General features: G+C 35.6%; 3 protein-coding genes and 1 long non-coding RNA gene across 6 annotated transcripts; 2 read left to right on the top strand and 2 right to left on the bottom strand.

Moving 5' to 3' along the window:
* Nucleotides 1–15,044: 15,044 nt before the first annotated feature.
* Nucleotides 15,045–20,213, bottom strand: LOC149788647 (uncharacterized). Its single transcript, XR_016424188.1, has 2 exons — nt 18,997–20,213; nt 15,045–15,382 (listed from the first exon to the last, which is right to left on the bottom strand). It is a non-coding gene; the product is annotated as an uncharacterized LOC149788647 (long non-coding RNA).
* LOC149788646 (uncharacterized) lies at nt 18,632–27,009 on the top strand. Of its 3 annotated transcripts, none has more exons than XR_016424187.1 (4): nt 18,632–18,914; nt 20,260–20,561; nt 23,162–26,575; nt 26,671–27,009. XR_016424187.1 is itself a non-coding variant. In XM_089974734.1 (3 exons), the coding sequence occupies exons 1-3, from the start codon at nt 18,878–18,880 to the stop codon at nt 23,249–23,251; spliced, it is 429 nt and encodes a 142-aa protein (XP_089830860.1). In that variant the 5' UTR covers nt 18,632–18,877; the 3' UTR covers nt 23,252–27,009. The 3 variants fall into 3 exon arrangements, 1 of the variants encoding a protein (XP_089830860.1); XR_016424186.1 differs by having other exon boundaries at nt 26,633–27,009; XM_089974734.1 differs by having other exon boundaries at nt 23,162–27,009.
* A 4,225-nt stretch (nt 27,010–31,234) lies between these two features.
* LOC149788645 (uncharacterized) lies at nt 31,235–36,875 on the top strand. The gene is made up of 3 exons (XM_089975741.1): nt 31,235–31,469; nt 33,971–34,347; nt 34,948–36,875. The coding sequence occupies exons 1-3, from the start codon at nt 31,439–31,441 to the stop codon at nt 35,023–35,025; spliced, it is 486 nt and encodes a 161-aa protein (XP_089831867.1). The 5' UTR covers nt 31,235–31,438; the 3' UTR covers nt 35,026–36,875.
* A 16,321-nt stretch (nt 36,876–53,196) lies between these two features.
* LOC149788644 (solute carrier organic anion transporter family member 2B1-like) lies at nt 53,197–133,410 on the bottom strand. Its single transcript, XM_089973533.1, has 14 exons — nt 133,046–133,410; nt 131,300–131,679; nt 125,705–125,791; nt 117,814–117,888; nt 113,257–113,337; nt 109,312–109,430; nt 108,461–108,615; nt 105,437–105,501; nt 76,533–76,697; nt 75,699–75,888; nt 74,989–75,115; nt 73,968–74,122; nt 54,557–54,621; nt 53,197–54,134 (listed from the first exon to the last, which is right to left on the bottom strand). Exons 1-14 carry the CDS (start codon nt 133,408–133,410, stop codon nt 53,872–53,874), a joined length of 2,292 nt encoding a protein of 763 aa, XP_089829659.1. The 3' UTR covers nt 53,197–53,871.
* Between the last annotated feature and the right edge of the window lie 10,769 nt (nt 133,411–144,179).

The raw sequence follows: 144,179 nt of genomic DNA, 5'->3' as shown, positions 1-144,179 counted from the left end.
AATCCATTAATTTCGTAGTTCCTTATTGTTCAAAAAATCGAATATATTCAAAGCGTAAGTCATTATCGATTCTATCATTTCCATTACACAACGGAAAACACTTATATCCGCCACGATTTTGCTTCTGGATGGTTCTTCGGTAAATTACAGTGATGCGATTGCTGTTGCATACGCTTTGCATAGCCTCGTTATCGACTTAAAGACCTGAAGTCATTCAAATACATCAATAAATTCTAAAACTGGTCTTATTTGAAGATGCCGTATTGCAAATAGCAGATTTTCTTTACATTTTGTTCATCAACACATTTAAACGAATCTGACTATTATGGGTAATACGCCGTGTAAATAAACGATCCTAAGTATGTTCGCAGTCATATGGACTCTAAGTATTGCCATACGCAACAGGCGGTGCGAAATCGCCAGGGAAATACTTTACTTCGATATGAAGTTGGAATTTTCTTATCCTATACTGAAGCCTTACCAAGCATGTTTTCCTCATATTCTTGAAAAGTGATGTTCAGCATTAAAAGATGCGTATTGTGATTACTGCTCTAACCTTCAAAGAGAAAGAAAAAAAAAATGAAATTTCCTTTCTTTTAAATAGTGCATACATGCTTAAGTTTAGACTGAATTATTCGGCGTGAACTGTAAATGACGATTAGACACATTTTGGCTTTGAACGAACAGCTGTTGAGATTGAGATGGCAAGGTCAATACTCATCGTTTAAACTATGTATTGTAGATAGTTTAGGCAGTTGTGCAAATGTGAAAAGGAAACAAAAATTAATTCCACTTTCATTCATAAGATTAATAAAAAAACCTAAGGAAATAGAGACATCGATTTAACCTTTATATTATAATAATGATAATATTATTATTATTATTATTATTATTATTATTGGTAGTAGTAGTAGTAGTATTAGTATTATTAGCAGTAGTAGTATTAGCATTAGTAGTAATAGTAGTATAATTGTTATTGCTGTTTTTGTTCTTGTTTTTTATGATGATGATGATGATGATGATGCCAATGCTTCTGTTATTAGAGCATTTTATTCGCTATTGATTTCGATACGGAAGCCCATTAGTGTCAAATATTGTCTGAAACAAAACACTATATTGCCAATAAACGCAATACTAATTGCGAATATCTGCAATAGACTGCGAATAAACGCAATACTAGTGCCAAAACATGCAATACTTATTGTGAATATTCGCATTACTATTGCGAATAAATTCAATACTACTGCGAATATTCGCAATAAAATATTGTATGGCAAGGCAGAAAATTGCTTTTCTTTGGAGATATGACTACATGCAACTGTGCATTTTACTGCTATTATAAAGTTGTATTTGTTCTCTTGGATTAAGTTATTCAGAGATTATTTGGCAATCAATCATATGATTGTTATATGTACGAGGACATTGAAACGAAGGCTGACGGAATTGAGATTATGTAGGAGAAAGTATCCATCAAACATTTTGAATGTAGCTTTATAAGTAGCGGAGAAGATAAGTAACTTCAAGATCTGACGTTGCAGCTTTGCTTTCCCTAATAGACCCTCAGGGGTGTGAACTTAGAAGAAGAAAAAGACTACGACGAAGGAATTATTATACCAAGGGTCTAACTTTATCTGGCATGCGGATTTTTACGACCAATTTAACATTACAGTTTATGCATCAATGGCTGCATAGATGGATTTTCACAGAAAATCATTTGGTGCAAGGTAACTTATTCAAGCAGTAATCCACGCAATATCGCAGGACATTACCTTGATGCAGTTGAGCAACTCGTTGCATGCCCAAAAATGGTAAGAGGCGACAGTGGAACCGATAATACTCATGTTGCTGAAATGCATAATTTTCTGACTAATACACAGTCTTTCATACTTGGGCCAAGTACCGCTAGCGCTAACCGACGGTTAGAATCGTGTTGGCGGTTATTGCGTATGAAATGTTGTCAATTTTGGATAGAGTTCTTTGGACGTCTGAATTAAAGAGATTCGATATACAAGAACATTATACAGTCCGTCTTCGCGTGTATTTTGCAGGTAATTAAACATAGTTTGCATCTCTACAAGTCATGACATCCTTACTTAAGGAACAATACTTAATCCATTCATATTATTTTACTGATGACTTATCTTTGACATGATAACATTACGAATGTTTCTCATATATATATATATATATATATATATATATATATATATATATATATATATATATATATATATATATATATATTGATATGTATTATTGATTTGATGTAATTGTTTGTTTGTAAGTTTTAATTGTTTTTATTCCATTACTTGATATTGTAATGTAACTTTATTTATTGTCATTTTTCATTTTATCACTACGTTTGAGTAATTGTTCACATGTTCGTACCAGCGGTGTGATATTTGTATTCCGTTGATTTTATGTTGTAATGAAAGCGGTTCCATTTCATGATGTGTAGTTTTTCATGGATATTTCCCTTGATTGGTCCATTTCTTTTCGCTTTGAGTATTCCCGTTGATCGATTATTTCGTCTAGGTAATTGTGCTTCTGAAGACATTGCTGTAACTCTGCCAGTCTTTATTTCTCGTGTATGTTTGTCTTCAAATATTAGCATCACTATTGAGGCAAGGTTAAAAGGAATATTCCCTTGTATTTGCTTTGCATAATTTTAAATTGAGATAATTACGTGTTTCAGTTGGTTTACTATAAATGTTAGCAGTATGGTATGTTTCAGATAGTTTGTCGAGAATGTCTAGAAAAGGGTTGCTTATTTCACTCTCATTCTTTGTGCAGTTTATAGCTGCATGCAGGTTATTAAGTTCTTGGAAGAGTTCTTCTATTGGTATATGTTCATTAAAAATAAAGAAGCAGTCGTCTGAAAGTTGTTATATACTTGTTGTAGATCTTGTATGACTATATGGAGCCTATTTGACAATAATGTAAGTTCTTTTCAAACTTTCACATTTTATTCAAGGGAAATAGACTGTTTGTTAAATTTTGCAAAGCCTGTTGGTTTCCACTCTTTTATGTTAATTAGTTTAATACTAACGTGTTGTAACTATATAGCTATATATAACCAAGTGAAGGGTGCCAAAATGCTACCCCTTCTTGGACTTGGATAATAGTGACAAATAGACAATAGTTTTAGCGCCATTATGGAAGAGACAGGCATCTTATCAGTGTTCTCCTCATACCATTAAAATAAAGTTGGGCACTTACAGTTCCACTATTCTTCTTACACACTTTTACTGCATCCGGTGTGCCTAGTGGTTAGAACGTCCGCCTCGGATGCCGGAGCTCTCGGGTTCGATCCTCAGCCGAGTCATACCTAAGATTTACAAAAATGGTACTAATAGCTGCTTTGCTTGGAGCTCAGCATTTAAAGGTTAGTGTTAGGAATAGTCGGCCTGGATTCAGGATAAGGTGACTGGGTGGGACATCATGCTACATGCCTGCGGCATGATACCCCTGCGCTAGACATCACTATAAACTGTCACACTGCAGACAGCGTATCGATATGACTGAAATATTGTTAAAGCTACGTTAAAAATCCAAATCACACACACACACATACAGTCACTCTAACACATTTTTCAGATTACTACACCTTAATTGATGAACACAATTATACCATTTTTCCAAGGCTCTGTCGTTTAGCAATTCCAAACAGTAACGTGGGAATTAAGCTATCGGTCAGTCTGTTGAGCTTTACTATATTTGATATAAAATTTGACACATTTGATGGAGTTGCACAAACACATTTCCATATTTCTGAAAGCATTTGAAAGGGTTTAGCAAAGTTGAATATTTGTCAACTACAAACCAAACTACAGTTTTGTACACAACACTATCAAAATATTTTGGGTATAAATTTTTACTCCAGGCTTCATAACAGAGGTAGAACTGAAATTCATTGTAGGTATTATGGATCCAAGACAGTAAAGGAAAAGTAAATGCATACAATGCAGCAACAGGTACTTAATTTTGGCTACAGTGGTGGACTGTTTCTCTCGATGTATGCATATTTTCAAGTACGATGACACTACGGGCAAGGATAAGACATATGGGGTTACATTAGTGATAATATTTCATCACAGGCACCTCTTTTTCTTTGCTTGTTTAGGAAATAAACAAGAGCTTAGAATATATGGACCAAAACAAAAAAAAACACTTAACACTTTTCAAAGATAACTGTGACATTGATGCTATCTCAATAAAAAAATGAACTCAAGAAGTTTTATTTTATATCCTTATATTAAATTCCATTAACACAAAAGAAAAATCACAACTCACAAGACACAAGCATCACTCAAGATGAACTCTCTCTTTTCATATAAATATTTCAATATTTTTAAATTGAATTTTCTTCCCTTAAGATTAGATTTGCCTCATCATCAAAAATGCAAGCAGAAGATAAAAGTAACAATGAAAATGCACAAAAAACTTCTTTAACATCACCATATTTATCATATTTCTTACCTATAGGCAAAGATGGGTTACAAAAGTGTAAAACAAATATGAACCTGCACCTTTTGGATCACTATGAAACAAACTGAAAGAAATGTAAATTCACATTGAACTGAAATGTGTATCATCATCAAAAATTCCAATAAAAAGTAAAAGTAACGAGGAAACTGAAAACAAATCTCATAAAACACGAACAAAACTGTATCCAACTTATTACCTATAGACAAAAAGGGTTATAAATGTGTTTAGAAAATGAACCTGCACCTTCTGGGTCACTATGAAATAAACTGAAAGAAATGTACGTTTACATACTATTGACATCATTATGAAAGCGAAGTTAACATCATACTAAAACAAAGTAGCAAAAACAGGTGCATATCTATCAGTTCAGAAACAGCACAGACCGAGATATGCTGGTACTTAGTGCAACACATCAGAGTCTAGACTGCCCATATTGGATGCACATCAATGGCTATTACTTTCAATTTTGTAATGCTGTGGATTTTAATTTTGCCTAATTCAATGCAGAAGGTAGTATATACAAATATGACACATTATATAAAGTCATTCTTGGAGTAAAGAAACAAGAACCAGCAAAAAACTTAAACATATCACATGGGTCTTCACTTGACTAATCCGATATATGATGGAGTTAGATAAATCACCATTTGTTCATGTATTATAGACATTAATGCTACTATTATCAGGATATGTACTGATAATGTCAATATTTGTATAATCATTTATAATGTATTGCCACTATCATATTGTGATGAATACAACATTGCAAAATATGATTTTGTGCTAATTTTATAAAATATGACACTCTCAAGTGAATAGAGTTATTTGACTTGTACACCAACTGATTTTATTTCTTAAATGATGTAAAGCAGCTGAAATGTCTTGCCTTTACAAATCTCCATGAATTGCACAGTATACTTAAGACAACTACCAACACCCATGCTCCTCACTCAACAGTACCCAGGGGTCATATGTATTATCTGTCACACATATGAGGGTCTTCCTACTGTGAGTACATATATGAAGTTTAATTAGAAAATATATGAAAATGTATCATTGTAATTTCTCATATTTTAACTCTGATCTTCTCTCCCACCTCCCGCCAAAACAAACTGGACCTTGGACCTTTGGAACACGCATCAAGAATGACATCCCTCATATTAGAGACAAAGGGCCCCACAATATCCAGAACATCTTATTAAGATAAATGGGAATAGTAAAGCATCAATTATTTATTCAAACAATTACTGATGTTGGCATTAAATTAGACTATACATTTATTTCAATGGATAATGAGACCAAGTAATGATACTTATAAATTGGATTGACAAACTCATGTTCATCATAAGCTGCTTTGTGTTGGTCATGACATGTACAGTACCATATAAGGACATCTGCATCTGTGTGTGTGTGTGTGTATGTGTGTGTGTGTGTGTTTTAACATTAGCGGTGATATATATGTTAAGTCATTAAACACGATGTCTTCCACTGGATTCATCAGTTGAAGTAAGCAAATGTTTTGAAAGGTTCCCTTAACCAAACCAGTGTATAATGGAAATGTGATATTGAATAAAACAAACATTCTATATATTCTTCTACCTGTAACAAGGTCCAGTCATTTTCCAGGACAAAGCATTATTTATGTTTTATACAAATGAACTTCCAATTACAACATGAGTGCAAGAAGCACATTCTTTTCCCATATGCTAGACCACTTCACCTTGTATGATTAACTTATTTATAATGATTCCATACCAGCTGAGGACCCCATCTTGCATGAATAGCATAACACATATGGCATGAGAAAAAGCACAAAAAAGAAATAACTAATGAAGATACATATGACAAACATTAACTATGTATCCTGATGTGCTGGGATGAACATTTTGTTCATGAAAAAGAAATCATCAAATATTATATAAAGTAACCAAAACAACTAAGATATCAAACAGTTCAAAGTTGGTAATTGTTTTAGAATCTTAAAGTCCTACCTTACATTTATTGTGTCTTAAACATAAAATGAAAATAAATTAAAGAACATAAAACACAACTTGTACCAAAATGTGGAGCACATGATAAATACAATGGACTCCTGACAAATTATAGGGAATCAAGTGTCAGCTAATTAGATCTGTAAACTCTCTTTATATCTCTAAATACTAATATTCATATACAGTCTGTGTCCTCCTCCCCAATTACTTAAGCCACTTAGTCCATATTTTACTGTTAACGAAAACCGTTATTTTGACTTCTGACATGACGAGACAATCCTTGTTTCTTGGGGTTTACAGATTAAATTCTAACCAGTCAAGAAAAAAAACTCTTTCATCCATTTTCATCTAAATATTGTCCATTCTTAACATACTGCTGTCTAAAATATTATCAAAGTGCTCACGAAGAAGAAGAAAGATGTCATAGCTAATGGATAGCTCTAGTACACAGCCACATGTATGGGCTATCGGTCTCAGGGTAAATGCAGACATTGATGGTGTAAATCTAACTTGAATTCGTTTGCCAACGATCAGATCACTTCCAATACAAAATTGCAAAAATGATGTTAGTTTGTCCTTACTACAGCTTTTGATGTATTGCCTCAAAGCATCGGGTGTGAGCTTTTCTGCTTTTGAAATATCATCTGGTAACTGAAGCAAGTTCAAAACCTTTTTGTTTGTCACATGCAAATCTCTGTATTGGGTCTTTCCATTCATCACGACAGTTTGAAGTCCCCCGTTTGGATCCAGTTTAGCAGCCCAGCAGAACTGATACCTTCCAAAGTCATCGACAAGATTTGACACGTGCAACAATCCAAACACAAGTTTCACATCATCGATGGAAAAGCGACACTTTTTATGTCCCACGTGTCTCTTCCTCAAGGGACCGGACGCAAAAATGTGTTATTGGTGGACGACGTTCGCAGCAGCAAAACGAGCCTCGTTCAAATTAACACCATTCAAGACCAGACGTGTTTAGCCCTTGCTATCGTGGTGAGACGAACGTATGCCGACAAGAACGATACAGTAGAATGGAAAAGAGCCTGGACAATTATTCAACAACTTGACCGAGCCAAACAGCGAAGTGAAGCAGAACTCCTGTTACAACAAGCCGCCCTGCCAAATACACACCCTGTGGCATTCCTGAAATGCAAAAATTGCAAGATGTCCTAGCTCCACGCTACACCCTGAAAGTGCACCCTCAAGAAGTGGGCGGGCCTCTGTGGTTTCGAGGCAATAATTTCCAAGACGGAAAATACATTCACGTCTATTATTACGATGAACATTTCGATACCATTACCAGTATCACTGGATTCCTTGGATACGGTTATTATTGTGAAAATTGTGACTATGGCTATAACAATTAAGAGCAACACAAGCATTGTGGAACGAAATGCTCAGAACATTTGGCCTCCCAACCCTGTCTTGACAAAGAATGACCACGAGTGCATTGTCCAGCTTGTCAGCGCACTTTTGTCAGCCTAACCTGTTAAAAAACAACATCTGAAGGCACAAGGTTCACAGCAGGAAAGTGCTTGTCAACTCTTGAGATTGTGTCCCACTTGTGGACAAGGCATACGTACCAATAATGCTAAGGATCACGTATGTTCAGGAAAGAAACGATGTCACGTTTGTCACCAAATCGTGGACTTGGAACACCAGTGCTACATTCAAAAATACCAATCACTACAAGAGGAAGGTGACCAGAAGAAAGTGAATTTCATCTTTTTCGATTTCGAATGCATGCAAGAGACCGGCATTCACATTCCTAATTTCTGCGTGGCTCATCGAACGTGCGAGAAATGCATCCAAGAACCCATCATTAGCCATTGTCCTCACTACAGAAACATTCCTGGAGGACGTGAAAAATCTTTCGGGGACCGAACACACTGGACAATTTTGCTCGATGGATCTTAGACCCCATCGACGAGACACGGATCCAGGAGGACATCGAACGAAGCCCTACGCTGGTTACATTACTTGTGCGACAATTAAGACAAATCGATCCAACATGACCGCAAAGAAGGAGGCGTAAAGACCATCGGAACGTTATAGGTGGATGGCTGGGACTTAGAAAACCCCAAGATCGTGTACGAATTTAACAGATGCTTATTTCACGTATGCCCCCTCTGCTACCCTGAACGTAACAATAAAAATCAGGTTTTACAACGTACCATGGAAGACTTGTACCAGGCCTCTTGTCAGCGGCGAGTGAAGTTAGAACAGCAAGGATACCAAGTGGTGGAAATGTGGGAACACGAGTATGATCGCCGTTTAAAAATCGATCCCGAATTTAAACGCATCGTAGAAAGTTGCAAGTTGATGGACCCACTGAATCCGTGAGACAGTTTGTACGGAGGAAAGACAAATGTCACCTGTTTCTTGTACCAAGCCGACGAGGAGAACGAAGAAGAAATCAAATACTTGGAAGTGTGTTCACTGTATCCTTAAGTGTGAAAATATTGTCACGTTCCTCCAGGGCACCCGCAATCGTTGACGTAACACATTGACCTGGGCAACATTCGACAATACGAAGGGTTAATAAAGTGTAAAGTCTTGCCTCTCACGGACTTGTACCATCCCGTGTTACCTCACCATTGCGAAGGAAAACTGATGTTTCACTTGTGCCAAAACGTGTATCCAAGACCGAACTTCTCAGCACACCGGGAATAATGCGCATTGACGGGAACGTGAGTCAGCGTGGAATTGTTTAAAGCTCTGAACATGGGATGCCAGCTGTTGGAAGTGTACGAAATTTACCACTTTCCCAAGGCAGAGCAGTACCACAAGGGTGACCAAACTCAGAAAGGCATTTTTGCAGACTACGTGAATGCCTTTGTGAAATGATTCATGACAAAACCAAATACGTTAAACACTTGGATGTCGTTCGTGAGGATTTGATCTTAGTCAATTACTAGGAAGATCTGGACTTTGTACAAGGTGATGAATTTGGAAATGTCATCACTGCGGCTTACGTGAGAGCCCATGCTCGCTTAAAATTGTACGAAACTTTAGAACTGTTAGGTGATCGTGTCCTGTACTTTGACACGGACAGGTGCATCTACATCGATCGCCCAGGTCAGCAACACCCTGACATCGAAGGAGACCGTTTAGAAGCCTGGACAGACGAACAACCCGACAACAAGATTCTAACTTTCGCTAGTGGCGGTCCTACAAATTACGGCTACGAATACCGGGACCCACAAGGAGAAGTACATACCGAGTAAAGGATTGACTCTCAATTATCGTATCAGTCAAGTGGTGAACTTTGGCATATTGAAAGAAGCCTTGCAGTCTGGAGAGGATGGAAACTTTAAAGTGACCACCAACGAACCGAACAAGATTGTACGTTTACCCACTCACCAAATCGTCAGTCGACCCTTGGAAAAGCTGTATCAAATCGTGTACCAGAAGTGAGGGAGGCTTCCCAACCACTTCACTTTGCCGTACGGTCACGTCGATATTGGTCAGCATATAAAAAGGGACAATGTGCAAGACCGATAGTTCATTGTCACTACCAACGTCAATCGAGAATAAATAATCCTTTCAAACAACAAGTATCGAGCGTAAGACTCAAGTCGAACGAGAAACTCGGGTGTGATTCTATGCCTCACGATCACATCGCCAATGCAGTAACACATCTTAGTTGTTTATGTACTAACGCCACGACAAACTACGTGCAACCAGTGCAACTTTCAGACCACAAGACTTTACCTCATGGACATGTTGATATCACCCAGTATACAAATGGGACGACTTCTAAGAACGATACTTCATTGCGAGGACAAGCGACGAGAAAGATGAATCACTCTACGCAGATGAAAATAGAGAAGGAACAAATATCATTAACCTCTTTAACCACCATACCGTCACAGCAAAATGCGTCCAAGAAGGGAAAGGATTCAGTAGACCTAAAGGAGTATTTTAGCATCCAAATGACTCAGACAGCGACCTCGAGAAAATTTAGGACATCTTACACATACACGGTGTGATTTAAAGACTTCGCGTCTGACGTTCCAGCCGAGGAAGTAGCAGGTTTCATTACGGACCTACTTGACTCACTGTTAGAGGAACTCAAGTGTCATTGCCAAGTCAAGATCGAGGTCGTTTAAGCCTATCTATGTATCACGACAATTTGAACTCGCCTGCATGTCTTGGGTTAACACTCCTGCAGAACTAACTTCTTCCAAACTTTAGAGGACTATAGAAGACATGCAGACGATAACCGATGGAAAAGTGACCATTCATATGGCATACGTTGTGCCTCCATGGAAAGAAGACGATGCGTGCACTTGATCTGCTTACCGATAAGTGTACCTAGCATGATAGACACAACAGCATATTTACCAGTGAAAGGGAGTATTTGATGGGAAACATCTACTCTGGGACACAAATGGTAGCTGACCAGATTTTTAACAACGTGTGAGACGGATATAGAGAGACACATGAGCTTTGTCCTATTTGATTGGTTGTTCCTTGTTTTGTTTTAGCTTTTTCTTATAAATGAACATTTGATGTAAATACATTGCATATGAAGTGATTTTATAAAGGAGTGAACTTGAATTTTAAACGGTAGTTTACTAGAGCCAAGAACTAAACTAGTAAGTAGGTTTGTTTCATGTCCAAATGTTTATGTATTAAATGGATAGTGCTTAGACCAAAGCACGGGCCAGAGAGCCCATGTACATACTTGAATAAATGTTCTGAACCCATCAAACAGACTTTTCTTTTTCGAGTCTCTATGATATCTGTGAGTCTTTCTTTATAACATTTCTGTCCTCTTTTATGTGTGTTTGGATGTGTATTTGTTTGTTTCTGTATGTCTATGTTTGCTCATATCAACCCTTTGTCCCTACAAATACATTTCACCCTGTACAAAGTTTTGACCCTATAAACCCCATGACGTCGCCAATGATCATTCCCACTGACCCCCAGGTGACATTCCCATGTTACATTCCCATTGACGCCAAAGTGCAAACCCCCATTTTAACGTGAAAGTCCCATTGACGCTAAAATGTCCAACTTAATTTCTTACAGCATATCTGAAAACACCCCCAGCATCCTCACCTCTTTCAGATACATATTCTAACGGTAATTGATTTAATCTAGGATGAAACTTGGCATCCAGAAAATAATTCATCATGTCATCAAACACATGACCTCTCTTAACTATTACTTTCTTAACACTTTCATTCAAATGAATGTCATCTAGTCCTGGTCTAGTATTAAAATGGTCATCCCCTGGCTGAAACAATATTTCATTGTCAGAACGGCACTGGTCTAACATAGAATCTAATACAACAGAAGGCATGATGATATTGTATGTAAACTTTGCATAAATGTTGGCATAACTTGCATGTTGAAGTCAAGCACTGGTGGTGCTAAGGCTTTCATCAGATTCAAATACTAATTCAGCAACTGGCTGTGATTGAATAGGTGCGACTCTCATCACTAAATAAAATGAAAACCATTAAATTTTCTTCATCTACAAATAATTTCAGTGCTATTATATATATATATATATATATATATATATATATATATATATATATATATATATATATAGCCATTCTATCACCAAGCTTTGGAAAATATTTCACCAAGTCATCCACATTCATATAGTTGATAACTGTAAGATCCAGCTGGAACAAGAAATAAAAGGGAATGGCAATAAGAAGAAAATTAGTAAGAACAGGAGATTGTATGGTACAGAAAATAAGGATCAAACAGTCAAAGGAAGGAAACTAGATATGTAGACATACTCGGACACATAACAATTTCCCCTCTTCTACAATTTTTTTCTATTCAATTGTGTAAGTATAAATCTCTGGCAGAATGCAAGCATGTATAAACATATCTAACCTATCATTAAATAAACTCTATATATGTTTCCTCTAATATGATGATGATTACTCTTGCATCTTTGATTTTAAAAATCTTCTAAAATTAACAAAGATCAACATTAAAGTAGAGCGTGAGTTTGATAAGAAGAGAAGTTGTGTGTATTGTGTAGCAGATTCATCTGCCTCATTTTCTACAATCAGCAATAAGCTACCGTGAACACGGCAATATTCCCCTCCCCCCTCAATCCTGCTGCCAAATGGCTGAATGTGAACTTGGTGTCAAATCCCAAAGTTTAAGTTAACAAATGTCAATCATTGTGAATGATTATATAAAACCTAGTCAACATTATTCTTACGAACACAACCAACAGCAACCAAGCGATAGGCCTATTGGGTTATATGAATAATGTCGCAATGTCTCCTGTTGCAGTTTGCACTGAAATACCTTTACCTGCTCCATTTTTTCAAATGTATCATAGCATCATACGCCCCATAAAAATTCACTTACCTCTGGCTCCATCTTCGATAGCTTGATGAAATTAATCAGTTGTTGTTGTTGTTGTTGTAGGGTTTAACGCCAGTTTTCAGCACACGATATACTGTGCATGGCGGCCAGTATTAATGGTGGATGAAGAACCCGGAAAAACCATGGGAAGAACCACCGACCCACGAGAAGCTAATGGCAGGCTGTCTCACATACCCACACTGGCTGAATCCTAGACTCGAACCCTCGCAGACAGAGAAATTAATTAGAACCGGAAGCCTAGTTAAGCTAGAGTATATGTGCACGAATCAGATTTGGTAGCAATACCGGATATGTGTATGTAAATAGTACACTGTATCAAGAGAACACTAAATATTAATGTGGGCCGAGGAGCTGTATGCAGTTATGTCCAGCGATCATTTTAGTTTTTTCATTGTTGATTGACCTATGTCCACCTACCCACCCTCCCTCAGTTGCGAAGTTTGCTTGACCTGGGCAGTTGCCCTGCCACTGATTCACTCATTTTCAACAAAAAATATTTAGGCGAAAGTTAAATTCATTTGAATACATTAAAAAACAGAGCAATAATCTTGGCATTTCATTAACGACTGTAAAATAAAAAGTCCATACTCACCTACAGACCCAGAGAATTTGACAGCGATAGAAAAAAACCTCTTCGGGTTGAATGGAAGGAAAGGATTGTCTAGATCACAAAAGTATTGCGTTTATTCGTATTTCAATGAGTACATAATGTGATATGATCGTAAGGGGTGTTTATGCCTCTCATCAGTTTCAAGAACAACACAAACCTGAAACACCTGATTGAGAAACATATTTATATTTTTAATTAGTAAACAATAACAGTTAAAAACGTCATACCATAGCCTTTAGTTAAGAAATTTGCCATGGGATACTTTTTTTAAGCTGTCCCCTGGACCTTAACGCAACGAAGAAACGAAATGATTTCAAGGGAAATAAGTCAACAGGAATTGAATCGATCAAAGCAGGGAGACAATCAGTGAAGAAAATATAAACTTTCATAATTTTATATTCGTGTTCAAATTACACACAAACACCAAGTACGGGTCCTACAACTTTATGTCAAATAACGCTAAAATCATCACAAAAACCAAAACTAGTATTGCTTACCTTAAAAAGCCCATCTATATAAAAATGTTGATTATCACTTGTTTGTTCTCGGTTCATGCAAAATTGAGATTATCGCAAAATATGCAATTGTTATAATTTTTAATTTATTCTTTTAGGATATGAAATTAAGTTGATGTGGAGTCCCAGAATTGTGATATTTTCTATATTGTATTTACCATTGATATGTCCAAAAAGATTTTTGATATATTGGCAAGATTACCAAATTATTTTCTTTATCATGAATAAGCTTCAAGATTCACTACCCAATCTGGATCGATCGATCTCGATCTCAATATTTTACACGTAAATACAAAATGATTACAGTCTCGCAAGGTTATGACCTAGCTGAGTGAGCTCTCCGAGGTTTATTTGCACTTTCGTTTCTGTCCATTATAGGAGTTTTTATGGCGTATCGAAGAACGCCGAAGCTTACTGGATGATATAGGCAAGCCCTGTTTATTTAACCTCAAATCAAGGTGTGCGTTATTTTCGCAATCCTTATCTTATATGAGAATATACTTTGGCTCACTTCGTTGTCGCCACAAACACAGCTTAACACTTTTCCCTCCACCCTATTTTTGAAACTGTGTGTTTATTTACAAATGAAATTATCTGCCTTCCTGGTGGAATTTTACACCAGCGCGCGAGGCAAAAAAAAAGCTCATATAGGGAGACCTAAAGGTAAGGTAAATGATATGTAAATATTAGACAGGTAGGTCTTATCAGAAACGAGCCCAAACACAACTGTAACAACTTATGCCTACCCGACACTTGAATTAATTATCCAATTGTAAGACCCATTATTTCCTTTGATACTGTGTCGGTTGAAGGCCGATACAAACATTGACTTATCAATTTGAGATCTATAATTGCGGTATTCGACTGAGCTGATTAGTATCACCCATCTGGGTATAATATGGGGAAATACGATGCAAGGACTCTCTCTCTCTCTCTCTCTTTCTCTCTCTCTCTCTCTCTCTCTCTCTGTCTCTCTCTGTCTCTCTCTCTCTCTCTCTGCATTTTCTTCTCTATACCTGATGCAATTTTTCCATTGCTAAAATGAGCAATAATATCAACATGACACAGGGCACAATTATAAAGAGATTTATACAAGTATATCAGCTATTGCAGAAAGCATGCCACAAGTTAATGGTAACAATAACGTTACAAAAAACTCACAAATTCACTAACTGTCAGGTTCTCATTCAGAAAAATGTAACCTCATCCTCCAAAGTTTATGTCAAACGTCTTACAGCTATCTCAAAACCTGTGATATTTGTTCCCGCTTACTGTTGTAGACACGATAAGATAGTGTCATATATCATATACATGGATGGGTGTGAATCGTAGCAAGATAAGAAAACTGCCGGCTATTAAGCAGATCCGTGCAAGAGAACAAATCGCATACTTCGTTGAGCTACCACAATCTGAAACAAAATAAACAGATTTGGGAATTATCAGTATAATACAAAAACATATGTGGAGGAATGTGGACGAAAGTGAAAAAAGAAGTGCGCTAACTTCACATATATACATTACAATTATTGGTTATTTTGCGTATATGTGCTAATAACTGCCATCTTTACTGCCCCGCATAACATTCAGAGAGAGAGAGAGAGAGAGAGAGAGAGAGAGAGAGTTAAACGATTAAGTAAACACAACACCCACACACTAAAATACAACAGAATAATTTATAAGTTTCAACACCAGTTACATATTTTCACTGGATCCACAAATACTAATTTTTGTAATGAGTTGTCATAGCACCTTCCCAGTTCCGGTTTGTTTGTGAGATACTGATAAACTTGGGACCCTATCCGATCATCTTTTGGAATTTTATTTTTAACATAAATTCGACTTTTGTGGATCGCTTATATATGTAATGGATTCCTCAAATACATGAGCGAGAGAGAAACCAATTATTTTGTCTCCCTACTGAACCCACTTTACTGAAATTATAAATGCTGTTGATTGATAAGTGATAGCGTGTGTAACAGGAGATCTTACAATGTCGGGTACTTGAGTGATATGCGTGGAGCTGTAAATATTGTGACGAGGCCCTTTTACCATATGCATCCGTTTGTTTGACTGGTTCCCATCCAAAAGTGAATGTGTTTGTTGTTCTTGTTGTTGTTGGGTTAAACGCCATTTTTTAGCACACGATAGGCTATACATGGTGGCCAGTATTAATGGTAGAGGAAGAACGCGGGAAAACTCCTAAAGAACCACCGACCCACGAGAAGTTACTGGCAAGCTTTCTCACATAGACTCGAACCGGCGTACACAGAGGTGAGATAGCAGTGATCCGTAACGGAGAGCGCTTTAGACCACTCGGCCAATCGGGGCCCCGTGATTGTTTTTTCGCTTGGAACACGTCTAACTTGAATCATCTCGTCTCTCGTTTTCGTCAGGCTCGTTCGTGGTCATGTCTTATAAATAATGCTTCGGATTTACAATTGATTTAACAGAATAAAGATTGTGAAATCAGAGTGAGAGAAATGAGAAGCTATACTTAGTAGAGATTATGTGCTCAACAAGATGGCAGAAGAACATCAGCGTATGTCTTTATATTATAATCACTTATGTCAGTAAACAAGACACTTATATGGTTGAACAATACCTGGTCGTAATAGCCACAATTGGTCGTCGGAGGGGAGGGGGTCAAAATAGTCCCCTTTTTCTTTCGTGATTAAACAATGATTTGATCCTGGTCAGGGCATTCCACTCTTATGTAAGACGTTGCAGGAGCATTGTTGGTAGCGAAATTAACATCCATGGTATTTATCTTCGGCACTGTGACCACCGGAAGTCCGGCATGTTTTTATTTTAATTGTTTTTCGACACGGGCACCAGTCTATCTTGAATTAGAGGTAACCCAAATATGGTGATTTAAGATTTTCGTATGACCAAGTTAAGCGATACTGACGTTTATACGTTTTCAATGTCATCTTATTATAGAAAAATTTTCGCTACCTGAAACAGGGTATATTTCCTGAGAATGATCTTGTGAACAAGGGTTTCTTTTCCGCTGAATATTTATTTCCAAGACTAATTGTGACAATCCTCCTGCAACCCTTGACAAAACAGCGGAACTTCACGAAATCTTGAGAGTGGGTATGGTAACACTATATATTTCAACTGATCGTCATCGATTCATGAGTCACTATTATCGAACATCTTCGACATCAACTCAGTTAGAATTCATACGTACCGATATAATTACGCAGTCATTTTCTGTTGCAGAGGTTAAATCTGTCTTTGAGCATTAACATCTATGTTCTTTTGTCTCTAGATCCGTGTTCATATTATGATATAAAATAAATGTGTGCAGATTTTTATGCTTAGCAAATATTTCCCACCATAGAGTAAAATATCATAGTTGCCCCAAAATGGTTTAAATTGTTTAAAATGCAACTTTTCTATTATATCTAGTGTGATGAAGAGTTGCAACAGCCCTGTTTATTATGGTAGGAATTTTCAACATATCGGTCCGCTCGAGCACGAAAACATACAGATCAGATTCATGCCGTAGTAAATGAAGATCTGCAAATATCCCAAAATGAGCTTAAGATTGTTGATTAGTTTCTTTTCTTTTCTTTTTTTTTTTTTTTTTTTGTTTTTGTTGAGGTTTTTTTAAACATTACTTTTATTATGAGGTTATTTGTCTTCAGTAACGTTATTTTTCGTTTTATTGGATCATTCCCGTACAGAAACGAGTTAGAGAATGGATGGAAAGAAAAGAACATTTTACTCAGAATGTTTTTTATGTAACTCATTACTCATTTTCAATAACAGTATATGGTTGGTTTTCATTCAATACAGAAGAAAAACGCACGGATCAACACACACACACACACACACACACACACATATATATATATATATATATATATATATATATATATATATATATATATATATATATATATATATATATATATATATATATATATGTATGTATATATATATATATATATATATATATATATATATATATAGAACATTTAACTCTCTTTCTGTGACCCGGCTGCCAAACAAGAGGTCATGAGTTCGAAACTCGCGGCGGCATCCCCAATATACTTTGTACTTTTACATTTTTTTTATTGTAATGTTCAAAGTTACATTTAAATTCTCTCATCCCATTTTTTATTTTTTAGTTTCTTTTATTCCCGTCCTTTGGACGGGCAATTAACCTAATATATATAAATGGCTTTTTATTGGCTTCATTATATTGTATTATTGGGTTGTGATATTTGTCTTCACATCACGTGAGCAATATCTATATTTGACGGTTTAAGAAAAGAATGTATTGATCGAAACAAAAGCCCGTAATTGTTTATGGCATTCATGTACTGACCGAACAATGCCTCAGCATGGTCATATATTGTTACTCTTATCGTCATCTCCGTCGCCATTACCGTTGTGTTTGCGTGTGTATGTGTGTTTGTCTGAATCCCTTTCAGTTGTTGTTTATGTTGGAGTTTGGGAATCCTCGTTTAACACTATGACAATGCTGTAAACACAAAAAACGGACTTTAATAGTTCATAGTCCCTTTTCAATGTTATTTCTCTCTCTTTTAGTAGCATACCACATCTATTTTAGTAGCATACCACAGGAGTCGTACAAGCGTATTAATACTGTACCTTCAAGGCAAGCAGGGCGAACCTTAATTACAATAGAATATGTTAGATTTAAACAAGGTAGCCATTCTATTTGAGAACAGTAAACGTGTACTACAGACTAAATCAACAAAGCTTGGACTAAATTTCAGTGTAAGATAAGAATTAGATATACAGGAGAAATTTAATGATTAACACGTTTGTAATTTGTTAAAACTGTGTATTTGAACCGACGTTTAGTTCCATTGTTTATAAGGATGTACGAAGATAATTCAGACAAGATGCGAGTGTAACCACCTGAAATGTCAGGCAACAACAAGCGTACCACAGTTGTCACAGGTGCTCTCTCTCTCTCTCTCTCTCTCTCTCTCTCACACACACACACACACACACACACACACGTAGACAAATGAAAATATACCTGAAAAAGACAAAACAGATGTATCCATCTGATGGCGACCCCGTTCTAAGTCATGATCTGGTAGTCTGTGTTCAGATGTTTCGCCCATACATGAGGCTGTGAGACGAAAGAATTCGAGAAAGTATGTATAGTTGTTTGCCTCTATCCATCTCCCCTTCTCTTTCATATAAAGGGGAACATTCAGTTTAATTCCGTTATATCATTCCGTCATTTCGTCTGTCCGACATTTCTTCCGTCCGCCCATCCCATGGTCGTTTCCGTACAACAGCTTCTTCATTAATATTAAATCCGAGATAAATAGGGCATGGCACATGATTTCGACGAAATCTTAGATGGGGTCATTGGTCAATATCCCATCTCACCATGTTACGGATTTATAGCGTCTGACCATCGGACCGATCCTTTTTTGTTATGGACAATAACTATATTATTTAATTCGAGCACAATTTGTCGTGCAGTTAAAATCGACGGCCAAATTTGAACATCAAAATGCTGCATCGTTTAGGAGAGAATGTTTGTCATACCGGCCCATCCTTGTTTGTGCACATTCTCTCACTTAGTTGTTTGTATTTCAGCTAAATATTGTTTAGGTAAAGTGGCATAGACAATGCGAACAGAAGGACGGTAGAAATAAATTCATGGGATGTATTTGCAAATTGTTGTCTTTTATTCTGTGGTAAATGCTTCTTTTTTGTGCTAGTTATTCTTTTTCCTTCGCATATTTCACTTATATTTGCTGGACACCCCCTTCCCCGCCAAGTAGTTATGACCTTACCTTTGGACAAGTCTTACTACTTTGTGCATTGTATACTAGTAAAATTGAAAACACTAATACTTTGGTATAATTTTAGCTTGTGTATCTCTACATTCATGTACATATTCAAATTAAGTAATACTCGAAAGATATGCGTTATATTTTAGAGTTTTCTCTCTGCTTTCAATGTTGTGCTCTGTCTTCTCTATAGAGATCATCGGTTCAACTTATCGAACCTTCTTGATATAAAAATGATATCAAACTCTACATGCCATAATATAACCTAATAAGGATTCTATATGTCATTCAAATTCAGCGCATTTTGTGGGGATAGCAAATATAAATTCATGCTGACATTTTCTAAACTCTATCAGTAACTGCAGTTTTAAAAGGATGTCATTTTAAAATCTGAGCTTGAGTTTAATTGTTTCGCTCATGCGGTTGTGTAACGAAGGGGTCAAGCATTTTGTAAGTTCCTGTGAATGGTTACCTTTCTTTGTACTTTTCAGGGGGCATGGGCTTGACCGGCAACCGTTCTCTCCTTGACTCACGAAATGGTCTCTATAAGTACAAACCATACAAGCCGACGAATATCGACTTCAAGCATAAGGAATATAAGCCTACCCAATTTAAGCCGACATACACGGACCCTTTGAAGAGAAAGGTCGAACCATATGAGTACAAACCTTACACTTCGAAAACCGGATATAATAAACTCTTCGAATACAAACTTCCAGATACGGATCCCATAGCGTATAAAGTAAATGAGCAAAGGAAACCAGCACCGAAACTGAAGAAGATAATTAACCAGGTAAACACAAGTATGTTAATCATCACGAATATCAATAAGGTTAATGTCATGTTCAGCCGTGTATTAGCATTGTCTTTATCGATAGTTAAATGAAAATAAACTATAAAATGTTTGGTTCCATGAACGGATTCAGTGCATAAATGTCCATTATTTAGTGTATGAATGAAGATTTTAGTGAACCAGACTAATCGTATGGTTTACGTGTGATTTCAGATTTCAATAACACTGTATTTCCAACTTATATATTACACACTAATTATTGCTATGCTCCAAATGTTGACTTGCATTTTCTGATGTTGTCTAGATTGCGTCAACATCATGCGTGCAGCATTTTATCTTCCAAATTTGGTTTGTTGTTGCAAATACACCTCTTAGTCACCATATATACGTGTAATATGCACACAACTTTGCAATAATATTTGTTTTGGGATGATTTTCTGTTGTGGCAATTCGTTAGAAAAGTGGTCCAATATATATTGTACATCAAAACAATCGGTGGCATAACTGACTGTACTAGTAAAATGACATTGGACAAATGACACCCAAACTGAGGCATGCAAGCAACGATGTATAATATAAGAACTAAAAGAATAAGACGCTCGAGTTAAATACTGATATACTACGGACGGTTTGCTTTCTACAAGTTTATTTAAAAGCTGACTTGCAAGTGATATTTCGCATTCTTTGTGTTTATTTAAAGACTGACATTTTACATTTAGTTAATCTAAACTACGCTGACATACCAATGATATTTTTTAATCTCAACTCTGACATACCAATGATATTTTTAATCTCAACTCTGACATAACCAATGACAATGTGAATCTCAACTCCTTTGACATACCAATGACATTTAAATCTCAACTCTGACATATCCAATTATATTTTTAATCTCAATCTGACATATCAATGGCATTTTTAATCTTAACTCTGACATACCAATGAGTTTTAATCTCAACTCTGACATACCAGTCAGTTTTAATCTCAACTCTGACATACCAATCAGTTTTAATCTCAACTCTGACATACCAATGACATTTTTAATCCCAACTCTGACATACCAATCAGTTTTAATCTCAACTCTGACATGTCAATCAGTTTTAATCTCAACTCTGACATACCAATCAGTTTTAATCTCAACACTGACATACCAATGACATTTATAATATCAACTCTGACATACCAATGACATTTTTAATCTCAACTCTGACATACCAATGAGTTTTGATCTCAACTCTGACATACCAATCAGTTTTAATCTCAACTCTGACATACCAATGACATTTTTAATCCCAACTCTGACATACCAAATAGTTTTAATCTCAACTCTGACATATCAATCAGTTTTAATCTCAACTCTGACATACCAATCAGTTTTAATCTCAACACTGACATACCAATGACATTTATAATATCAACTCTGACATACCAATGACATTTTTAATCTCAACTCTGACATACCAATGAGTTTTAATCTCAACTCTGACATACCAGTCAGTTTTAATCTCAACTCTGACATACCAATCAGTTTTAATCTCAACTCTGACATACCAATGACATTTTTAATCCCAACTCTGACATACCAATCAGTTTTAATCTCAACTCTGACATACCAGTCAGTTTTAATCTCAACACTGACATACCAATGACATTTATAATATCAACTCTGACATACCAATGACATTTATAATATCAACTCTGACATACCAATGACATTTTTAATCTCAATTCTGACATATCCAATGATATTTTTAATCTCAATTCTGACATATCAATGACATTTTTAATCTCAACTTTGACATACCAATCAGTTTTAATCTCAACTCTGACATACCAGTGACATTTTCAATATCAACTCTGACATATCAATGACATTTTTAGTCTCAACTCAGACATACCAATGACATTTTAATATCAGCTCTGATATATCCAATGATATTTGTATTCTCATCTCCTCTGACATATCAATGACATTTTTAATCTCAATTTTATCATACCAATCACAGTTCCAATCTCACCTCTGACAAACCAATGACATTTTGCTGTTTTTATCTGATTCAAAGACAGACACAACACTGGCATTTTGTTTAGCTTATGCTTGTTTATAGATTGGAGTGACACCATATTCGCCTTTATTTAAAGCCTGACTTTACGCTGCCGTTTTGCTTTGTTTGCGTTTGTTTAAGACTAACGTAACACCAATATTTTGCCTTGCTTAAATTTACATAAAAACATGGGTAAAACGGATATTTGCCTTGCGTGCGTTTATCTATAAACACTGAAATTTGCTTAGAAAACCTCGGCTATTATATAGTCAAAGTGAATAATCTTTTGAGAGATGTATTGATTATTAGGAGCAGTAACTTCCTGCTTTATATTATTAGTGGAATTGCTAACTGCATTGATTATTTGCAATTGCCATTTGTGCAGTGTTCATCACTGTGTGTTATCATTCAAATCGCATAAATTGATGCACGCTGTTAGAAGGTATACGACTCAGAAAGATAATGAAATACGTGTAGGTACCACCAACCTCTTAGAAAGGGCATGCACATCATTGACAAATTGAAACTGACATTCCTGTGTTCTTTCTTTTTCAGAAAATTGTTTATCCAAACCAATATGGGAATCCGCTCAAATCCATTTCCAGAATGATTGCACTTGTACCACACAAAAATTCTGACTGGTGATTTGCTGAATTATTGGTCGTTTCAAGGTGTTGGGAATTACCGTGACTCATTCCATTTGAAGAGATCTTGTGAAGACAAAGTGTGGTGGTTCTTATACGATAGAGTTAAACTGATTATTATTTAACTATATCACAAGAGAATAATTGTGTATTTTACACCTGTCAATATATATCTTTGTTGTTCTTTTTATTTCTTACTGAAACACACATCGTAGGCTAAAAACATTAAGGTGTTGAAAAACAAACCCACGAATTTATGCTCATGACATCAGTATTTTCTTTCCTGGACTTCCTGTACCCAAACCATATTGTATATTAGGTACTTTGTAACCAAGGATTTCCCGTACCCTAACCATACTGTATATTAATTACATTCAAACAAAGACGATATCCCCCTCCAAACAATTCGTACGAAATACAATTTACGCAACAAAAAAATCCTATCCACGACAATTATAACCAAAGACATTTTGTATCCAATATATTTTGTACCTGGGACATTTTGTACCAGTGACGTCTTTTACTTCTGACCTTTTGTACCTGAGACAGCTTTTACCAGTTACATTTTGTACCAGAGACATTATGCGACCAAGATGCTTCCTACCCATGACATTTCGAACCCAAGACATTTCGTACAAAAGTACCACTTAGTCAAGACATTTCTTACATTACTGTAAACATCAGATGACATGGGAGGCTGTAGTTATTGACGTGGAGCAGCACTGTATTTCAAATTTGCTTTGATCAGGGTAACTGTGTATATGCTTACTGATGTACAGGTAGCTATAACAGCGATCGTTAAACTTTCTCTTTCAATAATCATTTAAGTATTTCAATTAACGATGATTCTCATTGCCGTTGTTACCGATTTCTCAATACATGGTAAAAAGGAAGTCTGTGTCAGATGTCAAACTATTGGAGCTCTACTACCTTCAACCCTTACCAACCTTTTTCTCACGGTAGCTTTGTGTTCAGACACTGGCTCCTATAATACAGCCTTTCAGTCCTTAATCGGTCTCTTATACTATAGTCATTTGTTTGGAATCTCTCTCTCTATCTGAGTAGTTTTCTTACTTTTTCCTTCGTCATACGTTGTAACATCGATGTTGCATAGATGATATCCTTCGTTTGGTTATCTCTATAGCGTTTACATCGTATATTATGTATCTTTACTGACCTTTATTGGATAGTATTTTTACTGCACGATGAAATGGTAAAGTTCGAACTATTTCTTCACATTGGCCAACGGTAGTGTCGGTTTCTTTTACCTGTTGTTCAAGCAACACATTCGTATTAATGGCTTGAATCTCAATGAGCTTAGAGACTTGTACAGTTGCTTGTCTAATCTCAGTGAGCTTAGATACTTGTACAGTTGCTTTTCTTTGTAAAACATTTCCGTTCTAATGGCTAATTTTGTTGTATATATGGAACAAGAGACATCAAGAGTAATTTTGCTTTGTTTTACCGAGTCTGGCATTTTCGGATATTAATTTAAAGTGTGGCCTTCTGTAGTGCTTGGTTTTAACACAGTAATGATGAATCCTTTCATGGAAATCGGATCGACATTACCAACATGTTGTACGCAATACAGTGTTCTGCTTGAGATTACTATTTCGTTTTTCATTGTTTTTATGTGATGTCCAATCGTTTATATTTGTTCCTTGAGCTAGTCAGTAAAATGACGTGAAGCTTTCTTTGTTATATATTTCAATATATATTGGAATATCTCAGTAGGAGAAAAATGATATCACAACAGTTTTGATATTACTTTTGGAATACTTGTTTCCCATTTAAGAAATACATTTGCTCCTTTGTATTGTTTCAGATATGTATTTCTATAATTATGCAAACTGCATTTGTCATCTTTCTGTCTCTGTCTTGAAACTAGGATGACCAGATCTTAAAACGTATCAAGACTGTAGACCCTCTTATATATATATATTTATTTAATCAAAATGGAGGCACCATACAATATGCTCAAAAGTGAATTTCAAATAACAAAATGTATTCTTCAATTATTGAGTTATTTTAGTTTTTTCAACATGAATCCTGCCAAATGTTAGTAATAGTCATGCAGTGTGTTATACCTTTAACACTCGTGACACAGTGCAACATTTTTAGGAAAAATTTTTGGTTAAATATAGTGACAAGGAAATGGTGTAAGTAACCATTCTGACTCTTAGCAAAAAATTAAAGATGGCTGAAAACGATCGGAGAATCGGGCATTTATTAGTGTTGATTTGCACCCGAAATTGGGAAATATGGGGGCCGCGTTTGCTATCAAACTAGACTCAAAGCTTGCCAAGTCCAAAATGTCACTCTTGAATGCAGATATGAACAAAATAAAAATAAAAAAACTTCACGCAAGCATAATCCCAACGATTCGTATATTTTGTGTAAAAGTGTTATTCTCTGAAATAAGGCGGATGTGAACAATATGTGATGTTTGTTGTGCACCTTCATGCCACGAATGTTTACCGTATAGAAAAGCGCAAGCAATGTGTCCACGAAAATGAACCGTTTTCGCCTTAAAAATGCATAATAAATATAATTTGCTGCAGATGTTTAGAATATTGCGGTTTTTTTTTGTGGAAACGATTTGTATTGTTTCTCTTTACGATACATCCTTTCCTACTGCACTGGTGAAATATTAGCCTATATCTACTCAAGAAACGAAGACATCCTCCACTTTTTGGAAACAGTTTCAGAAGAGAATAACACGTGGTACGATTTGACTGAATTGAATTGCCATGTTAACAATATCATCAACAAGAACATGCTCTGTATATGCTATACCATGAACTTAAACACTTACCACCACCTGTTATAATTTGTTTTGTTTATTTTATAGTAAATGTGTTTACATTCTTGATGATGCTTTTATATTTATATATACTCAATATCCGTATTCAATGACCAAAGATAGCAACCTTGTAGAATTCAACTTTCATGTTTTCTTTTACATGCAACTTGTTCTATTTCTGCTTAAATGATTTTCATGTATCAAGCTTTTGGCCAGTGAACACAGTCTCACTGCTATTCAAGATTAGACAAATGTTTAAATGACTTTCATGAATCTAGCTTTTGACCAGTGAACACAGTCTCACTGCTTGTCAAGATAAGACAAATGTTTAAATGACTCATATATCTAGCTTTTGACCAATGAACACAGTCTCACTGCTAGTCAAGATAAGACCAAGTAAATGTTAAAAAAGACATGAATGATAAAGTAGTCATGAAATGATAAGTACGATATCAAATGATAAACAAGGCATGAAATGATGAAGGCAAGAAATGATTAAAAAGGCATGAAATGATAAACAAGGCAAGAAATGATTAAAAAGTCAAGAAATGATTAAAAAGGCATGAAATGATAAACAAGGCAAGAAATGATTAAAAAGGCATGAAATGATAAACAAGGCAAGAAATGATTAAAAAGGCATGAAATGATAAACATGGGAGAAAAAAAAACTGATATGATTATTGCTTTTTCATCGTGATTATAAAAGCATATGTTTTGCAAATTATGAAATTTGTTATTTTTATTGTTAAGATATCTTTATCTGTGTACGTATTCTTATGTTCATTGTAGTTATCTATGTTGTCATGGCTCCATTACCTCGAGTATTCTTTATGACCAGAATTGCATTCATTTCATTGCTGGTTGGACTGATGTGTACATTTCACTTTCTATCATTTTTTATACATATATATTTGTATCAAAGGTTTTTATTTATTTAATAAAAGTTTCAAATTATACTTTCGTTCTTGTAAATTATATTGCACGAAGGTTTAGATACTAATATCTTTATAAACGAATTAAAGGTGGAAAATTAAGAATGCAGCGAAGTTTGCAAAGAACTTGAAAATCTACCTCACCAAAACGAAAGATTCAGGTAGAGATGATTTCTACTTTTAGATGAAATATAATATTGCAACTGAGAGTACAGCTGACACACGTTGAATGGGCTGTGAAAGAAATGACTTCCATTGTAAACTACCCACCCTACTATATAGAACAGAGTCTGCTGCTGTGTGATATGATATTTTTCAAACTAGCTTAAAATAATAATTTCAATCAAACTAGCTTAAAATAATAATTCCAATAAGTAAATTAGAAAACTTAAACCTTCATGATTCTGTTACAATTCAGACATGGAAATTAACAATGTCAAAGATGGAATAACTACAACGAAGTAAGAATAAATTTCAAGGGATGGGGTTATGTCAGATTTTTTTTTAAATCTCAGAAAAGCCATGACACAATCTCGAATAGAATATGAGCAATGCGCTATAGCTATGCTTGTCGAGTGCCTGAATTGTAATCAAAGGGTCTTGGTTTTACACCAGACCATGGCCACCCTAGGTTGGCTGCCTCTGTACATCCTTGTGAAAGTCACTTAGCTCCCACTTCCTCGGCATTAGTCAATAATAAGTTAAAGATGCCTACAAAGCCACAAAAAATGAAAAGAATATAAAACAAAACGATTAATTAATGACTGTTTTAACATCAACTACTTAATAAAATAATTTAATTAAACATTAAGGTGATTAGTAATAGTTCAATGAAGAATAGAAATTGTTCACCAAGCTAAACAATGAAAACGTGTAGGTGAGCACAGCCGAGATAAATATGAATGCATCTTGATAAAATATATGGAAAAAAATCTACGTGTATTCCACTAGAGATTTGCGTTAGACGATTAAAACAACATATTACATTGCGCGAGTACGCTGCATTCATCGGTTGAATAACCAAAACTAATACAAACACCTACTGTATCGTGCTATTGTCGTTGTACAATATAGTATTGACAAATTTGACAAGAGATAAAACGAATGATGGAGATGCTTAATGATTTGGAACAAAGGCTTGCAACATACATATATTAATTTAATTTAATTTAAAACTGAAACAGATAAGAGATGTTTGCATTTGGTGGTAAAATACAATAGACAATACATGCATGAATAAACTGATCTGAACATTGACATAGCAAAAAAAATGGTTTTCCATCATGTACTATAAAGGACGAGTCAAAATAGAAACTTGATTGCAATATAAGTGATTGTTAACAAGCACAAGTTTAAAATGTCTTAATGACTTGTATAGTCTGCAAATTTTGGGGTATCCAGATTGTATTAATTATGGGTGAATATATCATTTGCAATAATTGTAGTAATATCAGAGGTTCTTGATATTTTAATATTTAAATCTTTACCCAGGTAATTAATTGATTATCACTTAAGGATTGAATTATGTTTCTGAAGTACGCAGGTAATTAATTAACACTTAGGGATTTAATTACGTTACTGATGTATCCAGGTAATTAATTGACACTTAGGCATTTAATTCTGTTTCTGAAGTTATGCTGAATACAATTTGCCTACTTCTTAGGCCATCGTTCTGACGAGCTAAATGGTTAGAGCGTCCGCCTTGGATGCGGGAGGTCGCGGGTTCCAACCCCTGTCGAGCCATACCAAAGACTTATGAAAATGGCGCTCAGCAATTAGAGGTCAGTGTTTGGAGTGGTTGGCCTGAAAACAGGATATTATGACTGGATGGGACTGTCACAGAATTGTAACCGAGTGGGATTTTGGACGAAATGAACAAGCCAAACACAATGCAAGACAGATGGAAATTTATGAATGAGTTGATAATGATAAATATATGTAAAAATACAATTGAAAATAAACAAAACAAATATCGAATAAAATGAAGTGTAGATCCAAGAACCCTCATGGACTGCACTTACCCCTTAAACAGTATGTTGTTCAACAAGAACAAAATTATAAAGATTCAAAATAGTCTTTGAAACAACTTAAGATTCAAAATGGTCTTATCATGACTAAGATTCACGATAATGCTATCACAACAGACAGCGTTGTTCTGGAAGCTCCAGATGACTCCATTAAACTTTAGACGGCTTCGTACAGCTTCGGACCGCTCTAGTTATATTCACTATAACATTTCATATACATTCACGGCTACAGACACGGTCAGCTCCCATAATAGTCAGCTACTATAACAGTCAGCTACGGACACAGTCAGAATCATCTTCCAATACAGAAACAGCTTCCAACACAGACACAGCTACTGCCAACACAGACACAGCTGCCAACACAGACACAGCTGCCAACACAGACACACAGACGCAGCTACAGATTCACATACGCAGACGCACAGACGCAGCTATAATAAAACCAAATGGGACATAATAGTTTATGCATAATTTCTATATATATGATATTACTTTTAAAAATCTGCGTTGTAATAAACATTATTACGCGATAACACAGTACAAACCGAATAAGCTTCGCCTATCAAATAAATAGAATGCAAATTTAACACTTACCCCTACGGCTGGAGAATAAAGGAGATTGTATACTCCTTGACGTGATCCAAAAAATGACCAGTGTGGTTTTTCGTGATTCGTTTTACTTAAATCCATAGGAGAGTGAGTACAAGTCGGGGTAGAATACCCGTGCACCTCATGTTAGTCATGATACCTGACACAAGTAATCTGTGGCTAGGTACATGTAATACAGTCGCTTACCTGGAAAAACACATTCACCCTATATAACGTTGTACGCATGTACAACGAGAAATAGTCTAATTGTTTCAGACAAAACCAAGTTATTTCTTTGCCTAATTCTGTGACAGGAACATGATGCTACATGTCTGTTGCAGGATGCCACAGTGTTAAACATCACTATAAACTGCCACATTGTAGCCATATGACTGAAAAAGTGTTACAGCTTTGTTACAAATCCAAATCACACACACACACACACACACACACACACACACACACACACTTATGTATTAGGCATACTTCTTAATTACCTCAACATTTAGCAAGCCCGACTCGAGTATTGATCAATAATTTCCCATATATAATGCCTAAAAGAGAACAGTATTTCAATACCTGGACTGAAAACAAAGGAGATATTCTGCTAGAATGTACAACAAAAGCTAGAAGAATATTCACTTGTTTTCGTCCTCATAGACACAACTAAACATCCGCTGCAGCAATGATGAGTGGAGAAGCAAAAGAAAACTGTCTGGCGTGATGAGATCAAGATGGATCTGAAGAAATAACGAACGAACATAACAAATCTCTGGACAAACTGAAGAGTTATACCAAAGGACCAGATTACTTGAGGGAAAGAGAGACAGCAAGGTTTGGTAACCCAGGACTACATCAACCAGGAGAATGTTTTTACTCACTGTGTATCTTCGAGCTGCTACCATATACAAACCTAGACGACACAGTGAATTTACAATCCAGGTCAAGAACAGGTAAAGTATATATATATATATATATATATATATATATATATATATATATATATATATATATATATATATATATATATATATATATATATATATACTTCTCATGAAAATGTTATATATATATATATATATATATATATATATATATATATATATATATATATATATATATATATAATTTCTGATCAACAGGTAACAACATGTAAAATATATATACTTTTATCGAACAGGTAAAATACGCAGACATAAATTCTAATTTTTTCCATTGTAGGAAATCTTTCTATATCTGCACGTTAAATATACAAAGTGAATTTAAAATATTGCTTAATAATGTTGTCCATTATAACCAAAGACGTTCATGCTGAGGTATCCGCTAAGCGGGTTATATTGTAACCGTGGGCGCCAGCATATAATGACAGAAGCCATGCTTTCACCTCTCAAGATGTTTTGGCCTATATCTGTAAAAATTAATAGCTGACCACTACATGTTGGACCCCTTAGCCACTCACCTCCTGAAAAACATTAAGCGTGCTCCCTTTATTGTAATTGAATATCCCATATTACTCATATAGTTATCACATTCATTGGTTAAATATGGAATCCCCTAATAATGTTTTGTTGATTAATGTAATTCAGTAACAGAAACACGACTCTCTATAATCAGTAGTGCGAAGACTGGTTCAAGTGTCACGTTCTCTTTCTATGTACAAGAATAATCGAATTGCACTTATGTTTACTTAACTAGCAACGAGGAAAACACACTTTCAGTGTGTTTGTTTTAGAGAACCGTTACACGATATTTATAATGGAACTCATTTAGAATGTTTGTGAATAATACGTTTTGTGCTAGTATTCTTCAACTTTTGAGGAGGTGTGGTAAAAAGAAATATGCCGACAGGGAGTAAAACAGCTGTAGCAGGTAAACGAAATCTCTCTCTCTCTCTCACACACACACACACACACACTCTTGCATAGCCAGAGGTACACGTGTGTATCATAAAGTGTTGCCTACTTGTTTTCAGATCATTTTATGTTTTTCTTTTTTATTAAATGGGTATTTACTTCTCCAGACTTTCTGTATGTTTTCACAAACATGAGCGAAGAAATAAGTAGAATTATCTGTGAATGAAGCTTCTTTAAATTCAAATATAATTCTTAAGAGGTTATTACATTTCACTAAAGAAGTATAAAAGAGTACAAACACGGATTAAATGAAACATTTGAATATTAAACCTTTATTATCTGGCACATATATATATATATATATATATATATATATATATATATATATATAACGTCACCTTCTTCATCCAGCATGTGTGATAAAATTGAACAAAAAATGGATTTCTGTGACTCTATGTTTTATTAGAAGAATGTTGCGTGCATTTCTAAGTGATTTTCGCAACAGTCGGTTCAAAATACATTCGCTTCATTTTACAATATATATATATATATATATATATATATATATATATATATATATATATATATATATATATATATGTGTGTGTGTGTGTGTGTGTGTGTGTGTGTGTGTGATTTTATTTAAAATACATTTTACTCATGAATAATATAGAATAAATTTTTTAAAAAAACTTTAATGCATATGGCTGTAAATAAATTTAAGAACGAAATGTATGAGCTAGCATCTGGTCCCAGGCAATTCGGTCAAAATCTTTTACTGTAAAAAGGCAGACTGCGATAAAAACTAAAAGAAAAATTTATTAACTCTAGAATAGAAAGTCGTGTTGCTTGTTCTATTTGTTGATATGTTTCACTTAAACAAAATTTGATTCACAGAGTCTATTATTATCGTTATATCTTGAACTAAATGTTGAAATCCAAAATGGCCGCCATTGCTGTTATTCTGCCAACCGTTTCCAAATTCCCTCTACTGTCCACCTACCCATCTAAGTGGAGATAATTTAATACTTAGATTATTGCAAAGACGTATTTTGCTTTGCTTGTTGTGTCAACGAATTAAACGCACTAATCTTTTACTATCTAAACTATTGATGCAATTTCTATCCTTTGACCATATTCATAGCATAGGAAATGTGCTGCCTTTTGTAAGCCATAGCTTAGGAGATGTGTTGTCTTGTGTAAGTGAATCTAAAAGAGCATTGATACTTTTGACTCTTAGCGGTAGGATGGTCTTACCAACTTCGTAAATGTTAATAAACACATCGTGAGTAATTGTTTTCCTTAGACCTGACGCGTGTTAATAAGTACTGTTCATGGGACGTTTCCGATTACTGACGTTGATATAATCGCCATCATGATGTTATACTGCCTCAAATTTAAAATGTGATGAGACTGTTTTTAAATTCTTGAACTAATATAAGCAACCAATTGACGAGAACGCTTTTCCTCAAAACTTAAAACGTTTTGCATCCAGATAAAAAAGCGAAGCGCTTGTACCCATGTATTAATGAAGTAGGAGAGACTTAATTGTAATGTGTTAAACTGAAGAACAAAACCCAAGGTTCTACAGATATCACTGAAATGTGTATGGAGATATGAATCAACATTCAGACTGGTATATTTACAAGTTTCCTAAGAAGTCACAGACAGTAAATCTATATCGTATTTATCGTTAGGATAATCGTTCATTATAGGGAGTGCTCAGTATTTAGTGCAGAGCGCTAGGGTAGTGGGAGAGGGCGGGGTAGCGAGGAGAGCAAGTGTAATGGGTGGGGTGGGGTAGGAGACGGCGAAATTATGGTGACGGTCTACAGTTTCGTATTTTGTATAGGGTTAGAATTTTAAAGAAAATAATTTCCCCGGGTTTCCTCAATGGTTATAACGGCTTAGGTATTATTCAGATAACCTTTAATTCCCTTCTATTTTTACATGTTATATATTTGGTAATTCATTCATTGCACTTTCATGAGCTGGTCCTGACCAGTCTTATAAAATTGATTTTCCCTATTTTAATAGAGCTAAGGAAAGTGTACTTTACACTAATTCATTCTGATTTTGTTAGCACAAGGGAGCAGTCATTTTAGTCAGCAGTGTGCTTAGATTTTGTACAATTTCCAAAGAAATGTTAGCCACATTACCTCAAAGTAACATAGAGGTATGCCAACATTCTCTCCACTGTGCGTGTTTTAAATGCAAACAACTTGACCTGACATACGTCGCTCTCTCAAAAGTACATACTAACTGGTGAACGCCCCCTTTGGTATTATTTTCTGTGTGAATATAGAAAGATTGTAGTCATTACAAATATGTCATATGCGGTAAATGTATACACTCGTTGCTACTGCGTGATAGTTTGAATAATATCTTTTGAGAGAAAATCCGTTTCATCGCCAACTGATATGCAACAAGTCCTTCCGTCATATCACCAAATACTGCTATCACATCAGCAAATATTGACTTGTCCCTAATTATTCTCTCTTTACTTCACTCTTACAGGCCGTGGTAGGACGCGTGACAGTGCATCTATACTAGACCCTCGAAATGGAATGTACACGTGCAAACCATACCATCCTCAACTATATGACTTCAAATACAGAGAGTATAAATATAAACCCTACAACCCAGTGTACGAGGACCCACTAAGGAAGAAGATAGAAGTTATCCAACCATATAGATCATATGTACCACAAGTGAGCTACAAGAGATCCTCGGATTATCAGCTACCCAAACAGGATGATCCTTCATTTAGAAAAGAAGAACCGACTATTCGGGAAAGCTACAAGGAGACATCCCCTAAACAGTCACAACCACTACGCAAACCACCTGTGGTAGTTACAAAAAATAACATCTATTATAAAGCGACGGAGTCAAAGGTGCGTTTTCTTCGTCGTCGTCATATCTTAATAATAATAATAATAATAATAATAATAATAAGGAGAAGGATATGAGAAAGAAGATGAACAAAAATGGTTTTAATAGTGATGCTGCTACTGCTGATATTAGTTATCGTGATTACAATCGTTGCCATGGCAATGGATGTACATCGTTCTAAACCAAAATATATTACCTGTGTGCTGTTGAACACATAACCTAATACAGATCTGTCCTGGAGATATGAATGCGTATGCAAACTTAACAAAAACTAAATGATGCTATATTTTTAATTATATCTAATCTGACCTTATATCTTCCTCCAAGACATACGAAGGGAGGAAAGCAAATGTGCCTTCCGTATTGCACAAGTCTAAACATGGAAAAGTAAGCAATCAAATTTAGCAATATGAAAAATAAAGTAATGTAAATTAGGACGGACAAACATACAGGCTTACAAAAAAAAGTATCACAAAATATGTTACCTTTCATAATTCTTATTCTACTTACCATACTAATTTACTGGGGAATTGACACAGTAGAGAACACCAGATTTCTTGTCATAATGTGCATTTCAACTAAAATTATGACTTATATTTCAGGGATTCCGATACCAGCCCTTCTCTTCCAAAACGTCTGTGTTCCAGTATTATCGTTTCATACCGCCAGTTGACTGGTGAGGTAATCTTAAGAAAAGATACACACGAATGTGTTTATATTGGGAGATGAATAGTGAGACTGGGTTTCATATTACACTATTGGACGTGTCGAAGGTTAGGCCCTAGCTCTCCCAAAACTTGCGGGTGCCAGTCGATGTTTCAAATGGCGGGTGACCATTGACACTGCTTCCCTTCACGGAGTCTTTTGATTTGTGTCGTAGAAATTATACTGTAAGATCCTTCATTTTATAAATTGATATGTGAATATTCTGGGTTAGATTTTAAGTCTAATTATAAATCAGTGTAGTGCAATAATTAAACTAAAGAAGATGTACATATTTACAATGTCCTAGATTAAGTTTACTGTACAATAAAACAGACTTAGCAACGTTGATTGACAAAAAATTTCGAATGTTGGTTAAGTGAATATTATGGTAAAGACAAGGAAACAAATCGGTCTTTGATTGTTCCCTAATTGGAAAAATTCGCTTTTCAAACGTGCGATCACTTATACCAGTGAATATTCAATTGTAAGTTAGTATTCCAGTTTTAAAATGCTAAATTGATCACATGAATTAGAGAGAAATTCATTGATCATTTGACAGCATTGTATTGGTTCATCACTTCGCATAATCTTAGATGAAATAAATCTTCGCAGGGGAACAACTTGGAATATTCCCCGTATTAAGACTAGTCTGTATTCGCCGGACTGGGTTTTATTGGGGGTGGTGGGTGGTGGTGGTGTTCACTTATTGTCTTGCATTTAACACGCTTTTGCAGGCAGCGCATGATATGCTTGCTATACACGCGTAAATTTCCCCAATATGTCTTTTATTGTATATTATTTTTAAAATTAAATTTAGATTAGATTTTGTTCTAGGGTTTTTACACTGCCATAACTAGTGTAACGGCTGTTTTACCCTGGCTGGTCTCTAAGAGTTATTTGCGTAAGTGATCCGTGCCAGGTATCAGTATTGTCCAGTGATTGTTATTGTTTTGTGCTATATTATTTTTTATGATACCCCTCGTGTTTTTGTTTGGACTGGTTGGTAAAGATCAAATTTATTTTGAGATATTATTTAATTATATTATATTTAAGTTTGTGGAAGCAGTTTAGTGTTTTGTATAGGAAAGGTATTAAGTAGATGTAAATGTTCTGTATAAAGAGAAACAAGAAACTACTTCAAAGAGTTCATATTATGGTCCACTGGAATTGCGCCCTGATTGAGCTAGTCAAACTGTTCATGCTATCCCACGTGTTGCAGTTTTTTTGTCAATGGTAATAGTTAAGTACATGTAAGTCTTAGTTCAATAGATTCAAGGTACATTAATTGATAATAAATACGGTAAAATCAAAACAACATTTTTTAGGAGTAATTTCGAGATAGTATAATTCGTGCAATTTTTAAAGCAATATTTTAGTATGAAATAAGTAAGTAAAAAAATAATGTTTCGAGTATTGTGTATTTGTTTATATTTGCATGTTTTTGATTAGTATAGAAGTAATACAAAATTCTGGCAAGTTGCCTGTTTGCGTTATCCATACGTTTCGTATTCCGTAATCATTTGTAGTCCATAAACCATCCATTTCGTTATCAAACGAATTTGTAGTCCATTTTGAAGTAATTCAATGTTTGTAGTCCGTTTTGAGTTTATCCATAAATTCCAGTCTAAGTGTAGTCTTAAATATGGAGTCCGTATTCGCTCCGTGTTCTTTTCTTTTGAAAATTTTGGTGATCCACTTTTTAAGTCCGTAGAACTATTGTACAATATACATAAATTACCATCGGGTATGATTGTACACAAACAAACGAAACTCGTGTACATGTATTTAATAAATAAATGGATTTATACAATTCCGTGACAGTTATTGCCTGACTTGTATTCCCTTTCTGACAAAACTTGCATATACATTTGCTCTCTCTCTCTCTCTCTCTCTCTCTCTGTACATACATAAATTTACATACAGACATGGAACCACATGTTTATAATTATCGGGTTGAGTCCTATCGACCATAAGCTACATTACTACAGGACTGTTAACTTACAATGCCGGTAACAATGACAGGTGTGACGTTCCGAATGGCCGAGTGGTTTAAAGAGCTCACCATTACGGATCACTGCCATCTCACCTGTCAGGGTGGGTTCGAGTCACGGGTTTAGCCAGTGTGTACGTGAGAAAGCTTGCCAGTTGCTTGTTGGGTCGGTGTTTCTTTTTTTGTTTTTTTTTTCTGGCTTTTTTCCTGGGTTCTTCCTCCACCATTGATACCATGAATTCTATCAACCATAAGCTTCATTATTAATACAATGACAGGTGTGGCGCCCCGAGTGGACGAGTTGTCTATCCTGTGCTGAAAATGGCGACTAACCCTACAACAACCACAACAATAACAACAATGAAAGGTTAAAGGTCAATATCACATAAATTGGGGACCCTATATAGATTAAACTGACATAATATTCAAAATAAGTAACCACAAAGTCCATTATATACTTTAGCCCACATTTTTGTATTAATTTGTCTCAAGTCCAGAGTAAGTCATTATAGAAGATTATAACAAAACAATTTCACTGCTGGTTTGGCTATATGTATGGTGTTAAAACTAATATAACACTAGAGCAGTTATATTGTACATTTGCATAAGGTGTCAACACAGCAGCTGACTCGACCTAGTTTGGTTCGAAATGGAAACCACGTCCACCAGGAGCTCCAACATCCCGTTATTTTCAAAGCCATACACATTAAACATAATGTCAATGAATGCCTGACTATTATCCTTTGAGATTTCAAAACGGTTAAGATGTTGTATTATATCATAGTAAAATATACATATAAATTGGTTTATTATTTATTTATTTATTTATTTATTTATTTATTTGACAACTTTATTTTGGGACCTTCCATATAACAAATATGCTTACATAAATTTAACCTGATACATTTATTCTTGCTGGAGTCACAAATACTAATAATAATAATAATAATAATAATAATTTTAATTTAATTTGTCAGATACTTTGGGGGAAATACAAATACCATCAGGCTTGCCAATTTACATTTTCTGATGAGAAGTTCATTTAATATGACAGGAATTAATAGCTATTAGTATTGATAGTAATAGTAGTAGTTATTATTATTGTTGTTATTATTTTATTATTATTATTATTATTATTTATATTATTATTATTATTATTATTATTATTTTAAAATCATTACAATTCTAATAAATTCTATTAGGTCAGTTTTAGAATCAGGTTCGGTGATTTACGATTTAGAGAAAATGTCGTGTCAAATTTGTCTAAAGCATATTTAAATTTACCTTTACTAAGTCAGAGTTCAAAATAGACTGGTCTAGTGTTTCAACTCTCAAATACGATTTTCTGTGGAAGAACATTAATAATGAAATACAGAATCGATAAAATGGGGCAATCAAGATAATAGCGGTGACTAACGCTGATGTCGCTCATATTTCCTTATTTGAATGCATTCGGAAGGCCTATCAGCAATTCGCATTGTTACAAATTTACCAGTTAACTCAGCGAACAAGTTACATGACGCTCGTTTGAATTATATGGGCTAGAGTGACAATCAGTTTTGCCTATGTAAACGAAACATTATCTTTAACAGCAATTTGTATAATTAGTTACAACACTGTTTACCTTAGCTTACTAGATACGTCAGTCGTACCACACGGTTAGGTCACGATTTACCAAAAGAAAATACTCCACATGCACTATGTGCACAGATATATTACTTACGTCTCTCTTTCCAGACGCAAGAAATAAGATTACGTAATTTGTGGATCTATTTTTAGACGTAAAAGGCCACGAGTACCAAATTAACACAATGATCAAAATAGTAAGCTATATTTTGTTTGAAGTTTCTCATATAATCGAAACAAGCTTAGAATTATTCAAATAATAAATAATGTCGTCAACGCCGTCGTTATTGGTATCAGTATCGATATCGTTGTTTCATCAACTTTTATGCTATTGTATTTTCTGCCCTTTCTTGGAAAGCTATTTGTTTAAGATTTGAAAAGCAATGGTCCTTTTTTAAATTTTGGTATTTATGGACTGCATTTTTCTAATAATGTCTTTAATTTTCTGAATGTGGAACTCTTTATAATCATAATCGAAAAACGCATTGAAAATAAAACAAAATGCAAACTTGTAGCAAAACACATCAATACGATGCATTGGTATGTCTCTTGCTGACATGGTCCGTAATGTTTTGTATGGGGGGTGGGGACCAGTAGAGAACAGAGGTGGCCCAGCCAAAAAGTAGATATAAAAGTGAAAAAGGTATGACCAGAAATTATAACATATACAGTACGGCTTTCTTGACAACGTTTCTAAAGATCAAATGAAGACAATTCATCTAAATCTTTCAGATCGTGAACAATGTCGTCAGAATTACTCTGTGACCGCTAACGTCAGAGTTAATCTGTGACCACTATCGCCAGAGTTATTATGTGACCAGTATTTCCAGAGTTACTCTGTGACCGCTGTCGCCAGAATTGCTCTTTGACCGATATGGAAAGAGTTACTCTGTGACAACTATTGCCAGAGTTGCTATATGACCCTTATCGTCAGAGTTACGTTTTGACCGCTATCGACAGAGTTGCTCTGCGACCGCTATTGTCAGAGTTATTATATGTTGCTTGCAGTGTCACGAAAAGCTGCCAGCTTGTTGCTATAGTTTGGGACGTACAAAGTTCCATGAGTCCTTTGCTCAGATTTATCAAATATGTGTCTTCGTTTTCATTTCTCATGCTATATGTTCATAAATGTTTTACTGGATATTAAATAAAATATATATATTTTTTTTAAATTACAATTAATGACATCCGAAAAGGTCGTCCTTCTACATATAACCTATACAATTCAGATGAAGACGATCCACTATTCTGAGCTTGTAAATGGCGAATATATATAGATTTTACTATTCTATATGAACAAATGCATATGTACACACTCACACACACACACACACACACACACACACTTATGGCTCTCGTCATTATCATTTCACATGGTTCTTATAACAAATCCCTTACATCACATTACGTGTCATTTGACACGTTTCCTCTCTTCAGCACATTGCACGTAATGAAATACCTTTTCGGTGATATAAATGGATAATGAGTCAGAGTTCAATATGTGGATGAATGTTGTTAATTCTTTAAACGCTGTGAGTTAATACATACACATTTAGCATATTATTCTATACCATCTATCAGGCTGCCTTGTTTACTATCAATTGCATATACCTGTCTTTACACGTGTTTTCTTTCCTTTGTTTTTTTCTCTTTCTCTCTCAAGTACACATGACATACACACACATGTACACACATTTACACACATACACAAATACACAAACAAATGGCAGCCGCGGTGACTTAATGGTTAACGTGACGGAATCGCGTCAAAAGAGTGCGGTTTCGAATCCCACCGTCGGATTAGCTGGCATCGGCTACTGGGGTGTATTTACAAGGCACTTTACCTCAACTTCATGGGCACGCAGAAACATCCATGTGTTGCTGAAAACACTAAACCAAGCAAGCTCAACACTTGATAACAGCACTAAAGAATAACAACATAAATGTTAGGCCCACCCCACCCCACTCTCTCCCCCCCCCCCCCCCCCCCCCAGTGTCTAGCGATCTCGCGCGGTTATGTTAAAACATCTTAAAAGGCACTTAAAATAAAGATAGCTTGGCAACGTGTTGTGTATATGTAGAAATAGTCTAAACGTCATCTGCAGGTGGAATTCAGGGTTGATCGATTCCTTTGCTTACGTTTCGTATCTCACCGTATTGTATATGTTATTTAAGTAAATCAAGTGTACTTTCAAAAAGCGTAATGGCACTGTTGTCTTTATTGTGACGTCAGAGCCCAAAGTAATGTATTTAGAAGAGCGGACCAGTGATCCAAAGGTAGAGGACTCGATATTTGCTAATGCCATCCCGGTTCAGTTACATCGATGTGTCTTGGGAAAAGCTCTCAGGTCCCATATCACAGGCGTCATATAGCATATAACGTGGTAAAACAACCCTTAAAACCTTTATAAGTCGACGGGAAGAAACTTTGTGCAAATGTATAAATGTAATTGACAAATGGTTTGATACTCCTTTAATAGTACATGATATGACACATGAATTAATTAATCGAATCACACATAGATTTAGAACAATGATGCATATAAACAAAACGATATGTGACCCTGTTCCATCTTGGAGTCGTATTACTTCTACATATTCAATATCGCAGTTCGAATAATAACCCAAAGTTATCTGATGCCTTACGGCGTAGATTTATTATGTATTGAAACAATTGTAACCTACCAAAGAATTAGGATTTATAATTATTCTGTGCACAGGGAAATAGTTGCAAAAGCAGTTAACGATGTGATTTTTGTATAGAAAAGAACATAATTTTGGAGTAGAATTAGCCGATGATCTGATAACAATGACAGAATCGAAGATAAACATCAACTTTGGAAACTCTCTCTCTCTCTCTCTCTCTCACCCACACCCATACCCATACCCACACCCACACCCACATCTATGTAACTGTATCTCTACCTATCAAAGGGATCGTATAAAAGCATCCAATGAGTTAAATATGTCTCAGATAAAATAGTTCCATTTTTAATCTAGACGGTTTAAGTACAAGACAACGACCATTCAATGAAAGGCATGCGTAATAAGATCCAAGGTGCCCTCTGCGCTGATTCATGTGGAATTCAACCAATTCTTAATTGTTGGCCCTATACTCTAGAACACACACCCAAAAGAATTTTCACTGCAGAGGGGAAATGTTGGACTTCCGTGAATGCTAGAAATAATGCAAAAAAGGTTTGCAATTTATTCTATTTTTGAAATTGAATTTGTTCTTTAAACGTGTTTTTCTGGTAAGGACCAAACAAGTTTGCCTTTCATCACTGCCTTTTCATTTTTATTACATGTTCACAATGGAGCTTTACTACAGAACCTAGATTATCCTACGTAAGGCCATACCATCATTTCATTCCATAGATGTGTGCAGTCTATCGATTTGTTTTGCCCTGCTAATGCGTTTGGACTGTCTAGTTATCTTTTATCCACATGTGTGAGTGTGATTTGGATTTTTAACGTACCTTTTAAAAGAAATTCAGTCATATCGCTACGATGTATGCAGTGTGGCAGTTAATAGTGATGTTTAGCACTGGGGCATCATGCCGCAGACACGTGACATGATGTCCCACCCAGTCACATTATCCTGACACCGGGCCGACCAGTCCTAACACTAACCTCTTAATGCTGAGCGCCTAGCGAAGCAGCTGTTAGTACCATATTTGTAAGACTTTGGTATGACTCGGCCGGGGATCGAAAACATGACCTCCCGCATCCGAGGCGGACGCTCTAACCACTAGGCCACCGGGACTGTCTACTTATATTTTATCCACATGCTGTAGCATCAGAAAAGATTATATTACGCATGTCTGTTAATCCGTTTGCCTGTCCGTTGCATTGTATCGCTTCCCTCCAAATCACCTTGTATGAAATTGTATTTAACCTATATGCTAATTCTCCGAATAGCAGTGGGGACGGTGTATTTTTTGTTTCTTCACCTGGGCTCTCTGCTATAGGTGAAATATTGAATTACAAATACATTAATTTGTTTTGGAATATTTCTTCCACAAAGCTTTAAATTTTACTGTTCCGCATCAGGCAATATCTCATATTAATCGAAAGAGCATTTACGATGAGCTTTAGAAGTTTCTCAATTTTTGTGACAGCGGTACCTAGAAATAGCAATTAGCAGAAATCAAATGCTGCACCACTCCATGAGAGGTACGCAACTTTCTAGCAAAAGCCCCACGATCCTTCATACTGAATTATACCTATGAACCTGTACACCCCCACCAATCCATTTCATCCCACACACCCTCACCCACCCATTCAACTTGACACACTTTATCAAGTAGATAAAACTTGACGGCCAGCATAATATTCTTTTACCGTTCTCAAAGAAGCAGCAACTTCTGGACAGCATTGGTTTTCCCTCCAAAACTTCACCACCAAAATTATCAGCAGGAACACGCATCCATGTATGTAGCATATAACCCTATAGACTGTATATATTGGTAGCAATATATATATATATATATATATATATATATATATATATATATATATATATATATATATATATATATATATATATATATATATATATATATATATAATTTAAATGGACGTCATCATAGCTTACTATTACAATACGAAGGTTTATCATGAAACCAGGTGAAATAATGTCCATTATATCTCCATTAATTGCCCAAACATTCATTATCAGACTGAAATTTGATTTTGCAGCAAACTTAAGATCGCTAACTCACTTTCATAAAAGACTGGAATTTCTATTGCGACATATTGTTACAAGCATCTTCAATTATTCGGCGTGTACAGGTATATAACAGTTGTAAACGGAGTGCCTTTTAAAAGGATGCTACTGTACATACAATTTTCCCAACACGTATAGCAATAGTTATTTTTGTTGTGGATGAAACACCATGTCTCAGCACATGAAAGGCTATACATGGCGGCCAATATAACTGGAAGAGGAAAACCACAATGAGAACCACCTCCCCAAAGGGAAACTACTGGCAGCTTCCCACATGGCCACATTGACCGAGTCCCACACTTGAACCCGCACGGACAGAGGTGAGACGGAAGTGGTCAGTAAAGGCGAGCGCTTTAAACCACTCGATCATCAGATGCCCCTATAACTTTAGTAACTATGAGGGTTCGCCATCGCAAAACCACTTTACATTTGTACAAACTACCTATCGTACTTCTTTATAAACCAGTAAATTAAAACCTTCGAGGAATTAATGTGGATGATACATATTAATGTTACTGACTACAGTATGGAAACGTAAAATAAAAAAATACGGAATTTCTAATTGGCGGCTTTTGATGATTCACTGTGGAATAATGCAGATGGTACCACACTATCTGTCACTCTGCAACTATGCTTTTGAATGAAATGCTTACCATATGTATCTGCTCTCAGCTATTTATCTTTGTATAGCAAGATCGTTTTACTTTATTTATTTATTTATTTATTTATTTATTTATTTATTTATTTATTTATTTATCTTTTCTGTGTTTAGTTAATTTTGTTCCAAAATAAAAAAAAAATATTTGACTTGCGTAATATACTTCTCCTGTCTTGGGATAAGCAACGCAGGAAATAGAAATGTTTACGCCATTTAGCTTTACCGTCTATATCTGTATGATTCTTTTAAAGAATCATGACAAAGCATGAGGACAAAGGGAAGTAACTACTTTTACAATATTTTGCTAGCAATGTAGTTGGTGCTACGGTATAAAAAAAAAATAATTTTTCGTTTTTCTTTTATAGTTCATCTTTGGCATAAATTATGATATTTCTGAAAAATAAAATTCATCAAATGTAGCCAATTACTACTTGATTTGCTATGTCAACACAAAAAGTGGAATCACTCACATTTTATTTCAAATTATAGGTAGTACGGTTTCCGAGCGATCCAAGCCAACCCAGTACAAGCCTAAGGAATGCAAGGGCACTTTTGTACAATACAGACCTAAACATTACGAGGGCAGATTCATAGAATTCAAACCCAGAGGTTACAAGCCATCTAAGGTGCTCGAACGAAAACCGACAAAAGACCTTTTTGGCTGTAAAGAAATAAATGATTCCAAGGTGTGTGTGTGTGTGTGTGTGTGTGTGTGTATGCGTGTGTGTGTGTGTGTGTGTGTGTGTGTGTGTGTGATTTGGATTTTTCACGCAGTTTTAACAATGCTTCAGTCATATCGCTACGATGTCTGCAGTGTGGCAGTTAATAGTGATGTCTAGCACTTGGACATCATGTCGCATACATGTAGCATAGTGTCCCACCCAGTCACATTATCCTGACACCAGGTTGATCAGTCCTAACACTAACATCTTAATACTGAGCGCCAAGCTAGGCAGCTGTTAGCAACATTTTCATAAGTCTTTGGCATGAATCGGCCAGGGATAGAACCCACGACCTCCCGCACCCGAGGCGGATGCTCCAACCACTAGGCCACCGGTGCGGTGATTTCATGGTCAAAATACGACAAAGAAATGCATAAAACGAACTCTAGCCAGGTCAACTTAAAGTATTAACTCTTTTATAATTCGTTCTCAACATGAAACATGGAAACTGTTAGTGAATGAACTTGCTTTATAACTCATCCATACAATATTGTACTGAGGTAATATTCTGACACAAACGGTGTACATTGTTTAAGAAAAGAAGCTCGTGACAACTTTTTAAGTAAAATTACCAGGAGGCATCACAATTGTGTTGGAAGAGTAATGTATAACTCGAGCCTTGATTGTTGTTGACTGCAAACCGAAATTTACTGAACATCGAAAATTTAGAAAAGTCTGCTACTGAACTAGATTGTAAACTTGTCAAGGCCACACAATGAATTATGTCCCTTTTGAATGTAGCAATAATCAAAATGGAAAACCAAAATCCTTATAAGTATACATACAATCAGTAAAATCTGTTGATTAAAGATGATACTCTCTGAAGTCTGTCAGATACAACAATTTATTACTATTTTTGCACTACCCTATCCAAACAATATGAATCCGCGAATGAAATAGGTTATCAATAATAATCAAAATCTCTCATTTGCGCATGCGTATGGTCACAAATTTGACAAAAATGCACAATTTAACATATGTGTTCAAGGGAAATTTGAAAACCGGCGCTGTCGTTAAATTAGTGAAAAATTATGAAGCTTCTTTTTGTTAATTTAGCACTGCAGTAGTTAATGGAGATTATTAACGACTGCAATATTATATATATATATATATATATATATATATATATATATATATATATATATATATATATATATATATATATATATATATATATATATTAATAATAATAATAATAAACAAGCCTATACGTTTAGATAAAAGGAAATATCTTGATCGTGAAATGGAAACGCCTTTTATGTTTTGATAGGCTGTGAATTACTGTAGATTCCCAGTCTAATAAATGTGGTAAGTCATGGGACTGAAAGACAATAAATATTTTCTTTTGTATTAAGGACCAAGAAATATGAGCTTGTATTAGACGTTTATATAATAATGATAATAATAATAATAATAATGAGGACTTTGTATAGCGTCTAATCTTTAGAAGCTCTAAGCGCTTTGCAACATTACACAAAACCAATAAGATAATAAAACATATAATAATATTATTACAAAAACGAACACCATGAAATTAGAAAAAAATAAAAAAATAAAAAAACATGCTGAGGATATTTCAGGTAGGAAACATTATTAGGTATTTAAGTTTGTTCTTGCAGTCGAAATAAGTGAGTTTTGAGAGCCCTCTTGAATGTGATCACTGTGTCTTTGAGTCTAAGTTCAGTGGACAATTCATTCCACGTTGCTGGGCCTTAGTATGCAAAAGAACGCTGTCCATGTGACTTTGTTTTCATAGTGTGAATAATGAGTATACGATTGTCAGAAGAGGAGAGTAAGTATCTTGCTTGTGTGTACATATGGGTGAGATCGGATAGGTATGTTGGACTGGAGTCCGTTAGTGACACGTAGCACAGAGAACACATTTTGTGTTTGATTCTTGATCGAATGGATAGCCAGTGTAGGGTACAGAACAGCGGGGAGGTGTGCTCTGATCGTGGTACTCTAAGTATGATCCGATCAGCTGTGTTTTGAACTTTTTGAAGTTTCTTGAATAGATATTGAGATGAACCAGACAGAATTGAGTTACAATAGTCTAGTCTTGAAAGTACTAATGAACACACAAGTGTTTTAGTGGCATCAACTGAAAGATATTTGCGAATGGAGCTGATGCGTCTCAGCTCAAGATATGAAGCCTTGCATATGTTTATGACATGTTGGTGTAATGTGAGAGTACTGTCCAGAGTAACACATAGGTTTCGTACTGACTGTGTGACTTTAATGTTGGCTTTGCTGATATTTGATGTTTGAAGTAAAGGATGTGAATGAGAAAGTCTTTGTGTTGTGATCAGAATGGCTTCAGTTGTATCATCATTCATCTGCAGCTTGTTCCATGTCATCCATGATTTCACATCAGAAATGTACCTCTCTTCACCTTGGATGGTAGTAACAACTTCAGTTGGGTGGCTAGATTTGTATATTTGGGTGTCATCAGCGTACAATTAGTGAGACACTGGATAATGATCTATGACACTTGAGAGCGGCTGAGTGTACAGACTGAAGAGAACAGACCCAAGAACAGACCCCTGTGGAACACCACAACATAGATCAACTGGGCTGGAGAGTATTCCATTTGCAGATACAATTTGTGTCCTGTTGACCAAGTAGGACTTGAACCACATTAAGGCTTTATCATGAATGCCAAATACATGCTGGAGAGGGTGAAGTAATATATCATGGTCTATTGTGTCAAATGCTGCAGACAAATCAAGAAGGGTGAGGACTGTAATCTTTCCGCTATCCAACGCAGACAGAATGTCATTAACTACTTTTAGAAGAGTAGTTTTAGTACTGTGGCAAGGACGATATGCAGATTGTACATTGCTAAAAAGACTGTTTGAATTTAGATGAGATACAAGCTGGAATAGAACAACCTTTTCTAAGATTTTTTATATGAATGGAGATTAGAAACTGGGCGGTAGTTCTTTAAATCGTTAGGGTCTAGTATTGGTTTCTTCAGCAGAGGCTTTACAATGGCAGCTTTGAAACATGATGGGAATTCCCCGGATGAGAGAGAGGTATTAATAACATCAGTTAGTGAATGCAATACTGGATCTAAGCACTCAAGCAGCAGTGATGTTGGAATTGGATCAAGTTCACATGACTTTGGTGCACTCTTCATCACGATTGTGCGTACAAAATCCACAGAGACAGGTTCAAATGGTGCTAATGGTTGCCGCTCAAATTCTGTATCCCAACTGTATGGTGACGACTCAATTGAAATTGTGGTGTCAATTTTATGATGTAGTGCTCAAATCCAGTAATGTCCATATACAGCGTTCTTCAAGTTTTGCTTTTCCTTGAATTAGGAAGGAGAGTTATGTTACTACTTGTATTTTCTGTAAGGGTGAATATATGCAAAACACAGCAGAATATAACCGGTAAAACGCCCACTTTATCGCGATGTATACATTAAGAAATCTCCTATGATATCTGTTATGGATATTTCTAGCCAATAAATTGGGGCATAAAATAAAAACGAAAATATACGTACTTCGAGTGAGTATATTTCAACTTGTGGGTGAAAACCGCTTTACTAGTGGCTTCACGATCATTGAAAATAATGAATTTTTCATTCACTCAACGAAATGCATCAGTTATTGCGTCGAGTTTCTCTATGTATTAAATCCACTTAACTCATTAAATGTTTCTGTATATCTACTCAAAATCATAGATATCCTCTTTACATCGGATGACGTCAAAATGTAGTCGATGTATTAGATATGTAAGGCACATGTGTGGTGTGTAAGAGTTAGTAATAGTTATCGTCTTCTGTCGAAATTTCATGTCAGACGTGATAATAGTAATATGGGAAAGTTTTATATGAACACGGCTACCGTAACACATTCTCTGACGTTCCAAATATGTGGTTGTAATAAGAAAATGTGACAGCAATTTGTCATGAAATCATTATTCATTTTTAAGCATAGATTATTTAGCAAAAATAGTGTTCTGAATCAAATGTGCTGACACCTATGATTCTGTAAAATAAAATTAAAAAACAACATGGAGGTGGAAGGCAGCATTGATATGAATATTAAGAAAAGCCTGTGTCATCACGTGTCGTATCGTCGATCTCACATTTGATCATTTTTTCAGACTCAAAACTAATATAATAGAGGATCTCAAATGGGTAATGCTTTAACATTGAATTTATGAAACGGGTTGAATAATGTCAAGCTTTTGCGAGCCTAGGCTGGACATTATTCAACGAGTTTCATAAATGTAATATTAAATCGTTACCCATTTGAGATTCTGTTTATCATATAGTTTTTTTTTTCTTTCAAAGGAAATTATCTAGATAGACAGAAGAATTAATAATTTCGTTTATTTGGACAGACGGTACACCTACCATTTGTTGTGCAAAACATATTGTCCCAAACAAAGCTGACTTACTAAACGCCATTGTATTTTTTATAAACTATAAATCAAAGTCAAAGCTTAAATCCGAATAAACAGACAATTTTATAACGACAAAAATCATTTTCACAACAGAATGATCAATGCGATGTGATGCCACATTGTTTGATACGGTACACAGTAGGCCTAGAGTACATGTTTACCCGAAAATGTTACTTTCAGAACTATACATTACATTGTTGCGATTTTCATGTCAAAAAAGGATATCTGGATGCAGAAATGCCCGTATATGCTGTAATGTATTTGTGACCGGATATTTGTAGTATCTGATCTGGAACAATAGTCTTTACAGAAGATCCTACACATATAGCGTACATATACTGTAGTTGGATAAAGTTCTATCAGTTGGGAGACCCATTTATATCCAAATTCTTCTGAAGAACAGAGATGAGTTTATTTAATTTACTTATATAAGTTAACATTTAAACCAAGCTTGTATATAGGGTGAATTCTACATCTATGTTGCAGATAAAAAGCCTCCGAATCCCACCCCACCACGTGCTATCAAATGAAAAATACCCTTAGCTTTACTTCTTGTTGCTGTTCTTGTGTTGTAGCTTTACGCCATTTTTGTTATGATGATATTGTTATACATGACATAACACACCCCTGTCTGGGTAACATATCCATATTCAAAGAGCCGAGATATTTTGTTCTCAATTTCTTTTCGCGAGTCGAGTTGCAACATGGCCGCTAAAATGTTCATTCAAAACAAGCCATTAAAGCAGGCAGGGTTTAAAGGGTTTTCTCACGATCGCAACCAACCAGTAAAGATAATACTGCACAAAATGTAATGGACTTATTTGGTCCAATCCGAATCCCATAAAGTGATATGTTCACATGTTATTATGTCAAAAATATTAAACTTCACACAATATAGGTAAAGTGTACCGACTATGTGATAAGTCTGGATAGACCATAAGAAAATGTCGTCATTTGGTGTCTTAAATAACAATAAACAATTACCGCAATTTTATATGATATCACAAGTTGTTCGAACTATCACATCAAAGCAGTAGAAATAACTTAATGGCAAAATCTACACAAGAAATAATCCAATGTAGTGAGACGGCATAAAGATAGAACAATGTGAAGCACGCAATTACTATTATAAGTACACGCTATTTACAGTTTGTACTATTCAGGATATACCTTTGACCGTATGTAGTTCTAATTTCTGGGCAGCCTACAACGTGTCCATGCCAAAGTAAAAAGAAAAAACATCTTTTCTTGATCCTATTCTGACTCACTAATCACAGATTGGAATGCAATGATCAGCAAAGAAAAAAGAGCAGGCTTCATCCACCATGTAATAAATCATCCAAAAGTTAAGAATTACTCCTTCCTCAACCGTATTACACAAAATCGGCAGACTATTATCTTGACGAAATGTTTCATCCAAGAATACGCCACTATTTTGTGGATTGCCACATACCAGCTGCTTTGGCACAATCCGCGTTAACGTTTTTGATACAATGTTTCGGATTTAGCAAGCTTTAGACACCAGGCAGGGATTTAGGCTAGCTATAGAGTAGACACAAGAAAGGGTCCTTACAAATAGCATCCAAGTGATAAGGCAGAAACTGTCTTCTTTAGCTGATAATACGAATGACAAAAGATATACTTACAGTTTTACATTCTGACTTTTCTCAAAATGTACTTTCTTAGTTCTGTAAATCCGAATTGCATGAGCTATGTCACGGGATCTCAAGCTTGATTACACATTTCGAACTTGCACCGTAATTTCGACTATATTCCCGGTGCAATTACATCCTCCTTACTGGACCACAAATTAAATAAACATTATATTCCATAGCATCATTTTGATCATTGCAATTGGATGTCTTCATATTTTGCCCACATTATGATTTCAAACATTCAATTGGCAGAACAGAAATACACTTGCAGATGTCAACAGTACGCTGCTCCGTCGCTCCTGAAATCCGATGTACTTCATGTAGAATAGGCACATAAATGCAGCCCATAATCACGAAATTTCGTAGAAACGACAAAACAATGCTAAAATCTATTCATTCCAGATCAAATGGAAAAGTTGTTGCAGTGCGCATTCATTCACAACATAACTCCAAATTTCAATTTTAAGTAGACAAAAAAACGCCATTTTCTTTTGAAAGGTATGTTTAGCGTGCGACCAATTTCAAATTTATCTGGGCGGTGTTATGTGCGCATTAACACTGTTGTTGTTGTGTAATGATGAACCGGCGCTTGTGTACGGAATACGGCATGCCCTCAGTTACTTTGTTTCGTGTAGTGTATTTTTATTTATATAATAAGCCTTAGGTAGAATAAAATAAATGAGAATTTGATAAAAAGGTTACTGCATGTGTATGGGAAAATATGATCTCGTTTTGTAGGATGAATATACTTCACTCCCAAGGTTGTGCAGTATTTCCATCCGAAAAACTCGTTCATATTTTCCAATACAAATGAATAATTTATAAGTATTTCTTGTGTGCTTTTCCTTTCATTGCGGAAAGTCTTATGCTCCTTCTGATTGCACGTACGAGTTATGTTGTTTATAATAAAAAAGAAGATGTATTTCGAACGAAATGTGTTCACACCTATAATTCTGAATGTACTTTCAAGAATTTATCTACTCTTCTGTACTATATTCCAACAATGTACAATCTACTCAATCAAAATTAACATTTGTCATCATTTCAAATAAAAGTTATTAAACTTGTATCTTTACTTCAGTCTCTTGCTTGCAATAGTCAACAGTAGATATAAAGTCTAGCTGACTACTCATGTAATAACCGCAATGCCTTCGACTGGATATTTTGCAGCAAAAAATCTATGTATGAACACATATAGCGTATTACTCCACTTCTGTCTAGCATACGGCGCTAGAATTATCACACGGGTACAAAATTTTGAAGAAACAACATCATAGTTAACGTTTTGTACTTATCATGGTTTTTAAAAAATTTTATTTATTCCCCGCCTTTTTTCTCTACTTTCATAATGGGAATTTGAGCTGCAAACCAATCTTTGTATCCAAAATCATACACTGAACGTATATATGTGTTATGATTGGCTGTTAATGGTAATAAATGTATGTCTATTTGCATTACGATTGGCTGTCTATGGTAATAACTGTATGTCTGTTTGCGTTATGTTTAGCTGTCTATGGTAATAAACGTATGCCTATTTGTGTTATGTTTGGCTGTCTATTTTAATAACTTTATGTCTATTTGCGATATGTTTGGCTGTCTATGGTAATAACCGTCTGTCTATTTGCGCTATGTTTGGCTGTCAATGGTAAGTTTATGTTTATCTGCGTTGTGATTTGCTGTCTATGGCAATAGCGGTATGTCTATTTGTGTTATGAATGGCTGTTAATGGTAATAACTGTAGGTCTGTTTGCGTTATGACTGGCTGCTTATGCTAATAACTGTGCGTCTATTTTCGCTATGATGTTTGGTGTTCTATGGCAATAACTGTATGTCTAATTACGTTATGACTGACCGTCTATGGAAATATTGTTTTTTTGCGTTATGATTACCGTATATGGTTACAACGTTGACAAGGCAGATTTTAACAGCACATGTACAATATCCGTTAATGTTCCAATCATGCATACAGTACACAAGATAGTTAGGAAATGTCTTTTTATTACCTCAACAAAAACATATGCAAATACACGTTTTTATTTAGTGTCCTGACTAAACATGTATTGAAAATTGATCTCGATGTATACAAATAATACATGTTCAATAAAATAAAGAGCAATACTACTTCGATCTCAAGGGACGAAATTATGTCCTCGCTATAATAACTTGATGGAAATGCTAGTAGCAGTACACGTGGTGTCTGTGTATATGTCTGACTGCTAGAGTTCCTACTGGATTCTTGCACAATATAGGACTAATTATACAACGGAGGAAACGTATTTCATACAGACAAACCTTTAATAATTACAGAATCAATATGGTGTTATATATCGATAAATCATTTTGGAAATCAGAAATGTGAGTGGTTGCATTGCTAATCTGCAACCAATGGTTTCCAAGTTGGTGGCAATTATATTCTGCGTGCAAAAGCAAACAATCAACAATTATGTATTATTAGAAGAAAAAAACTGGCCAAAGCAAGCATATCTGATGCTGACCGATTTACTAACAAGAAGCAGCAGTTTGCATTAATTGTCCAAATAATTTGCTATTTCATGAATATTTAATCATGATTATTTAGAAAGTGAATTCTAAGCGCAATGAGCCAGATATAAAGACAGATACAACCGCTGGGTCAAGTTAGCAAAGTTTTTCCAAGTTAGTGAACAATGGTCGTTATGATCATTTACATAGCTGTGACGGATCCAGAAGTATCGTGTAGTGGGGTTTGGGGTGGAGGATTTACAAGTAGGCGAGGTGTCTATGTGGCAAAACCCCTGCTGTGGCCACAAAGGTCAAACCCCTGCATGGACACAAAGGTCAAGACCCTGAAAGCTGGTACAGGTAAATCGCTTTCAGCACATTAATTTTATCATGTTACTGAAACGAAATGTTTCGGAAACGTACAAATCGTATGGGGTTCATTTTAGGGATGCTATCTGCTGGGAGGAGAGATGAGGCGCATGCGTTGCACCCACCCACGCCTCATCCTTGGATCTGCCTCTGTGTATTGCTTCTTGAACTTTTAGGCAATTTCCTCATCTTTTGATTTTGGAACATCCATCTCCTTCATATCTTCCGTTCGACCTTTCCTGGCTGATAAAAGCAATGCAATAGCCGTTAGCATTAATCCTATAAGTTTCAATCCGAATTCCATAGAAATCAGCCTCGTTCGCATGGCAAGACTGTCGTAAAGAGAGCACGCACCCTGTCTGCCACACGTTGTTTGCCAGATCAGACATACGCTGTCAAATATTTTTCCGTATACCAAAGGTGCTGGTAGAAAAACTGCAAAAGAAGATAATAAATTCGTATTCACTGGATGCAGTCCAACGGCTAAAGCAGGGACAAATGGAAAAAATCAGAAGTGGAAGGTAAATTTATGTCAATGATAACTTATTTCTTTCCTTACATTGTCCACAACATATTTTATTCGTTGCCTCTCTTTTAGCGCCCGAAATACATATATCCGTAAGTGTTCAATAATATCATGTGTTCTTTTCAATCTGTACATATGTACACATCAATGAACCATAAATGTTACTCTCTCTCTCTGTCTCTCTCTCTGTCTGTCTGTCTGTCTGTCTGTCTCTCTCTCTCTCTCTCTCTCTCTCTCTCTCTCTCTCTCTATATATATATATATATATATATATATATATATACATACATACATACATACATACATACATAAATATGTATATACTTGTTACCTAGGATTGCTAACATGAAAGAGGACAATCCGACGGCAAGCGAACGGTCTTCATCTTTTACAGACCTAGCATGATAAAAAACAAATAAATAGTAAATTAATACACAATTTCGGCATTTTTTAAATAATTTTTTATATAATTATTTCTGAGTCTAAAGCGCTTGCATGATTTTACTCATTACCTTAAAATTTCATAAAGCGTAAATGATATGCATAGCATTCATATAATTATGCTTTTCTGGTGTTCTTCGTAAGAACTTAGTTTTTAACAATATTCCTTTTGTGTTTTAGTATCTTTTTTAGCAATGTCTGCTACACTAAAATCTGTTCATCTTGCATTTCCTGCCGTAAAACAGGTTTTGAAATATACTATGACTTTTGAAACTTAAAATGAACACATTGGTAATGTCACGGTTAAGGCAGAGAAATGTCTTTCATTGGACGAACGAAATTTAAATGCATTCCAGATAAATATGCATCATTTAGATTCACATCAGTCTTTGAATCTATAAATATAAGCACTCCTATAGTGGTTTAGACATGTTAAAGGTACATATAAGTGTTCCCGCTGAGTGGTCTCCAATACTGGCCTTACTATTTACAGATCATTGATTATATATTTACATGTTAATGGCTGTATATGGTTTTTTGTTAGCCATATTCAGGTTCAGTTCGACCACTTCACTAGTAGGGTTTTTATTTATTTGTTTCTTTGTTTATTTGTTTCTTGTCTGTTTTGTTCTTTTTTTTTGCAGACACGTTCGCATATAATGCGGGTAGACTACAGCTGAAATCTGAAAGCGAAGATACTGTTAAAATATTTGTCCAATGTCTTATTTCTTTTATTTTTCACCAGTTGTTTAGCAATGCTGTTTCTTAACGTGTTATTAGATATTTATTTGTTAGCGATAACCTCGTCCCGGGCCACAAGAGCCAACTTCTCACAGAGCAAAACTAGTTCCTGGACACTATAGACAGCTTCTCATAGTGAAAAATCTGTTCCGGGGCACTACATCCAACTTCCCACAGCGATAGACTCGTTCCGGGCTTCTACAGCAAAAAACATTCCCAAAAGAACCCATCTAATGAGATGTTACAATTACGGCCCTGTACAGACAGCAGGTATGCATAGTTTGAGATTTGTTGACAGTTGCGTCACTCATCCGATGGATGGAACAACTATCATCTGACACCTGATATGTACACGAACAGGAAGTTATCAGATTGAACAAATCAATGATAAATGTCAGCGCAGAATAAAATCTATAATCGAAAGAAAAGCGAAAATAGCTATAACAGTTCACGAACCAATATTATCGGCTGCGATTGAAATAAATTCGACAGATTACGTTGTAGATATTTATCAGTCGTCAATCAGATATGTTTTAGGATGGACTGAAATACCACCAGACTATCAAGGACCGCCAGATCCAAAGTTAAATGAATTCCTTAGAGACAAAAAATATGTATAACAACTCCAGAATATCGAGAAACTAATTCGTGGCATTACGTGGGAAGAGGAAGAAGGTCCTAATCCTTAAGACTCTTTTACTACAACTGATGGGAGAAAAGTTCAAAACTTTGGTAGAATGATACCTGATATAAAACAAGAAACCAGGGGTCATTTTATTGATGCTGGTTATTTTCTTAATGAATATCCTAGGTTAATCAAACTTGAACACGTGTATTTAATAATCTAGACAATTTATTTGCCAGAATTATACAATAAGCAGCAGAGGAGGCGAATCCCACAAAATATTTCGCTTAACAGAGCCTTCTATCGAGGACATTTTAGATAGAGATATTATTTTCACAAAATAAACCCTCCATTCAGAAAACATGACAAAATGGGCTTTCTCTGCTGACTTGGAAGAGTTATATCGTGAAAATATCCTACCTATACAATTGTTTCTCGTACAAGGGTCTATCTTGCGAAAACACTCGGGGAGTTTAGCTTCCTCTGCTGCTCTGTAAAAGTCCTGGCAGAGTTTGCTTGTCTAGTTAAAATTTTTATCTAACCCAACTCGATACCGTGTTCGAGGATCATGTAAATTTATTGTTACAAATCCGTGTGGTTTTGCCTGAGCACGACTAAAGAAATTTCTGAATTTATGTATGTCCATGTCGCCGCTGCACCAAGTCTGATGTATATTTCTCAGTGTATGAGTATCAACGCCGCTAAATAGCACAAGAATGTTACAGTTGTCCCTGATCACTTTTGGGATTTGTGTATATCGCTGGGTTACATAAATCACATCAGTGTTTTTATGTCTGCCGCTTGAAAATATCCTTGCGGGGTTTGATTGCTTGTCCAACATCACATCATCGTACACGACTAAATTGTTAATTCTCCCATCAATATCATCAATACTTGGTGCTTCAGTGATATCAGTGATAAATTCAATAACATCATCGCCGTCGTTTAGCGACTTTACGCTTTCATTACAATCTTTTAACACGCTGTAGCATCGCTGATCATCCACAGATGGAGCTATCAAATACAACTTATCCCACGTCATCCACTTCGTTATTAAATTAAGTAACAACTGCGTCTTACCCGACCCAGATGGGCCTATAATAATCATTCGAATTGAGTTTGGTAGCGCTGAGTTATGTTTGATTGGCTCTCGTCGTTTTGTAGCAGAAAAGTCAGTAATCTTCATTAGATATATTATAAAATAATATTGATTTATATTGTGTGAAATGTAGAGCACGTACCCCAACTGCAGACATAACAACCACTACAAAAAAAAATAATCGATCTGCGCTTACAGGCAAGTGTGAACGATGTGGCAGAAGCAAGTTTAAATTTATTCCGAAAAAAAAAGCGAGGCGGTGATATCGCAGCCAAGTTAGGAAAATTACCAGTAACTCCGTGGGCTAAATACCCAGGAGAAAAACATCTTCCTGGATATAATTACCGGGTATTCCACAAACCGCAGTGTCCATACTCGACACAACTTAATTGTATGTCCGGAAGAAACTCACTTCGGGTTGGTCTCCACAAATTTCTTTCTCTGGCAGCGTGGGCGACAACACTCGGAACTGTAAAACAATTAACCAATAACTGCTCGGTGTTTTTAAAATCTTCGATTTTCATATATTTCTCTGCGGGTTTTTTTCATTTGTTGTTGCAATGACTCCGTCCGGTATAATTCACCGTTGGGTTTTACAAATTGATCATACTCGGAATCTTCGGAACTTTTAAACAACCACATCGACACAGGGTCGGTTTTGCTTATTTGTTTGATAGCATCAAATATGTTTCCACGATAATATTTCACAACACGATCCCGCGAAAATATCGTAACTGCGTTAGTCCAAGCATGAGCGTTATGATCAATGATTTTTATTGGAGCCCCGTATCGATTATATTTCGATTTGTTTAACACTTCCTTTGTTATCGTTGTTACGGTTATGGGAAATCTTAATGCTTTTTCTAGCTCTGCAACATCGTTTATTGATGCTCCTGTGTGTTTGACTCGCTCAGCCCACGCTGTTATTTTGGACTGTCTTAACGCAGTCAGACCATTTCCCCGCATCGCATTTTTAAAATGTTCCATTACTCGCTCGGCTACACAATTCAGCGTCATCGACGAAGTCGTGAACGACGAAGTCGTCCTCATCGGGGTGAGTTTATCAATTTTGGGTTTTTTATCGGATAGATTCCATAAATGACTGCGGTCAGAGGATAAGCTCTCGCGTAATATGGTTTATCAATCCCGGTCAGCATTCCTGGTTTAGAGTCTTTACTTAACAGAATGGTCTTTCCGCCAGCAAGGACAGGGTCGAGTTTGTCACGGATGATCCAGGTGTTAGAATCCGCCCGCACAATAAATTTTATTCTGAAAAAATATTTCCGACCGCCTTGATGAAGGTAATCAATAATTGTTCTCGCTCGTGCATCATTCATTGTAGCATCGATGATTTCGGCGTCGCGGATAATTTTAAATGACGACCACACGTGAGATGCGCCATCGTGGCATAATTCTTTTTTGGCATTCCTGATAATATCAAACAGATCAGTCAGGACTCGTCTCCGTGAATCAGGGGTTAGTCTGTCAAGATCGAATCTCCCGGTGCCAAACGCAGACAACCTCGAAAATTCCTCCATATTATATTTAAGACAAATATTTAAATAAGAAATATTATATATATGAATCATTGTAAGTGGCTTGGTACAAAATCATCAACTCGCTGTAATAAATCCTGCAGAGGTGAATTCTGTGGACAACATTCCCAAAGCGTTAGGCGGGGGAGTTTAGGACCAATACCGTGCCTGCGATGTGGCATCGGAGTCAGGGGTAAAACACAGTTATGTGCGGGTTGCGGAGGAAAACGATACCGTGAACTCAAGCGATATTACAATAAAAAATCCAGCGACATATCCTAGCGCGATTATTTAAATAAGTTTTCAGACAAATTATAAATTAGACAAATATAGTATTATATACACGAGCCAAGAATTTGTCCGACATCCAACCATCGAGAATTATGAAGCATCCCGCGAGGGAATAGTCAGACACTGTAGGCGGATAAAACCAGTTGGTGTTGTTGATAATGCTGGTTATCTTAGATTTGCTGTTGGGAAAAAGAGGTATCTTAATCATAGGTTCATACACGAGTGTTTCTTTGGAGAGATCAAAGACGGTCTTGTAATTGATCACATTGATGGACAAAAACTTAATAACTCTCTTCAAAATTTACAAGCCATCACGCAGAGCGAAAATTCTGCACGAGGTGGCATTGGTAAATTTAAGAGCGTTGCAAGGAGAGCTGTCAGATCTTTCAACCTAAGTACGAATGAAGAAAAAATATTTCACTCAATGAACTCAGCTGCCAAGTATTTCGGTATTAACCCCCATTCGGTTCAACGTGTTGCGGAAAATATAACCAAATCTACTCTCTCAAAAACATGTAATCAGAAGATTATTTTTCATTATTGTTAGGTACTTTACTATAATCCTGAAGTTTTGTAATGTAAAACGGAAATAACTCCGTTAGGCATATCTCATGCAATTAGTTCCCTCCCTTTGTGCAATGTCATTATAGGTAAATCGTTTACAGGTAACAGCAGACGGTTTTCTGTGTACAAGGAAGTAAATAACTTCCCCTTATTTCTTAACAGCGCCAAAAATGATTTTATCCCTGACAAAGTCAGGGACAAAGGCGTAATGGTCTATTATCTTTTTTTTCACAGATGAAATCTTTATTTTATCACACCTGTTCGGTTTTATGGTTCACCTGTATTTTCCGCACAATCATATTTAAAGGAGACTAGAAATCAAAATTTTCCTTTTACATATGTAATTATCTACAGATTTTAATTCGACTGCAATGTTTATAAATTAAATATCGTAAGCGGGTAGTGATTATATTGCGTGGAAGATAACACGATTCCGTAAATTGCCGAGTTTTTCCGAGTTTTGATGAGACGACAGATCACGTGGTACCGTGACGCTATACTAGCCAGTCCTCGAATACAAACATAAACATTGGCGAGCAAGGCAGAGAGGAGACCACATTTGGGTTGCACATTCAAAAGTTGAATCTGCAGTCTGATATAATAGTTTATGTACTGTACTGGTAAGTGCTAAAAGAAATTTGTTAGGCACAGGTCCCGGGCTGGTGACTTAAATAAACTAAAAGTCCTGAATGAAATCCCACAAGCCGGGACAGTTCATACCTGTCAACTCTCAAGCCGGGAGAAAAACCTCCCGATTTTGAGGGTATTTCCTCATCTACCTCCCGATCTCGTAATATCTCTCAATTTTGCGCAGCGAAGTCCCGATTATTACATTATGTCTGTCAATTTTCATTTGTCAGAAGAAAAAACCCCAACCCCAAACCATTTATAAATATAACGTATGCAATCCACAGTCTAAACTGCCAGACTGCAGACATATTAGCGATATGACTGAAAAATTGTTAAAGCGACGTTAAAAATTCAAATCACACGCACACACGTCTAAATCCGGCACTGGACGAAATAATTAATATACAACAGTTTTTTTCTTCTTTTTTTCTTCTTCAGATAATAGAACGTGAAGATTAAACATTATTCAAGTAAATTTCAGATATTTTTAAACAACTACAACAGTACTAACGTAAAAAAAAATATAAATGAATAAAATTGTCACCAATTAGCTTAAATGAATGATCACTTTGAAATTTTCTCTGCAAAGAAAATCGCATCTCCATTTCCGCCAAAGAAACTCGGCCAGTTAACACCTGACATTCCTCTACCGTATATGAACAGTTTAATTACCATGATTAAATTACAAGGAATAAAACAAAATATACCATGCAGTATATGTGGCTCTAAAGAACTAATTCTGAATAAATATTTTATTCAGCAAACAGTGTTACATGCATTAAGACTTAAACCTAAGGAAATAAGGTGGGGCATAAAACTTGAGAAAAACAGTTGCTACATGTATGGTAACTTGTGACTGCAGATTTGAACTGTTAAAATGAAGTCCATGACATCGTAAGTAACAACAAAATAGGCATCGTTTATTTGGTAATCAATTGCTGGTGCTTACACATACACACACTGTCGAACATGGTTTCTTTGAATTATGTCCGAAGGGCAGTCCTTTTCACAAGATCAATGCAAGGATAAGGATTATGTTCATTAGTCACACCGGCTTTATTGTTTGCGTCCTTAAATCAAAACTTTAGCTATTTTGCAATTTAGCCAGAACTGACCAGAATATGCAAAAGGGGCTTGTCGTGGGAGAATAATAAGGCGTATCACGGGGAGAAAAGGCACGTCAAATGGGCGGTCGCACATTGGGGCAAGGGGGGGGGGTCAATAGCCCCCCCCCCCCGTTCTATTGTCAGACAGTTAATGTGAAACTTTGACCTCTTTATATAGTCTTATATCAGTTCCAATTATTACAGATTACCGTTTATGCATACTACATGTATACAATGCATTTTTTTAATTAAATTTTTAATTTTTATAAGATTACTGAAAATTGTGTTTTCTCGAAACACGACAGGTTTAGAATCTTATTTTTAGCAAAGCTTCCATTTGATTAAAATCAAATCTAAATTTCACCTAGGACAGTGGTGATTTGATTTAGATTGTGCCGTGTTAAGGCATGTATGTCAACATCTTGAAAATACATTTACTCATTTCACCAGCGCGATCAAAAGTTTTCTCAGGCAAACAATTTTTGTTTCGACAAGCCTGACGGGCACCTCACTTTGAATACAGGATGGGCCGGAACTAAAACCAGAAGGGGCCCAGGGTGTCGGGCTATCAGATTTGTTTTTAGCACTGCTGGTGTAGATAAAAGATATGTGGATTGATTGTTGCATTTTGTGGTCACTTACTCGTCCTTCTGCCTATTTTCGTAACTCACACGTTTAACACTTTTCCCAGGATTTAAAATGTCCAAAGGTATTTCTGGAACAGCGCCAACTTTTAGTCTAGGCCTAGCATTTGCGTATCTTTGAGCTGCCATTTTTTCATGATCCCTCTCGTAACATTCCTTTGAGAAATGTAACGAGCACATAGTGCTGTATGGTGTTGCTTTGAAATTAACTCGTTTGTAATAATGTACCCATTCTTTCATTATGCCTTTATCTTTCGGAAAAGAAATTTTTTTTATGTCCACAGGCTTTTCTTAATGTTCTATTACACCCGTAAGTAACGCAAAACGGTATTGTCTTTTACTCTGGCAACACCCACTTGGGCTGCTGGAGTCGCTACTATGACGTCACATCCCGAAAGTAACCGAATAGGCGCGGAAATTTTGCATACGAGGTCACGGAAATTCAGCTCCTAGAAGATAGGCCAATATTTAAATATTGGCATTACGATCGCAGATGATACTTCAGAATAAGGTTTTCTGCTATAGTACTTTTATTATTATTCTATATTTCCATTGGTTTCTGGTCTCCTTTAAGAAAAAACATTTTAAACAAATCATGCCTGAGCTATTTTTGAACTTCCAAGTATCAGTCGGTTTATATACGATACGATCCTATTAGAAGACGGAGTCTTCGAAGTTCAACAGCAGTCAATACCATCTCGTCATATCCGCTCATGGCGGATGCTTTTTGCGTCCATCCAGGGGTTGATTTTGAGGGGATGGTATTGTCCCGCTGTTGAGTGTAGAAAATGACTCCGTTAGGATAAGTACTGTAAATACTATATGCTGTGCTGTCCTACTGCAAATACTATATGTTGTACTGTCCTACTGTAAGCTTGCTAAAATGCGGTGGCAATTTAGAAGCTTTACAGATGTAAATACTATATGTTGTGCTGTCCTACTGTAAGCTTGCTAAAATGCGGTGGCAATTTAGAAGCTTTACAGATGTAAATACTATATGTTGTGTGTTATCCCTGTATGAACCCGCTAGCATATCATCAGGTAGGGGTTCACATGGGGAATGTCTCGTCGCTCGCAAACACTCCCTCTGGGCCTTCTAGACTGTTATTTGACAGGTTAGGGGCTCACATGGGGGTCTTGTTTCCGCTCCTGAGTTTGGTAGCCTATCATATGATAAGATAGAGACTCAAGGAGATGTGGTGTCTATTTTTTTCTTTTAAATATATAAAAATATATATAAATATGAATTACGAAAATATTAATAATGTGATTGCTCCTATTAAATAATTAGAAAAACAAGGATTTAACTTATCACTAAATTCTGAAACAATCATGTCTGATTTTGAATCTTTACATGAAGCTAAATGCGCAGGGCGTTATATTCTTCCTGCTCAGTATCGGTTTATGAAAAGAATTCAAAATAATTTGTATAAATCGCTGGCTACCGTAGAAGAAGCACAAATAAATGAATTTTTTTCATTGTCTCGTGCAATTGAAAAGATCAGGCTGGCACTGGCGGCCAAGTATGAAATGAAAAAGATAATAAATACCCGGGTAAGGAAGTTAAAGGATTGTATGTCCGCTGACGAAGTCAAGGACAGCGTCAACGATGAAATCAAGGACGAAGTCAATGACGAAATCAAGGAAGTAAATACCTCACCTTGATGAAATGAAGCATCAAGGAAGTAAATACCTCACGCTGATTTACTTAGAAGTCAAGTACTTGGAAGGGAAATTAAAAGTAAAAAAAACGGTATATTTTTTTTTACTTGCATCAGCCTTGATTTCATCAAGGAGATAGTATTTCCCTTAATCGGTTGGGTTCAATGCAGGAGTGTGCATAATTGAGAATTTGATCTCTGTCGCATACAATTGAAATAATATGCTCGCGTCTGAGATTATCCAACTGTTGCTGTGTTAGTAAGAAATCTTCGTCTCCGTATTCATCAATAAGCAATTTAACGTTAATTTCTTCTTGTGTAAATGCAGCCTTGACTGCTTGCTCGAGCGCTTGTTTGTCATACACAAAAACATCTACGTGGTGGTACATATAAATCTAATCTAAGATCTAAATACGCGTATATATTCGAGGATTTGATGTATACCGCAATGCGCAATCACAATATGATCTTTTTCTAATGCTTGTAGTTGCGTGTCAGTCAGTATAAAATCGTCATTCCCGTATATATCAATGATTATTTTTTCCGGGGTAACATTTCCGGTTCTGACAGCGCTATCAAGAAGTTCTTTATTATGTATGAAACATTTCACGCGGTGATACATTATATAATACCCGATGAATAATTGTGGAAATCTCCTGCGATTTATTTGTGACAAGTCATGTTATAATTTATTGAAATATTTTTTATGTTGACGGTGACATTACTGCTATCATCATCAGTGCTATCATCATCGTCAGTTACATCAGTGACATCATCATCAGTGACATCATCATCAGTGACATCAGTGCTATCATCATCACATTTTTTCTTCAGTGACATTATTATAATATAATATTATTAATTGAAAAGGCTTGGAAATCCCTAGGATTTCACACTGATTGAAAGTCCTTAGGACTTGGAAATCCTCAGGATTTCACCAGGAGACTAATATGCAGTGTTTCATTTCGCAAATCAAGGGGATTCCCAGACTGGTCTGTCAGTGTGAAATTTATTCTGGTCAGCCAGGGATTATGACATCGCAGATAGACCTGATTGATTTGCTCTTGCACAATCAGAAATCCAGGTGGTTCTTTTGGAGTAAATGAATAAAGAATAAATCCTTGCTGGGCTTGATTTGATACTGTTGTGTCCGTGCTGTAACTGCCATCGATGACATCACACACAAGATTGACCGCGACCACTGAAGTTATATTTACGATGCCCGGGGATACATGACGGCCCTGCCATTCGGTGTTATTGTTATGTCTGAGGACAGTTGGCTCCGGTAGTGTTTTTCTGTGTTGTGCAAGTATGTCATCGAAGGATTCATTGATGAGATCAGTGACGGATTTCTTCAGCTCGGGCACGTTATACCCGGGAAATTTAAAATTCGGCAGCGTGGCTTCTGATAGTGAATAACGGGTTAGAAAATCTTGTTTAGGGCCGGTTTTATCGTTAATTATTATCTGAATTGCTCGCTGGTTAATATATTCCATGTCGGCGGCAAGCTGATTTAATATTTCAATCCGCGTAATGATTTCGCTGCGTGAACCAGTTATATCAAAAAGATGTTCTTGGAAGAGCTTCTGTAGCCGCGTTAGTTGTGTTTTATGTTCTTGATTAATGACTGTAAAGAACTTTGGGATATCCCTTTGAGAAAACCATAAAGATACAGTTGTACTTCCCTCTGATACTATGATTTCCTGTTTTAAGGGAAACTCAAAAACAAAAGACCCACCAACGAATTCAAATTTACTACCCAACATTTCGTTTTTTATTCTGAGTAAGAGATCTTTGTATGATGGTACAAACTTCGTGGTATGACTGCGTGTCTGTGACATAGTCAGACTTCTTCGGGGCTGGCTGCGTTGGCGGCGTTGATGGAGCGACTTCAGGCCATCCTAGCACTGTTCTGATCGAATTATTATATATATCCACAGCGTAGTCTGGGGTGTTTATTTCGATGGCCGACGACAGCGTTGGCTCATGAACAGTTATTTCTATTTTGGATTCCTTCCCGGTGATTCTTTTTATTCGACGTTGCAGTTCCTCGTTGATTTCTTCGATTTGATAAGACCCGGTTGGTAACCCAATGACGTTCCAGTCTGGGGTGGCATCGGGTTTATTTTTCTATGCGAACACAAACGAATTATTTGCTGGCAATCCGCCAAACGATCTTGATCTGATATTGGGCCAACTGTGATATACTCGTAATTGTGCTAACGCGATCTCGCTCACTGGAATCGCAGTTGGAAAATTAATACTGAATTCTGGCTTAGTTGATGTTACTGTTAACAAAGATGATCGCGCCGGGCTTGTATTTGCGACTATCTACTGAAGTAATTCCGTTATTATTTATCTGCTGTCGGTTCAAACTGAGGTTCTTTTCGTAATCGTTGTACACCCCTGCCATTTGCGCGAATTCGGAATCTGATATTGTTGTATCGTCAAGACTGGATGATATCAATGCCGATAATTTCGAGTAGGTGCTCGTGGCCGCGCCGTTTAACTTTTCATACTCGTGCAATTTTGTTAGCGCACACGAGGATATTTTTTTCGCAATTATATTAGCAACTCCTGCAATTGTCGTTGATGTTGAAACTGTAATTGTAATCGCGATTGCAGTTGTCACTGGTGTCAGCGCTGATAATAACACACCCTTGGATGCAACTATCGCTGACACCGAATATACTATTGTGTCTAACACGGTTACACGCCGTTTGTATTTTTTTTACCTTTGTTGTATATTCGTTGATGGTATTTTTTAACTCTGACTTCCATTCGAGTACCTGATCATATCTGTATTGCTGCGCCATTTTATTATTTTACGCAGTAACCAATTGAGGCGTTTCAGCTACAAATTCCAAACACCACCAGTAAGATGTTGCTGTTAATTTCTTGTCGGCGGATTCCGCTATTTAATATGATAGTCACAACCCCGGAAAACTTGTCGGTGGAATGTCTCCAGGGATATGTTGTGAAGATTTCAAATTTAGCGGCACTGAACACAGACAGTCTGTACACGCCAGTGACTGTTGCGGTATATTTGATAGTATTATTTTGTCGAGACCATGTTGCAAATCCAGATGATGTCGTGTATACTATATTGGTGATATGCCCGGGAGTAACTCCAGTGGGTACTTTAATCAAACTGGTTTTGTTAACGATCTCAGGAATCCCCGATACGATATCCTGCTGTGTTTGTTTGATCGTGTCAATGTTGGTTTTGATATCAGAAAGCTTCATATCAACGGTGTGCGGAGTACCAAAGAACTCATCCGTGGTCTCATCGGTTTTTCTAAAGTTTCTACGGAGATTTGTAAACGCGTTCGCATGAACATCATACTCAGCTCGCAACGTTGTTAGTTTACCGTCAATGGCGCTAGCGCCTGTATCAACATATTGTTTGTTTGCGGCATCTTTCGGCTATGTCGGATCCGCTAAAACGGTTATTTTATTGTTGCCGAGATTGAGTTCACCTGTCATTGTATCACCGGTATCTTTTAGCCGAGTAACGAGTATGCCTCCGACGGTTGTAAATAGCGCGTCAACATATTGTTTATTTGCGGCATCTTCCGGCGATGTTGGATCTCTTAAAACGGTTATTTTGTTGCCGTTCATACTGAGTTCACCTGTCATTGTATCACCGGTCTTTTTTATTGCAACTTTGTGCATATCATCTCGCAGCGCCGCGATTGATATCAGCGAATCTCTGATTTTTCCGCTGTCAGTGAACACAGGGATGTTACCCGGAGTAGCTCCAATAACCCTACGAATTATTTCATGCCATTTGATATCACTGGTTTTTAGTTTTCCGTGTCGGTCCTGAAAAATAACAACCTCATCTGGGTCTATCCCGGTCAGACTTAAAAGATTATCGATTTCATCTTTGGTCGCATATTTTGATAAATCCACATCGGCGCGTTTTCTTTGTCTTTGTTTCGAGAAGAGATCTTCCGTAGAGATCAACCATTATTTGATAGGAAACCGTTTAAATTGACCCGTGGTATACTCGTGCACAACCTTGTGAGGTGGTTTGGTTGACGCTGATATCCCATCAAGAACATTCAATACCTGTCGGCCACATATCGGAGGATCGGTCAGTGTTTGTGTTGGCAACGTTGAGTACCACACTTTTGACCCTGACCCTGACTTTGTCCCTGTCCTTGACAGGGGGATATTTTTTGTATACTGGAGAAATTCAACTGGCGGTGCTAACCCATACGAATCAAAATAGATAATTCCACGTGGATCGATCGCGTAAGCAACCCAGTGAGTTCCTGGACCATCGCTGTTATCAAGATTAATAATTCCGGTTCTGGATTATTCGGTTGTCGTGGTAGCTGATCTCGCATAAAGATGCCTCTGAAATTTTTTATATTTAATTGTTTAACAGCATCGAGCAAATCAAAATTTGACATCGGTGTGAAAACACTTTGTGTTTTTAAAACCTTTTTGGGTACCATGATGGCGGAGTTCCTGGGAGTCTTAGCCCGCTTCCCTTTTTTTGTATCCTTTCCCTGTGGCTTTCTTTAGTGCCATTTCAGCAGCGGTTCCAACAGCTCCTAACGCGGAAGCCTTAGCGACTGCGGGGGCAGCAGCAGCTATCAACGCTGGTATTGCCGCGAGAAGTGGAAATATACCACCGGTTTTAACCATATCTTTGACAGCTGCAGGAGAGAAATCAAGCCGAACTCCAGTCGCTGCTTGTTTTGCTTTATTAAAATGTTTTAGGTGGGTTTTAGTCAGCGATAACTTGTTTGGACCACCGGTAATCTGATCATTTTTTAGTGTTATCGTTGCCCCGCATGTGCTCGCGTTCTTCGATTGTAATTTCTTAGCCTGACCAGGAGTCAGAGTGACATTAACATGACTGTATGACATTTTTTATAATAAACGCGATTGATCTAATTGTTACATGTTTTCTACTGGTGCATCAACGACTCTCATTCGACCACCAGCACCTTCAAGTAACATTGCTTTATCACTGAGGATGACGCGATTGCTCTAGCACCTCCAGGAACTGCTGGTGGACCAACTACTGCTGCTGACACTCGAGCCAGGCGATCCTGAATAACTATATCAACGACAGATTTTCTAAATAAATCCAAATGCTCCAGCGAAAGTAATAGATCGGATACAACGTTGTAAAATCACGCTGGTATATCTGCAACCCAGTGTCAACGTTTTGATCACGCCCATCATAAGACATCAATCGATAATATGCCCGTACAACATCATTTTGTTCAAAATTTAGATTAATGTCCTCAGCAGGTTCTTGATGTCCGTTTATTCTTAATGAAACTTCAGAAACTCCAAATGTGTCAAATATCATTGGACTTGCTTCCTGGTTATTTATTCTAGAATTTGCCTGAAACGCGATAAATATATGTCGCGCTGCTGATATTCCCTGTTGTGATCCCAACTGCCACGTGAACAACCCAGGAGCGTTGATAGAAGTGCTATCTGTTGTCATTGCTAGCCATGATAACAACGATTTTCCACCTTGATCCATAAAAGAAAGTAACCGTTGTTCTTCAGTGACTGATGGAGTCATTGTTGGCATCCACAGAGATAGTTTTGTTAACACTACTTTACCAGGATCAACTCCATTAGCTCGCCATATTGCATCATTATCAGAGTTTTTTCTGACGAGCACTACTGTATGTTTGGCACCAAATATAACCTTTCGGACATTTCTACAAAATCCAAAAATATGAGATAGTGGAATAGCACAAGAAAACTCTTCGTTGCCGTTCAGCATTGCTCGACGCGCGGAAAAAACCGAAGTTGAAATTTTCATTCATGGATGCAACTGCATCCCCAGCCGCGTTCATCGCCACATTTCTATTTTCGGGATGATCAGATGTGTCCTTTACAAACATCATTGTTGGACCAGCTGATCTTGTGTAATCATCAGAATATCTTGCAAGACCAAGTATCCTCGTGTCAACATCGACATTGTCTAAACACGACTCAATATCTTTTCCATCAATCGAATATGTGGCTTTGCTAAATAACGCCATCACACCATTATTAACAAAACCAACACGATCGCCTATCCCATATCCAGTATAATCCGCTTTACGATTCTACCTAAAATTTCAATATAAGCTTCACAAGGCAGAAAATATCTACTTGTATCATGAATTTGAAACTCAATTCTCCCCTCCGCATTATGTGTCTTTGCGTCATAGGAATAATATTGATAATCGCGCAAGGATTCATCCTTTCTGACTGGTTTATCCATATCAAATGCTACGTTGGATACGCGCTGAAACCTCTTATTGTAATGTATTATTATCTAAAACGAAGACCACTTCCCGCTATTAAACTTGAAGCTATATTTTTTTCTATTTCTTTGGAAGGTATCAGTGACGCTAGTTTTTGATTTGCAGTTTCATTTATTATTTTGCTAACATCTGCGGGCATGTCCGCGGTGCTTGGTAATTTTACCGGAGGAGGCTTTCTGCGTATTAATCGTGCTAGTCTATCTTTGATTGCCAAGAACACTTTGCCGGCAGCATCACCGATTACACCAGAAGCTTTATCTCTAATAACATCAATAGCTTTTGACGATAATTGTCTTGCAATTGGCCCCGCCTTTGGAGCTATTCTTGTAAACAATCCTTGAATAACATTTCCAAGCCCATCTCCATAATATGCACTATAAACAGGATATTGCGAATTTACCACTCTGACTCGTTGAGACATATGATGAGAGTCATGTATGACCATTTTATTTAATTAGTTACTTCTCTAATCCCGGCGACTTTCAGTCGCTGTCCGTGAGTTCATCAATAAGTTCTCGGTAGATGCTAGTATCCATGATGCCGCCGCGAAATAATCGCTGACAGATATCGGCCGCTTCATTAATTATTTCTGGTGAGTTATTTCCGGCACGTCTTCCTCCGATGAGAACTTCTAACCGCGATACATCATTGATGATATTATCAGGACAAGTAATTCCAAAACCACTGCCAGTAGCTACAGTGTCAGATGCGTCAAAAAATTATTCTGTTGTCCCTGTGTCTTTTTTAGATAAAGATCTCGCTTTTTTAAGATACTTCTCTTTTTTAAGTTCCGGCGAAGGAAACTGTTGTCGTTCTATCTGTTGCAGAGGTGGCTGGGGTTCTAGTTGTTCTATTTTCTCTTTATAAAGTCTTTTTACTTCTTCATCAATAATTCTGTAATCTAAATCATCATCTCTGGCTTGTTTTTTGTTTTCATATATGCGATATATCCACTTAATAACATTATCATCAGTTACTTTTCTAGAACCGGATTTTAAGATATTAGGTTTATCAAATATACTAATTAATATTTTTTCAGGCAATTCTTTTCTTTTAGTATTTCTATTATCTTCAATAAAATTCTTCTTAAATTTTGCAATCAGTCCAATATTTTCCTTTATTGGTTTAGACGCGAGTGCAATACGAATTTGTTCAATGCCTTCAAGTATTTCTTCGCCGACGGGCGGAGGTTGAGCTGCAACTATATCAGTTGGAAGATCTCGTAAAATCTTTTTTGTTTGCTTGGTTCTTCTAGCAATTTTTTCAGTCTGCTCGGCGGTTTGTTTAAGCACTGGAAGAATACCCGTTGATTTGTCGTCCCCTAGTAAAGCTCTTTCAGTGACCGCCGCAGCTTTCTCAGTAGCTGTTGTGACGGGTTTAAATAATTCTTCTACACCTGTCGCAAATTCAACTTGTGCTTGCTGCCGTTCTTGAAGTTTTTGTCTTACACTATCTCGTACAGGAAGAAATATTTTTATTGCTTCTAATCGCTCTCGAGCTAGTCTAGCGGAATGTGCTTCTCCAATGTTGGACATTATTGTTAACTTGAATTTTTAATTCACAGCAGCAAAAACGGCGACGACAAGCAAACTCTGCCAGGACTTTTACAGAGCAGCAGAGGAGGCTAAACACCCCGAGTGTTTTCGCAAGATAGACCCTTGTACGAGAAACAGTTGTATAGGTACGATATTTTCACGATATAACTCTTCCAAGTCAGCAGAGAAAGCCCATTTTGTCATGTTTTCTGAATGGATGGTTTATTTTGTGAAAATAATATCTCTATCTAAAATGTCCTCGATAGAAGGCTCTGTTAAGCGAAATATTTTGTGGGATTCGCCTCCTCTGCTGCTCAATATCATAGTAACGATGATAAAACTGACGCCATTCTGATCACAACACAAATAATTTCTCAGCCACATCCTTTACCTCAAACAATAAATATCAGTAACACCAATATTAAATTCACACAGTCTGTACGAAACCTAGGTGTTACTCTGGACAGTATGCTCACGTTGCACCATCATGTCATGAACATATACAAGGCTGCATATTTTGAGCTGAGACGCATCAGCTCCATTCGCAAATATCTTTCAGTTGATGCCACTGAAACACTTGTATATTCATTAGTACTTTCAAGACTGGACTATTGTATTTCAATTATGTCTGGTTCATCTCAATATCTACTTTAGAAACTTCAAAAGTTCAAAACACAGCGGATCGGATCATACTTAGAGTACCACGATCAGACCACACCTCCCCGCTGCTCTGTACCCTACACTAGCTACCCATTTGATCCAGAATCAAACACAAAATTTGTTTTCTGTGCTACGTTTCACTGACGGACTCCAGTCCAACACACCTATCCGACCTCACCAATGTGTACACACCAGCAAGATACGTACTCCTCTTCTGACAATCGTATGCTAATTATTCCCAATACGAAAAACTAAGTCATATGGACAGCGTCCTTTTGCATACTAGGGCCCAGCAACGTGGAATGAACTACCCACCAAATTTAGACACAAATACACAGTGATAATATTCAAGAGCGCTCTTAAAACCCACTTATTTCGACTGCAAGAACAAATTTAAAGACCTTATAATGTTCCCTACCTTATACATTTACAGCATGTTTTTATGTTTTCTAATTTCATAGTGTTTGTTTTCTGTAATAATATCATTATATATGTGTTTTATGTTATATGTGTTGTCTACTGTTATAAAGTGCTTAGAGCTTCTAAAGATTAGGCAATATACATAGTACTCAGTATTATTATTATTAATGTTATATGCTACTAAAAAGATAGTCAAAATTAGTCAAATTTAAAATTTTTGATTGGGTGAAAACCTCAGCGATTTTCTCAATGATTTGCCGATAAATCAATGCATGTTTATAAAACACAACACAACATGATTTTTGTTTATAGCTAACTTATAACTGATTTTAGTTGTTTTTTTCAGCAGAAAAAAAGAAAATTTAACGGTTTGTCGATAAATCATTTAGAGAATAACTGGGGCTTTCACCCTTCAAAAGTCTGCAATTTCACTGATCTTTTCCTGACAAAACGACTAAAATCGGTGACAAAAAGAATAATTTTGACAAAATTTCACTAAAATCTCGGAAAATCAACATACAAAAATATTATAATCACAACAAAATTAACTTTTACTTTCACAGTCACTAATCATAACTTTCATTTTCATCACTACTGATGTTTTTACTACAATCGCTTTCATAATTAACAGCGTTTTCGTTTTCACGATCTGATATAATCTTTTTCAGTTGTCTTACACGTGTACTGTTAAAAAAATTGTCTTGTATTCCTTAGATAATTTTTATCTAATGTTTCCAATCGCGATTAAAAGCGGGACGAATTTCTCCACGTCTGTATCTTTCACTGTCGATAAAGATTGTAACATAATTTGCTGGATGGTCTTAATCAATCAATATTCCGCTGATAGTGTATATCCACCTTCAAATTTACGATTTTATAATTCTCCTTGATCTGTCAAGGGAAATAACTTTATATGTATTTGCACCACATTTTACACACTTACTTGTAAGTGCACGCTTTTAATTTTTGTATTATTGTTGTTAATCCACTTGTGGGGGTGGATGCTCTGCATTTAAAGCAATACGGATCCATATTTTTTATAATGTTTCTACAACATGGATGTCATTGATTTCTCAGCGACACGAAAGCATGAGCCAGTCAAACATTTCAGCATAACCAAAATTATATTAGAATGATAATAATAGGTCCATCTGGGTCCGGTTAAACAGAATTATTACTTAAATTGATAATGAGATGGTTAAAGTGGGACAAGTTATATTTAATTCCACTATCAGTTGATGATCGAGTTGTTACGATGTACTTAAAGATTTTAATGAAAATAGCGTCAGTGACCCTATATTTTTATTTTTCGTATGAGGTTTAGTTTTCAAAATGACGTTTCAGCAAAAGGTATGTTCACCCTCTCTGCTGATGAGAGAGAGAGAGAGAGAGAGACTATCATCATTAGCGTTGTTGAACATATACTAGATTTAGTGATCTCCAACTCCACAACCCTTACATACACATCCACCCCAACGCCGAAAGTTACATTCGTACCTTAGAAAGACAACCACGTTTGGGGCGATACTTAATGTCCCTATTAGGGATCCCAGTGCGTTCACTACGATGAAAGGGATCAAAAAGTCGCATCTGTCATCACATATCCCGGATATTGCTTGACCCGATGAAGACAGGCTGCATTTAGTATAGCCCTGCAACAACAATAATAAATAAATTAAGAAAAAAATAAATATATTAACACTGTCGTAATACGTGGCATGAATACGGAGAAGCTGTAACATTGTTAAAACAGAATGAACAAAAGCATAGCGTTGACTTTTAAGCGTTGGAATGGTTATTGAACGATTACAAATTTTACAAACCTGTTCGAGAAATTAAAAAAAAAACTGTACTTTCAGAGTTTTCCCCAAATGAAACGATAAAAGACAGATTTGCATATGGCCAATATTTGCAATTTCATATTGTACAGTGATCATGTGTAAACTTTGATTCTGTTGTACATTGACCGACTACATCGTGTCTCTTACGAATATAAGGAAAACAAACAGGTGTCCGTATTAAGTTATATTTATATGCAGGCATGCTAAGACAAAGCGAACACATTAACATCAATTACCACAGAAGAGACCTGTAAACACACTTATTTACAGAATAGGAATATTACTAATAATATATCATTTAAGATCTTGTTGTTGTTGTGGGGTTTAAAGCCATTTTTCAGCACATGATAGGCTATGCACGGCGGCCAGTATTAATGGTGGAGGAAGAACCCAGGAAAACCCCGAAAAGAACCACAGACCCAAGATAAGCTACTGGCAAGTTTTCTCACATACCGAATTGGTCGAATCCTAGACTCGAACACACGCAGACAGGGGTGAGATGGCAGTGATCCATAACGGAGAGCGCTTTAGACCACTCGGCCACTCGGGGCCCCAAAAAGATCTTGAACAATAGATAAAAGAAAACTACTATACATTATTCTTGCTGGTTATTGAGAACACCACATATTGCAGTCTTCCTAACTGATTTTTTCCAATATGCCATAGTACCTTCTTACCCAGTTTTCTTTTTCCTCGCAACCAGCATGACACGGTGAGAAATAGGTCTTACTTCCATCAACACACACGGGGATGTAATTCGTGTCGTCGCAGTCGCAAGCCAACACTATGGAGCGGTTTTCCCCACTGTTAAAAACACAAATGTCAGAAAATGATGAAAAATTGGTGTTAAGATATCAACATCAAAGGTGATCATTTGATTTCTACTACTTACTTATTATTAGTAGCTCATAGGAATGTAATTTAAAAGTATCAGAACACTTTAAGGCAGACAATTAAAGGGAATCATATTAATACCATATTAAGTTATATGACATATTAAAAAAGAGGATCTATCTATCTATATATCTGTATATATATATATATATATATATATATATATATATATATATATATATATATATATATATATATATGGGGACAGGTAAAACTTCATACACATGAAATGAGCTCATTTCAAATTATGTTTCATTTTTGAAATCACCGTCCATTTATTTCGCAATCTGTTCCTTCAGTTCTTGACAGTGAAATAATTATCCCCAGCAATCAACTTGTATCTCTATATTTCATCATTAGTTTTGTAAGAAGTCCTGTCTTCTTAAAAGTGAATACGAAATGAAGGAATCAAAACGAGAACGAAAAATGCATGCTTATTATCTGTCCTCTCGTTTTACCGTTCCTTCTATTTCTGAGAAAAAAATGATCTTACCTTTTACTGTCATTTCTGAATAAATGGGGATGGTCGCAGCCAAACAGGTAATTGAATGCCGCCAATATGGCACATGTGAGTCTAGCAAAGAAGATAAGCTTTAAGCATCCGGTTCGATTTAGGCGCATGCGCCTAGTGATGTATCCGCCTATCATCGTACCAAGGGAAGTAGCAGCAAGCTTGTCAGCGCCTGAAAATTGTAGCCTCCATGATATAAGGATATTTAGGAAAACAAGAAATGTTAGATTGTAATGGAGATGATTGTTCTTTCATTCACTTTGAACAATATTGACAATATTATACCGCATTTTAGTAATAACGTCTTCCTATTCCTATATTGTACTTGTGTCGTTGCTTATATTTACAGTTATATAAAAATCCTTGTCATTGTCCTTCTCCTCCACATATCCCCCACCACCCAAATTGTTGTAAACTTTTCACTAGTAATAAACATTCTAAAGAGATTAAAAGCAATTACGTTTGTGCCCTTGAGACAACTATTTTATAATTTCGTTTGTGTTTGCCTTCCTTCAAATGGACACTTTAGCACGAAAACTTTCAAATCATTTAATTAACAAATGTCCAAAATATGCATCGCAACGGCAGGGACTTGAAATCTGATCATGATCTAAATTATAACTTAAAGCCATCTTCTGTAGCGTAATCATGCTGAGAGAAAGCGACATTTTCTTGTAGGATAAGAAACTCATAGAAGAAAAACAAAACAATAGTCCGCCAGGCAAATTATAATTTATTGATTGAATTATGGGTTATAGTTTAATTTTTTTTAAAATATCAAACTATGTGATATATTCAGGAGAAAAACAAACTTACCAAAAATTATATTCGCTTTCCACGTAGGGAGGAAGAACTGTGTCTCAAGGTATTTTGGACCAAACGAACCCAAAGCCATAACAGCAAACAAAGTGGCGATATTATTTAAACAGCTCAGGGTATACACGGGTTCCTTGAATATACGCAGTGCGCTTTTGGGAAGTTCTGCAGATGAACAAGGTGAAATAAGATGATTCGCGTATTTTCAAATTCAACAAAGCAGATAAGACAAAAAAGTATAATGCAAATATTTAATAGCGGAATCACAAAGACAATTGTTGAGGATATGATTTCGTAATGTTTGTGTCAATGGATGGTTTTCCAAAAAAACAATTCCATCCAGTCACAGTGTGTTATAAGACACCATTTCATCCAATCACAGTGTGTTATAAAATCCATTTCATATAATGACAGTGTGTTATAAGTCCCATTCAACAATGCCATAGCTAATGATGGATTAATTTCGCTGTTGTTAGATACAAACGAAAACATTGACAATAAATAATCCACTAATATTTTTGATCTTACAATTGATATCTTACTTGTACAGAAATTAACTTTTCTTGCAATATTAAATTTGTTCCTATTCAGTACTGTATCCATATTATTGCAACGATATTAAAATTACTAAATATTATTTTTCTGTTTATATAGCCATGACAATAGCACGTTACGAGTCCTTCAACAAATTTAAGAAATTTGTACACAGTGTAAATAAGGCAAAGCCCAAGATGTAGCAGGCAGAAGCTCCCTCTTATACACAACTGAAATAGGGGAGGCCAATTATCGTGTAGCTTACATCTCTATCCAATTTAATTGGTTAAACCATATACGTTTGAAGTTATATCTATACCCTGTTTAAATAAGGCAACTCCCATTATGGTTTAAGCTACAGATATACCCAGTTTAAGTTCGGCAAATCCACTATGACTATGGTATAAATTACACTAATACCTATCGTAAATAAGGCTAGGCCCATAATGGCGAAAGGAATATTTATACTATGTTTACATAAGGCAAAGTGCATAATTGTGTGATGAAGTACGTTAAATTGTAAACAGGGACAAGCCCATGAAAATGGCGTCTGCTGCACTTTGTTTTGTGGAATTATACATGGCGCAGATTTATTGACATGACCACTTAATGGTAGACAGATGAGTTTTTCACAAACAACCGACTCGGATGATTTCGACGCATATATAAAAATGCTGTATTATGTAAACCGAGTATTACTTCAAACTGTTAATTTCACACAAAATAAAACATGTTTGAGGAAATTTAAACTCGCATCAGGGTAAACTGTGGTGAAGTTTGGGACTCAGTCCATAATCAGTTTATAACAGTGGTAGTGGGCGATGCACTATCAGCAGCTATTGCGATAGCCATGCAGCATCATCTGAAACCTTTACGACCGAAGTTGGCTGAGAAGAGAGAAGAGATCAACATATTGCAGTAGACGATATCTAAGCATTCTAAAGATACTGAACTAAGACGTCTTGCACTGGACAAGTAACTTTTTACGTATCCCCTCTACTGATCCAAAAGAGTTTAACATATATACTGTGGTGCCTACTTTATTTAGAGAAACGCTTCGAATTGATGTGACCCTTGACAAAATAGATCGACAAACTATCTAAGTTTGGATAATGTTCTATATAGAACTGTTGATACAAATTTCATTCAGCTCATCAACTGGCATAGGTTCAATTACAAACTACAAATATATACGTATGCATATATGTAAGCATATACCAATATATGTATATTAATGCATGTGCGTATTGGTATGCGCTTATACATGTATGTGTGTGTGTCTACACTGTTCTAATCTTGTGATCATTGGAATATAATGTCATATGCAGTCGTACGGAGTTTACATTAAGATTTCATCTTGAAGCAAAAATCCTTATTTAGCTGATCTGTATTGAAATTAGTTAAGATACAGCTTTAACACTGTATAAACTCTACGGTTTTAATTTAAAGTCAAAACATCATCTCTCCATTCTATTGTTCTCTTTATCTATTTCGCACTATCGTTCTTCTCTCTTCTTCTAGGCATAATGTCAGCATTCATAATGACAACGAAACGGCTAACTTATTACAAGAATACATTATATGAATACATTGCATGAATACATTACTTAAATGTTAACTATTATTGATAGTAATGTTTCTCAATCAAATTTTCAGAAATAGATTCACTGATATCCTAAAAGAAATTACTGTCTCTGAGAAAAAAAGTATAAAGAAATTATTAATTCCAATTCTGTCATCTAAGCCACTAATGGCGTATGACAGAGATTGTTTAAATGCATCATTGAATCAATAGGAACACCATTGACAGTTTTTTAATCGATCGCTGAAGGAAAACAAATGTCCAGATAAATGGAAACTTGCACACATTCTTGATGTTCCTAAAAATGCGATTTGGACTTGCATGACAATCATAGTTCAATCTCTCCACTTAGCTGTCTCGCAACAATTTTGAATGATGCAATTGTAAACAAATGTAAAATTATTTTCATAAATAATTTTCTTTGTAAGTGTCAATCAGGATTTCTTAGTGGTCACTCAGCTGTTGTTTTATTTGCTGCAACGTATCATAGTATATGCAGGTCACTCAAGCGATCTCAGAATTCTTGTATTTTATTTTATCAAAAGCCTTCGATCATGCCTGGCACCGGGTGTTATTAACTAAACTGATCGATTACGGTGTTTCAGATATTCTGATCAAACGGTTTGAAAAGTATCTGAGTAATAGAAAAAATGGTCCATTTGCACGATGTTTATTTGCGAGAAAATATGGTGTTCCACAGTAATCCGTACCTGTGTATATATTGTTTCTAATTTATGTAAACGATACTGCCGATGACATGCGCTCTCTCACCCGTCTCTTTGAAGATGCCCCATCACTGCATTATTCATCCACTTATGGTGCACAAATAGATCCTGTCATGAATAATAATCTAAATATGTTTCATAAATAATGAAAGTGATAGCTTTAAGGTTTAATCCAGAAACAACACCATGACTTTTTTCACGAACAAGAACATAACACATATTGAATTTTGTTTTAAAAATACTGATCATAAGAACGTAATATCTCACCACCATTTAGAAGCACTACTTGTATTGAATATCAGATGAACTTGTCACACTGATAACATTTTAACAACAGCATCATGCCGAATAGCTTATCTTCGAAAACTAGCATACAAACTTAGCAAGGAACGTTTATAAAAAACTATATGGGAACGTTCGCAAACCAGATGAAAGAGACAAAAAATAAACCCTCTACAACATTAAAACCAGCCAAAATCCTGACTATCTCATTGAATTACTACTTCCTCTTCCCCATTTTCCGCACACAAAAACAATTATCCTCCCAAGTGCAAGGAATAGTGATGTACAATTTCAGACTAGCATGGACAGTTTGTAAAAACTATATGGGAACGTTCGCAAAATAGATTAAAGAGACAAAAAATATGAACCCTCTACATCATTAAAACCAGCCAAACTCCAGACTATCTCATTGAATTAACCCACCCCCTTCCCATTTTCCGCACGCAAAAACAATAACCCTCCCGTGTTCAAATATGAGTGATGTACAATTTCAGACTAGCAGGGAAAGTTTGTAAAAACTATATGGGAACGTTTGCAAAATAGATGAAAGAGACAAAAAATATGAACCCGCTACATCATTAAAACCAGCCAAACTACAGACTATCTCATTGAATTACTCCCCCTTCTTTCCCATTTTCTGCACATAAAAACAATAATCTCCCCATGTTCAAATAATAGTGATGTACAATTTCAGACTACATTCTACCAAATCGTCTTGTATCTCCTCAACAGTGGAACAATCTTGAGAAGAATACTCAAAGTAGCATATCTTACAGTGCTTAGAAAAAAATTGTTTATGTCTAAATTTGGTATTTAGTATTAACCATCGAACACAATATAGTATCAATACTAGATGAAAACAAGACGTACGCTCAGTAAAAGCTGATCTTTACCGTGTTCAGCTTGTTCACCCCCCTGTTACTTACTGCATTATTATTGAAACCACCATGTATGTCGTCATGTTCTGTCCCAAATACAACCAACAAAAAATGAATGGAGATGATAAGGTGATTTCTAGAAGTGTTACCTTAGTCTTAAGGGTCCGTGAAAAGAGCGATGCAAATAGAAAATCCATAATTCTACAAGTATCCAAATACATAATCAATACCAGAAAATTTCAATAATCTACGCCAACTGTGAATGCTTTATTTCTGCCCCCCCCCCCTCTCTCTCTCTCTCCAAAGATTTTTCATTATTAGTCAATGTTGTCACATTGAGATATATTGTATGATGTAGGAAAGGGTGAATTTAAGTTTGTAGAGCTTCTGCCCAAGCCCAATGCATCATGTTACGACAGTAAATATGTTTAAACTAATTAGTTTCAGGTACCAGTCACTTTACGAGAAAAAGAAAAAAAAAATCTTTTCAACGTTTGACGAAGCACTAAAATAAAGTGCCATACAATACCACATATACCTTTCAGGTTTTGACAACCAGACTGGTTCTGGTTCTCCTTCGGACCATTTCCTTTCTGTTTGTAGTTCGAGCCTCTGCCACGAGGAAACCAGAAGAGGGGAAAGGAACTTATTATGCAGCATCCCCCGAATACAAGAAAACCTAGCCACCAGGCACCGACCCAGCGAGGATCAGATGGAGTCAGGGAGGTTGCTGTTATCAATTAATCAATCATACAAACAATATATATATATATATATATATATATATATATATATATATATATATATATATATATATATATATATATATATATGTGTGTGTGTGTGTGTGTGTGTGTGTGTGTGTGTTAAAGCATAAATGCAATGTGACTTTCCAGAATATAAATATATAATAGGGGCCGACGCTTGTTTTTATGCCTGTCAGACATGCATAAAGAAACTGTGTTAATCGTAAGTAATGCAAATGATATATAGATGTAAGTATATCGTAAAATTCTGAGCCGTGTTGACATGCGGAATAGACTGATAGTTATTATTTAGCTATATGATTGTTTTCACAATAAATTATTTTGCATTTTTAAATAGGATATATCCTGATATTTTGTATTAGCAAAAAACGAAAAGACGTTCGTAAAAGAAAGAAAAAGACTGTTGAGATAAACCTGTATGACATAATTTATTATAGAAAATAAGCATATTTTAAGAATATACCTTAATTTTAATTTGTGCATTTAGTATACGTCTTTAGTGGTTACAAAAAGTATGTACCATAATCATGCTAATTTGTCTTAATATGATGGCTAAAATTCTTAATGTAGATATGTAAATTATTATATGCCATGCTTTAAATTCATGTCACTTCTGATATACAACACTTTGAATTCATTAACATTCTAATATAACACGTCTTACAGTCATTAAAATTATAATATACCTCGTTTAAACGTGGTTCATATCTCAATATATCACGCTACCAAGTAAATTAAATTAACACGCTTTGAAGTCCTTAAAATTCTACTATAGCACGGTTTTTAAGCAATTAATATTCGAATATGCCACGCTTTAAATTCATAAAAATTCTAATATAACATGCATCTGAGGCGGATGCTCTAACCATTTAGGCCACCGGAGCGGTCAGAGAGAGAGAGAGAGAGAGAGAGAGAGAGAGATATTTAACCTCTCAAGTGTGTAGGTATTTTGTTGAACAATCCCCCAATAATTAATGCAAGAAATGGCCCGAATATGGCAAATGTTGTAAGGACACCTGTAAGAGACAGTAGACAGGTGTGAATAAACATGAAAGTATACAAAAATGATTGATAACATAAATAATATATAAATTATGCCTTCATATGCTTCTCATTTATAATGAATGTATCCTGATCACAAGTTTCAACAGCTGTGTTTTCTTCTAATCTGTACCTCTATGATGTGTCTTTCTCAAATGTTTCCATGCTTGATATTTTGTTGTAAATATGCAATTCAAATTGACAGTTCCTTCCTAAGATCAAAATCATTCTTGAAATTTTATAAGAATTTTTTATGTATAAGGTTTGTTTCGGTAGCGCGAATTACTGAGAGTGTAAAACCTTAGAGATGGCCGCACAGCAGACAAGTTCTATGTCTATATACTCTGATCGTATGCTTCATACGTCTCAGAAACTGTAATCGACCGTTACTTTTTTTTAAAATGTGTGCATTTGTTGTGCCTTTCCTATTTTCGTTACAAAATTGATATGCATCACCTACAACGAAATCTGATAACGGTTGACATTTTTCGAAAGCCTAAATTAAGTGCCACGTAACAGCTGACATTTTGATAGATTTTAGCCTCGCTAAATTATTATTGCCATCTTTGTATACCGTAGTTTACGCCAAATTCTTTGTTCTGTATTACGCACCTTATTTTGGCCGAAATGCCATTCATCATTGTGCATGACACTTTTTGGATGAAGTGATAGACACGATATGACGTAATACTTTTCTAATAATATTAGATGTGTTAGCTGTCGTACCGTTTCCATATTGTGTCAAAATATTATTTTGGTCAATGCTCCTTTTCTAAGGATATGAATTGCATTATCTGAGAGATCTGCACACATAGAGACTTTAAAAAGCTAGATTTTGATTTGATGTTAAAGTGCAGTGTGATTTACAAAAGGATCCACCTTCCAGATGCTATATAGGCAATCCTAATGCATTTTCGGTATCGCCAGAGTTTACATGCATTTTAAGCTAGAGATACACACACACACATATATATATATATATATATATATATATATATATATATATATATATATATATATATATATATATGAGCCGAACATAAACGAAATAGACGATACTATACTTACCAACGTAAAAACCAGTCTTAGATCTCTCCGTATTGTTGTCAACGTGTATTATCTGCAATGCTTGTCTTGGTGATGTGGCTACCCCTTGGATTACCAAGGCAATGCCCATAACAACCAGTAACAATAGGTTGCTATTATAATCTATACGTGCAGCAGCATCTTCTTTCGAATCCTGTTTACACGTGGAACCATTAAGTTTCGCACTTTCACTTCCGTTATATTGAACGCATAGATTTGCTGTGGGACTACGAGACGTGTTGAACATTATAGACTGGTCTTCTACAGGAGCATCCGAAAGGAAAAGCTTTGGTAGTGCGAGAACTATACCAGACACGCCGACTGTGAAGACACAAACCGCCAGAATTCTGGGAATATGATACCTATAATGACAAAAATGTTGTTTCCATGTGCTTCCGACAGGTCTTTCTCTAAACGTAAACAGATCCCTTGCACGTAATTCTGAATATAACTTTGGTTTAGTCCTTATGCTATCTCCAACTCTGGCATGAATGTCCTTATAGCCAAAACCTTAAAGACGAGATCATTTAAACATTGGAATTGGAGAAGAGTTTTCAAAATTAGTTTATTTTTAAACTGGCTCCTGATAATTCTATGACACGATTTACGATGATTAATTAAGACTGATGTTTAAAATTACTTTTTCTCCCTATGTAAGTATCACTTTTGAAAAAAGACATTTAAAATACATCTAGAAACAATAGATAGTTGAAGTGCAATCACGGTTTATATAAGATAATGTACAAACCTGTGTGATAACTATCAACGTATTGAACCGCAGATTTACAATGAAAAAATTACACTTAATACTATGAAATTATTTATTGACCGCTCCGACGACCTTGTAGTTAAAACATCCACCTCGAATGCTGGAGGTCGCGGGTTCGAGCCCCGGCAAAGTCATGCCAACAACTTATAAAAGTTTTTCTAACAGACTCGCTTGGTAATTAGCATTATAGGTTATTGTTAGGATCGGTTGGTCTGGTGTCAGAATAATGTGACTGGGTGGGACATCATGCTACATGTCTGCGGCATGATACCCCAGTGCTAAATATCACTATAAGTTGCCACACTGAAGACATCGTACCGATATGACTAAAAAAATTTAAAACTACGTTAAAAAAACAACACACACACTCATTATATTTTATCAATTTCTATTCTTAATTACGATTGTATTTGTAACAAAAAGGAACATATATTCTCGTCTTTACTTGTATGAATATTATTTTGTATGAATATTATACAAAAATGAATATTATTTTGTATGTATGGATATTACTTTGTATACGTCTTAATATAGTTAAAAGAATATTATATCACCTAAGTGTTGGATATTCATATTAGCACGCGTACCAAACAGGAATCAGATGCCATTAATGCGATACGGGACAAATGAATAAAAAGAAGAAAGGATAATAGTATTCCTTATTAATGCGACAGTAGCTAATGAATTATTCTACAATATTATGGATACATACATAAATATCTGCATCTGTTAACAGCCACGTCGAAATATAAAACAAGATCACACTTATTTAGAGCACCAATTATAAATAGTTTATATCACAAATCTAACCATAACGTTTACCACTAATATTACTACTACTACTACTACCACTACTGCCATTGCTACTACTGCTACTGCCACTACTATTGCTACCACTAATATTGCTTCCACTATTACTGCTACTACTCCTATTGCTACTAATACTACTCCTGCTGCTATTACTACTACTGCTTCTACTACTACTTATACTGCTTCTACTAACACAACTACTGCTACTACTATTACAGCTACTTCTATTACAGCTACTACTACTGTTACTACTACAGCTGCTGATACTAATGATACTGCTTCTACTACTAGTACAATTACTAATATATACAAAAATTATCTCTACAGCTGTAGTAGAGATCCTAGATTATACAGTCACCTGTGAAGAAAATGAGCAGCAAATAACACTGTCGCTACAAAGCCTATGTCGTTAGCACTCAGAAGCAGAGCGCTTTTGGTGCTACTCAGTCTGAAGACTTTTTCAATTGTCGTTATCTGGGAGGACAGGTAGGTGTTGATAGAGTAGGAGAACATTGAACCAGTCCCAAACAGGATGCAGAAGCTAAGCAAACTGGTGAAGCAACTGTTAGAATTTAGCTCCACTTCCGTTTCGTCCTTTAGTATCTTTTCTGAAGATGCCGCCGTTGTCGCACTGCCATTTGAAATTATGGAAAGATCATTTAGGCTGGTTTCTGTGGAAGCTATATAGCCATTCGCAACTGTTTTACGTGACATCTTGGAAGATCTACGAACAGATGAATTTGTAACTTAATCTAACATGATCTTAGTGTGCGTGTCTTTTATTTCGTTGTTTTTCTATTGCTATAAATAACTAAAATCGAGATAAAAATTAATAAACGTACAACAATATCAGGTGCTTTGTAGAATGTGTATCCCTGTTAAGGTCGTGTTCTGTTTCACATTGAGTGTGTCTGAAAACATCCCTAGAATTACGACAGAAAGAACAACATAGCGCCATATAAATATATACATAACATATTTAAGGGGATGGTCGATACAATAGGTGCTTCTTTACTCCGTCAGCCTATCTATGGACGAAAGCATGAATATGACTATGAAAAACATTAAATCAATACTGGTATTGACGATCTTTATCTTTCTATGTTTAACTTGTATATATATCGATATATCGGCATGTGTATTAGTAAATACTGATGCATGATTACTCGTCTGTTCTGTTTCTATTGATGTACGACTTATTTGTCACACTCGCTGTTACTGCCGTCACGTCAAAAGTAACACTCCCGTCATGAAGAATATCTTGCTTCTGGTTAGTGTATGAACTATTTGTACTTGTCACTGCAAAAAGAAACCTAATGCTAGCATGTGTTAAGTTAGAGTATATGTTTATTATCGTGACCTTCAAGTCAAGGTAATCATTTAAAAACACGTTTTATTCATTTCTTTTAGTGGTTAAATTCTGCCTTAGGGTTACTTCTTGGAAATTTTGCTAGTTTGCTTTTAACGCGCTTTGCGTGGTTCTGATCAACCGTCTATACCAGTAAGCAAAACGCACGTGAATTCAAGAGCATAGGTTATTGACTGAAGATATATACATCTCGTGAACTAAAACCTGAGCCAGAGAATTTACTGGTTCCAGTAACATATGTTGTTACTTTTGATAACTATTTTATGATTGGCTGTTAGCGGAAACTCAATTTCATGTAAGCTCAGAGTTCTAATGTCTCCAGGCCGGTATATGATCCGTCAAAAGTACATTGAAAGATCAGAGTTCGATTACAGTATTGAACAAATACCGTAGACCATGATATACAGACTGGCCAAGTTGCGTAATACACGGATCCCGGACTTTTGCAGCTGAAAGTACATTTCATACAACAAAGTATTCACGAATAACCATTAGTATGTGCGAATAATACATATGTCGCACTTTTATGCTGTCTTATCATTGACAAAGAGGACTACTTACCACTGCACCGGTAGCAAGACAGACTTCAGGGCATCACTAAGTCTGAACTGGATAGACTCGCAGTCTTTCCAGTAGTGGTTAGAAAAGGTTAATACTTACTGACTAAGCTAAACGATGGTGTGAGTGGTCCAACAGGAAATCAAAAGGTTTAGGCAATTAGTCAGTCCAGGTTTTCTGCCGAACAGAACGTCTGATGGATTCCGGAGAAAATCAATAAGTAGTTTATTTCGTTAAATAATTCGTCCAAGGAACGTTGTTCTGGATGAATTTGAAAGACCCGGAACCAGACCATAGCGAGATTCGGCTTCATGGAAAATAGAGTGAGTCTCGGAAGAGGCACATGAATCTCATAATGTATGTTATTAATTACTCAATCCGGGCAATATCACTGTGATATATATATATATATATATATATATATATATATATATATATATATATATATATATATATCCTCTACTCTCCCGTAACACTAATTATAGGTTAAAGGCACTACTAAACAAAAGCAAATGAAACCTTTTGTACGAGTCCTGATTGATCTTAAATGTTTTCTTAATAACTCCGTAATCGTTAACTTTGCATTAAATGGCGCTCGTAATGAAATCAACATTGTGCTACAAAACAGACCATGATGGCACTCTTTCCATCAATACATGAATACAATTATACTTTCCGAGAAAAATGTAATCGTATATTTTTTTTAATTAAAGAAATGCATTGTCCACGTAGTATGAATATAATGAACCAGTGCTGATCCCTTCAAAGCCATAACTTGATTAAACACATTGCATTCTTGTATGTTCTAAACTGATATTCAAAGTCATTATTTGCTTGTAAAACAGACATTGAAACAGACATAAATTTTCTCTTCTCTTTTCTTTACTTTGTTACCGATTTACACATCAAAATCAGAAAAGGGCAATAAAAGCACTAATGCACTATATAATAAAAAAATATATAAAAATTAAATAAAACAAAACAAAACAACACACAAGCAAGAAAGAAACATTGATATATGTCTTGTTTATATATTTATATATATGCAAGATGTATAGATTTTACATGTATTACATCACTCCAACAAAGCAGAGTTTAATTTCATGCGCAAAGCAAAATATAAGAAACGGTCACTTTCCTACATACATCCCTCTTTCTTCATATGTTAAAACATGAATCACATATAAGAATACTTCATCGACATTATTTAATTGGGGGCAGTTCTCTTGGAATTTTCATCTCAAAATATTCAGGCAATATGTATCGTTGATGAAGTACAAGCAATTGGTGTATTATAATGTTCTATAAAGATTCATCAAAATTTGATTATAAGATTTATACAGTCTAACCGCCATTGTAACTAAATATTGGAATGCACGACTATATTTAGATGAACAATTAGCGCCTACCACGTGGTTTTCAGCAAGCACAATAGAGATGACTGATCGCCATTAAGCTGGTTCGCCGTGTGTAAAACTGACAACTGGCTATTCTTTTTAAACAGGTATCACTACGTGTGACGTTTCACAGAGGTACTAAGTACAAGGGCCATTGATTTTACTTTGTTTTCTTGAGAAATATAATTAATTAATCTCCATCAAACAGTTTTTATCCAATCATTAAATTCATGACATCTTACAAGATGTCTCCATTCTGAGCAAACGAAGTTATAAAATACATTATTCATACACATTATCCATCATCTTTGTTCAGCATGAACATTGCTATTACCAGATACATCAATGAGGCTTGGATCCGGCATGCAGCAGGAACAACTGGAAAGGCAGCAAACTTATAGAGAATGCAAATATTTGTCAGCGATGTTGTCATCAACGCGTACATAAATCCATTCTAACAAGTCCTATGACTATGTTCAAATACAATCATTATTGACAACTATTTGCCAATATATATATATATATATATATATATATATATATATATATATATATATATATATATATATATATATATATTCGTGTTTGTGCTGGCGAATCACTTCATGGCGGATCTAGTTAGAGCTGCTCGCAAATTGATTCGTAATTTATATGTGTGTATCGGGACTCATAAATATATGTTCTCCAGGAGAAGGTACTAATAAAATGGACAAATTGGAACCAGCCTGGAATTCGGTGAAGATAAAATAGAGAATATATGGGGTTAGCTGTCCACTATTGGTTGATAATGAAAGTTAGATTTTTCTAAAATGAATATTTTGAGATTTTATTCTCGATGTAGTGGAGACAAAACAAAAGAGACATTTGTTTTATTGATGGCATTTGAGTTATTTAACAGGCTTGATTTTGGAATGTCATTACTAACACTTTGGTGCGAAAAATGTAGATGTATCTATATGCTGATAAATGTAGGTTTGATCATGAACACTCACAGATTTAAAGTAATTGAATTTTTTTAATCAGGGTGTTTGCGCAGGTTACTATGGGAACTGAATTAGTACCGTTAGTCATCCAGTTGTACAATATTGCTCATGATGTATTAGAAATTGAAGCTTCACAGATATTGTCAGTAATAAAGTACCGGTATGATTATCACAAGTCAGGAGAAACAGTTTGGTAGCTGGAAATAGTTTATAACCTTGGACGGAGCTGATTTGCATTCGTTTTGACTAAAACTATTGCTAAATACAGTATACACAAATATGTATGCAACATTTGTTCTCGTTACAAAACCATTGTCTAAATTAAAATGTGAGACAACAATAATTTAACCCTTCGTAAGAATATTAAGCCCAGTAATGCAATTTCAATTTAATCATAAGGTATGTCCATAACTGTTATCTCATGCGCAGCTTCAATGCTCTATACATGCAGAACTACGAAGTTTTAACTAAAGCTATCTTTGGACTTGCAAATGTTTTACAAAATGTTCTTGTATACAACGTTTTCAAATCAATCAATAATAGGTAAGACTCAGTGATGGGCAATTCGTCATCCACATTCACCTGTCTATCGTATACTTGCCAGAAATTGTTTTAGTTCGTGTAATGTTTGTGAGCAAGAAAGACCCATTATTTCAATCCTTATAAGTGTACATGACAATGCCATGTACGTGTCTATGTTATAGGGTTGTCTAATTATCTTCACTAGAACAAGCATTACTTAAAGCAGTGGTCAGCGGCTGCAGCAGTAATATGAAGGATTATATATGTATGTGTTTGTGTGTGGTTGGAAAACATACTTATTTTCAGCATTTCCCCCTGAGCTAGGTATGAGTTCATGACCTCTCTATCTCACTAACCTAAAACAAAGTCATGCAGTTAGATTGTACTGTATTCAATCAATGTCAAGTGATCATATAATTCGTGTAATTTTGTGTGTACATAATGCTAGATTATGTATGTCCCTGATCGGACAGTTATTGTATGCTGGAATTTATTTGAATGCTTCACTAGTCATAAGCTGGCGTTAAGTAAAAACTTTGCCAAACAGATTTTATATGGCGTTATGGGAAGACTTTACCAGACTGTCCTTATATGTTCTTATGTGAATGTTTTTCAGCTATGTGAATAAGTTAAATGTATGTGAACATTTTTAAAAAAATACAACGATTTTAGCAAGACTCATTTTTTTGTAAAATATTCTTATATCGTACCTTTGTTTTCCCATGACTCTTTCGGGTAACAGTCCTGTCATGCTACCATTTCAGCCCGCAACACTATAGAACCAGCCGATATGCAATAAACCGGTGTTGATACGCTTTAGTGTTTCTGGATAACTTTTAAAACAATTAATCTGTTAAATAATCATTCGGCTACCGAGAAGTCCTATTTATTCAAACGACACTTTCCTTATTTCTTCTTGACTATGTAATGGTGATAATCCAGAATAATTATTCAGACACTCAACCCTCAACTTTTGGACTGGTCTTGGCCCAAATGCCGGTGCTCGGCTTTTGATGTTAGTGGTTTCTTCACAATGACATTGATAAATGCTTGGCCAGCTATGATGTAGTCGTCTGGCTGTGCTTGTTATATATAAATTATTCATTCATGTTCACTACCATTCAAAGTGTGTGACACATTTTAAATTCTAAAATTATTACTGACCGTCCCAAAAGACTGGGCACACCACCTTTCAAACGTCAATTACCAAGAGCCCTGCTAGCCTCATGCTGGCCTTGCTTCGAAGATCGGATCCTGGTCATTCGAATATTCAGATAGTGGTATCCCACCCACCCCCTTCCCCAGATCATCAGAAACGAACAACGGTCTGAACGGAAAGGAAATAATTCGTATACTTGGATTGAGTATCGGTGGATCAAATGGTAAATGTGCCATATTGTTAAATTTTGATCAAATCCACTTATTTATGACCAGGTGAGAAGAAGGGATGGAATAGGAGATGTGTGTGTTTGTATGTTTGGGTACAATTTGATTAATTTTATTCTTTTTGCAATATTATTAGCGTTGTTATCGTTATGCCTTTCTTTGTGTGTGTCACGTTTCCGTAAGAGGAGGTAGCGAGTTGGAAACCCGAGGCGGCATCACTGTTTTAAAATACTTTTTGTACATTTATGTTCAAAATTTATTTTAAACTCGCTGATTTCATCGTTCATCTGAATATCTGTTATATTATAGTCCTGTCCCTGGACGGGAACTTAACCTAGTGTTTGCATAGCCTACCCTCAGCAATAAAAAATAGTTTGATCATAAAACTTATTTAAGTGGTTCCTATGAAGTTTTCTTTTCTGTCTATCCACGTCAGAAAAGGAGCAATTGTTCTTGTCTGGAAAATATGTAAATAAAAAGTGCATTCCTTAATTTATGTACAAAACGTTTCTTCAACAATAAAGAAGTAGTTAGTATTAGGGTTAAATCGCATTATAATGTGGTTACATTTTGCATCATCTGTCTGAATCATAAAATACACGCAAAAAGACTGAATGAGTGAGCTACTTCTGCAATATTTCCAACTGTCAACGAGGAATTTAAACCCGCATTATGTCTTTGGCATTTAGAATAATATATCTTCACTAGTTTTATAGTTTCTTTAAATTCAAAATTAATGAATAAATATTTTTTGTTTTATTTGTTTGTTGTTTTTGTGTTGCTATTTTGTATTCCTTTTTTATAAAAACATCATGTTCTAAGATCGGGACATTCAGAATGTCACGTACATAAATGTTTGTTTGTTTGGTTTTTTTTAAAAATATATTCGATTCGTATTGGGTATTTGTTTTGTTGTTATACTAATATGATGATAATTGCGTGTTCTTTGAAAACAATTTGACGTTTCTACTGGTCGTTTACTACGACGTTATCTAACATTCCTTGCGTGATCACTGCTGTATTTCGTTGCATGGATGGGTTGTTGAATGTGCTGCCATGGCTATAAATGATGGAAACAGTAAAATATACGTAATTCGGCCTGTCTATCTATATTTAGCTGTGTGTCTTCTGTTTTGCAGTTTGTATGTACGTTAACCTGAACATAATTCGTACATACTGTTCCTATCCGCGGAAGGAGGCAAATATGTAGGTTGATATGCTGGTAAGTAATTATCTAGGAAGGTAAGGTGGTAACAATGCTGGTGGGAAAAAATTAAATATATTATATGGACACCAATGAACACGTGATACTACAATACTATCAGTTCGTAGCATTGCTCACCCTGACGACTAATTAAAAAAAAATACTCACATAGGTTTGATCACCATGATGGGTAATTTAAAAAATACCCACGTAGCTTTGATCACCCTTACGGCTTATTAAAAAATACCCACGTAGCTTTCATCACCCTGACGGCTAATTAATTAAAATACTCACGTAGCTTTGATCACCCTGACGGCAAATTCAAAACTATCCACGTAGCTTTGATCACCCTGACGGCTAATAAATACAAATACCCACGTAGCGTTCATCACCATGACGGCTTATCAAAAAATACCCACGTAGCTTTCATCATCCTGACCGCTAATTAAAAACATACTCACGTAGCTTTGATCACCCTGACGGCAAATTCAAAACTATCCACGTAGCTTTGATCACCTATGATGGGTAATTTAAGTACCCATAAAACCATGCAGGCAAATCAAACACACAGACGCAACATTGTTATCTTACTCTTTTATCTGATTATACGTGATAGCAATATTACCGTGTGCATTTAATGGTCCATATTTGTAGGACTATATTGTAGTAGGTCGATGTTGTAGTAGGTCGATATTGTAGTAGGTATATAATGTAGCTCTATATTGTAGTGGGTCCTAATTGTAGTACTTGCAAATTGTAGCAGGTCTATATTGTAGCAGGTTTTAATTGTAGGTCTATATTGCAGAAGATCTATATTATAGGTTTATAATGTAGGTCTATATTTGTAGATCTATATTTTAGGTATATATTATAGTTGGTCTATATTGTAGTAGGTCTATACTGTAGGTCTATATTGTAAGTCCATATTTGTAGGTCTATATTTTGGGTCTATATTGTAGTAGGTCTTTATTGTAGTTCTACATTGTAGTAGATCTATATTGTTGGTCTATATTATAGGTCTATACTGTAGTAGGTCTATATTGTAATATATATATATATATATATATATATATATATATATATATATATATATATATATATATATATATATTGTATGTCTATATTTGTAGATGAATATTTTTGTAGGTCTATATTGTAGTTGCTCTGTTTTTCAGGTCTATGTTGTAGTATGTCTATAGTGTAGGTCTATATTGTAGTGGGTCTTGATTGTAGTTGTTCTATGTTGTAGCAGATGTGTCTTGTAGTAAGTCTATATTGTCGGTCTATGTTGTAGGTCTATATATATATATATATATATATATATATATATATATATATATATATATATATATTATAGGTCTTTATTGTAGGCTTTTATTGTAAGTCTTTATTGTAGGCCTTTATTCTAGGTCTTATTGTAGGCCTATTTTGGAGTAGGCAAACAATGTAGTAGGTCTGTATTGTAGTAGGTATATTATATATATATATATATATATATATATATATATATATATATATATATATATATATATTGTAGGTCTTTATTGTAGGCATTTATTGTAAGTCTTTATTGTAGGCCTTTATTCTAGGTCTTATTGTAGGCCTATTTTGGAGTAGGCAAACAATGTAGTAGGTCTGTATTGTAGGTCTATATTTTTAGGTTTTTTGATGTATACATATGAACACATGTTCAAGTTTAACACCATTCCCTTTCTGCTAATGACCTTTACTACTATTACTAACAGTTGCTACTTCCACTACTACTAATACTACGACTAATAATAATGACAAGAAGAAGAAGAAGAAAAAGAAGAAGATAAAGGAGAAGAAAACAAAAGAAAATGAAGAATTTATGGCATCAAGCAGAACACCATAATTGGTCATGGGGCGAATTGCTCCATCTGATTTAATTTCCGTTGTTTTGCAGCACTGTCGTCATTTATATATATATATATATATATATATATATATATATATATATATATATATATATATATACACACACATATGGGGCATAACATAACTGACCTTAATTGACAGAGTCCGATGCAAGTGTTTAATATATATTGAAAACTTTTAGGTCTATACATAAATTATTGAAAATGAAATGAAGCACATGTCTCTCTTCCAAAGGAGAAAGTGAGCAAATCTTCTCTTTAAACTCGATTACATATAAGTAATTACTGTCAAGTACTGTAATGTTTGGTTTTGGTTCTAAACAATGCTTTTATCCCCCCCCCCCCCATTTTTTTTTCTTTATTTATCCCCCAATCCAACTTTTGTTTCAAAGTGCATTAACGGTACTCTGTAGTGCGTCTTCATTGAATTTTATAATTCAAGATTACGCGTATGTTTGGTCACATGACAGTATACATTTCATCCGGAACACTTTCTGTCATTCACAAGGTAATAATTTTTTTAATCTTAGATAATATATTTGTTTGCATGTAAGGTAATTACTTTGTGTCTAATTTTTAGCAAGGATAAAATGATACAATTCCAACAATAAAAAACCTATATTTGGTGATATCCTTTGTAATTGAAATATGTAAATTTCGATGTGGATATATATATATATATATATATATATATATATATATATATATATATATATATATATAATGTCCCTTGAATATAAAAATGAAATGTTCTTACCTTAAGTTTGTTTCTGAGAGTATTGTGAAGGCAATGCATATATATGACTCTCTGAGGACGTCCGTACTGACCAGACTGACAAAAAAGACATCAATATATCACCTGGTTACCTGGTATAATTGCAACGTCTATCACTTGTGCCTTGGTGTGTGACACGAGAAAAAACGTGACGAAAAGTGGTGAATGGTACACATTTGGGGACATCATATATGAAACAAAAACATGCTAGAGACATCAGCCAAGGAGTCGACGTACTGCTGAATTCAGCAACAGAGAAGAACAAAAAGGAGAACAGCATAACAAACATAATATAAATGAACAAAAGCTGAAAGAAGACAATACAGTCGGCATTTTGAACAGTGGAATGTGTCCGTCAGCAACCGATTGCACAAAACATAATGGGTGATACGCTAAAATGGGCGTGATTCCTGCTCAGGTCGGCAAATATTAGAACACATTCTTCGTTACAGAGAATGAATCAAGGAAATATGTGTATCAAATATTGTACATTATGCTAAAAGAATTACTGCTGAAATATTATGTTTAAAATATCAGCCAGCTATTGTAATTTTACTTGTGTGTTTATGTGTTTGTATCTAATTATTTATGTATGTGGTGGGTCGGTGGTTCTTCCTTGGGTTTGCCAGGGTTCTTCCTCCACCAGTTATACTGGCCGCCATGTATAGCCTATCTTGTGCTGAAAAATGGCGTTAAACCCTAGAACAACAACAACAACAACGACATTTATGTATGTGTGTATTTATGTATGTGTGTTTTTTTGTGTATGTGTGTATTTGTGTTTGTGTGAGTAAATATGTGTATTTGTTGTGTATGTGTGAGTATTTGTGTGTATGTGTGTATTTGTGAGTATATGTGTGAATGTGTTTGTATGTGTGTGTATTTGTATTTATATTTGTGTGTATGTGTATGCATTTGTGTGTATGTATGAGTATATGTGTGTATTTGTGCATGTATTTGTTTGCGTATGTGTGTTTTTGTGTGTATATGTGTATATTTGTGTGTGTATGTCTAAGATTAGATTGTCAGATTAGGTCAGTCAATTGGCATTGCGTTAAAATCAAGGTTATGACACCATTGTGGAAAATAAATATATAAGCAATGAATGGATGAATTGAATCAATATTTTAAACATAAGTGCGTGAGCGCTAAAATATCCGTTGATGCTTTTTTATCGAAGATGAGGGAAGTAGAAAAAGGAAAGGAAAATAAAACAACAACAACAACAACAACAAAAAACAAAGAAAAGAAAGTGAAGAATAACGAAATATAAGAAATGCTAAGACTACTAACTAAAGTAGGACCGAAAATAAAAATTCGATTTAACTGACTCTAGAATGATCTGGAAAATATTATAACAAAAAAATTCGAAAGTACTCTAAAATGCGATGATTTTTTCCAAGTTACGTAACCATCTGTACAACCCATAATATTCAAGATGGGAAATATTTTAATACTCTCTGTCTCATCTTGACAGGTTTTCCTTCAACTATTTCTGACTCCATGTTGTCTGTCTAATATATACAAGGTATTTTCTTTAATAGTCACTATAACCAGTGTGGAAACACGGGACATATTTTTTCTTTGAAACATCTAACCCAGTGCAAAAACGAAATTGTAGAGTGCCACCTTAAGCAAATATGAAATTTTAAGCAAATATGTTTCTTGTTATGTATTATCGTGTACGATGTTCACAACAAAACGGTACATTAACGTTAATGCAATGCATTTACGTAAGCTAGTTTTGCTTATTTGGCTCTTGCTTACACAGTATGCCTGGTGGTAGTTTTGTGCATACAATGACCTTAATTATGGGGACAATATAAGCGTTAGAACACATGCGTGAAGTCAAATTAAATTGAAAAATGTTGCATTAAATGAAAGATATAAATAATGAAAAGGTTTTATTTTAATTCCTTTCTAAGAAATAAATGACGACGAAGGAAAATCACTTTCTTTTCCATTTAGTGTTAAAAGAAAAAGTAAATATTTTACCCTTTAACCAACATGTATCTCATTTGTTCGGCCCCTATTCAGATATTGCAATTTATCAGTGACATCCCATAAGTCATTGTGGCAAGTTACACGTTTCTTTATTACAGCATAACATTGGTTGCGTTGTTGAGAAACTGCAATAACAGCTCCCATATCATCACAAAGGCAAAGGGGAGCTGGAGCCTTTGTGGGAATTTACCAAACAAATGAAATCTGTACTGTGGAGAAAATCATCAGAATAATGCAAGTATCACACCTATGTGGGGTTTATGGGGGCTTTCTACGGACAGTATGAACTTCTGTAAGAGTAGCAGGTGTAAGGTGAGGTTTTGTTTGCATTTGTAATATGCATACTAGTGAGAATGTTTGCATACTTCTGTGTTACTTCATATACTGTGCTGAAATTTCTTTGTGCTTGAGAAATGTGCCTCTTTTAAGAACATAAAAACCCAACCTGATTGACCCCATGTGATCGAACATTCAGCCTGATTTAATCGAAAGTCCATTATATTTTTCAGTTATTAAATAAGGTAAACAAATTGTACATACTAGACAATACCAGTTTCTGAAAGTACGAAGAATGCGTTACTAAATTTACACAACGTAAAGTAACGTTATTGGCTCCTTTTCACAATTGAACTATAACGTCCAGGAAACGAAAACGACCAATATTAGCCAGCAGTGTTCGATTGGTACACATCTGAAGTAAGGTCTAGATGTATACTCTATAACCCACATTACACTCATGAATCATACACCCATGTAAAGTGAATTACAGGTCCTTTATACAATACATAATATATGAAAGTTCTGTTTTTAAAAAAATAAACGAAGTATAACCAGTCTTCAAGTCCTAGGAAATTCGTTTTCCTTAAAATTCTAACCGTATGTAAATTACAAAAATTTAGAGAGCCACTTACATAAAGTTAAGCCAGGCGTGATTTACTTGTATTAGGCCACTAATTATATTTACAGGCAAAGAACTAGCCAATTGGTATCTAACAAAAAGAAAATGATTTTATCCTGCGTTAATACTGGATATATTTCATCTTCGGTATCGAAACCTATATATTTAAACTCGTGGATTTGTTACTCGTTGTATATCAAATTGTTTGTTATACACTGTGAACTACCTCCCTCATTAATACTAGAAAAGGAATACCCTCTAAACATTTAATTGGTTGCATAAACTGCTAAAGCTACCTTCTAATATAGGTTACTTCCATCATACGCTGCATTTGCTTCGGCTAAACATCAAACGAGAACTCGCAAATATAAGATATATGCAAAACTAAGAAAAAGAGCAGGTTTATAAAGGAAAGAAATAATGGACAGCACAATTTCGAAACCAACATATAACACCACCATTCCATCCAAGCATTGTCGCTGCTGCCACTGTGGTTAAAAAAAGGAAACAAGTTTCAATATTTTCATTTTAAAATGATTCTATACTTTTAAAATATTCGAATGATGTTCGCTTCATAATGAAATACGTCAGCCTTTTGTATGTACCACCTACTACATCTTTTAGCGTATTTGCAATCGACAGTTGTTTTGGCCCTTCAACTCAATGCAATTTTGTCCCGAACTTTGAATACGAGTTCACTGTGTATTGTTTCAATTCTATCGAATTCAATTAGATTAATTTATTAAAAACTTTGATAAAGTGTTTCATTGTTGTCTCTTAAAGTTTATCCAGTTCAACAAGTGGTTATTTGTCCCTAATGTTGAATAAGAATTTCACCATTATTTTATTAAGCGTATCTCCTTTAGAGTTAGAGAGTAATGTATCCCCAAATTTGAAAAATTATATTCGCTGTTTCCAATCAAAACTCTCTTCAATTCAAAAGGTGGTATTGTTTTATCCAAAACTCTGAATATGGCTGCCAATGATTTGTAGTATACTTGTCTCCTATTCAGTTACACGTATCAGGACTACCGAATCGATGATAGTATCAATCGTTCTTTGTTTTACATCATTTTGGTCTCGCTGAAACATTATGCACATGTTTCAAATGTAATCTGCCCTCCACGGCTGAAGCAGCCTTCTCAAAATAACTTGTTTATGATTTCTGCAACGTTATCTACTATAAATGTTGGCCAAGAACATCCCTCTTTCATATCTGCACCACCATACAGGAATGACACCAGTTTTCATTTGCATTCTGTTTTGACTGGAATTTTGTTTCCTATTTATAATAAACATATTGAATATTTTCCCTCCTTGTGTCATCATGCTGGTGCAGCACACAAGTAACAAAACGAAAGCGACATGGGAGGCAACTCTGTCCATTCTTCAACCTCTCAAGATTACTCTGTTCTGTTTAAGAGAAAAGGGGTGATTTTGCTTACCTTTGGACATACTAGCAATTAAGTTTTGACATTCTTTCTCAAATTTGAAGCAAACCTAGATCTATCTGGTGTAAGCAGCATTCTTTGAATATGCGAAGTGAGTTTCATTCTTTGACAAGCCATTAAGAATCTCTAGCTAGATCTATCCAGTGCGAGCAGCATTCCTTGATTAACCACGAAGAAGAACTATACAAGATCTGTCAGGTACGAGTATCATTCACTGATTAACCACGAAAAAGAGTTTTTCATATGATCACGTATATGTACCTATAGTGTGTGATCCAGGGTTAAACGCTTTCCGTTCTTTTTCATATTGTTGGCTAAACACAATTTTAACTTCATCGGTATATCATGCGTTTCTAAACAGAAATCCTGTGGATTTATCTGGATCATTGCTACGGTCTTTGTGCAGAACGACTCTGGTGTTGTTCACATAGAATCCTTTCATTCTATCGTGCTTCATCTTTTTCTAGGATTACTAGCGTGTAGCCGATTGGTTTAGGAGTTGGTTAGTTGCCATATCGTGTGGCCAGATTAGCATTGCTTCTGGTGATTTATGAAATCTATTTGATAAGGTCATTGAAATTTTTTACATGTCGTTAATAATAGGATCACAGTTAATGATGTGCTCGAAAGTCTGTTTCTTATTCGAGGTTGTCTGTTCCTTCCGTTCTGCACTAACGATGCTTATTTAGGTTTTCCTTTTTAACAGTTTATTTTTTAAAATGTATAGTCTTTACCAAAATGAAGACACCATTTTCAAACCTTATTTAACAACATCTGATGATGCTTTTATTAAGGTTTGGAGAAACAATTGGACCCTAAGATCTGCATTATGTTAAGCTAAGGCAGTATACATTGATTTGAAGAAATAATTACAGAATCATTGCATGACAAAATATTCAGTTTCGCACCTTGCGTATGGGGTTCAAGTTTTCGTGCGATCGTTGACTGGTAATACAGGAAATATTGAGTCAAGTGTGCCTTTTGTTTTGTCTATTATAGCATAAGAAAAAAAATCACACAATACCCTTTAGGCACATTCGTCGATTAAGAAAAATGCAAATTATTAGAAACGTTGTGCATACTGACTATCATATCACTTGTCAATGTTCGCATGGGCTTCAATGAAAAGAGTGGCCAATTTACCTGTGGTATTCTTTATGCATACAGGAGTTTTCACAGAACATAATATGCTATAATACTAAGATTTATATTGCAATAATGAAAACATCCACAGATGAAGACAACCATGCAGTGTGATCAAAGAAGTGGGTTTTGTGCTCGTATAACCTGCAAAACAGAAGAAACGTTCTCTTTTTCAGAGCTTAATAATTTTACATGAGAATCAAAGCAAATAACTTTTTCGGGATGCTATTATTTCAATCATTTCGATTTTTGTTTGGATCTCTATTCGTCTGTTTATTGTATGTATCTCCCAGGTGTGAGATTGAAATAGAAAGGGACACAGTTTGTTTGTCTTGTAAACATGCATTGTTTTTGTTTTTTATTGAGATCATTGACAGAATGACTATGATATATAAGGACATTACGTCACGATCTGAAGATATTTTCCTTCTTCCTAACAATATCTCTCCCTACGACACAGTGTAGCACTGTATCTGACATATTACTAAAAGTAAATGGACCCGGAACTCGAGATGAGAAAAGGTCGTATAAGTTTATATGCAACTGTCAAATCTACTTATGACGCGCAGAATTCGAGTTTGTCCAATTGACAAAGGACTAATAAAGTCATTCGAGTTGGTGTCTTTGGCCCATGTGTTTCTAACAAATTTTCAATCAGTGGCCCTGGTTTCTAATTATGTTTCTCTGGCGTTGCTGGTCTAGATGTGACCAAAACGTTTTGCCCAAAACATATGTGTTTCACAACGGGGTTGTCCAGATATAAAAACTGTATTTGCTTGTTGAAAACTATTTCAAAGTGGCTGAATCTTATTCATGCATTTTAAGCTGGATTAAACCGATTTAATGATTAAGAATATGGTTATCACCTACTATTTATCTCTCTCTCTTTCTCTCTTTCTCTCTCTCTCTCTCTCTCTTTCTCTCTCTCTCTCTCTCTCTCTCTCTGTCTCTGTCTCTCTCTCTGTCTGTCTCTGTATACACAAGTTGACAGATGCGATTTCCATAATGTTTTCCATTTCGTATAAATACCTGTTATATGTGTTCTCTATATCTTCTTTTCAGTCCATATTTTTTCCACCCAATCAAAATAGCCATGTCAGTGAGACTCGTTCCTTTCGTTAATTCTTGTATGTTGTTCAAATGAACTTTAATCTAACGAATTCACTAAAGATGGGACCGCTCCGTTGGCCTAGTGGTTAAAGCGTCCGCCTCGGATGCGGGAGGTCGTGGGATCGATCCCCGGCCGAGTCATACCAAAGACTTACAAAAATGGTACTAACAGCTGCCTCGCTTGGCGCTCAGCATTAAGAGGTTAGTGTTAGGACTGGTCGGCCTGGTGTTAGGATGTGACTGGGTGGGACATCATGCTACATGTCTGCGGCATGATGCCCCAGAGCTAGACATCACTCTAAACAGTCACACTGCAGACATCGTAGCGATATGACTGAAAAATTGTTAAAGCTACGGTAAAAATCCAAATCACACACACACGCACACAATAAAGATGGAGCTCTATTGATGATGGAGAGAACAATACAATCAATATGTATTACCAAAAAGAAAAGATATGTTCCACAAATATAGTGCCAATATATAGTTTATGTCCGATGAAAACTTCTTGTAAGACAATCATAAAGTCTGCCTCGCAAAAGTAATTGCTCCAATTTGTCAATATGTCTTGCCTTTATCATGTCTATATCCAATTCACAACAAAGTCAATCAAGCGCAAATTTGCAAAATTAATTAACCGTAACAGGAAGGACATATCAGTTTGAGTTGAACGCTTTATTACAAAATTTAATTAAAATTGTTCTGATGTAAATGATAAACAATATACATGTGATGCAAATAAATCGTTAAACAATATGACGACTAATTTTCAGTATGACAAACATTGTAGGCAATTCTAGGCAAGTATGTTGTAGTCTCTGTAAGATAACAAAATAAACGCTAAGACAAGAAAGAAAATAAAAGAATATGGTGGTTATATACATATTTTAAAAGTTCACATTCATATATATATATATATATATATATATATATATATATATATATATATATATATATATATATATATATATATATATATATATATATATATATATTGCATTCAAGAAAACAAATATGAACTAATATATACCAATTTACAAAATACACCACCCAAGTATCTCTAACAAAGTATCCCTAACAATTTATTCCGACAAGAATCATATTCCTTTCTTCAAAACAGAAAACGCGTGCTTGCTAGCCAATTTGAAAATTCTGGCAAAAGACGATTGTTTCAAATTAGTGACTAAAGATTAACGACTACTTATACAGCTATGTTAACTCATTTTACAATAACCATATCTAGTCAAGTTTCCCATAATCACACTTTCAAAAGGCATTACATTGTTTCCACTTTAAATTAAAAACAAAAGCTTTCTTCAAGGTGATAAATAATTATTGCATCTCTGTTTTATAATCTGTTATATAATTTTGCATAAGGCAAATAGATCAAAGTCTGAGTTATGTCCCTTGTTCCAAATGTAAAAGTATTTTTAAGTACAAATATTTTATCTAAGGACACTTGCCTTTGATATGTTATAAGTATAATTAAAAAATTAAAAGTACATTAGTTACAGAAACTGGCAAATTGTCTGTGCGCACAACGTTCAAACGAAGGAACACGGCTGTTTTTAAATGATTCAAAAATGTTTTGAGAAATACAATCGTGGCAAAAATTATATGCAATGTTTAAAACTGCAACCATCTAAGTTTAGGATTTTTTCAGCCTACGTTCGTAGCAGTAAATGCTGCTGCAGATCTTACCTTGTCACTTAACAAACTAAACAAAATTACATATGTCCGAAATATTTGTGTTGTAATTGTTTCCAATTATGAGTTCATAATATGTCATTAAAAGGATCTGTTATTAGATGACAACAATATGTAATGGTGCATTTTTGTACAAATATCGAGAACAACATGACACTCGATATATTGCGTTCTGATAGTATATGTATGTGGAATCATCTGTTCCATGCAAAATCGACATATAATACATTGTCTTTAATATTCACGCATCTATACATGTATATATTCTATACATTATTCAGTCTTTTCTTGTTTTTTATATTCTGAATTAGTGCTTCAATTTCACAGTAATATTTCGTTCTATTAGTTCAAAGTGAATGCTCAGCACTTTTTATTAATGTCAAACGTATATCAATCGTGAGAGTAGGGATTCGCACTTTTAGCGATGCAGAGTTTCCTATAAAAGCTAATAAGGAATATTATAATATTTCCTTGTCCAACAGCAAACTCTCAAGACGATTCTTTATCAGTTACTGACAAAAAGTATAATGAAATAAATGTCAAATTATAACACGTTTCAATTAAATCAAGAAAAATATCGAAGAAGTACTGATGGATAAATACAATAACTTTAGACAAAGAATAATATGGTCTATGCGCATGATGTCGCCACTTATTTATGACATCTATGTGAAAATGTAATTATTATGCAATGCTAGGTCAATGACTGCAGAGAAAGATTTCAATCAAACGAACATCTCAAACGAATAAAAAATCGAAATCAATACTTGTACTATATTAATCATCGTCCACAAAACTATTTAGTTGTTTTCAGGCAAAACACGGTTTTTTCTTCATTTTCTTCAACGTTTTGAATTGTATTCAAATCACGTGCAAAATGCATTTCGCGCTGTAAAAGTGCCTTCATGTCTAAACATCAAGATATGCAAGCAGACCATAATTATTTAGTCATTTCCAGCATTAGCAAATATATCTCATTAATCTGAGAAAAGGTCATGTATTTGGTCCATAAATAAAATCTTACGTAAGAAGACCATCCAAGCCTTTATACAGTGCAGGCGGGCGTGGCGTTAAAAAATTGGCTTTATACAGATTGGATTTAATCGTAATGACTATATATATATATATATATATATATATATATATATATATATATATATATATATATATATATATATAACAGGATAATATCACATATGTTCGGTTCATAATCTTTCACTAAGCTTCGTGAATTGTGTCGCTTCTATCTCTTTAGATATATCTACTTTCATCTCATATACATCTATGATTTTATCTTTCCTTAAAGAGAACATCAACGCAAAAGACGTTGATATGAATGCAATGACTTTCAATCCGAAGTCTACAGAAATCAACCTCGTTCTCATGGCCTGGCTGTCATAAAACGAGCATGCGCCCTCTTTGCCACAGGTTGTATGCCATATAAGGCATACGGTATCGAAGATTTTTCCGTACACCAAATGTGCTGGGAGAAAAACTAGAATGAAAGATAGAATATTCGTAATCATCTGCAGTCGAAAGGGTGAAATAATGAGATTTTGACAAAACGCTAAAACTCCAACGTAAGCCAAAATACGTTGTGTCAGTAATAACGTCTTCCAGAACATTCGAAAAACACATTGAGGACGTTATTTGGAAACCGAAGGGTTACGATTATAAAATGGGCATGGAAGCTTGCCAATCAAAACATTTATAAATGTAACAATTGAAGCAGGTACATCTTCAGAATAATTTCATCTCCATGTCCAGAGTGTAAATGACTGGTCTAATATAATCGTAGTATGAGTTATATGCAGGCCATTTAAATATGTAACGTGTTCCATAGTTAAACACTCAATAATTTTATATTATGTCTTATTCATTACCTAGGTCCTTGTTCAAATCTCTCTCTCTCTCTCTTTCATATATATATATATACATATATATATATATATATATATATATATATATATATATATATATATATATATATATATATATATATATATATATATATATAATACTTACCTAAGATGGATAACAGGAAAGAATGCAATCCAATAGCTAGCGATCGGTCTCGATCTCGAGCTGAGCTAGAAAATTGAAAACAAACATATTAGTGACTGCACTGATGTAATCGTTAACACATAATCGGTGTAACATATGAACACTTTTCAAGTTAACACATAATTAATGCAACATTTGAACAATGTTGACGTTAATAAATATCCAGTGCAATACTTGAATACTTTTGACGTTAATATATAATCAGTGCAACATATGAACACGATTGACGCTAATATATATTCAGTGTAGCATACGACTTCTTTAGACGTTAACACATAGTGTAACATATGAACTCTTTTTACGTTAAGACATTGTTATATATGTTTGATTTAATTTATATGTGATTTAATTTAATTGTTTGTTTGTTACTTTCATGTTTTTTATTGCATTACATGCTATTGAAATATAAAATTTTGTACTGATATAGAGTTTAGTTCTGACTTTTCTATTTTTGACGTAAACATCTAATATAAGAAACTTTGTATGTAATGCTAACCTAGTTCCTGGCCTTAATTCAGAACCAGCAAGAGTTGTGGTAAGCAACTTTTTTAAAATTGTTTCTCGGAGTTAGGTTCATTAAGTGGTTTCGAGGCCATACATGGAGTACGTGGCCCAAATCCGTGCATCTGTTTTGCGTTTTAGTTTGATTTATTACTGATGTTTTGAGAAATAATAATTATTCTTGCCTTACCATTTCAGATGTTAAAGTGTTTTATATTGTGAGCAGGTTTGGGCTAATTATTTTTTTTGGTCAATTTATTCGGAATTCAAATTTATTTCCTCTGCAAATACTAGTTATCTAAATTAATTCTTGGAAAAGACATTTATCGAAATTTACACAGAATTCAAAAACTAAAATATTTTGTCTGCGATTCAACAAAGAAGTTTTACACATCAGTACGACTATGGCCACAGCATACGTCATCGCCATCTATTTCGGAATAAAGGACACGTTATTTATGATTGCTACAACTTGAAAAACAAGCATCAGAATCAAGAAAGGCCTATACCAGATGCTCTTATTTCTAAGAGGTCAATGGCACGGCCAGGCATTGAAAGCAATACATTTATCGGGTGTAATAAACCCCAGTCAGATTTTATTACGGAGAATTATGAGTCATCCATGTTGAAAAGTTGTGTATCACTCTTGGGTGATTCGGCCGATACCATCCCTATATAAATGTTAAGGGAGATATGACCTTCTCAGAGTCTTTTATTTTGAGGTACTCTACCTTTTTCTGAGATTTCTTTAGAGTGTTCTTATTCAGAGAGTAGACTGCGGCTTTGCTAATGTCCCTCTCTATTGTGTAAATTTGTCATCAGATTTAGTCTCAGGACCCATGACAGTCAGAACAGTATGTGCTTTATCCGTTAAGGGAATTCATTATTACTAGGCAACGACCTAGCTGGAGATAATGTTGTGGATAATCCACTTGTAATTGACAAGACTTGTCTGGATCAGAAAGTCAATCCAATTGAAAAAGAATTCTCTGATTAAAACCCAAATAGTACAGTTATTAGAGCTATGGTAAAAAAAAAGCTCTTTAGAATGATGTTGATCAGGAAATTATTCCTTTCGTTGACACATGTATATGTAAGGCTTTTGATGAGGTCACTTTCATTCTTTGGTTGGATCAATCAAAAGGTATTGATCACAGTGATCCTCTTTATACTACTCATTCTCTTTATTCTAATCAGGGTGGCAAACGACAATCACTTGTCGTCGAACAGGCTCACCTGTTCTTTTCAAAAGGCCATTATCGAATCTGACGCCACTGAATTACCTTTCTGTTATTTCATTAAAAATAGAATTCTTATGAGAAAATGAAGACATCCCAAAGTATTTGCTGGTGACCAGTAGTCAGTGAACTATCAAATTGTACTTACAAACTCGCCCAGACAGGAAATACTTAGTCCAGCCCATGAAACGCCTTTGACTGGTCATTTAGGGATTAATAAGACTTATCACAAGATCTTGACTCACATTTATTGACCAATAGACAAAATTGATTCTGTAAATACTGCAGATCATGTCATACTTATCAAAAGGAACACCCAATCAGAAGATACCTAGGCTCATCTGCAACCTATTCATGCATTTGATGAACCATTTAGTAGAATAATGGTAGATTGTGTTGGCACCTTACCTAAGACCAAGTCAGGTAATCAATACTGTTTTACCATAATGTGCGCGTAAACAATGTTTCCAGGGTCAATTCCTTTCAGGAAAAAAAAATCTAAAACAATAGTAGAAGCTTTAATAAAGAGTGTTTAACTCAGTTTGGTCCAAATCTGTCCAATCTGATCAAGGATCAATTTTCATGTCTAGAATTTTCCAGCCAGTTTTGTACGAATTATATATCCAACATTTCAAATATTCTGCCTATCATCCTAAGATCCATGGCGCTTTAGAGAGATTTCATCAAACTTTGACAAATATGATTCGATCATATTGTTTTGATATGGGTAAAGACTGGGACGTAGGCATTCATTTACCATTGTTTGATGTTAGGGAATCAATTTAAGAATCTTTAGGACTCAGTCCCTTTGAACTGGTTTTTTGACATACTGTGCGTGGACCATTGAAGCTATTAAAAGACAAACTTCTTTCTAATGAAGATACTGAAATTAGTCTTCTTAACTATGTTTCCAATTTTAAGAATAGGTTGACAAAGGCTCTTGGGATTGCAGGAGCTATTCTGCACTCTCGTCATTCAAAAATGAAATTAAGGTATGATAAAAAGTAAACGGAAATAAGTTTTCAGCGTGTTGATAGAAGAATGTCTCTCTTTTAGGTAACACTCAAGTCGAAGGATCTTTATGTACCCTAGAACGGCGTTAATATACTGTTGTCACGCGAGAGTCGGAATGAATAGGATCACAGCTGTGGCCCATTTTTTTTTCTCAGTCAGACTTCAAAGCCTGCTGATTGGCTAAACATAAATTGTATTCGTTTCTATCCAGCTACCCATTACATAACCTTACCTTAAAAAGACGATCATGCTTGGGGCCAGACCTACAGAACCTATTAGTGTTCCCAGTGAATTCACGACGATGAAAGGTATCAGAAAGTCACAACTGTTATCGCATATCCCTGATGTGGCCTGACCAGTTTCGGACAGACTGCATTTAGTAAAGCCCTTAATAAATAGAAAATAAGAAAAATCCACATTGTCAGAACTTATTCAGTTGATATAGAGGAATCGTAACGTACTTTGCATATTATAAAATATAACTATTTAAAATCGAATGAATACACAATTAGCGGTTATGCGTGTAAAATTCAGTGCACATCCATTTGGATAAGAAATAAAGATAAGAGCATAAACATGAATGTCAAGCGATCAAGCAACTTGTATAATTTGTCTTCTAACACTAATGACATAAATAACAGCAAAATGGGATCATTGGATATGGCCAACATGCACCACCTTAAACCGATAACGCGCCAACGTCAAGGGCTCATTTATATTTTCCCTTAAAATGAAAAAAGAAGAGAAGTTTATCTTGTATTTTCCAACTGAATCAATGCATGTCAAAAGTACAAATACTGTTATATCAACAGCTTCTTAATTTTGAAATTGGTTAGATTAGTTCCTACTTTTATCCTTTCTGTTTTCTCCTGATTGGACCCATGATTTTTTGCATGATTGTTCCTTTACACTCCAAATCACTATACAAAAGTTACAGTTAATAGTCCAACACATTTGCATGTGCCTTCCCAATTTCGCGTGATTGCGTATGTTTGTGTATTGGGGGCTGTCCATTGCAATATGGAAAAGCAATCGTCATTTAGACTTTTGGTTAATGTTCCCATTTTGCCATAATAGACTTACCCCGCCAGCTTTTTCCTCACAACCAGCATGACATGGAGAGAAGTAGGTCTTACTGCCATCTAAACAAACAGGGAGGTAATTCACATTGGAGCAGTCACAAGGAAAGGAGCTGTTTCCCCCTCTTAATAAATTAAAAAACAGTAAGTTTTAAAATCTTTGCATTCTAATTTCAACACCAATGTTTTTAACTGCAATTATTTATAATACTGGCTTATTAATAATAATAATAATAATATATATATATATATATATATATATATATATATATATATATATATATATATATATATTGTTGCATGTTTGTAATTTTACCTGTATTGTTAAAATTTCAGAATAATCTACACATTTTAGCAGGAATATATGTGAGTTCCGTTCACTGAAATAGGATAAAATGTGAATCAAATAATTTTCACCTGCAATCTATTTATGTTGTCACCATATTTTTCCAATTACTGTAAATCGCATAGCAAGAAAACTCATTTTTAAATAATGATGAGACTTGTTTGTTTGCTGATTCCAAACATTCAGACTTCAGGAAGTGTAGGAGAGTGAAAGACTGAACGTTAAATATTTTGTTCAAATAACAGAAAAGTTATTTTCGGCATTTTTATGAAACGGCTGAAAGTAATTGGGAAATAACAGGAAAACTTCAAAATATTTATTTTAACATTTATTTTAAGTTTAGAAGAAAGCAAATATGAATATGGGACACCTCTCCGATTGCACTGCTCTGCATATTACGCAGTATGAGACTTCCTTATCCATATTTAATGTTTCTTTTCGTTTTGTCTTTTCCTACTACGTTTGATTAAAATTAATGATATTACCTTGCAGCGCCCACTCCGTACATATGTAAAAATAATGATATTACCTTGTGGTGTCCAATCCGTACATATGTGAGTGGTCACAGCCCAATAAATAGTTGAATCCTGTCAAGGTAGTGTGTGCGAGTCTAGTAAAAAAGAGTAGTTTTAAACATCCGGTTCGATCAAGGCGCATGCGTCTACTGATTAATCCACCTACCATCGTACCAATGGTAGTCGTGGCAAGCTTTTCAGCTCCTGAAAAATTTAAAAGATATGATGAGGATTGTTAACAGAAGATTATTTCAATTTTTGATGGAATTATTTGGGTATTTTATATTAAAATCTCACGATCATGATCTCTAACGCCGATATGGTATATATTGATGTTTTCATCACTATTGTCATTGTAGTAGTCGTAGATACCATAATTGACGCCTAATTTGCTTGAAACATGAAGGGAAAATAAGAAAGAACTAAATTAGAATTTTATTTAGTTTTAAAACAAATAAAGAAAATTACTTTTGTCAAAAGAGAAGAGATATTTTTAATTTCAGTTGTGTTTAACACTACCCAGCGATATGCATTAGATAATTAAACTGTTCAGATTTTGCCAATCAGTATCTTGATTATTCGCATTCAACGCATGCACTTGAAATCAGTTTTGTTCCGCTTCTTCCTTAAGACATCAACTATAACCTTAAAATATCGATTATTACTGAAAAACATCCATTATTACGATAATCCAGCTAAAACATAATCAATATTCTTGTACGTTTACTTGTTCAAAGATTAGAAGCAGTATTAACAACATTTCTCTCTCTCTCTCTCTCTCTCTCTCTCTCTCTCTCTCTCTCTCTCTCTGCAGCTATTTTGTGATTGGACGCGTTACATTTTTAAAACTTGCATTCTATTCAACTGCAGATCGTATTTAGAAATAAAATCTCAAACAAAAATAAGCATTTTATTCTTAAGTATTCAATGTTCTTTGTTTAATAAATTACTGTACTTTTATTTTATTTCGTTTTTTTTTAATTTGATGAAATTCACTTACCCAGGATCATATCTGCTTTCCATGTAGGGAGGAAGAATTGAGTCTCCATGTATTTTGGACCAAATGAACTTAAAGCCATCGAACCAAAGGCGGTGGCGACAGCATTTATACAACTTAGGGTATATACTGGGTCTTTCAGTATACGCACAATACTCCGAGGAAGGTCTGCAAATGAACGCAAAGGTCAACAGTCTTGGAAAAATGGTAAAATACTAAAATAGCTGATACTACGCCAATTGAAATTTTGGAGCTGTGCAACATCGCAAAATCTTTAAGTCAAATGTAATTCTTCAGTTCCCAATGACGTAGAAAAAGAAGGAGAGTGCGATAACAAAAGTTAAATTGCAAATAGATTGATCTTCTTGGAGTCAGATGTCGCTTATACTTTGCCCCCAAAATAATCGTTCACTGGCTGAATTCAAATTAAAGTGCGCAGGTGCTCTATCTACTTAGAACGCCTGTCCCCAATATTTGCATTTGAAGGCTTTCGCAGTACTGAAAAATCCTCTACATATGCATATTAAACCTAGAAAACGTAACTTACTATTAATATATACTATGTGTCTGTATATTAGCACTAGAAGACATACCTTATTATTAAAATATACTATATGCCTATATATTAGCACTATTAAACATACCTTACTATTAAAATATACTCTATTAATGTATAATAATCACTAGAAATCATACACCTTACTACCAAATCACTAAATAATATCGTTCTTTTGACAAATTAATACCCAATACAATGGATTTGATAAACTTCATTTTAAAACAATGCCCAAGCGAAATGGAGAGGATAGATTGTTGATACTAGTATTATTTAGATTGTTCATTACTATCTAAGTATGCTTTATTTGGGTGAGATCAGAAACGTGCTTAATATATTATGAATGAGTGTGACAATTACTAATTTATTTTTTATATATAGTAAGACATTTAAATACAGTTATTTCTAAGAGTATGTTAAAACAAATCTGCACTCAATTGGCGGAATAAAATTTAAAGAATACATCAAAAGTAGAAAGAATGATAATCGAAACATAGAAATATGATTTTAATGCCAACCAACCAAAGCGATTAGATGAACACTGTTCTGCGAGCAACGACGTTAAATGTATGATAAAAAGTGACGTAAGTGAATGAATTACCGCTTAGTCCAGACAGCAGTTAATTACTTTCTTTCTCTCTCCCTCTATCTCTCTCTTTCTCTCTCTTCCAGACCATTCTCAAGAAAACAAAAAAACAAAAACACAAAATGGAAAATTTATATATCACACACATATTAAACATACAGACATAATTTCTACTAGAAAAGAAATGATAGATGAGTAAATCAGCCACCGTTTAATACCAACCAAACATGCGGTCTGTTTGAACCAGATACCCAGGTATAATACATTACATAAATGATGTATACAGAATGAAAAGACAGGAAGAGAAAATTAATCATTATTAGTTTTGTAACTTGTAATTGACTTTGATAGATCATTTGGGTTAAAAATCAGACTATATAATCAAATGACGATATACCATGTGTCGTTTCCGCCAAAGATTTTCAAATGCTTAATTAAGTGCTAGATAATTATTTAAAGATAGTCACATACAAAAAAATACATAGTTTTTCGTATGCACATTGGTGTCTAACATTGTTCAAATATGTATGTGTCTAAAGCTGTACATGTACACAGAATGTCTAACGTTGTACATGTACGCATAAATGTCCAAAGCTGTACATGTACACACAGGTGTCTGAAGTTGTACATGTACACATATATGTATTTAGCTGTACATGTACACATAGCTGTGTAAAGCTGTACATGTACACATAAATATCTAAAGCTGTGCATGAGCACATATGTATCTAAAGCTGTACGTGTACACATAGGTGTCTAAAGCTGTACATGTACACATAAATATCTAAAGCTGTGCATGAACACATATGTATCTAAAGCTGTACGTGTACACATAGGTGTCTAAAGACGTACGTGTACACAATGGTGTCTAAACCTGTGCAGGTACACATGGATGTCTAACTCTGTTCATATACGTATCAGCTAAATATGAGCTCTTCGTCTGAAATACTAATATCTCGAATAGTCGGAACATTTGACGATAGCAAAATCATATGATTAACCAGAATGACAAAGAACCATTCTATGAAACCTACAATAAATAAATAAATAAATAAATAAATAACAGCTTAAGTGGAATTTGAATACAAAATAAAATCGTACGTAAAATGATGTGTTAAAATCGTATGTGAAATGAATTAAAATTGAACATCTTACACCAAAACGGAGCACACATTTTGATAGTGGAGTTTAGGAAAGAAATTTGCAATAGAAAATGTGTGATGCCCCATGTGTGTGGAAAGTGGCTTTTATTCCATCTTCTGTCCAAACCAGCACTGACTTTCGGTACAGGAATATGATTTCACAAGCAATTTATGACAATGTTACCTTTTGTTCACACATATTTATACACTTTTTTAACAATTAAAACACAACGAAAAATTATTAGTTAAATAAATCAATAGTTTCGATATATTTGATCCAACGATTATCAAGCTAATTATAATCGATAGTGCCTCGTCTAATATATTTACAGTGTCGAGACGTATGAAGGAATAAAACGGATCCACAATAAATGACTTTTGTATTCAAGAGAAACGTGGATGAGATTTGATATTATGGACATAAGTACAACAAGATTGTTACGATTTTCCAATGTCATAGAACCACACCAAATAAAATCATTACTAAAACAATTTGTTACTTTGGTTCGTCCAAAGCTCTGCATTACGTTACTATCAGCCTATTGTAGAGACACAATTTTCAACCTGAGCTAATCACAACCCAGAATGCAGAGAAGATCGTAATACAGGGAATTCAATCACGTGACAAGACGAATGATCATAATTAACATATACGCGATCGCTTATGTCGCTGAATATTTGATTGACATTTTGAAAATAGCTAAAGTTGGGCCAGAAAATAAGTGACTGTGCAATGTGAATCCTTGTCAGGAATTATATTTTCACTCAACATATAAATTGTAACAAAACTAGGGTGTGTGATAATTGTGTTATCGACTCGGTTTATAACTTTATTTCCTTTCAATGAGCATTTGTTGATTATGCGGAACCTGTGCTAGGAACATAATTCTCAGCCTGAGAAATTGGCCAAATTCTAGGAACAGAGGACATAATATACATTATTATCTAGCATTAATTGGTTAATTTCTTCAAATAGACCCTGTATCATAACTTAAATTGGGTAATTATGTGCAATTATCTTTAGAAACCCTTTGCAGCGTTTGTGTGTTTCAGAACCACACACATATACACTCAGAGAGATGTTGTTCTTCCCACCCTCCTCTATGCTTGTGAGATATGGACTGTGAATAGCCGCCATATTAAAACACTGAACCACTTCCATATGAACTCCCTGAGGAAACTACTGAAAATCAGATGACAGGACAAGGTACCAAACACAGAGGTGCTCACTAAAGTCGGCATGACAAGCATCCACACCATGCTGTGCAAGGCACAACTCCGATGGGCTGGCCATGTTGTTTTCATGTCAGTACGGAGAGCTACAACAAGGCGAAAGATCTCACGGTGGTCAAAAAAAAGGTACAAGGAGACGCTCAAGGCTTCGCTGAAGAACCTAGGCATTGATCCTGACAGCTGCGAGAGTGTCGCTGCTAACCGATCTGCTTGGCGCAGTCAAGTCAACGCTGCTGCGGAAGCCTTTGAGCAGAAAAGACTGGTGGACGCAGCTGAGAAATGTGATATGCGCAAATCCAGAAACAGCAGTTTCGCAAATCCCGGTCAGCAACCTGCACATCCATGTCCCCACTGCAACAGACTCTTCCGGGCCCGGATCGGATTGATCAGCCATCTCCGGACCCACCCCCAGTGAATCGGTGACATTAAATGGTCCTCGTCGACACCGATGGACGAACATCATCATTTATATATATATATATATATATATATATATATATATATATATATATATATATATATATATATATATATATATATATATTGAAAAACAAACAATGCTGGTATCATTGTAAGAGAAAAGGATGAATTTTTAATACATCACTCCCATTCCCCATCCTTAATAAAAAGAAATGTCCCCATATGCCATCAATTCACACTCCCTAGTCTGACATATGCCCTATTCCATTACATATCATAACAAATTGAGATAGTATATAATTGCTGTATAAATGTGCATGATAGCATTGATTCAATTTTATTGAACGAAAGGATACCGTGATATGGGCTTTAAATATTTTACAAAAATGCTACTTTCAGAAAAAGGGGAGCATCATGGGCAGAAATGGTTGAAATTTTTTCAATATATCAGAGAAAAGGGTTATGAAGCGCTGATTGATGTAGTCTATCCGTTTGGTTATGAAACGCTGATTGATGCAGTCTCTACTTTGGGTTATGAAGCGCTGATTGATGTAGTCTATCCGTTGGGTTATGAAGCGCTGATTGATGCAGTATATTCCTTGGGTTACCATATTGAAAACATATAATGTACCGTATACAACATCGCAGATGTCATACCTGAATCTGGAACAGGCGTCAAGTTCATAATATATGACCAAAAATTAAAAATCCAGTTTGTCTTGTATCGTATTTTTTATTGTGTACTGTTTGAAACAGATGATTCAGCGCCGCCACAGTCCGGTACTTTGTTGTCTTATGTGGAGACAAGGTCTTCCGAAGGAAACAGCGAATCGACCAAACTGAACGATAGCATAGACTGAGTGTTACAGAGTCACTGACTGTATTTCGATCTTTTACAACTCGATGAGTAGAATTACAAGAATATTCTTCAACAAACTAAAAGATGCAAAACCAATGGCAATCAGAGATGAATAGAACGAACATTGCTTGCTCCAAAAACACATGACATATATGTGACATAAAACTATAAAAGCTAAAGCTTTTGATGATAGCAATTTTAACTGAACATATATTGGCTTTGCGTAATAATGGCATGAACATTTATTTTGATGCAAGGGCGTATTAGTTAAAACGAAAATTAAAATAGCTTGGAAATTGAATTTTGCAAAAGATAGATAGATAGATATATAGATAGATAGATAGCTATAAAGATAGATAGATAGCTAGATAGATATATATATATAGATAACTATATATATATATATATATATATATATATATATATATATATATATATATATATATATAGATAGATAGATAGATAGATAGATAGATAGATAGATAGATAGATAGATGGATAGATATTACAGAACATTATATGGCCGACAAATTAACGTTCGACCCTCTTTCTGTCCCTCATATTATTACCTTGGTTTACATATAAGGAAAAGTAAACATAAATTCTTTATCACTATTGTAACATCTGACATGGTATATCTGTTGCTGTGGAATAACATCTAGCAAAAATATGATTTAACACATATCCAACAAAGTGGCACCAAGTGTACATTCCACATATATGTCAATGTAAACAAAATATGTTGCTGCGAATGATCAAAAAAACAGAAAAAAGGCGATGAAAAATAATTATTTAGGTGGATATCAAAATGCAATGCCCTTCAATATATACCTAGACGAAATGAAATTGTACCTGTATGTGTCTGTTACGTAAAGTGTTCAGCAGAGGAAATGATTTATAAATGAAATGGGTACGGAAAAGAGTTGTCAGCTACTCATGATATTGTGATACATGGCGGATGTTAGAGGTCTTTTCTGAGAAACCAACATATTTACAAAAAATTTCAAGGACTAAGCATTTCTTCAGACGAATTATTTCAAAACGAGAAAATGATTAAATTTGGTTGCAAAATAATTGCAAGAAACCAGACTCAACATTATCACAACTGTTGTATATATGGAAAACAGAGACAAATATAGTATTTGCTACGGAAATATACAGTAATAAAGCTAGTTTTGTTTATAATGGATAAAATGCATTTGTATTGCCTGATCAGTATGTTTGGATAAACAGAGCTCTAAATCGGGATTGGGACGAAATGCCACCAATGATTTTGAACACGGCTTATTATATATATATATATATATATATATATATATATATATATATATATATATATATATATATATATATATATATATATATTAAATAATGGCTTTATATTTTCGTCAGGTAAGGAAAAAACGGACTATTATTATTATTATTATTATTTGCATATGCCGACTTAGTAACATACGGCAGTTATCGCCTTCGCACTAAGCTCCCAACAATAACAATATGTTATTTGGTTAACGGACCTCACAATTTGTCACAAATTTAAATTGCAAACGATAAAGTGTAAAAGTCTGATTTATAGCAACTCAGTGTCGGATGCTAATAAGTATGTATCTTGATTATGATTGCCTTCGGAATGTTCAAAATTCAATTTCTTTTGAAGCTCATTCAACCTAGTCATATTAATGAAGAATGGTGTTGACATTTCATCAAGAAAGGAAAATTAAAATTATAAAATAGATACCTTTTAGATTTTTAAAGAAAGACGGATTCTGCCTTTCTACATCTTTTTCATTCCGTTCGGAAGGCAAGCCCCTCCCCCGGGGAAAGCAAAAAAGGACGATTGAGTTTAGTATACAGCCGCCTCCAAACACAAGGAAACCCAGCCACCAGGCACCGATCCAGCGGGGATCAGTTGGCGTCAGGGAAGTTTCTGCAATAAAAAAATAAAATTAAAAATATAGTTAGAGCGACTGATCAATCAGGGAATCAATCAGTTGATCGATATATATATATATATATATATATATATATATATATATATATATATATATATATATATATATATATATATATATATATTAATCAGTCAATATATGTAAATATTTATTTGTATCTAAATAGCTAATATTTTTTCAATCTTATATATGATGGACCTTCGCTCAAAAGTAAATGCAAGTCTCTGCATGTAATTTGAAATATACTGCGCTTATAAAACGAAATTCATCTTCATATAACTGTAAATCTGATTGATGCAGTCTGTTCTTTGTGTTATGAAGCGCTGATGGATATAGTCTATCCGTTGGGTTATGAAGCGCTGATTGATGTAGACTATCCGCTGGGTTATGAAGCGATGATTGATGCAGTCTGTTCTTTGTGTTATGCACCGCTGATGGATGCATTCTATCCGTTGGGTTATGAAGCGCTGATGGATGTAATCTATCCATTGGGTTATGAAGAGCTAATTGATGTAGTCTATCCATTGGATTGTGACGCACTGATGGATGCAGTCTATCATTTGGTTTATGAAGCGATGATGGATGCCGTCTCTACTTTGGGTTATGACGCGCTGATTGATGTAGTCTATCCGTTGGGTTATGAACCGCTGATGGATGAAGTCTATCTTTTGTGTTATGAAGCGTTGATTGATGTAGTCTAACCGTTTGGTTATGAAGCGCTGATTCATGCAGTCTATCCGTTGGGTTATGAAGCGCTGATTGATGTAGTCTATCCGTTGGGTTATGAAGCGTTGATGGATGTAGTCTCTCCGTTGGATTATGACGCACTGATGGATGCAGTCTATCATTTGGTTTATGAAGCGATGATGGATGCCGTCTCTACTTTGGGTTATGAAGCGTTGATTGGTGTAGTCTCTCCGTTGGATTATGAAGCGCTGATGGATGTAGTCTCTCCGTTGGATTATGACGCACTGATGGATGCAGTCTATCATTTGGTTTATGAAGCGATCATGGATGCCGTCTCTACTTTGGGTTATGAAGCGTTGATTGGTGTAGTCTCTCCGTTGGACTATCAAGCGCTGATGGATGTAGTCTCTCCGTTGGATTATGACGCACTGATGGATGCAGTCTATCATTTGGTTTATGAAGCGATCATGGATGCCGTCTCTACTTTGGGTTATGAAGCGTTGATTGGTGTAGTCTCTCCGTTGGACTATCAAGCGCTGATGGATGTAGTCTCTCCGTTGGATTATGACGCACTGATGGATGCAGTCTATCATTTGGTTTATGAAGCGATGATGGATGTAGTCTATCCGTTGGGCTATTAAGCGCTGATGGATGTAATCTATCCACTCGGTTATGAAGCGCTGATAAATGCAGTATATTCTTTGGGAAATGAAGCGCTGATTGATGTAGTTTATCAGTTGTGTTATGAAGCGCTGATGGATGTAGTCTATCCGTTGGGTTATGAAGCGCTAATGGACGTAGTCTATCCGTTGGGTTATCAAGCGTTGATGGATGTCGTCTATCCGTTGGGTTATGAAGTGATGATGGATGTAGTCTATCCGTTGGGTTCTGAAGCGTTCATGGATGTAGTCTATCCGTTGTGTTATGAAGCGCGGATGGATGTAGTCTATCCGTTGGGTTATGATGCGCGGATGGATGTAATCTATCCGTTGGGTTATGAAGCGCGGATGGATGTAATCTATCCGTTGTGTTATGAAGCGCTGATGGAAGTAGTCTATCCGTTGGGTTATGATGCACTGATGGATGTAGTCTATCCGTTGTGTTATTAGGCTCTGATTGATATAGTCTTTCCGTTGGGTTTTGAGGCACTGATGGATGCAGTCTATTATTTGGTTTATGAAGCGATGATGGATGCCGTCACTACTTTGGGTTATGAAGCGCTGACTGGTGTAGTCTATCCGTTGGATTATGAAGCGCTGATTGATGTAGTCTGTCATTTGGGTTATGAAGAGCTGATGGATGCAGTCTATCATTTGGGTTATGAAGAGGTGATGGATGCAATCTGTTCTTTGGTTTATGAAGCGCTGATTGATGTAGTATATACCTTCGGGAATTAAGCGCTGATTGATGTAGTTTATCCGATGTGTTCTGAAGCGCTGGTTGATGTAGTCTATCCGTTGGGTTATGAAGCGCTGATGGATGCAGTCTATCTTTTGGGTTATGAAGCGATGATGGATACCGTCTCTACTTTGGGTTATGAAGCGCTGATTGATGTGGTCTATCTGTTGGGTTGTGACGCACTGATGGATGCAGTCTATCATTTGGGTTCTGAAGAGCTGATGGATGCAGTCTGTTCTTTGGTTTATGAAGCGCTGATTGATGTAGCATATACCTTGGGGAATTAAGCGCTGATTGATGTAGTTTATCCGTTGTGTTATGAAGCGCTGATTGATGTAGTTTATCCCTTGTTTTGTGAAGCGCTGATGGAAGTATTCTATCTGTTGGGTTATGAAGCGCTGATGGACGTAGTCTATCCGTTGGCTTATGAAGCGCTGATGGATGTAGTCTATCCATTGGGTTATCAAGCGCTGATGGATGTAGTCTATCCGTTGGGTTATGAAATGATGATGGATGTAGTCTATCCGTTGTGTTATGAAGCGCGGATGGATGTAGTCTATCCGTTGGGTTATGATGCGCTGATGGATGTAGTCTATCCGTTGGGTTATGAGGTGCTGATGGATGTAGTCTATCCGTTGGGTTATGAAGCGCTGATGGATGTAGTCTATCCGTTGGGTTATGATACGCTGATGGATGTAGTCTATCCGTTGTGTTATTAAGCTCTGATTGATATAGTCTTTCCTTTGGGTTATGACGCACTGATGGATGCAGTCTATTATTTGGTTTATGAAGCGATGATGGATGCCGTCACTACTTTGGGTTATGAAGCGCTGACTGGTGTAGTCTATCCGTTGGATTATGAAGCGCTGATTGATGTAGTCTGTCATTTGGGTTATGAAGAGCTGATGGATGCGGTCTATCATTTGGGTTATGAAGAGGTGATGGATGCAATCTGTTCTTTGGTTTATGAAGCGCTGATTGATGTAGTATATACCTTCGGGAATTAAGCGCTGATTGATGTAGTTTATCCGATGTGTTCTGAAGCGCTGGTTGGTGTAGTCTATCCGTTGGGTTATGAAGCGCTGATGGATGCAGTCTATCTTTTGGGTTATGAAGCGATGATGGATACCGTCTCTACTTTGGGTTATGAAGCGCTGATTGATGTGGTCTATCTGTTGGGTTGTGACGCACTGATGGATGCAGTCTATCATTTGGGTTCTGAAGAGCTGATGGATGCAGTCTGTTCTTTGGTTTATGAAGCGCTGATTGATGTAGCATATACCTTGGGGAATTAAGCGCTGATTGATGTAGTTTATCCGTTGTGTTATGAAGCGCTGATTGATGTAGTTTATCCCTTGTTTTGTGAAGCGCTGATGGAAGTATTCTATCTGTTGGGTTATGAAGCGCTGATGGACGTAGTCTATCCGTTGGCTTATGAAGCGCTGATGGATGTAGTCTATCCATTGGGTTATCAAGCGCTGATGGATGTAGTCTATCCGTTGGGTTATGAAATGATGATGGATGTAGTCTATCCGTTGTGTTATGAAGCGCGGATGGATGTAGTCTATCCGTTGGGTTATGATGCGCTGATGGATGTAGTCTATCCGTTGGGTTATGAGGTGCTGATGGATGTAGTCTATCCGTTGGGTTATGAAGCGCTGATGGATGTAGTCTATCCGTTGGGTTATGATACGCTGATGGATGTAGTCTATCCGTTGTGTTATTAAGCTCTGATTGATATAGTCTTTCCTTTGGGTTATGACGCACTGATGGATGCAGTCTATTGTTTGGTTTATGAAGCGATGATGGATGCCGTCACTACTTTGGGTTATGAAGCGCTGATTGGTCTAGTCTATCCGTTGGATTATGAAGCGCTGATTGATGTAGTCTATCATTTGGGTTATGAAGAGCTGATGCATGCAGTCTATCATTTGGGTTATGAAGAGCTGATGGACGCAGTCTGTTCTTTGGTTTATGAAGCGCTGATTGATGTGGTATATACCTTCGGGAATTAAGCGCAGATTGATGTAGTTTATCCGATGTGTTCTGAAGCGCTGATTGATGTAGTCTATCCGTTGGGTTATGAAGCGCCGATGGATGCAGTCTATCTTTTGGTTTATGAAGCGATGATGGATACCGTCTCTACTTTGGGTTATGAAGCGCTGATTGATGTGGTCTATCTGTTGGGTTGTGACGCACTGATGGATGCAGTCTATCATTTGGGTTCTGAAGAGCTGATGGATGCAGTCTGTTCTTTGGTTTATGAAGCGCTGATTGATGCAGTATATACCTTGGGGAATTAAGCGCTGATTGATGTAGTTTATCCCTTGTGTTGTGAAGCGCTGATGGAAGTAGTCTATCTGTTGGGTTATGAAACGCTGATGGACGTAGTCTATCCGTTGTGTTATGAAGCGCTGATTGATGTAGTTTATCCCTTGTGTTGTGAAGCGCTGATGAAAGTAGTCTATCTGTTGGGTTATGAAGCGCTGATGGATGTAGTCTATCCGTTGGGTTATGAAGCGCTGATGGATGTAGTCTATCCATTGGGTTATGATGCGCTAATGGATGTTGTCTATCCGTTGGGTTATGAAGCGCTGATTGATGTGGTCTATCCGTTGGGTTATGAAGGGTTGATTGATGTAATCTATCCGTTGGGTTGTGACGCACTGATGGATGTAGTCTATCATTTGGGTTATGAAGAGCTGATGGATGCAGTCTGTTCTTTGGTTTATGAAGCGCTGATTGATGTAGTATATTCCTTGGGGAATTAAGCGCTGATTGATGTAGTTTATCCTATGTGTTCTGAAGCGCTGATGGATGTAGTCTATCCGTTGGATTATGAGGCGCTGCTTGATGTAGTTTATCCCTTGTGTTGTGAAGCGCTGATGGAAGTAGTCTATCTATTGGGTTATGAAGCGCTGATGGACGTACTCTATCCGTTGGGTTATGAAGCACTGATGGATGTAGTCAATCCATTGGGTTATGATGCGCTGATTGATGTAGTCTATCCGTTGGGTTATGAAACGCTGATGGATGTAGTATGTCCGTTGTGTTATGATGTGCTGATGGATGTAGTCTATCCGTTGGGTTATGAAGCGCTGATGGATGTAGTCTATCCGTTGGGTTATGAAACGCTGATGGATGTAGTATGTCCGTTGTGTTATGAAGTGCTGATGGATGTAGTCTATCCATTGGGTTATGATGCGCTGATGGATGTAGTCTATCCGTTGGTTTATGAAACGCTGATGGATGTAGTCAGTCCGTTGTGTTATGAAGTGCTGATGGATGTAGTCTATCCGTTCGGTTATGAAGCGCTGATTGATGCAGTATATTCCTTGGGAAATGAAGCGCTGATTGATGTATTTTATCCGTTGTGTTATGAAGCGCTGATGGATGTAGTCCATCCGTTGGGTTATGAAGCGCTGATGGACGTAGTCTATCCGTTGGGTTATGAAGAGCTGATGGATGTAGTCTATCCATTGGGTTATGAAGCGCTGATGGATGTAGTCTATCCATTGGGTTATGATGCGCTGATGGATGTAGTCTATCCGTTTGGTTATGATGCGCTGATGGATGTAGTCTATCCGTTGTGTTATGAAGCGCTGATGGATGTAGTCTATCCGTTGGGTTATGATGCGCTGATGGATGTAATCTAACCGTTGGGTTATGATGCGCTGATGGATGTAGTCTATCCGTTTGGTTATGAAGGGCTGATTGATGTGGTCTATCCGTTGGGTTATGAAGCGCTGATTGATGTAATCTATCCGTTGGGTTGTGACGCACTGATGGATGCAGTCTATCATTTGGGTTATGAAGAGCTGATGGATGCAGTCTGTTCTTTGGTTTATGAAGCGCTGATTGATGTAGTATATTCCTTGGGAATTAAGCGCTAATTGATGTCGTTTATCCGATGTGTTCTGAACCGCTGATGGATGTAGTTTATCCGTTGTTTTATGAAGCGCTGATGGATGTAGTCTATCCTTTCGGTTATGAAGCGCTAATGGATGTAGTATATCTTTTGGGTTAGGAGGCGCTGATGGATGCAGTCCATCCTTTGGGTTATGAAGCGCTGACTGATGTGGTCTATCCGTTGGGTTATGATGCGCTCATTGATGCAGTCTGTTCTTTGGTTTATAAAGCGCTGATTGATGTAGTATATCGTATGTGATATAAAGCGATGATTGATGCAGTATATTCCTTGGGAAATGAAGCGCTGATTGATGTAGTTTATCCGTTGTGTTATGAAGCGCTGATGAATGCAGTCAATCCGTTGGGTTATGAAGCGCTGATGGATGTAGTCTATCCGTTGGGTTATGAAGCGCTGATTGATGCAGTATATTCCTTGAGAAATGAAGCGCTGTTTCATGTACCTTATCCGTAGTGTTATGACGCGCTAATGGATGTAGTCTATCCATTGGGTTATGAAGCGCTGATGGACGTAGTCTATCCGTTGTGTTATGAAGCGCTGATGGATGTAGTCTATCCATTGGGTGATGATGCGCTGATTGATGTAGTCTATCCGTTGGGTTATGAAACGCTGATGGATGTAGTATGTCCGTTGTGTTATGAAGTGCTGATGGATGTAGTCTATCCGATGGGTTATGAAGTGCTGAGGAATGTAGTCTATCCGTTGGGTTATGAAGCGCTGATGGATGTAGTCAGTCCGTTGGGTTATGAGGCGCTGATGGATGTAGTCTATCCGTTGTGTTATGAAGCGCTGGTGGATGTAGTTTTTCCGTTGGGTTATGAAGCGCTGATTGATGTAGTCTCTACTTTGGGTTATGGAGCGCTGATGAATGTAGTCTATCCGTTGGGTTATGAAGCGCTGATTGAAGTAGTCTATCCTTTGGGTTATGAAGCGCTGATTGATGCAGTCTATTCATTGTGTTATGAAGCCCTGAAGGATAACTGCAAGCTTTGAAAACTAAAAAGGATTTTTTCATATTTACTTTTCAAATTAATCATGTAAATTCAGCACAACTTCCGATGCATTAGACTGGAAAAGGTCCATTAGGCATATGTATTATATACGGCTTAAAGATAATGTAGAAATATAATGTAACAAATTATCGAAGACGATCAGGTTTGTCTAGAACGTTTCTTGTGTGCTTAATTATAGCTTGAAGTACTCGAGTTAATGATTAACAAAAACATTGATTTTGCACCAGATCTACTGCAAGTGCTAGCTTAAAAAAAGAGTCCAGTTGATAACTTCAGACAAAGATCTGCCCTGGCATAATAAACCGGCATATATGGATCTCTCTGTAGTCACTAACGAATAGTTAGTAGACCGATTAACACAAAACCTCAGCTGCCGGCAAATCGGGACGTAAGGCTCTTGCATTTGGATTGGTCTTAATACCCAATGGACATGTAAGGTACATTTGAATGTAAATGACTTAATTCCTTATTCAATTACCAATTAGTCATTAAATATGATTTTCCAAAAATAATGTGTTCGAAAAAGAACAACAATCTTTATGCAAAAGATACCCGAACCTACCAATACATTTTCAAGAGAGTTGAAAAACAAATACCATGGTACACAAGAATAATTGTCCTTTAAAATATATTAAATACTTCCACCACATCAATGTTTTAAAATATAACATTGTGGTATGGTACCTGTTAAATAATTTGTGGACCTCATACTGTTTGACAAGAGAGAATGAAAGAGAGTGAGACAAATATACAGTGATATTTAACCTTTCAAGTCGGTATGTATTTTGTTGAAGAGTCCCCCAAGGACCAGTGCAGAAAATGGACCGAAGATGCCAAACGTTGACAATATACCTGTGACAAACATAACAAACATATCTATATATGATATTTTTCGCTTCATCCGTACAAGTTTGTTTAGGTTGAGTAAACTACGATTATAGTGATTGCTTACTGTTGATGGAGGAGGTGTTTAATTCTGAGACTCATTATTCGCTATTATAACATATAATACAAGCTTTGTTCCACCGCATTTTTTATTTCCCCCTTACCCACTTATTATGCGAATCTCCCAAACTCCCGCATAGTATTCTGATCAAAAGTGGAATTTTCCAAAATCACACAAGAAATCCACAAATCCATATTGCGGATATATGCATCTTCTTAGCTAAAATAACGTTTATTACTGCTCGATAACATTAATGACACCATCTCCAAATCGGTACCGTTTGTTGCTGGCACCAACGATTACGTCCGATTCTATTAGAAAAAGTGGATATGAATATATTATGATAAATAAGAAATGGATGCCAGACGTTGGTATATAGCCAACAATATTGTAATAACTTTGGAGTATGATCATTTGGTTATTGCGCACCGTTTTAAGGAATACTTAGATTTTTGTGATTACTTGTCTGATTAATAGCACTTGGTGCAATGGAAATATTCCTTAGCCCGAAATAATTAGCCAATTAATAGGTGCAAACGTCATGGAGTGAAGTGCTAGCGAGTTTCCATGATGCCATGGGTGTACTTGAATAACATAGCCCCTATTACAATCTTGTGGCATACATTGGTGGTATGACTGCCGTGGCAGTATTTGTGGCACGAAACCGGTAAATTACGCAATGGAATAAATAAGAAAGGACCTGGCAGATACCGTATGTGTCGCTTTGACGGCAAATGTTGTGATGCACTTGTACTATTGAAGTGTGACTCGAGACCATGTATTGACTGGCCTAACGTGGCGTAGTTAAATTAGTTCCACGTAATAGGGGATATTTGTATAGTTTCTACGGCGTGAGCTGCTGGCGGTACGGAAACCTGACAAAGAGAAACTATGCATATGGTATCACGGTACCAATTGTTTTTCCATATACCTCAATGCTAATGTTTTGTGAAATAAATATACTTTCTGTCCTACTTGGGCATGCATGTCACACACTGTCATATAGAACAATGCTAGATTGTCAATTTGACAATGACATAACCAGGTACTCCATTGCATTTAAGAGAGATAACTCTACTGGAACTAGACAGGGGTAAGAGTTATCTAGTCACAACAAGCACATTTTCAGCCATGTGTACCATATTTTAAAAAAATCATAAAAAATACAAAATATGATCTAGATAGAAATTAACACAAACTCACATGTTGCCAAGAGACTCAACTTGTTTTTAAGCCAAACAGAAAGTACAACTCTTACATAATGCACCAATCACAGCTAGTGTTGTTCTTTAATTCTGAATACAATGTTCCATACACCTTAAGCTCCGCCCACCTGGACTTGCGCAATTGGTACCGTTATACCTATAGCAAACCTTAATTTTTCCAATAATCTGTGAAATAGTTCGGGACTTTATAAGTAACAAATGTACTTAGTCTCACTTGTGAAAAACAATTTGATGAGGTACTAACCTATGTCTTATATGAATGTGTATAGAAATGTCACTGAGCTGTTTGAACACTTGTTTTCATACTTTTGCTTCACCATCAAAATCATCTTTTGAAATAAAATGAATTCTTTCAACTATGAGTTGTATCTTATTCATATCAGCACTTATTGAACTTCACATAGGTGATATGGGATAAATCACATTATGTCATATTATGTAATAACTAGGTCAAAGGTTAATGTACCAAATAGTATGTACCTGTCCTACTTCAAAATGTACAATTCACCTAAAAGAAAGGAATTTATATTTGTTTGGTAGGTGCAGAACTTAACATCAGAGACAGGTGGACATGACCCAGTCTTATTATAAAGTATAAGCTTTGACCACTTTACACTATCTGCAGATACAAGAGGTCACTAACCACCAGTCCTCACACAAAGGTCCACCTATCCATCCTCTTTGTAACACAAATAGTAAGCTTTCCTCCTTTGTAATGTGAATAAAATTGTTTCATTAAGCCAATCAGTCACCAAATATAATAAATCACAGCTTCTAAGTGGTTATGTTGGATTGGGGGGTGAAATTAGGGGAATAAGATACAGAAAAATGCCAAATATAAACACTAAGTATAGCACATCAAATGGAGTTAAAAACAGGAGGAAAGTGTTTATCTAAAAGGGAGAGGTAGCTTATGATAAAGGAATTAAAGGAGGCAAAATCAGCAATGCGAAAAATGAAAAGTGAAAGTTTGATGACCTTACGTTGGACAAATATATGGGGCAGGGCCCAACAGGTCCAAGGACAGCCCAAAGGCAACTGTGCTATAACATCCCTTACAGGACCCAAATTTCAAGTGAAGTTGTGTTCATTTCCATCTAATATAAAAGGGTGAATAATTTAGATAATATAGATACATATAAAGTATATTTCTTCTACATAAGAATTTAATAATAATTGGCATAAGATAGAGAGAAACTTATCTCAGATCCAAGCAGAACATACCTTATCAGTTTTTAAACTTGTAAACTTTACTGTGAGAAATTATTAAATTGCTTCTACTTACATTTGTATCAAGATTGAGGGCTAATATAATACTTCACAAATCTTCTCTTTATTTTCATAACCAGTCACTGAAAATGTGAGATTTTATTTCCTTGAAATGTTATGACTGGTGTAAGGGAGATAACTGAATGATATACATAAGGTGTGGTAACCTCGAATACATTATCCATGTAATATAGATGAGTTCATCAACAACCTGTATTAACTTCATTGCAATTAAATTATCTCAAAATACATTACTGATAAAGTGAGAACCTAACATTTAGACTCCTATATTTAGTGGAGACCTCAAGAGTCATGTAATTTTAATTTTTAAGATGACGCAGCTCTTTCATATCACATAGTTAATATTTTCTACAATGCCGGCATGTAGAGTGCAGCCTTCCATAACCATGCAGATATCATCTCATGCCAATTTGGATTCTTGCGATGGGATGCAAAGTTTCAAGAACAGTGTGGATTTGAATGGAATGAATACGCACTGTGTGACTAAAATGGTTATCATTCTGTAATGTTGGACCAAACATGGAAATTCCACAAGAGCAGCTTGACAGAAAGAAATAGGATTAATTGAAAGTCAATAGTAGATTATAATTGGGCTTATACAAGTGCCAATGGGAAATGCTGACTTAAGGAAACTGTTCTAGTTTGTTGGTATTCACTGCTACTTCAACAAAAGGGAATGCAAGAGAACTGAACTAGCTACATGAACAATTTCAAAGCAGGAGAATGTAAAAAAACAAAAAAGGACAATTAGAGCAGGACAATTCAAATCAAAGTGGGAAGGAATACCATATCCTTAATAAATTACCTAAAATTACTCATACCAGAACATCCTACATGGTACAAGTGATCTATCTACAAGTGTACTTAGAGTGTTCTCTATCCTGGTTTATGGCATGCCTTACAAGAACAAGATAGCTGTTTTTGTAGACATGATTTTTAATCTTTTGCAGGTAAAATAGCCAATATTTGGCCAAAATCAACTATATTATGTTTACATAACTTATTTTGTTGCATGCATTCCAATCTAGGAGGTAACAGCACATACATAAAGGCATCAGGTAACACAAGTCTATATATATCATAGCTATAGTTATCAAAAGTCCCCATCCAAAGCCATCTTGTGCTATTTTCTAAAGATTTCATACATTTTATTCTTAAAGAACTTTCAATATTTGACCAAAAGTGTTCAGCACACATTTGTTTTCCTACATCAAACTAGTATAATTCATAAATGCCGCCCACATGTATGCGTTTCTATGGATACCCTGTGAGGCCTTTCCTTTAGGTATCACGGTACCAATTGTTTTTCCATATACCTCAATGCTAATGTTTTGTGAAATAAATATACTTTCTGTCCTACTTGGGCATGCATGTCACACACTGTCATATAGAACAATGCTAGATTGTCAATTTGACAATGACATAACCAGGTACTCCATTGCATTTAAGAGAGATAACTCTACTGGAACTAGACAGGGGTAAGAGTTATCTAGTCACAACAAGCACATTTTCAGCCATGTGTACCATATTTTAAAAAAATCATAAAAAATACAAAATATGATCTAGATAGAAATTAACACAAACTCACATGTTGCCAAGAGACTCAACTTGTTTTTAAGCCAAACAGAAAGTACAACTCTTACATAATGCACCAATCACAGCTAGTGTTGTTCTTTAATTCTGAATACAATGTTCCATACACCTTAAGCTCCGCCCACCTGGACTTGCGCAATTGGTACCGTTATACCATATGTGCGGATGATATATATTTGGCAGGTTATGAGATCTGTGGTCTTGCGTTGATTAGAGGAAAATGTATGTCCACGTCGGGCTTTCTAATTTGCAACTAAGTTGTATAGATGTCTTTGGAAATTTGGAGTAAAGTTGTGACTTTTAGCGGAATCGCGCCAGATTTTGACACCGCTCGATCAACCGAATATGCCTGGCTTTTAACAATATTATGCCAGACGTAGGAAATAGATGCATACTATACTATGCCATACGTTGCTTACTATACTGTGTGTCTAACGTTAGAAATATATGCCTACTATACCATGCCAGACGTAGCCTACTATGCTGTGTCTAACGTTATAAATGGAAGCATACTGTACCATGCCAGACGTAGCCTACTATGCTGTGTCTATGGTAAGAAATAGATGCCTACTATACCATTTCAGACGTTGCCTACGATGCTGTGTCTAACGTTAGAATAGATGCCTACTATACCATTTCAGACGTTGCCTACTATGCTGTGTCTAACGTAAGAAATAGATGCCTACTATACCATGCCAGACGTTACCTACTATGATGTGTCTAACCTTAGTATAGACGCCTTCTATATCATGCCAGGCGTTGCCTACTATGTTATGTCTAACGTTATAATAGATGCCTACTATACCATACCAGGCATTACCTACTATGCTGTGTATAACGGTAGACATGAATACATGCAATACTATGCCTGACATTGGAAATACTTGACTATTATACAATTCCAAAGGTTCGGAATATATGCCTACTATACCATGCCAGACGTTAGAAATACGTGCCTACCATGCTATGCCAGACGTTGCCTACTATACTGTTTCTAACTCTAGAAATAGATGCCTACTATATTATGCCTGACGTCGGCAAATTATGCCAAGATACAATGGCAGACGTAGGAAACATTTGCCTACCGCACATCACCGAAGGTTGGAAACAGGTGCCCATTGTATTATATCAAACGTTGGAAATATATGTTGACTATACCAAGCCAGACGTAGGAAACAGACGCCTACTATACCAAGCTAGGCGTTGGAAATAGGTGCCTACAGTATACTATGTCTAACGTTAGAAATAGATGCCTACAATACCTTGTCAAGCTTTGGAAATTGAAGACTACTATACAGTACTAACCGATGTAAAAGCCAGCTTTAGATCTTTCGGTATTGTTGTCCACGTATATCGTCTGCAAAGCTTGTCTTGGTGCTTTGGCAGCCCCTACGATTATCAAGGCGAACCCCATGATGACGAGAAACCATATGTTACTACCAGAAGACCCAGGCGCATCATTGTCATTTCTGGACTCTGATGTGCATGTGGAACCCAGGCGTGTCGAATGTTCACTTATGTTGTAAAGTACGCATAGGTTGGTTGTCGAATTACGAGTTGAGTTGGACGTCTCAGGCTTGTCCTCAGCTGGTGCATCCGAAAGGAAAAGCTTTGGTAGTGCCACAACAATAGCAAATATCCCGACAGTCAAGATAGAAGCAGCCAAAATTCTGGGAATGTGATACCTACAGTGACAAAATGGTTATCTTCTAGTGTCTTTCTCGAACTTTCTATTGCCACCCAATAAAATAGGTTTATACATAACTACAATTACGACATTTACAGTGCATATAGGATTTATTTTACTGTGTTTATTTTACTGTGGTACGCGTGCCGAGTTGACCAGAGATGTCCACAACTTTGCGGAATAAATGCAAACTTTCTCTAAACATTTAACAAACCTCAAATCGTTGCAGATAATCTTAATACGTTCGGTTCTTACCGCGTGGTTTTCGCTTGGTTCTAAGATAACTTTGATATATTTCAGGACATCCGATTCTCTCTTTGTGGTTTTCGCTTGGTTCTAAGATAACTTTGATATATTTCAGGACATCCGATTCTCTCTTTGTCCGTTATGTCTTCTCTATCTTTTATTTTTTTTTTTATTTAAAAAAGTAAATATGGCCAGAAGCCTCAAAAGGAGTATCCTGTAAACTATCAATCTGAGACTAAATCTGACCGAATTTTGAGAAATTGTAACCTGATTATGCCAGAGAATCGCTTGAGTTAGTGAATAATTATTTCTTGGGGGACAATCACGTTTTCTCCTTATACTTGAATCAAAAGTAAAACATACAAAGTTCATTCAGCCACGTTTAGAAATAATGGTTAATTGAAAATATGCACGGTCTATATAAGTAAATCTTACCAAAGATTTACAATCGAGGATTTAACATGATTAGACGCGATAGCTCAGTTGGTAAAGCGTTCGAACAGTATTCCAAGATATGAAGGTTTAATTCGCACGCAGAATAGCCAGGGTAGGCGGTCTTGATGTGCACTGTGAAAGGCGGATGGCCCCCTCCCGGCCCCTTAGCCCAGCATGATACACCCAAAATAATGTTGCCTTGAAAACCAACCAAACTCTAATATATATTTTTGTTTTAGGATGATTGTACGAATCTTTTACAATATTTATGTTCCGAAATTAATTCAGGTAGTTTCTTGAATATTAATATAATTGTAACCAAGATTATCCATAACATGGGTCACTAATGGGATACCTTTTAATGCCAGTCCAAATTAATATTCAATGGAAATAACTGATGAAAGAGAAGAAAATAAAATTAAATTGATCCTTATTACTAAAATGTAGAAGAATAAACCAAACCAAACAGCTATATAGACCTTTAAAAACATCTTTATCAGTTAAAATTCAGAATGAAATGTAAGACTGGAGGAATGGATTCACATAGATCAGTAAAAAATACCAAATAATTCCTGAAAAAATGTCGCGGCATGTTTCAGCTTGTTAGAGTAAGAAATAATAACTTATTTGGTTATTGAGTTGTGTTTCTAATAATACGTGTAGACTTCCCAATGTATATTTACCTATGAAGAAAATGAGAAGCAAACAACACTGTCGTCAAAAAGCCGACATCGTTAGCACTCAGAAGCATGCCACTTTTTGAGCTGCTCAGTCCAAAGACTTTTTCAATTGTTGTAATCTGGGACGACAGGTAAGTGCTGACGGTGTGGGACAACATAGAACCAGTCCCAAAGACGATGGAGAAACTGAGTAAACTGGTAAAGCAGTTCCTAGAGTTCGGTTCCATTTCACTGTTCTCATTTTGTTTATGTTCCAATGATTCTGCATTTGCCTCATCGCCTAGTTTGATGCTTGAAATTGAAGACAAGTCGATTTCGTTGGCTTTCTTAGGCGCTAAATGCCCAGTTGAGACTGTTTTACTTGGCATTATGTAATATCTGCAAATATATTGATTTATCATTACACTCAGAACCAATTTTTTTTCAGAACAATGTAGATTTAGCGTTGTCAGTTCTCTTTACACAATCTCACATATTTCATTACAACTTGATGCTTGATAGATATAAATGATCAAGTTAAACAACTGCATGGTGTAACTTTAATTGCTTTTTGTATCATAGTGTGAGACTGAGATTTATATGGAAACGTCAGTAATATCAAAACCATGGTTATACACACATGGTAAGGTTATACATGGAAAACTGATCTGGCAAATAAAACACTATGGAGGTAGCAAATTAATCTGACCTCAAGCTGCACGGGACACAATAAGCAATCTCAGGACACTCGGCTAATAAGTATGTCGCTCAGTATAGAAGAATGTCTTAAATGGAATTGGAAGCACTAGAAAAATAAACTTTACAACAATGCATGACGACTAGCCACATGTAATTCTTTCGAACCAGAAAACTATTTGATTATTTAAACCGTGTAAACCATCAGACTATAGATAAATGTCAGGCAAATGGTACTTTTGTTTCTATCTATGACTTTATCATAAATTCATTATGACAAGATCGTATATAAGCGAATATTTACCAATAACAAGTTGCACGGATTTATATAAAATGTGTAATGCATATGTATACGTCATTTTCAATGTAATCTATATATTTACACATTAAATATGTTTATCTGTTTAATACATATCTTGCTAATGAAATAATTCCAGATTTATGGAGCACTTGATAACGAAACCAACTGTGTGTATCTAGGTAACATACATGCCTGTAAAGTTGCTAAATGTTTGAGGAAAGTCCCCACTGCGACACGTATGTGGTGTGTGTGTGTGTGGGGGGGGGGGTAGCATATTGATACAATTGCAAAGCGACTTGACATGAAAAAATGTATATATGGTTTGTCTGAAGATAATTCAACGATATCATAAATTATATACAATAATATTACATCATGTTTACAGTTTATGTGTGTGTATGTGATTTGGATTTTTAACGTGGCTTAAACAAGTTTTCATGGGGCGGCGAGTGGCCGAGTGGTGTAAAGCGCTGTCGGTGATTCTTTCCGGGGATTTCCTGGGTTCTTCCTCCACCATTAATACTGGCCACCATGTATAGCCTATCGTGTGTTGAAAAAAGGTGTTAAACCCTACAACAACAACAACAACAACATTTTTTCAGTCATATCGCTACGGTGTCTGCAATGTGACAGTTTTTAGTGATGTCTAGCACTGGGGCATCATGCCGCAGACATGAAGTTAGATGTCCCACCCAGTCACATTATCCTGACACCAGGCCGACCAGTCCTAATACTAACCTCGTAATACTAAACGCAAAGCGAGGAAGCTGTTAGTACCATATTTGTAAGTCTTTTGTATGACTCGGCCGGGGATGGAACCCACGATCTCCCGCATCCGAGGCGGACGCTGTAACCACTAGGCCACCGGAGCGGTGTGTTTACGGTTTAACATTGGATCATCAATATTTTTGTAGTTGTTCGTACGGATTGTGTTTATTTGTCCAATATTTGGATTTTCTACACACATGTTTTAATCATAATTAACTTCTCCTTCAAGTCATACATCATTCAATACTGCATTTGTATCACCATCAAAAGTGTTGTTATAAATCCGAATTCCAAACCGTTTATTATGTTTCACAGATACAAGAACATATATATGTCTGTATGTCTATATGTTAATCTATATATCTATATTAAACTGTTTATCTTCTACATTGGTGTGCGCGTGTGTTGGTTACACACCGGTTTCTCATTTAAGCAGCATTAGAAACACACGGATATGTGTTTAAAACGAAACGACCAAAATGTCTCACACATATACATTACCCTGTCTCACATAAATTAATCGTGCTATTTGAGCTATGTGGATTTGTATTGGTCATCGTGCCAGGCGAGTAAGGCATGAGCGGCAAAGTCTCAGCGTGGATGGATACTCAATGTAAGACAACGTGTATAGTACGTGAATTGTTCTCTATTCAGGTTTCACCACCAATCGTCAACACTATACAGCACAATACACTCAAGTACATTCATTATCATCGTATCATCATTAACATAGTAAACAATACACGCAAATCAATGCATTACCATGCTTTACTATATATATATATATATATATATATATATATATATATATATATATATATATATATATATACTCTCATAATCATCATCCTCATCGTCCTGCATAATCCATACAAGTTCATGTATCTTCTATTTAGATCTCTCGTTGGATTTATCTGTCTAGTCTCTTCACTTACTCCACTTGCATCATGAAACTTTGTTCTCCATGAACCGTATATGTAAGAGTTTAAAGTTGTTTTTTCTGAGTTTATCGTGGAATAAACTGTCAGTTGCCGATTCACACAGCAAATAACGCCCAAAGGGCGTTATGTAAGCTGTGTAAGTTGGCAACTGACAGTTTATACCACGATAAGCGCAGACAAAACAACGTTAAACTCTTATAATTGAAATTTCAATTATTCGTTATGTTATTTTGTTTGCATCATTAAAAAATAGAAATCTTAAGTGAGCGTAGTAATACATGTTTGGGGTTTTCCTGTTACGTAGCTATATATAGCACTTGGGATTGTCCTGCTTGATCGTAATAAGGTCATCATAATACCAGTCCTTCAACCAATGGAAGCCAAATTTTTTTCAATTTATTTATAAACAATGTAAGAATTTTGTTTTTCTTTAATGCTTACTTCGTGTCTGCCTTCACTTGCACTGTTTATATTATGCTGTACACGTGACTCTATTTATAGAAGTGGAAAAGTAGTTCTTCTTACAGTTCATACAGAGATGATCGCAATTCATTTTGATCACGTGGTAACATTGTGACCAATGGATATATTACTTTCCTGTACCAGCTAATGCAATTGCAATTATCCAGTGTTGACCTGTGTAGACTAACGGTGACGTAAATTACGTTGCCACTCAGTTGAACTATAAATGTCGTCAAATACATTTTACTGTGTGTCATCATTTTAAATATGCAACTTTATTCGTACGTTAGAGTATGATGTGGTAACAACCTTGCTATTAGCGTTGATGACGCCTATATGGATATCAGGGCTGATGACGTTGATTTGAATATCAGGGTTGAATAAGTGGATTTGAACATTAATATCATTAAATGTCACGAAAATTAATGCGATTTCTAACGCATTTCAGTGTATCCTTCTTTAGTTGAAATTAAACTTTTCTTCTATGTTTTTGTAGCACATATAATTCTGAAAATATTAAATTGCATGTCAACGTGTAAATGAATATACACGGTCTATTGATACCGACCACACCATATGGTCCTTACTTTAAACATCACCGGCCATACTCCAACATTTTCCTATTTATGTCCGATTTGCATTACATGATTAAAAATAGTTATACTCGCAAAAAAAAATTTAAAAAATTATCAAGTGTAAAGAAGAAATGATAATTTAATTACTCGAAATAGAAGTATACAACGCTGTTACTTCCCCTTAGTTACGATTTCCCACATATAGAGGAGGCAACCAGAAATGACGTACATTTATCCCTACAAGACGAAGCACATGCTTCTTTTTGTCGAAAAATAAAACAACATAAGCTATGGATAGGGAATATTTTAGATGAAGCTAATGAAAACTAATTTACTGTTCAGCCTTATATAGGTATGCGTGCACGACGAACTAGACTGTGTCGCTTTCAAAACTGTTCCATTGTTTCAATTTATTTTGAAACATCCCGTCAATACAGGTAAAAAGAATCAATGCTGGCTTCTCTGTGTCTGCAAATTTTATTTTTAAAAAAACGATGAAAGATATTGGCCCACTTAAAGAATCCAAAGGAACCAAATTTGGCTTCGTTTTCTCGGTCGACTTCAGAAGAAAAAAATCGGCACACTAAAAGATACTAAAGTAAAGATTCCGGAGTTGGTTTGCATTGTAATAAAATAACCTATGTATTTGATATCCTGTCGGTAAGTTTAAGCAATGAGTTTATTGCTCCATGCCAGTTGTGTTTATCATCCGGGCTTCTATTTGTTTTCCATATGTAATCATAATTTATGCTTGCAGGGCAAATATTATACACAAAAATAACTTGCTTTAATAATACTTTTGTAACCCGTGCTAGCAAAAAGATTAGCAGTTGCACTCACATTGAATATATTTTAAAATAATGATTCTTTTTTTATTTGCGAGATACCGACTTATTGTTAACCTGGTTACAATACCATCTGGGTCAGTTTGCAATAAGTAACTTATCATGCGTAAATGGCAGGTGCCTTCAAGGAATCGGGTGATACTTTCGTCTCATTTGCGATTTTGTTATTAGATATAGGCGATACACACTACATCAAGGATGCATACGCAAGCCGGCATCCGCTACATATATGGTGTTCGTGGATATATATATATGTCTTTTTTTTAAATTTCGCATAATGGAAAAAGAAGGAATATATGATAACAATGCAAGGTTAATTTCTTTCATTCATTTTCAAACAAGTGGATGTTTATTAATTTATTTTGTACCGAGAGTGTGGGAGGGGGGGGGGCAAAATTAAACACAAAAGTATTTCCTTTCTAATTTGTACGGAATATAGGAGCAAATATGATTGACGATATTAACCTGTAATGACATGCTTTCAATTTACGAGCGCACACACTAGGACAACTTGAAAAACAAAAACAAACAATAAAATTAACTGGTAAGAGCTTCATATTGCAGCAACTAAATACTGACAAAATGCTCAGCATTACTCTCTCTCTCTCTCTTTCTCTCTCTCTCTCTCACCCTTTCTCTCTCTCTCTCTCTCTCTCTCTCTCTCTCTCTCTCTCTCTCATGTGTAATTTAGTATGCATTGTACGCAGCAGTGTTACACCCTGAAGCCTATAATTAAGTATATTTGTTATAATATCTCATGTACACTACCCGTAGCAAAATGTATACATATTATGTAGAATATTACCTGTGTTTTCTCTCATAAATATGTTCGTTACGTAGTATGCTTATTTTCTTTCAAAGAATATCAAAATAGTTTGTTTAAATTTAGTTTTATTTTCTTCCTAAAACATATCTTACATAGCATCTACTTTATTTGTTGAATAAAAAGAACGTATAAACTATTGTTAAGTTTGGTCGAATTGTATTTAGAGTTGGGCCGAATTGTCTTTGCGCCAAATTCATTATAATCCGGCATAAATGATACAACTTTCCCATTCCTCCCCTATTCGATCCTACAGATTACATTCACTTTTTTTTGGTAAACATGATTTTTCGGATAAAGAAAGAACGCTTTTTTCTATCATCGCTCTTTTGGTTACATCCGTATGCAACACAGTGCACGATACGATCGTACGCTGTATCACATAGACATTTACGTGGGGAAATTTAGCACTTGAATGGCTAATTTTGAATAGAAGGGATAAATGTACGTCATATCCGGTTTTGGCACCCGGAAACGACCGATTGTTTACGAAGATTGCCGAATAGATTTTTCATTTTATAAAGCGGAGTTTTAAGTCTAATTAAACATTTTTATGGTGTGCATACATAACCAATGCGTTTTGTTTATAACTTTAATGATATCACACGTTTGCACAATATAGGTGGTCGGTGACCTTTAAAGTCATTCAATATTTTCAGCAGAACTCTAAAACTGCTAAATTTAATACCACATAGTATGTGTCATTATTTATGTTATATAAGCGAATCCATTTACTGACGAGGCTTGCAACAGGTTGTGTCGTTCTTGAATTGTGTTTACTGTCAGATACTGAAGGGCTAAAAAATTAAAAATAGCTCCTCGTGGATTTTTATATTTTAACATTGTTGCAAACCTATGCGAGATTTGGAAACTAACTATTTTTTTTAAAAAAAACTGCTGGGTTTCATAGTTTTTCTTATACACGCCTTACCGATTTCTGCCTACTCGGAGTAGACGGTGTTTGTAGGGAATTGCGCGTTAAAAGGGTTAAAACATTAAGTCACTGTTTGATATTCAGATAAGAACGAATTTTGCTGGAACCCAAAATATGTATGATATCTAGATATCTTGTATGGTTCTTCAACCCTGATGTGATATGTGTTAGCCAATAAACAGTGTGGAGTAACTAAAAGAGTCATTAAATCTTATAACCGGAATTGTACAATCTAGTTTGTTATATGAAAGCCATCTAAAGCTGCATATGACTGCTGGAACAACGTGTATCGTAATTTTGTGTATTACCTTTGGCATTTTAAAACGTCTATGTTAATAGAGTCTCTCTAATTTTGACATATATAATGTCTGATATCTTGTATGTATCTCCGTTTAGTATAGTGCGATATTCTGTCCTAAAAACAGTTATAAAAAGAGTCGTAAAATATCTTACCTCACGTGTTTAATTACAGAATCATCATTAAGAATCTAGATGGCATACTTACAACAATATCGTCAAAACAGTATTGTCAAAAGGATTGAATTGTAAATCCAGCGGTAAAGACCAGTATTTCATAAACTTTTGTAGACCATAAGCAAAACCGTCTTAACCTTGTTCAGTGATTCTCCTTTCCGAGTGACTAAAATAAATGATTATGTTTAAAAGATAAAAAGCACAATATTAAATGTAAATGCTATTCAGAAGTACTGTTAAAGTAATTTGGTGTCAAAGTAATTTGGTGTCAAAGTAGGCTTGGTGTCAATCAGTTTAAACATCATATCCTCCCATCACCCCACCCACCGTGATATTTCCAACCTTGGTAAGTATGTATTGACTTTGTATAGACTGTAGGCAGATAAATGGACATCGTAGGGCTTCTATCCGTATCCAGTTGCCTTAAAAAATGTAATACGAAAATAGAAAATAATGGAGGAAAATTATCATGCTATGAAACTATTAGTACTTTGTTAATACGTGTTCTAACATACTTTTTGTACAATCTAATGGTTTTTTTATACATTGTATTTTAGGGATAAATATCACATATATTTATTCATCCAAGTCCTCTATTTGACGCGCGTACACACACAGACACACATACTTCCCCATTAAATATTTGCAGTATATACTTTCTTATACATTATATTCAACTGCAAGCGAGATAGACCCCAATCCGTCGTCACAGAGATAACCTCAAGATCAGATTCAATGTTATTTGTTCTATTAATACCCTTAACAAATTGCATAACCCAGATCGGCTGGCATATTCTACGTTGGTGATTTGCCTGTTTAGTTTGCAGTTCGATCCGCTTAAAACGCGGATACAGTGGGGATCATCCGAATGACGACCAGCTGGTTCTTATAGGCACTGTTTCTGTGCTGATTTTAATTGACAGTAAGGTCCATTTCAGGGCGTTTCCATGTCAATGATCAGTCACAAGACTAACATGATTGATAAACAAATTGATAGTTGTGACTGATCTTTGGCCTAGAGAACACAATTAAACCAAATTAAATCCAATTATAAACGAATGGCAAAAATACTTAAAAACATAATATAAGCCTCTCAAAGTCAAAATTTATTTATAATGATAATTTCTATAGAATGACTGATTATTAATTGAATCGAATAGGAACATATTAATGTGTCATACCCAGAACTCATATATAAACAAAGTGTTTATTAAATAGGGTTATCTAGCTTTTTTTATCGTTCATTCCATTCGCCTTTCTATCTGTTTGATAATGGTGTTATCTTGTAAGTCAAAGTGAAGTGTGACTTATTTTTAATAACTTATTAGATGCTTCGAGCTATAAAACATAAATAAAAGATCAATAAAAGTCTGAATTATCAAATATTATTTATAGTTCTAAACTAATTAAATCGAAACAATATTTTATTGTCACAAAACACTAAGCCATAAATATATTTGTATTCAAGCCACAAAAGTAAGCATTATTTATACGCTCATTACGGGTACCCATATTATATTATATACGATTCGGTCATAGGTAAAATAATCAGTTATTGAGTAGATGGTTTCCATTTTCATTTTCGTTTAAATTTATGTAGCTAGCATAAATTGAATTAAACAATATAAAATTACTTTTTGCAATGTCTATAAATTATGATAAGTACTTGTTTCTGTATTAATTTATTAATTATGTATGTAAAATAAAATAATATTAGGTTAACAAAATGAAATAATATATTAATAGATATATAAATAAATAAAAATAAGTAAATACATTTTTTGCTACGGTGACGTTTTGGCTTCTTGCAGTAAATAATAGTGTAGTCTTATGACCGATAATCCTGCTGAAAACAAAGGATCAGGGATTAAAGGCCAAAGTAAACCAGATTTTATAAAATTCTCCATTTTCAATATCAACTTTGACTGCGCGGCTTGAAATGACGTCGGCATTGCATAACGACGTCACCCATATTTTGTCACTTGCATATCGTAAAACTGTAAGTTATTTTAAAAAAAATGACTACATGTTGAACAAACATGGGGTAAAATGATAAAGTCACGGACAATGATTTATAACTTTGGAAAAACGTGAATGATTTACAACCTATAGTAATTCGGTTACGAAAAGATTTACCAAGTCCTGTTTAGATATACATCCTACTGAAAACTTCATTTACAATGAACACTAACCTTTTTGTAACAGCAATTTATGATCATCAGACATTTCTAAATTTAAAGAAGTTTTAAATATCCATTCAACTGTGACTTTGTAGACGAGCGGCACGGTATTGTTTCACGTAGATCATCCCTCGCTGTGCAAGCCCAGTATACTTGCACATACGCAGGTTACGTCTCGCGACTCGGTCGGTTACTATTACATACCCGTGCACAATGTAGCAGTATAATCGATATGTGGAATGTTTGCACGTGAAATTTTAAAATCATACATTGTGCAAGTTAGAATATTTACCAGCTGGTGACCCTATTTTTAAGAAATTGAATTTTTAGCTGACTTAAATATTTACAAAACATGAATATGTCGTAACATTTGTGAATCGCTAAGTTGTTTGCACGATTTGATTTAGTCTACACGAAGATTCAAAAGTCGTGAAAGTTACGGTGCCTCAGCGCTTAATGATAAATGTATTCACATTAGCAAGCATGGTGCATTTATCCATAAAAATAGAAACAAATTCAACAGTAAATCTTATCATCCCATACAATTTTTTACAGATTATATGATACTGAAAGTGTTAATCTAATGTCATGTTAACAAATCATTAAGATACATACAGCTACTTACGTGTCTACAGGACGCAATAGGTTCTCTGACTGGGAAATTCTTTGAAGAGACGAGAATTTAAAATAATATCAGTCATCAAAATTTATTACATTATATTAAAGGTTGAAGGCCAGAACGTTTTAAAATGTTCCACCTGTAAGTACATAACTAACCGTACCTGGTAGAGTCAATCACCTTGTTTCTGTCACACCCCTATCATCCGGTTACAAACATGTGCCAAAACGTCCTATATCAAGGACAAGTAACACAGATTACAGCAGCATCTACCTCTCATTTGAACATCGTGTATACTCATATCAAAGGGGAAAGTACGGCAGATGCTTTCGAAACCAAAAAGCAGGCATGTGAATCAGCCTGGTCGACCCGATTATTTGCATCATAGAACGTGACCTGAAGGCAGTTGCAAAAGACTGCCAGGAAGCGATCCAACGAGGCTGTATTCGTATCGTACAGAGGCGATACACCAAAAGACGACCGATGATAGTATGACTTTTTTTGTCGTGTGTGACCGATTCGCATATTCGATAAAATCCTTATCTAATCACAAATGATACTTAAATCACTTCATGCAACTGTTACACATTTGCCTTGCACATTATAATCTCAGGTTCGATCTGTGGAGATTTGGTTTGGCGTGCTGGTTCTTTTTCAACTCTTATTAAGAAAAGAAATCCCTATAAGCTAAAATACAGAGACGCATTAATTTCATAAACGCAGAACAAACAAGAAACTGGAAAATGCAAACAATAACAGATGTTTGTAATACTCTTTATTTATTTTTTTATTGATTTCTTAATACTTTAACTATTTTATAATTATTTTGAGGGTGGGGTGGGGAAAACTAAACTTAAATGCATCTCACACCCAAATTTCAACTTTAAAAGTATGCCAAGAATAAACTATATTGTCTCATTCGCAAACGCTAAAACCCAGCCATGCTGCATTTACGGAAAAGAATTAACCTCCGGGGAAATTGTCGGGACCGTAAAGAACATTGAGAGGGACTGCGATAGACATCCCTGAGCAGAACAACTGTGTAGATAGACTTCTATATATAAATTCAGTTTTATTTGTTTTTACACGAAACAAACACACATATTTGAATTGAGACACATATTCAAATACAAGCCTTTAATAATTTCGGCCGCCAAGTTAACGTCACTCCAAAGGCCAATAGCTTATCATAGCTAAAGGATGGAGGCGTGTGCCCACAAACAAATGGAGACAGCAAGTGCATTGATTGGGTTTACAAACCAGTGATAAATACATGAATTGTTTGTTTCCCGCTCTTCTCCATGTAAAAGCTATATCTCTTCACCGTCTCCCTCAACCACAATGTCTGGACACAACATTTGATATACCAGTCGAATGATAAAGTTTGAGCTGTAATACTAACCTATTACTCCATATGCGTATGATTACGTTCATGCATGTACTATACTCCGAAACCCGGGTATCATAATGATGATCAGTATAGACCTCCGTGACAAGTGTTTTAATAATATATGTACCTAAACAACAATGATTAGAAAAA

This window comes from Sinohyriopsis cumingii, chromosome 11 (genome assembly GCF_028554795.1).
Source record: "Sinohyriopsis cumingii isolate HCF-2022 chromosome 11, ASM2855479v2, whole genome shotgun sequence".
NCBI classification, from domain to species: Eukaryota; Metazoa; Mollusca; class Bivalvia; order Unionida; family Unionidae; genus Sinohyriopsis; species Sinohyriopsis cumingii.
Note: the sequence above shows the minus strand (reverse complement) of the source record. Positions and strands in the feature narration are given on the sequence as shown.

Bases quoted from the DNA above. Each gene is read 5' to 3' on its own strand.
- LOC149788645 (XM_089975741.1), top strand. From the start codon at position 31,439: ATGCCGACAGGGAGTAAAACAGCTGTAGCAG. The intron at 31,470-33,970 runs GTAAACGAAATC...TCACTCTTACAG, and splicing joins GAGTAAAACAGCTGTAGCAG to GCCGTGGTAGGACGCGTGAC. The intron at 34,348-34,947 runs GTGCGTTTTCTT...CTTATATTTCAG, and splicing joins ATAAAGCGACGGAGTCAAAG to GGATTCCGATACCAGCCCTT.
- LOC149788646 (XM_089974734.1), top strand. From the start codon at position 18,878: ATGTCAGGCAACAACAAGCGTACCACAGTTGTCACAG. The intron at 18,915-20,259 runs GTGCTCTCTCTC...TGTACTTTTCAG, and splicing joins GCGTACCACAGTTGTCACAG to GGGGCATGGGCTTGACCGGC. The intron at 20,562-23,161 runs GTAAACACAAGT...TTTCTTTTTCAG, and splicing joins TGAAGAAGATAATTAACCAG to AAAATTGTTTATCCAAACCA.
- LOC149788644 (XM_089973533.1), bottom strand. From the start codon at position 133,410: ATGCCAAGTAAAACAGTCTCAACTGGGCATTTAGCGCCTAAGAAAGCC. The intron at 125,792-131,299 runs GTTAGTACTGTA...TGTTTGTCACAG, and splicing joins TAAAGCTGGCTTTTACATCG to GTATATTGTCAACGTTTGGC. The intron at 54,622-73,967 runs GTACGAATGTAA...TTATCATGCTAG, and splicing joins AACGTGGTTGTCTTTCTAAG to GTCTGTAAAAGATGAAGACC.